Here is a 144,179-nt window from a genome sequence, read left to right as displayed (position 1 = left end):
AATATAATTCAGTCAGTCATACAGAGGGAAGAAAACATTTTTTTTTAAATGTCACGTTAAGATTCTGCCAGTGAAGAAAATTTAAAATTCAATGTTTCAGTAGTACCAAAGCAATGTGGGGGGCAGAGGTGGCTAGTAGCACAGGAGCGAAACCTAGTCTGCCTCCACAAAAAACTGTCAGACTTTGAGCGTCATGAACCTGAGGATTTGTTTAGACTAGGAGACTGCTAGTACGTGCAACCAAAACATTTACAAATAGCTTATCTTCTCCCTAAACGGGGAATACCGCAGTACATGCCTGGCCTGTAATCTCTCAGTGGGATTTCTAGTACAAATCGAAGCAAGGCAATTGTCCAACCCTCACTCCAGCACCACCTGAATACCTGTGCTATTTATGCTTGATAATAATAATAATATTTCCCCAAGGCTTGTTCACTAAACCCAAATACTCCTGAACTTCCTGTTGCAGTAAAACCTAGTGGAAGATGTGAAAACATGTGTCTGACAAAATAGCCATATTATGAGGCCATTTTAAACCCTGATTAGTCAACAAAAAGAGACCTATTGATTACAATATACGATGGATCAAGGCCTAAAACAATGCCTTATACAGCTATTTCTGTCAGACGTGTTTATTTGTAAATCTTCCTCTAGAATAAACTGCAACAGGAAAATTAAAGTTCTGTATTCATATACGAGGTACCTGAGGAGTATTATATTCAGCCAACAAAATCCTTGAGAATTACTGAGAACTTGTCACTAACTGAAAACTTTTGAGATAATAAATCTGGGTAGCGCAATTACTGTTACCACTACTAAGAGATAAAGCAGGATTTTCACTGAGAGGATTAATAACAAAACTAAATTATATGCATAAGCATGTTATCAGACTGTTTGGGGAGGTGACTGTCTCTCCATTATCTATTATTTCTATTAATAAACAAAAACAGAGAGAAAACTACACTGTTTGAGAAATGATTCTGATCATTTAGCTACTTTCAAAATGTGAAGAAAAATACCGCTGCGGTGCTTCACATTAACACTAATTAATTTTCTGTAGCAGATCTCAATGGATCTATGGGATCCAGGAGCAAAAGAACCTCATGAGCTGAGACAGACTGTAAACTCTTGTCAATCCTTTTCTTCCACAGAAAGGAAACCTGGCATCTCGATATCCTACAGTCTCACATGCCACTCCGTCTACCCAGGAATGAGATCCAGTGCAGTCCCAAGGACCATGAGTCCTTGAATCATGATCTTCCTTCCAAGGTGCTCATTAGAAAATGTTAATCCTTTCTATGGGTAAGTGGCAAAGTAAAAGTGGAGTCATTACTTCGCTGCTTTCATCAGCTTTACTAGTAATTTTTGCATTCCCTTTCCTCATATTTTATTTTTATCTGTTTTGAATTGCCCATGATTAAAAAAAATTACCTAAATTAAGTCCATTACAGAAAAAAATCCCACCAAAAAATGACAAAACCCTCACTGTGCAGAACTTTTTACTCCCATTGGTAACTCATGGCACGCAGTACTGATTAACCATTAACTACCCATTAGTAACAGAACTCTTTTATCATCTTAAATGGACTAGGTGCTTAAACTTTGGAAAAAGTCATCTTTTGGGAACAGCACCTTTTTGACAGAAAGTTTGGGTTTGGTTTTCTTTGAGGACTCAATGTAATTGGTAATCTATTAAATTACCGCCAGCATTTTATGCTTACAAAATATGAGAAAAAAAAGGTAATTTTTTTCATTATTTCAGAACATAAAATTGTCTAGTACCTCTTTTATCTAAAGCTTTCCCTTCAGTATTTGACCAGGTATGGCTTTGGCCTAGTTGGTGTATAAATCAATCAACAGTAATGTTTCTGCACCTTAGCTAGAAAATAAGAAATTCCACAGTGAAGTCTTTAGCATAAGTGTCAGTATAAAGCAAATTTAAAAATCACCCCCAATCAGATCTGAATGTACAAGCTAAAAAAATAATTTTCTGTGAGCTTTGATGACACTGAAATATTCAATAAACTTTGAACACCAGCAGATAAGAATTTTGTTGAAGCCAATTTAGTTCAATTTCAAACGTTTGGACAAAACACACTGCATTGTATGTGGGTTTTTTCCTACTTGCATTTACACCATAAAAAGTTCAAGTCTCCTAGGCAATTTTTATATTGCATATTAAATTCATAGAAAACTGAGGCTTGAACTCAAATCTCTCACTCATTCAAATAGAAAAAAATTATAAAATCCCAAGCCTTACATGTTAAATCTCCTAGCCTTCCTCTTGAAACTGAAGGATAGCTAAGATCACCTCCTAAGTTTTACACAGGAGGAAAACTACTTCAGGCTGAGAGCATGCTTAGGAAGCTGCTCTTAACTCCTCCTCAAGCTGTTCTCCCGCTCTTTTCCATCACGTGTTTGTGGTGCGTGAGCTCTCCGCTAACCCTTCTTCAACTGCATCGCTAATCTAACAAAAGATAGTTCTCAATAGCTTCCCTTCCCCTTATTATAAGAAAACATGAGGTCCTTGGGACATTCTCAATGGTCTTGCTCACGTCCTGAAAAATTTTGAAAATTCATGATCTATGGCTGTAACAAAACCTGAATGCAAACTGCTATGGTTGAATTCAAGGATCTTTCCTATTTCATTTTCTCAGCCTGGGCTTCCATTTCTGCTTTTTACTGCCTGCAGAATGAGCACAAGCGTAATCAATTAAGCTTGAGTAATTCATGTCTTTAAGCATCTCGAGATTATTATACAAGTGGTACAGAGCTGCATTGGTAGGTTATTGGAATTAAATTTAGCTGAGACTAACTAAAAGGAGATCAGGAATTCGAACAGCAAATGTATGAAAGTATTAAATAAACAAGCCTGCATTTAAATACTAAAAAGCAGCACAGTTAGAGTTATTACAACCAGAGGTAACTGACAAACAATCAGTATTTCACTTGAACATATATTCTGTGGTAGAATGACTGAAATCACAATATCCCATATTATTCTTTAGAGAGAAGTTAAACACTAGGGAAAGATCTCTTTTACATAAGCACTGTTTTGCCTATAAAGTTAGCACAAACACCCTGCTCAAATACATAACCAATTATTTTAATCAGATACTCAAGCAAAACCCCCACAGCCATGTACATTGTGTCCAATGACAGCAATGATAAGTGCTTGTCACAAAATGTTAATTGCATTCCATTAAAAATACTCAAACAGCCTCCATGATTTCAAATATTGTGTGGCATTTCTCTCTAAGTGGTCCAAAGAAATATTTTCCTTTACCTTTCATTTCCATGTGAAGTTCAAAATTGTTCTGGAACTTGATGAAGACAAACACTTTGATGTTTCTTTGCGTTAGGAAAATCTTTACCCAATAAATTACAATTATGTAAATATTAGCCCCCCTGGGGTATAAGTGCCTCTTTGAGGCATAAGATGATTAGAGCAGAAAAATTATTAGATTTGTCCATGACCATGCTATACTTTCCTTCCTCAGGAAATTCTGTTATCAAAGAGTTTAATCCTATTGCCACTGAAGCAAGTGAATTTGGCCACTGACTTAAATGGAAGGAGAATTCATTTCATCCATTCAGGCAGTACCCTAAAAGCCCAGATGATAGTAACATCCCTGGTATGAATATTTAGTTACAGTTTTTAACACTATCCTTTCACAATTGTGAATGCTTTTACTATTAGCATTCCCTTTCTACTGTGTCCCGGTTTGAAGTAAAACCGAACCAATTTTCTGTTCTGTAACTTTACATCCTAGCTAGGCCTCCTCTAACTCTCTGAAATTAACGGCATATTGTGGAGAAAACTGCTCGTTCTCAGAATGATAAGCCCAATGTTTGTGCTCCGTGCCAAGGAATGGTATGCAAGGAGGCCCTTGCTTATACTTATTGCCATAACAACCAAGGTCAGCCCATTTCGTTATTTGCCCCCTTAGAGGGTCGGAAACGGAAAAAATGTAGATGGGTCACATCGGTGGGGAGGTGTGGACAGGAGAGGTGACCCAAACCTGACCAACTGGGGTATTCCATCCCATCTGCCCCATGCTCAGTATAAAGGCTGAGGGATCAAAGGGTCAACCCCCTTCCTGCGATGGCCAATGTCCAGAGAGGACTCTGTCTGTTCATCTGCCTTTGATCCCGATCCGTGTGTTCCTGACTCCAGAGCTGGAATCCAGTTCCCATTCGTCACTGAGTCCAGTCTGGGACTTCCCCAGTGCCTGCCGGTGATGTGACTGTCATCCTGGGAGCTTGATACGGTTTTGTATATATTGTATCTATTTCATTATTTTCTTCTTTATTTTTATTTTAATATTAATTCTTCATTAAAGTAGTTTAGTTCATTCTAAACTTCTGAATCTCCTTTATCTCTTTCTCCTCCTCTCTCCTCTTTTTGGGGGGGGGGGGGGGGGGGGAAGGGGGGGGGGAAGGGCCATCTGTTGGTCCGGTTTTGGTAAATTCGGCCGAAACCACGACATACTGACAAGAAATCTCAAGCTTTTCTGAAAAACTCCTGCAAAATGTTACTAAACCCAGATAACAGCTGGAGAGCAAGCATGCGTGCCCGTAATCACATATCGTGGTTAGTGTAGTGGGATTGTCTGGTGACAGCGCAGCACACAATTACATTGCTTTTAACATTAATGCTTAGTGGATGATGGCTTGATCTGATGCTTGCAAGCTACGACAATGATTACAGGATCTGTACGATACAGGCAGCTGCAGCTGTGTAAGAAGAAGAATGCATATGAAGAAAAGCATGTTGGTTTTTATAACCCTGATTACATCATTAAGTCCTTTCTGTCCCCCTCGCAAAAAGCATAGTTTGTACTCTGCTCCTGGAATCTTTATATTAGGCTTATGAATCCGAGGTAGTAACTAGCAAGTAGTTTCCCCTGTTCCAACCTTTGCTCATATGATTATAAAAGGCTCCAGCAGAGCTTAACCTCCTTTCTGTGGTAGCAGACCAGCTGGTTGTGATTTGGTGTAGCCATTTCCTTGCAAATTTTCTCATTGTCAAAGACCACAAGGCAGACTGAATTCCCAAGGAATGCAAAGGAAGACAGTGCCTCTTAACAGCAAGTAATACAGTAATGGCACAGTGGATTTGAGCGTGTTTGCAGAAATACAAGGTTTTGATGAGGAAAGGATGAAACAAGCATTATCTGAAGATTAAGGCTTTATCCTTAAAGACTGAGGCCAAAGGGAGTATAGTCTCCTAAATAATTTACACATGCATGTTCTGAAACACATTTAGGAGAATGAATTACTGCAGAGATTCATGTAGAAATTTTAAGCACGCTTATGCTTTTGTACACAGAATAAAAAAAGTGGATGGTGTTACATTTTCATATTATTCCTGCTTCGCCAAAGGGTTATGGTACCTTAAGTGTCTAGCACAGAAATAGGACAACATGCCAGATTCCAAAGGTGTTGTGCAGCTTTGCAAGTTTGAAGCATTTTCCAGAGGTGAGATTATATGTTTGAAGTTCTGTCACATGCTTCCAGTTGCTAACTCCTGCTCAAAATATTTGTTATACAGACATGCTTGCATGAAACTAACATCTTTCTTTGGAAGCACAACAATAATTACCAAGAACATTGGGCAGCGTTTGCATATTTTTAACAACCTTATTCTGCAGGCAGTATAGGGGTTGAAAATTAAGATGTTAGTTCCAGATTCTGAACTTCAGGGAAGGCTCTGGGTTAGGGCTCATGAAAGTGCTCAGCAGATGCTTTAGTTGCTTTATTGTACTAAAAATAAATCATGCCAGATGCACTTGATGACTCACAAGCTGAATCCATGAGGTAGTGCATCTACATTGAAGGTGAAGAGAGGCAAAACCTACACCTTGAAGTGAGGACTCTGCTCCAGGTTCTGATATGACACTGACTCCCTCCCGCTGAAGGATCTATAAAACGATAACAAGAAGTTATTTTTAAGGAGCAGTGAACCAGATATTGTGGCTCAGCAGCTTCTTGCTGAGATACTTTATTACTGTAATTCACCTTAGGGCCCAAGATCATTCACACTTCTGTGTTGGAGCATCAAGGTCAACAGTGCCCCTGATACTTTGAGACTGATACCAAACTGAATGGACTAGAAAAATCACGGAATGTTATGGGGGTATTTGATCTTTGTACCATCAGGTGGGGACTCGTACTGGGCTATCCGCTGGGGCACAAGTTTCACATATTTCTATTTTGCATATATTATGTTAAACACTCAAATACCTGTGTATTTGTTATATTTTACATAAAGATGAATTTTGGTTTTCCCCACTTAATGCTATATTCTTATTTTATACAGAACTGGTACTTATGAAGCTTACTTTCTGGAGTTCACCAGTACCCAGATGCAGAGATTAAGCCAGTGGTATCTGCTGATTTTAAGAGCAACTACTGGTTATGTGAACCTAGAATTTACCATTTTCACTGATCTGGAAGTATTACCTAAGTATCTGCAGGAAGTTAGAAATTTTGCCCCAGAAAATCCTTGCAGCAGAGAAGGATCCATGAGCTCTCGAGGGCTGCTGAAGAAGGAAAGCACTGACCGGAACTCTCAGAACCAGGATATTCTCCTGCTGCCACCGACTGGTGGGTCTGGCTCTGCCCCAGCCCACAAACCTACTGAAGTACCTGTTGTAACAGATCCATGCAGTTGAGTACAAAAGAGATTAAATTATCTTTCGAGTTTATTGAATGTGACTCAGTCACTCAGCATTTTGGTTTTTGTTGTTTGTTGTTTTGTTGTTTGTTTTTTTTTTTTTTTTTAAAAAAAGGGTTTTGCAGAGAAGGTACACAAAAGCTCTGCCAAACATGTTTGCTTTATTTTATCCCATAGCCTCCTTCATACGAGAGAAGCTGCAATACTCTGTTCAGTTTGTTTACCTGAAGTTACATGAACTCCATACCATTTTGAAAGTCTAAAAGAGTATAACAAGAAAGTCTTTGGAAGTATCATTAAAAAATTCAAATAAATTTTTGCAGTGGCCTGTGACCACCTTCATTTAATAGGTAATTTCTGGATGACAAATATGTTAAAAAAAAAATTGTCTTGACAGCCTTCTTCAGGTACCTCACCTCTATATGCTGGCAGGCCTGTGACTGTGAAGCAAAGCACTATCCAACATAACGCCTCTAATTCGACCTTGAGAAATGGCTATCCATTCTTAGAAAAGAAATTGTCCTCCTTTATAGAGATTACTGTAGGTACATTTAAACACATTTAGGTACAACATTCAAATAGAGAATCTGTTCAATATTTACTTATTATTTAGTGATAGCGAGGACTAAGATTAAAGGTATAGACTTTGGCCCAAGCAGCCTACCACACTGGATGTTTCAGAGATATACATTACATACACTAAAATAAACTCCAAACTGCTGTTACTGCTGCTAATAAAAATGCTTCTTAGCTCAATTTTTACCATGCTTACTGAGAGTAGTATATTATTCTTTAAGTGATTTCATCTAATTTCAATGTGACCACTGTAGGTCAAGGTATGATTCAACAGGGTTAGGGAAAGGAAAAACCAGCATCTGCTACTTATTTTGAACTAGCATCTCAAAGAGAAACAAAACAAAACAAAGCAGCTTTAGCAAAACAAAATGTTTGAAAGTATGCTTTGATTTTCCCAAATCTGCTTGATGGGATCTGCCAGTGCTTTACACAGTAACTACTCACACCTGGCCTCTATTAACAAACTGCTATTAATTTAAACTTTCTCAGCAATAGTATCACATTTCAGTTGCTTTGGAGACTTTCTAACCAATCTGAATGCTATCTGATCTTAATCAACATTTCTCACCTTTCTTCAAAGGATTGATATTGCACCAACATACAAATCTGCAAATATTGTGGTGGCTGACTGGACTATTACAAAGAAGAAAGAAAAAAAAGCATTTAACCAGAACATATTTCTAACTTGTGTTCTTCATCAAATCAGCATAAAAAAAAAATGTTAGTAATAAAATAAAATTAAAAAAAAAAAGAAAAAAACCAAAGATCTCCATTATTATTCAACTTTTTTGAGAAGTTACCTCCCCACTTATAAGGCTTGGGACCTACTTTCCAAACATCAAGGCAGTTTCTCTGTGACTTTCCTTTCAGCAGCACAGTGTTTCCTCTGCTGGTGATTTTCAGGTAAAGAAAAATTTCAAAATCACAAAAATGAAAATGGGTGGTTTGGAGTCTGTTCTCCCTTTTCCTCTTTACAGACAGCAAGAGAAGTTAGACTTAGAGGATTTTCTCTATACTCAGATACCTGGTATCTTCAAATAAACAGATATTATGCAATCATTGTTACTATAATTCTCACAAACAGAAACCTGAAAAGACAAAAGAGCAGTGTAGGGTAATGGAAGAAATAATACAAGATCCTGCTGTGAGCAGACTAAACTAGATTCCTCAGTGTAGGCATCTGGCTAAAAACATGATAAATTACTACTGTGTGATATATGTTTATTAAAATTGGAAGAGAATGGACAAAATCCAGCACTAAGAGGGCTGTTGTGATGCATGAGTTGAAAGGAGAAATAACTACATTAGAAATGTTCCAGGTCCCTTTCAGCAGTGGAAATTAATGGAATATTGTCAATTAGCCTGAAACACTTAGCATAATGTATTTGGAATTTGCATGATGGATGGTTTATGTAACTCCGTAACAAAGGTCAGCACAAGAAAATTAGTTTCTTCAACTTCAGTAACTATGTTTCTCACAGAAGTAAAATAAAGAAAAAATTAAATCCATACAATAACATTTCCCAGGAATAAAGTTGGGCATTACCTCCTGCATTTGGGCTTTCAAACACTGTCCAGAAGTAAAGCCCTTGCTAAAAACCAAAAGGAAGAACCTGAGCTATGCAGCAAGCACACTGAGCAGTTTCACAGCAGTCAACAAGACTCCTCATAAGCTCAACTTAACACCGGGTGAAAAATTCTGAGAAATGGGTTTTATATTTTGGACCTCTGCACCTGTACCCTGCTATCACACCTCTTCTGATCCATTTAGCTCTGCCACTCTTTGGGCCCTGCACCAGCAAAGCCCTCCAAATGCACAACGTATTTCAATAAGCATTTCACATGCGAGATAGACACATGCTGGAGCACCTGAACGAACTGGAGCCAGGCAGCAGAAAAGGTTTTGGTCTTTTCCATACTCTCCAGGTAATGTCCTCACATTGTAACTACTTTGCATCTGTTTTTCTTTTCTTGAGTGGTTGTAGATGTCAAGAATCTGCACATAAAGTTTCTGCTGAGAAACAGACCAATGATAAGGCAATGCAGCAAGTTGCACTGACATTGAAGCTCAGCAAAGTATCTGTCTCAAGAGCTGGTTCTTGGTAGACCAGGAAAGGAGAAAACTCCCTTTGCTAAAAACAACTTTTCTTCCATAACTGCAATAAGAGCAGACATTGTAGCTTTTCTGCAGGACTAAAGATTGGTTTGTGCAATGAGAAAAATGACTGTGACTTGCAAGATTATTAATAACATCCTGTGACCCAAATACAAATATCTCAAATAGAGGAGTTTTTTGGGGTTTTTTAATTCGAGATACAGGAAACTTTAAAGAAATCCCAAGTCACTGTACCATCTTTAGACTAATTTAATATCAGTGTATTCCCCTGATGCAAATTCAGCCATCTGTCAAATTCCTTATGGAGAAAGTAGTAAAATACATAATACATTTTAAAAGTATAAAATATTCAGCAGCAGGCAAGACATCCCTCTGGTTGCTCATTATTAAGGCACATACTGGTACAGTTATATAGTTGTAACTGTATGTCTTGCCTTCACTTTTTCATAATTTACTTTAGCAAAAGATGAAGTTAAGCAAAATTATACATTCTTGCAGGTACACCTTCTTTGCATTAAATAAAAGTTTTCTTTGAACTTTATGAAAGCCCCTGACAAAGCCCTTGTCAGGTAAAACTTCTCACTGAATGTTAATTCTATGGTGTTTGTCACCAGTATAGCACTCCTCCCTTCTCCATGAAATTAGCGTTATGAAGAGTAAAATGAATGCTGTGTAGTTTCTTCTGTATAGACCTCCCCCACCAAAATCAACCTGTGGCCCAGAAAATATTAGAAAACCGAGAGAGCACCACAGAAGTACCTTCTGTGATACAGTCCAAGATGTTAAAGATCAGCTCCTCCAATTAAAAAAGCCCAACACAACTAATTAAAGGCTCAGATGGCATTGCACATATAAGAATTGCATGCTCAGTTTGTCACTTTTAATCATATAGTTAAGTCATAATCAGGTTACATGGAGCAAGACACCCCACAATCTAGGGTCCCAACTTTTCCCTCAGAGAAGAAGTTGCAGCTAGGGTTTATGCAGTCTTCCTGGAGTTTACAGTAGAGTTGTTAGCTCTATTTTCTCCCTGCTTTGCCTGCAATGAGGCTATTCCTGTGGTGGGTGCAGAAGCTTCCCAGAAACTTTCCTCATGCCTGTCCAGGGCTCATGCAGAAACCACTGCATAGATAAGCAAGAGGAAGAGGAGCTGGAAGCAGTCCAACTAACATGTAAGGGTAAGGGATAAGACCAAGCAGAGACTGGGACTGAGAGAACGTAGGAGATAAATTTCCAAGAGAAGTGAGGAGACTAGCAGAGTTTCAGGTAGAGAGAAGACAAGGGGTCCAAGGAGAAGGCAGATCATTTGAGGTGACATGGGCATACCTTGACAAGGACTCTGCAGTGGTGTGGAAGGAGCAGCTCAGGGAAAGAGGGTAAACACCAAGATCGGATTCGAAGCAAGATAGAATTGAAACAGATAAAAATAAAGGAAGGACTATTTAGTTATCTGTTTATAATTAAAACAGAAGTCATTTCACTTCCAAGCAAGTAACTTCAGAATTATAAATTACTCTGGACTGAAGGCTTGCTTCCTAAGATATTTAGGTCTACTTAAATTCAGTACCAAGGCTATGGTTGCTGAAAAATTTATTTTTTTTTAAATTTCACTTCATAGCAAACATTCACGAAGTACTTCCTTCAAATGGACCTGAAGATGATGAAATTACTGTTTTCTTAGCTACAGTTTTGAATTTCATATTTAATAGTGGCATTTATTAAATATTAATTTGAAAATGCATAATTTATTCCCATGGCTAGTATAGGTGAATAGTTCTGTCACTCATGACCTCTAACTCCAAAACTTATCACCGTTCACACTAATTTAGTCAAGTGAAGATTTAATTTTATAACTCTTTGTTACACCCAAGTTTGCCATCCAATTTGGCGACCATCCACATTAGCAGTCAACAGGGCACCCCTCTGACCACACCCGGAAGCCACCAAGAGCCCAGTGTAGAGCGAAGCATCCTCCTTCCTGCTCAGGCTCCCTCCCATTTATATCTTTGGAGGCTGAATAGAGCGCTAGGAAAGACCTGCGGAAATTCATGGCTGAGAGGCGATAAGAGCAGTTTCTGTAACTGCATTAACCAGAACTGATTTCATGAATGCCCCTAGTCCATTTCTGTGCTGAGGCAGGCTAGGCTGAACCACCTTTGGCAGTGATTTATATTAATCTATTTGACACTGCATTGAAACGGACTGTCAATGATCACTTAGACAGTAACCAGAGCTCAAATGAGACAGTAACTAACAGCCAAGTTGAAAGAATAGTTTTAGTCGAGCCAATTTTTTTTAATCAATTTGCAGTTAACTGAGGTGTAGAAAACTATATGGGACAAAGATTTTAGAAAGAAATTACCAGCAGGTGAATACGTAAGAATTGACTGGCCTAAAGCCACTTATTGAGCTGCAGATGTGCATCAGTGAACCTCAAGTATTAACTTGAGCAATGCAAGAAAAATACCTATAGGCTCCCTAGTCCGTGGCCCTGGCTCAAACCTAGGCCAACATGATCTATACAATGCAGGAAACTCCCTGCTCTGCACAGATATCTAAGTACCTTTGAGGGCTTGAGTCTTAGGTTCTTCTGCACTTCAATACACTTTTTGCAACATGGAGAATAATATTATTTCTTTACATTAGCAGGTGATGCAGGACACTCATATTGGAATAAGCATCAAAGCCTCTGTGAATTAAGAATTTCCACTACACATTTCATAGGGTCAGACACCCTGAACAAATCAAATAGGTAATAAAATTTCATCTTTAGTCCTAGATACATATAAGCATATAACTAAAAAAGCATTCCCAGTAATATTCTTGTAACTGTTGCCTCCTGCTTATGCAGCTCAAATACCAGAGGGCAGCTATCAAATGAGCAGATTAAAATTGTATAATTTCCTCATTTAGTTCCTTTCCTACAACAATCAAGGAAAACACTAGGGAAAAAGCCCAACAGCAGTTTCATTTACAATTCTCAGACTTCAACCTGTAATACTATGGACACATAACAAACTTCAAAAAAGGCCTGCCTAATAATAAATTATTTTGTATTAACCTTTTAAATATTTCTATTTCCCAATTGTAAAGCAATTATAAAAGGTAATTGAGAGTATCTTTGAAAATGTGTTTGAAAAATCTGTAAGCAGTTACATTGACATAAGATTGATGCAATGCCACTGAAATAAATTAAGTTGGACTGGCACAAAATTGGGGAAGAATCACAGTATCAATAGGCAAAAGTTAGCAAGAGGGTATGTCTTATTCAGTAACTATTAAGTATTACCTTAAACTTTTTTCATTCCCATTTTTCAAAATTTTAAAAACATTGTGTGACAAGTGGCAAATGGTCAGCTACAAACGCCTCATGCCCCAGAAGCTGAATAGTTCAATTCCATAACCTGCTCACTTCAGAATTAATGATCAAAGAAAACTATTCATTTGTTCTTAGCTTAAACCTTCACAGAAAAATTCCTGTAACTTCTGCATCAAATCAATGGCCTAGAGTTGGCAAGACTTGCGGGCGATTTAAGAGTCACTTCCTGCATGTTGACATTGGACAACCACGAACTTTCTCCTATAGTATCAACCTTTCTTCTTTAATTTCTGCCTGCAAAATATTTCTTTCAATACTGGATCGAGACAATAATTTAAGTATATCCAGTATTAACTGTAAACTTGCTGAAAAATGCAAATTAATAGACAAGGCGACAAAAAGATTTTGAAAGTTTCTGAACATATTCACTTAATTCCTATTCAGCTCTCTCATAATCATCACAGATCTGCAGTTCTGGCTCACAGATTTTGGCCTGAGCATTGTACGCCTCTTCAGGACAACCTTAACATCATTTCCATTTTACAGGTAGAAAATACTCAATAGAAAAATAGTTTCTATCTCTAAAACTAAAATCCAGGTCAAATCAGCCCCATTCACAAGACAACCAGCCATACAGTGCTTTTGGATCCCTGCCCTGAGAGGTTTCCCTGCCTAAAGAGAAGGAAATATCCTCTCCAATCCCTGGCCTAATTGCTTGTGCTGTTCATCTCTTCTAAGAGATTGCTGCCAGTCCACTGGTCAAAAGCGCCTCTGCCACCCAGGTAGAATACCTGTGTATACTGTTGTATTTATGCCTGTGTAATCATGAAGCTGAAGTCTCCTCATCCCAAGGATGGTGCTCACAGTATGTCTCACACTAATAAGCAAAATTCAAATTAGATCACAGAACAGCCCCAGTGATGCTATAGGACCATGGAAAGAGACAAGCAACTACCTGGCCTGTTTATGACTGAGAGCAGAAGGTGATATTAAGAGTTCAGTATTCACTTCTGTATTGTATGTTACCAAGACACAAAGAGGAAAACTAAACATTTTGCTGTACAGTATGTAGCAAGCAGAAAAGGGTCCACCATCTCTAACATGATCTGGTCACTGCCTTCTACAAAACTTGTAATCTAAGACACGAGGTATGTAATAAGCAAATGTAATGAGTGACAGGGATTAAGGGAATAGATATCAAATTTTAGTTTAGATTATCTGTATGCAAAATTCCTAAACAGAATAATCCTAATGTTGAGTAGTACAACATTTATTTTGAAATAAAAGCAATACTATTTTACTCATGGATAAAAGCAGCTTACTCAGTCTCTGTAACATCTTCTGCAGCAGCCTAAAATGACTGAGGTAAATTCTTGGAAACAGAAATCAGATAGTAGATATGCAATCTGTCCTAAAAAGAGTGAAGCATGTGAACTTCTTTGTACTCCTAAAGAGAGCAAAGCATGTGAATTTTTTGTGGTCTAAGACAATGTAATGTGAAATACTGTAGGAAAAGGAGAACCTCAAGTTTTACACCAGTCTTTTCCACTAATTTATGGATAGACATATTGATGTCACTTTTTCTAGCTCCAATAGGCCACACACAGCACTGTTATAACCCAATTTGCAGCAAAGATAATGGCAGCAGCTTTTCCATACGTGGCTTGGTGATGCGTGATCCAGTCCCTTGGCAGTCAGCAACCCCTCTCTTCCCACCGGTAATGAGAGAACTCTACCTGTGGAAAGTAAATGCTGTGCCTCTCCTACTGATAGGTGCAGAAGATAAGCTTGGCCAGACCAGAGGTCCCATCCAGCCTGGAGTCCATACCCAGCAAAACCCACTCACTGTTTTTGTTCAGGTTCCCAGCAAATTGACAGAGAACTAAATATTGTACCCTTTTTGGGCAAGTAGGCAGAAACCAATCCCCTTTTCTGAACTGCTGCCACTACCCTCCTGTTGCATCCCTCTCTACTCCACAGCTCTTGCTGCCACGCTGGCAGTACCATAGCAGCTCTGTAAGACATGCCTGTGAGAAGAGTATGTGGTATACTGTTTCATGCTGAGTATCACTGACGCTTCAAATCTTGACTCTGTTCCAGTCTTCTGAGATCCTGCCGTAGCCAAGTCACTTAGTAAAGCTTTGCAGTGCTCTCAGGAAAGGGAGAGGAAAACAAGGCAGGATGAGGATGCTCAGGGAAATATGTAAGAAAAGTATGTAACATATTGCAGTGCACTCTCCCAGCACCCTGTGATGTGTAGCTCAGGCAACTTTTGAGACAGAGAACATCTTTGTATTTAGCCCTCAGTAAGTTCCTCTTCCATTAATTTCTTTGATCTTCTCTTGAAAGCTGTGTAAGCTTTCAGAATTTATGTCACCTTATTGCAAAGGCTTCCACAGCCTGATTACATTGGGTGAAGAACACAGAAGTAAAAATGAAGATTAAGTTTCTGCTGTGGGCTAATTTTCTCTGAGTGCTTCTTCTACACCTTGATCATCTATCTGCCTTATTCTCTAGCTTCCTGATTCTGACGTATCTGAAAAAAATGCTTTATTATTCATCTTTATCCTGTCTGCAAGGTGTTTCTCAATTTCTTTTTAATTTTTTTTGCCTGTCTTGTGCTTTTACATTTAACCTGCCAGAGACTATCAGCCTTTGCATATTTCCCATTTGAACACAGATTCACTTGCTTCTTACAATCCCTTATTCTGCTCTTTAACAATGCCACTTTCTTTCTGGTTTTGTTTTCCAAAACTTTTTGATAAGTATGTTAGTTCTGTTTTTCTGGTACGGTGTCCTTGAATGCTCCCCATCCTGCCTGAGAGAAAAACCAAATCTATATCCTATATAGGAGATATCCTCCTATATCTTCTGCCATTATCTTTGCTTTAGGTTTTAAGTGCCAGGATTTTAAATACTTTTTTGTTCATATAAGCCCATCCAATCCGTGTAGGCTTCCACTATACCAGAAACTTCGCTAACCCTAAAGAAATTGTTCCCCTTGTCCTTGTGGACTCTTTCTCCCATACTCTCAGCCACATACGCAGACTTAACCTCTCTGTCTCCTTACCTGTCCTAACTTACAAGTGGAACCAAGGGCTGGAGACTGCAGAAAAGAGCCAGGTACAGTATGAATCTCTCGTTTCAAGCCTCTAGTGGCCTGCAATTGTACTGGATATTGCCATTATCACAGATTAACTACTAATGTCCAGAATCAGCATAACTTCAGTGAGATTTTTAATAAAGTACTGTTATTCCATAGCTTACTCTCTTCCAGTGGAGCACTTGTTCTGCCAAGTGAAGTAAATTACTCAATGGCATGATGTAGGAAGTGCAGCAGATTGAATTTCTTGTTCTCAGTAGGCAATCCTAGAATCATAGAGTAGTTTGGGTTGGAAGGGACCTTTCAAGGTCATCTAGTCCAACCTCCCTGACTAGATCAGGTTGCTCAGAGCCCTGTCCAACCTGACCTTGAATGTTTCCAGGGATGGGGCATCTACAACCTCTCTGGGCAACCTGTTCCAGTATTTCACCACCCTCCCTGTACAAAATTTCTTCCTTATATCTAGTCTGAATCTACCCTCTTCTGGTTTAAAACAATTACTCCTTGTCCTATTGCTAGTGCTAATTAAACTGCTCCAAAACAAGAAACTAACCCAAATTCATCCTGCTGCTTTGAACTGAGCTATTTTTCAAACTCATTTCAAATGTGCTTTCCCTAAACAATCATTACAACTGCAAATCCAGCAAAGGAAGGAATAAAAGTTCAAAATCTCATTTATTTTGATTTAACATGCTAGAAAATCTCTCATTATACTTTGAATGCAAGAGCAGTGATTGGATTAGAAGAGAGGAAATTCTCCCAACTAAATGTGACATTTGATAGATACTAAAATGGCATTTGTTAGGTGGTACTATCAGAGCAAAAAACACAAAAAGGAAAAAATAGGGGAAACTACATTAGTGTCTGTACATATACAAAGTAATTCAATATGTTCTCCTCCCCATCTGCTTTATTACAGCAATGAGCAGCTGAATAGACAGAACTGTGCTTTGGTACTTTTACCCTATTGTATTGTATATTTTATTTATTATGCTGTGTTTTAAAGTTCAGAGCTTGTGAATACTAGTAACTGCAATGCCAGTAACACTTCCTACATAAGTTTTAATCCTGTCAAACACAAACAGATTCTTTACTCATTTATTATAGTTGGACTTCTAAAGCATTATTAAATCTCTCCGAGTCTAGGCACAGCAGTGCTTTTCCCTCCATCCCCTTATTAGTTTCACTACATAGTTTTTTTTTCTATTATCAATGGATTTACATTATTTTATCAAACACAAATGCTATGAACCACCATTACTCCCCGCTGTAAATACCTCAGTGGCCTAGAAGACATGACTGAGAGTCTATGGGGTCCTCTCCTGCCAAAGCTGGCAGCCAAACACCTGGTAGTCATCTAAAACTGCCTACTTTTAGTTAGATGAATTTCTCCCCTTACTGACTTTGTTTTATGGATATCGTCTAGAATAATAGCAATAATGCAGAAATCATTTAAAGCATTTTGAGCTCAAAAGAACTTCTTCAGTGTTCAAAGGAATTTCACTTTCTAAAATTTGCTTAGAGAGCTCTCAAGTAAAGTTAACACAGTATAACGGAAGCACAACTACATCCTTTGACAGAGCCAAAGGTCTCCTCCAGAGCTTACACTGTATTGTCTTCTGGGGTTCTGCACTAAATACAAATTAAAATACTGGAAAAGCAAAGATGAGTGGATCCTTCCTGTATAGCAAAGCGTAGTGCAGAGAAAGAAATGAGGAAATTGTTATCACATACCAGATTAGAACAAAATAGTAATCTGTGATCTATTAACCCAGTTGCCTTGATGACAAGTATTCAGGAAATAACAAACACTCAAGAAATTAGAAAAATCCCATTCCCCCAATAAATAAGTCTAAGACTTTTGAGTCTGCTTTAATTCAGAAATTTTTTTGCCTAATTTTTAATTCACATCCCAAGTAAACAGGCTTGTTTTCATGATGTGTGCTAACAGCAGTCCCCATTAACATAGTCTTTTACAAGCAAAATGCAACTATCTGCTGCCATTCAATATTACTTACTCATTTTACCTCTATGAATAATGAATATAGCTTACCAAATATTGAAGAACTTAAAATGCTTTATTATTCTTAAGAGCTTAGCAACGCACTTAGGAAAAATCAGAGCTTTTTTTAAAAAAAAAAAAATTAAAAAATATGATGGTCCTTTAAGCATATATTTCTATTTAACAGTGCTAATATTGACCCATAAGTCTTTCTTCTAGCAAAGGCGGCCCATGATTATTTAATTACTAATAACTCACAAAACCAAAGTGTGGTTATGTGACAATAAATACCTATGTTTTGCTGAAAAGATGGTTATGAAATAGTGCCTCTTACTATCCATGATTGGTTATTCAGTCATATCTGTATGTATTTTTATTTATTTATAGAAAATATCAATACCTAGTGGAATTCCAGACAAAATGCAAGTACAGGATGGTTAGATTAGATGGATTTTACAAAATAGGTCTAAGGATGATGCATGGAAAAAACAGCCTCTGTTATATGCATGCCAAGCTAAGTGAAGGCAACTGGTTTAGCACAGGGCTACTTGATAGCCTCGTTTTCATTCATTGCTGGATCTGCAGTGGAAAAGTCCCAATGTCCTTTTCAAAGCCTAAACTCAATTTTGCAAGGATTGGCAAATTAAGTATCTGCCATGCATTCACACTCTTGTTTAATTTTGGCAGCTAATCGTTACACACACAAGATGTATTCAGCCAGCCTGACCTTTCCCCAACCTTGGGACTATCATGCAAGGTGGTGCTTCGTTCAAGGAGATAACTATAAGCAAACACAGGGTTAAAACATCCCCAACCTCAAACACTCATGAAAGCACAAGTCCTTTAGAGATCCTTAAAATTATAACAGAATGCCACAATAAAAAGCCCATTTGTGTTGCACACAATGTTCAAATACTCTTGCAATATTTTTTTTTCCACATTCAAAGTGACTTTGCTAGAGTCCAGATACTTGTCCCAGAAGGAACTAATGAGATTTCTCTATCTTATTGAAAGACCAATAGTAAGATTCTTCCTGGACCTTTACCTCCTCACATTTTACGTCTCCAACTTGATGCAATTTTAATCTTAGGTTATATTCACAATTTATACCAGAAACACAGGTTAACATATTCTTCCCCCAAATATTAAGAAAGCTAAGCAGCATGTGAACAAAAGGTTGACCATGTCTGTAAGACATGACTAATATTTCTGAAGATTGCAAATACCTAAGACATAGCTGTGCTATAATGTATCTGCTCCTACCTGCTTCAAATTAATAAAACTGAAGGAACCAGATGTCTTTGAGATTATTACAGTTATTTACTACCAGTAACAATTAGGCCACAGTAGGGAACTTATGGGGAAGGAAAAAACTGTAAAAATAAATTTCAAGTGCATATAAACTAATCATACATTTAAAGTATATTCTATTCCACCAGTATCATGTGGTTGTCATTTGTCATTGCTGTCTGGTTTTTGGGGGGTTTTTTTGTTTGGTTGGTTTTGGTTTTGGTTGTTTTGTTTTGGTTTTTGTTTTTTTTTGTTTGTTTTGGTTTTTTTGTTTTTTTTAGGAAATACACATCTCTGATTAAGAGTTTCAACTAAAAATCTTGGCAAGACACCAAGGCTTAGTCCTTCAAAAGAGTATTCTTTAAAAGCTCAATCCCAGGCTGAAAATGTCACTGCAGAAACCAAAGAGACAAGCATGCAAAGCTCTTAGCAGTTTAGGGAGATTCAGATAACGTACATCATGCATGCAAAACTAAGCGGATTTTTAAAAAGCCCAAAGAAAAGAAAGAAAAGACATGTTGTTTATGAAAGAGAAGCAGTCAGCAGTTGTCAGATTCAGAGCCCACTCAACTATTCTAAGCTTAGAGACTGGTCTTTGCTTTGAAAATCAATGCAAATGGCCAGAGATTCAGTAATCTAATAACAGAGCACACATACATCCTCTAGCAAAATCTTACAGGCACTTTCCACCTGGCACGGCTCCTGCTCTGCATTCGCAGACTGAGACATGGAGTTTTAAAGCAGCACTGTTAGTGGTCCTTTACTAACGTTTCCCAACTGCTCTAGACCCATGTCTCCAGCTAGCAAAGTTAACTAGGCTTCTATACATGATTCAATAGAAACATGCCATCCTCAGATGGTTTTGTCTCTTTGTCCCTTGTTAGCCTCTTGTCAGAGGCTAAGACCATGTTAAGAGACAGGTTTCTTGTATTATAATGGTCATTCTTCAACAGAATTATGCTGCCTGTTACCATTAAAGAAAAAAAGTCACCTGGAGAGTCACAACAGCCTTCTGTAAATACAGAATTTTAAGGATCACAAAACTGTACAGCACTTCCATCAGAAATCTGCTGAAATTGTTTTTAGGCAAGAGATACTTTAGCTAATTTAATTACAGTCTTTATGGGTACAGGAATTGGAATAATCATGTTTCACTTTAACTTTCCATTTTGGGTGTCATTTTGAGAGGGAAAATTGTCTTAGGAAGAATTATTCTTAATCATATTTAAAACAAAAATTAACAAAATAAGCCTTACTGATTCTTGAACTGCCTAAATGAAATTTCTCCCAATGGCCACTATTACCATACATAAAAAGAGCAATAAATAAGGTGTCATTTCTCAGATTCAAATAAAGCCCAGTACCTCAATACAGAAGAACACATCTCTTTCCAACTGTTCTTTGGCATATTGCCACTGCTTATACCTTCACAACAGTCATTAACATGGTAGCTGTTTTTATATTTCTGAATAAAGCAATTTGTACTTCTGAATTTGTACAAACCTTTGGATAGCTTTAAACAAATGAGGCTCTACACAAGCAACAGTATTTGTTACAGTAACAATAATTTCTACTGTCATTTAAACTAATCTGGCTCAGTTGGTACTTTCTATTAAACTGTTACAAAAGGGAATCTTTTTCCCATTTTTTTTTTTCCCTCATAAGGTATAGGCAAATTTATTTCTTAGCTAGATCTCCTAAGGAAATGAGATTTATGCACTGAAACTACATTACTTCAATGCATTGTAAATCCATTTGCAAATTTCAGTTAAGTGCAATGGGGAAGTAAAAATCCTGAGGTAGTGAAAATGCTTATAAACTTCATAGCGCATTCAGGAAGAGAGGCCCTTGCAGTCCCTGCTGATGGCAAGGGATGCTGCAGAATGAACTTACTCTCCCAGAGCTGCAAAATGAGTTTAGTTTTCAGACATGAGTTCTACCTATTAAAGAGTGACTTGTGTTTTTAAACTTTATGACTGCCCCTACAAGCTTTCATCATCAGATGAGTGCTTAAATGACATCGCATGTTTTACCTTTTAGCCAGACATTGAAATACGGCCTTCATTACTAACTCCAGGTATTATGTGGAAACCATTATCAGAAAGCATTCTGGCTGGGTGCCTGAGCAGTACTCACATTTTCCATTCAGTTCTTAGCTGTCAGATTTCTGGTCCTAATCGAATGCAAAGTCTCAAAAATTTCCTTGTAAAGGCTACACTCTAAATGAATGCGAAGGTGAATGTAAATGAACTATCACTTGTACTAAGCTCTCCAGATCAAAATTTTACATGGACCCTCAGAAGCTTAAACTGCTTCCAGCATGCACGCTCTGGATCAGCAGAGGATTTCTGCCTCCAAAGCTCCTTATCCAACCCCATCCACAAACACTAAATGTGTTTCAATTCTATTACAGAGAAAGACTCACCCTTGCATCTTTGCAAATAGACCTAGGTAATACTTGAACAAACAAGTAGCACTGACATTTGATGCAATTTCATCACAAGGAAGAAAATGCACACTCAGTTCAATGAGGTATCCAGGGACCTACCCAATTCCAAAGTCATCCCTGCGAAAAAAATGCCAGTGTATTTCATAATCAGCTGGATATGCTATTCACTAAAGAACTGCTTTGCTTTTTTTTTTTAATATAAAAGGATATAACTGAAACCTTGAGAAGAGTGAACAAATTCTGTCAAAGGCTAACAAAAATCCCTCCCGTTTATCTTCAAACCCCCAGAAGTCAGAAACACACCCTTACATTCAGGTTCACACTATCAACACAATCACAAAATGGGAAAATGAAGCCAAAATTTCATCAGAACGGATGGTAGCAGGTTCTTAAATTTACTTAATTGGAGTACATGCTGATTCATGGATGATTACTGGAGGAGATGCACAGTTCACGTTAGCTTCTCAGGATCTAGACATCTGAATCTAAATGTGATGCTTCTAATTCTGATACCTGCTATCAAACCTCCTCTGCTGTAGTTAGCAGCCCTAATTCAAAGAAGGTAGCAAAGTGACATCTAGCACAGTTCTTTTTCACAAAAGAAAAGGTTGCCCCAAGCCAAAATGTCTTCAGAAACTGAATTTATTAACATCCTTGTTGAGATTTTCAAAGTGTTATTTCCATTTCAACCAGTAAAGAATTGACTTCAGAGAAAACAGTTCTAGCTGCGAGCATAAATAGACCTGTAAGAATCACACTTCTTATAACATTCCCATAGAACATCTAATATTTCAATAGAGACTAAAACTTAACATTTTCAGGAGACCTGTGCTTCAATTCAAAGCTGCCTTCTAGACTGCCTACTAGAACTAGTATCAATATTCAGATGATTAATAATATTCAGAAACATCTGCTGACTTCTATTAATTGCCAAAGAGTGCTCGCAATGTCAGCTCTTCATCTGCAGGTTTTGGTCAAGGTAAATTCAGCCCTACATTGGGCAGATATGCCTCTATTGCCAACTTCATCCTGGGGTAGAGTTGTCCAAACTAATTTGTGTACTTGAGAAGTCTAACACAGCAACAGACACAGACTGAGGTATTAACGTCAAACACTTAAGAAGTTTGTATGTGCAAGCACCAGTTCTAATAGCTAACCAATATTTTAATTAATTAAAAAACCTTTGGGATCATCTCTAAAATAGGACTACAAATGAGAAAGTGCAAATATATTTAATAGATTAACATTAATATGAATTGATTAAAATCAAAGAAATTGCACTATTTTTACAGAGAGGACTTATTAAATAATACAGAAATACTCACCAGCAGCGAAGAGTCAACGGCTTAATATAGGAAAAATAAAAGACCACTGCATCTGAAGCCAAGAACATTTACTGCACGGTTGCTCAGAATACAAAGAAAAAATGGACTTCTGAAAACATTCCTTTAGACTAGCCACTATATTTTTTCCCACTCTTTCTCTCACACAATTAACCTGGGAAACATTAGTGGTTTTCTAAGTCTTGATGGTTTCTTTTTGTACCAATATATTTCTTACTATTGACAGTATGTCAGGCCAGTAATGTATGTCCAAGTGAATAAAGGCTATATTTAGAAGACAAAAAGAACAAACTGACAAGGGGAAAAACTGCAGCTACACAAAACGTATAAGAATATATGCAACACATAACAAAAGAGGTCATCCTTGGCGGAATGAATTGTAAACATGATAGCATTAAGCAAAGAGCTTACAGGAAAGTATAAGCAATGAGGTCACTAGTTCAAGAACCATGCAGACTAAACTGTAAGGTACCCATTTTTCACTTTGCAGTGTTATACACATCACAATCAGGTTTAAATATTTTTCATTCCTTTATTTTAAAGGATAAATTTATGCACCCAGGTTCCTACAGTTCATCTTGATGCCTAGCATGGTACCAATTTCCTTTACTTTCCTTCTCCCCACTTTCAGGTCATTTCTTTAAATGTCCTTAATTTCATTTGGTTTCATTTCTGTTTTATATTCTCTTGAATTTCACCCTAATATCACATCTCTGTATTTATTCTTCTCCCAGACGCCTACATTATCTCCTTTATCATGGAATTTAGCTTTTCATCCTTAAATCTACTGATTTTCTCTCTACTCTAATTCCTTTTTGCTTTCTGTGATTCAGCCTGACCCTTTTATCAGCTATCCCATCACTTTTCTGTCTTTCTTGTCTCTCTAAAATGACTCCTGAGAGACTCTGCAGACCTGCAGAGCTGAAACAGAGATCCCCTGAAGATCATCAGTGTCTGGAGGAGAGAAATTGCCATTCTTGACATCTAAAAAGATCCTGTTTCAAAGCTCTTAGCTTTCACAGAAATTTTACAGTACCAGACTACTCTGTAGTTGTAGTTGCATTTCATACTCTTTCAGGGAATCTCAGGACTTTAAAAACCCTTTCTGACTTGAAAATTTAAGTAACTGGATGATGAGAGGTGAATAATTAACCTCTCACAGCACAAAAGAGAAACACAGGAAGCTGGAAGAAGGAGGAACAACTAAAAGGAACAATGTTTGTCTACCAGTCTCAAAAACCAGACTACATGAACATATGAAAGCCAGTCAACTGGGTCTGAAGATTTTTATAAGTTAACCAGAGGATGGAATTGCTCTGTGTACAGTCATGTGAAATGTGTTCCCAGCTATAATAAACCCAAAGTTCAATAACAAGCCTCAGAAGTACCTTTAAATACAGTTATATATTTGAGATTGCAGTGAATTATGGCTATGTCCAAAGTACAAAGGTAATCTCGTCTGATGACTTAAGATACATATTAAATTATAAATTTACAGATGTCAATGAATATTTTCAGAAAATACATTTAATATCCATCAAATCAGTGTTGCAATTCTGAAGAGACATTATTTTTCAACAGTGAGAACAAAATTACCCTTAATCCCTGCCATAGCTTCAACAACTCAGCTGTTAATCACAGTGTTGTGACATATATTTCTTTATATAAAAGGCTGAAGTAACAAAAGGGAGAAAAATAAATCACAGTTAAACACACAGCTGATCGCAGACCTGATGGTTTTAAATATCCCCACTTCAGGTCTAAACACGACTGCACTTATCAGTTAGCTTTTTCTCCCTCCCACTTCATGCCACATAATAGCCAAGAATTAAATCCTTTCAGTTGAGCACTTAGCCATTCACTGTGTAATCAATACACAACATAAAAGTCAAAGTCACCCATACTAAACTAGAGGCATCAAGATAACATTTATTACAAGACCCAAAATGCCACTTGCCTATTTTCTACTTCAAAAACAGAAAAGCAGACCTGTATTGAACATCGTGAACCCTTGCCAAAAAAACTGAATTTTATTTTAGTAGAAGTAAATTAAAGTAATTAACCTAGAAATACTAAAAATATAATTAAAGTAATTAACTTTTATTTAAAGTACTTAACCTAAAAATACTAAAAATATAATAAAATGCTTACAGTGCCACTACCAGCTGACACACACTGGGAGAGAACATGATCTTTCAGTGGGCCCCAAAGACACAGCTTACGAAGGAACCTGTTTACCTCCAACCAAAGCAAAAGGATATAATAGAGGACCTTACCTGTACAACCTTGCTCTTGGTTTTACATCATGCATTGATACATCAGAAAGAAAAAAGACAATTTCTCTGAAAGATTCAATGACGCTTACACTTCCGTAGTCAGAAACACATTAAGTTTACCCCAAAAGCAAGAGAAACAGCATGAATTTTAATTATGTTCACACACACACGCACCTCTTATTCACCATATTAAACAGCCTTAAAATAAAGTACCATTAAAACTGCTTTCTCTAATCCACTTATCAAAATAAACAATTACTAATACTTCCTTTATCCTATAAGCAGTTCTATATCCTACAAGATGAATAAGCATCCTATTAGTCTCTTCATCCTTCAAAGACTGACACAGACCTTTCACATTATTTCACATTATATCACAATAGAATGAGGAAAATTATTAACATAATATGGTATGTATGAAGTTTTCAATGTTATACTGACTACTGACATTATGCTGCTTTTCATAAAAATATTAATTTTTAAATGAGAAAATGCATGGATTTAATAATACATGATAAATATTTACCATAAATAAACAATTTAGAATCAAGAGTTTCAGAATAATGCCAAGTTAACATAATGAGCAGTATTTTAGGATATTAAATCAACATCTCACCAAGAAAAAAGACAAGGCTTATTTCAGGACTCACTGCGGTAACTTCTATCCTCAGGATCCACACTGTGATTCTGATGTTGTCTCCTTTCAGGCTGCAGTGCGTTTTTAAATATTCTGTGAATTGAGAGAAATGCTTTTCCTTGAATGTGCTTTCAAAAAAATAGTTCATGCTATAAGACAATTTTTTGATCCATGAATAATTAGCCACAATACTCCCAAGGGGTCAAGCCTTGTATATTAACCAGTAAATTACATCTGCTTACTAATATTGATTAAGATCATATGTTGATTTTCCTATTGATTAACTGAAATGATGTATGTTTTTCTCTACATCATTCTACTTCATTCTCTAACCCAACACTTTACTATCTCCACAGTATTAACTTAATTTTTTTCCTTTTAATTTATTTACATATAAAAAATATTCTACATACTGTTGTTATTTTTCTACAAAAATATCTTCTAAGCAAGCAATTACAATCCTTTAGCTTTCATCTATAAGTTTATTAGGTATTAAGACAAATTATCTTGTGATATCTTGTCACAATTTCCCTGTGCAAACAATCAGCATGCTTTCAGCTAAGCATCACTTTTAACATGGACTTTTACTTTACCTAACCCAAGAAAGTGGTTATTAATGTAAACAATTTCCTTGAAGCTTAATGATTACTAAGAGGAAAATCACACTTTTTTTTTTCCTGTTTACAGTAAAACTCCATTAAGTACCATGTTTTCAAGAGGCTTTTAACCTTCAATTGAGATTCATTGTTACCACTGTCAGTTGGATTTTTCAATTCTCTCAAAATCCTCCGTTTACAGTATGCATTACTACAACCTCCAAATACATGCAGTGTGGTCCTCACCAAGTGATCAGATACAACATAGCACAGAGGTCTGCAAAAGCTCCATGTAAAGCTTTCTAATTATTGTACTATCTCCTGAAAATTAATAAAGATACCCGTTCAGCTGAAGGAAGAGGATTTGTTGCTACTGCAAAGGCTGAAGCTACTCTAGACAACAGCAAAGCGACAAGAACAAGTTACACATGGTCTTTCAAGGTTAACATCACAATATCAAGGAGAGAAGGAGTAAATATAACCTCAAATTAAAATCATTACTTTATCTTCTATAATAACACCCAATCTCCATGAACACAAGATTTGAGATGTAGTTTCTAGTTATGAGCTGCTTAGGGTGCCAATCATACCACTGTCAGCACTTTACTCCCTACCAGGAAACTGCAGACTCCTGTACTGAGAATAAGTGTCCCAGTTGTACATGCAACACACCTAATGGCAGACCTCCCTCCTGGAGAAATACGTCCAAATATAACATTGCTGTGACTATTATAAACAGTTAATAACAGAGGCCATTTAGGGTGCTGCATTAAAAAAAAAAATTTAAAAAATCCATCATCTTTTCAGTACAGCAAATATGAAACAGGAAAAATTGAGGTTAGATGCTAGATTGAGGTTAGATGCTAGAAACAATCAACAGTTTATTCATTCATACCAAATTGCCTCCTTAAGTGCAGAGAGTTGGCAGAAAGGAGCCCTGAGACCAAATGCCTCAGCAAGGCAAGCAGGATTTTTTTCCCAAGCATCAGAAGTTTTCTAGTTAGTACTACTTGTTGCTCTTTGTCACCCTTAATCTTCCTAGTTTATTTTAGGGGTTTTTTTCCATTCATTTAAAGTATACATAGACTGTAACTGAACACTAACTATAACTTACAGGACACGCCTGGAACAGAACAACAACTGGAGCCTTCAAAACCAGCAAATTCAAAGCAACCTCAACCCAAGGGAAATCACAGAGGAGTTTTTTTTTCTATGAAAAAAAATCTCAGGATTAAGCTCAAATGTTTTATAGAACGTGTTTAGTCACATAGTGTAGCCACAAGAGGGAAGCTCAACCCGCTTGTTAACTCTTTTTTAACTAGTTTATCAAAGTCCAAACCACTCACAGGCTAGACTGTTCAATTTACAACAAAGTCTCAGATTCATGGCTTAAAATTCAAAATGTTAGTTTAAACCTGTGCCAAAACTGACAGTTCAAAGACACTGGAAAAGAGGGAACATATGTAGGACTAAATGCAAGCTGCACAACCATGAAAGTGAAGATACCAGACCAAATAAAGAGTCCTTCCATAAAGAACTCAAATTACATCCAACCAAATTGCTAGATAGACAGTTTCTGTGATTTAAGGCAAGCAATGCAGCCAGAGAGGGACCTGGCTGAGGCAGAGGAGCCACAGTTATTTAGCTAAGAACACAGCAAGTGCCCTTTGCTTGAGCAAGCGGAACAGGCATGGGACAGAGCCAGCAGCTCTCATGCCTGCACTGACGGCTAATTCAGCAACCAGTTGTAACACAAAGAAATAGAAGCTGTGGTGCAAACACAGGTTCCCACAGACCAAGCTCCACCTGTTGACATTGGTGAACTGGAGGGATAATAATTACACTGTTAGTTGTTTTTACCTTTAAACTACCAGCAACAGCTCTTCTGAGGAAGAGGCACGTTCAGCAATCCCATAGAGCAAACACATTTTACTCCCCTTCCATGGCATTAGGGCTCAACATAACTCTGGGAAATGACACTTGTGGTGAGTACTGCCCACTGGAAAACAAGCAGGTGTCCTCCTGCACCAAAAGTATTCCCCTGAAAACAGGAGTGCTTGTCAAAAGAAAAAAGTGAGTTTGACTGTATCGGACATCTGGAAAGGACTGCATATCCAGTTGATTTTGATACACTGTTCTTTTTTTATAATGCTTCTCAAAATATGGAGATGAGCAAAACCATCTAAAACCTAGTGATTGTAAATAAATGTAGCTTTCCTTGAAAGTTTGCTCCCCATAGATTTCAAGTTTAATAAAAATTTGATCCTGAAAAAATAAAAAAAAAGTTTGTCATTTACAGTCAAAAAAAGTTTTTAAAAATGTTTTTATTTGAGTCTACAATCGGCTATTGTTTTTTTATCATGTAAGGCACAGGGATTTCAGAACCAGAAACACGCCGTCACTTCATGCTAAACTTAATTCACAAATTCCTTCCTTTTTTTCAGAATCACTGTACACAAACTCAGAAATTAAACATGCCTTTTCTAATTTGATCATGTATCTGGATGCCTTTATGAAAAGCTGCACATCCCAAACTGCCATGTGGTGAGGATATATGCAGTGTTTCACTGGTGCTAATTTCTTTCTTCCTTTTGGAATTGTCAGATACCAATTAGATGTCTTTGAGATAGGAGCTGCTTCCCAAAGTTTATATCTGAATGGTCTTCCTTGACTCTCAGTGCAGCCTGGAAAAAGTGACTGGAAATAACTAACCGTTAAAACATAAGTTATTTCATCTGAGTTCTTTCTTGTTCTTGCCTATAGTACTAAACTGCTTATCTAGTACAAAATCATGATGCTGCTTACAATATTTTTTCTATTTCTGTATCTCAATCTCCCAAAGAAAGAAGTGTAACTCTAAAAAAAAAAAAACCCAAACTTAAAACATAGAAGTACAATCTTTATACTATCATAAATACAGAAAGGAGCACTTGCTATCTTTGGGAGTTCCAAGAGATTTCAAACATGTGGTATTACTTTCATCTAAACTAAGTATTTTATAGCATTATCTGTTTTTTCAGTCTCTCAGATATTTTTAAGTTTTGCTTTCCAACTGCCAAACAACATCTGCTCCGCAGATGACTACCTGTTCTTTATTCTTTCTGATGGGTTGGGGTTTTTGTTTGGTTGGTTTGGGTTTGGTTTTTTTTTGTTTGTTTGTTTGTTTTTTACACCAAGGAATACTACTTTCAGAGCGCGGGTAGCATTGTGTAAACATCACTGATTACTGTGCGCCGCTGCAGTATCATATAGTAGCTCCAGCTCTGGAAATCGTGACCAGACATTCCTACTGAAGGATTCCCAAAGGGCTGACCACTGCGGCCTTGCTCAGACAGTCATTAGGACAAGGCATTAGATGAAGCACACAATCTTATGCACAGCATGAAAAGGGAGCTGGCTTCACAGCACACTTCTTACCAGCGAATCTCACTAAGCAGAGCCTTTGCATCACAGAGCAGCTTAATAAGAAGAGGACTATCTTGCACAAACAACTGCTGATGACAACCCTTCCAGACTCAACTAACAGAGAAATTAAAACAGTGCAGTGCAGACTAATGCAAAAAGCTGCATCCCTGTTTCTCTCCCTAAACAAAGGACACAATTTTTAAATAGCCTTTTTTCCAAACCTATCTGGCTGCTGAATGGATGATCAAAATGCAGTACAAATGTGTCTAGTACAAATGCACTAGAGACAGAGCTGCAGAGTTCTGTATAGAAGCCTATGATTAAGAAAGCTAATGGTCTGAGAAGATGATCTGTGGCAGAACTGGTTTGAATTTATTTTGAACTGGCTTTGGAATTCTCAAAGAAGTGTTTTGCATTGGCGGGTAAAAGGCCCTGGCAAGTAATTTTTGATTGCTGATAGATGGCTATCAGAAAGCATATAAAGAGTCCCTGAAATGCTATGGAAAGCCTGCAGACACACAGATTATCACAGCCACCATTTCTTCCAGTTAATGTATCCAACCAACAGCAAAAATCACAGAATAATTTTAATGTTGAAAGGGACCTTTGGAGTTCATCTGATCCAATCTCTTACTTTAAGCATAGGTAACTTTCACACGTTTTCTTCTTTTTCTTTACTCAGCATATAACAAGAAAATATTCAGCATATTGAATGGTGCTGGCACAAGTACACAGGTGCCTAGACAGGGCTGAAGAACTTAGCAAATGAAAACAGTCAATTTTTACAGTTGCAAACTTTATTGGAATTTAATGCATTTTTTTACTTCTTAGAAAGATTAGCTTAATGCACAGGCCTCATTTTTGTCCAAGACAGCAGCTTCTTTCTCTCATGGAAGCACTAACCAACTCCCCCTGGAAGGCATTGTGCTCCACAGGGCCAGCAAGAGCAGAGAACAAAGATCCTGTGGAGATTTCAGAAATCCCGCAATGGGTTTTCTTACCAGGGAGAAAACAAAACAAAACCAAAACCCAGCAACTTAAAGCATCCTTGATTTTAAACTTCCATGGTGCAAATTGTACCACATGGTTAAAACAACAGGATTCAAAGAAAGATTTGTCAGTCAGGACACTAGCACCAGGGAGCAGTATTTTCAGTCCATATCTCAACCATATCTCTCGTAGGATTAAAAACACTGATGTGCATAAGTTAGGTTTCAAACATGGGTTTAAAGGCACAAGATTTTTAAAGCTAAAGAAATGGGTTTGTTTTATATGACATTATTCACAGCAGTTCTAGTCCTTACAATCAGTGCAAAATGAAATATAGGAAGCACCTGATAACTTTACTCACACAGAACATATCATTTGGGAATTCTAAAAATCTAGACTATCAGTAATTTTAAATGCCCAAACAGTACCTTACGGCAGCAAGAGCTGAGCTCCCCTGGCTTCCCTTTTCCTCAGCCACCTCGGAGGGGTGACGTTTCCTACCATTCATTCTCCCTTGATGAGCACATGTCACACGCTACAGGAATTGCATGGTTGCACTTCAGATGACGGGCTCTGACCCAGAAAGAAAGAAGTGGCTGATAAGATAAACTGTATCTCTCCTGAGTTAAATACCAAGACAGCTACAGTGAACTTGTAGCATATCCAGCAAAAACATTATCGTGGTTTTTTTGATGATTTATTTTTGCAAATTATTTCCACAGTAAACAAACACTCTTGATGGACACTTTGTCAACGGTACTGTTGAAAAAGGTTGGGCCAGATACCCTGATCACATTTTCAAACTTCTTAATATTATTTTTTACAGAAAAAGGAAGATGACAGGATTTGCTTGCTGCCCGATTATTACCTCCATCATAATTTTTGCTTATTTGGCTTAGCTTTAAAGTCTTCATTAAGACCTCTTCTATGCAAAAACATTGTCCTCTGAATAATTATAATCATGAGACAGTGTATAAAATCTTTCTTCTAACATCTATCTTTCCCATCCGTATCCTCATAAACAGGCTTTACTTACATTGGAATATTCATGGGGTATAAATAATTTAAAAAGCATGAAAGCCACTAGAGTGTAGGTAGAAAATTTACTCTCCTTTCTAGTTCTTAACTTTCAGTTAACTTTCTTACAACTGTACAATAACTTGAAGCAAAAATCTGTCCTTTGAGAGAAACTGCTAAGCAACGTTTCCAGTTAACAATGTACTCCATCTTTTAAATACACATAGTGTCACAGGATATTAACGTAACAGTCACAAGCTCTGATAACATAACACTGCTGGCTATTAAGAGCAGGAGCCAGGGTAGCTGAAGAAATTCTTGCAAAATTCAGCAAAGGAAAATTTTTGTGCTTAAGCAGATGCTATGTACAGGAAATTTTAAAACAAGCTTACTTCCAGTCTCTCCTCAGTCATTTCTCTCTCCAGCAAACATGGCCTGTTATTCCAAAACATTGTTTTCATTTATCCCTCATCAATTGGGTAGTTTTTCAACAGCCTTTTAACTTTTTCTTTGAGCCTCTACAGATATAATGCATTTAGTAGACAAAGTCTGGAGTTTAAAAAAAAAAATACGAACACAACAGTAAGAAATTAATATTTATGTTCTAAAAGTTCTGGCTCATTATTAGACAGTATTTTCCCCAAAACTGTTGGGTTTTTTTAATAAGTAATCAGCAACCATACATTGCCTTACAAACCATTACTATTGTATCTGCATAATTAATACTTTAAAGCAGCCTTTAAAAAGTACAACTCAAGGTAAATTTACTAACATTTTGTGGCTCATTTAAGTACTAAAGCTTTTAGTGTACTGTAGTGTGGGCATGCTATTTATAGGAACATGAATTGAAATAACACAGCTTTGTTCTTAGCTTAATGGCTATGTCTCCTTTGCTAACTCCAGAATTTTCAAAGCAGCTAGTGAGCACTTAAATGAAGGTTTAGAAGAATTACCATATTTCAAAATTCTCCTTCATATCCTCATTTTGCTTTATGAAGCTTTTATACAGTATTTCAGTTTTATTCTAATTTCTTTAGGTTGCCTTTTTAAGCCACCTATCAAAATACAATGGACCATCTTCAAAATCCCAAGGCCTATGTTCCAGCAGAATGTGTTTGCAATCTAGTAAGATAGATTATCCACAATAAAAATTTTCTGGGAGACTTTAGACATTGACTGTACATCCAGTTTGCAAAATAAATTTTGCAGGACTGCTGGTGAACATTTTTGCCATGTTTGACTCTTCCCAGGCAGAGCTAACACAACAATACCTGCTATTAAATAAGTTTGTCATCTTGAACATCTTTGCCTTTTAGAGCACAGAACATTAAGCTGAAGTAAGCTTGCACTGAAAAAGACATCATCACCAAGACAGTTTTACAAGACGCAGTCAACATTTTAGGTTATTTGTCCTTTCTTGAGCTAATATGTTTGGACATTATAATGCTACAATAGAATCAGTCATCCACATCTATTTTTAAGCTCTCCAGGTTTAGAATCAGATGATCCTTCGGTTACTATAAATCAGACTCCTTTAAACATAGCAACAAGCAAATGTATTACTAATTCATTCTAATAAGACAAATCTGCTTTCAAAGCAGTGACCTCAGCAAATTTAGTAAATGGAAAAGAAGTGTAAAAAAAACAAAACACACAGGAGAGATTTTCAATGGAGTAGTAATTTCTTCCAAATTATTTGGACCAGCCACGAGGCCTTGTCTGACCCACCTCAGCTGACTGAATCCCAAAGGTGTTGAGTTTACCAGACAACAGTGCACATGTCACGTGATCCTGACTATTCTCTTATGACTTGAAGTATCCCAAGATGCCCCAAGTTCAGGATAATACCTAGCTGGAAACCACTCTCAGCTTTCATGCTTCATGCCATGCAAGAAAGAATGACAGCAAATCCCAACTACTCTTGTCAGCAGATTTTTGGGTTGTATTTAAGTTTTAGAGCTAAAATCTTTCAGGCCAGTTTCTACAATCATAGAGTCATAGAACCATCATTTATCATAGAATGGTTCAGGTTGGAAGGGAACTTTAAAGGTCATCTAATCCAACCCCCCTGCAATAAGCAGGGACATCTTCAATTAGATCAGGTTGCTTAGAGCCCCATCCAACCTGACCTTGAATGTTTCCAGGGATGGTGCATCTACCACCTCTCTGGGCAACCTGCAACAAGCCCTGCTAAAATGTTTGTCCCATCTTTCTTATAAGCCTCCTCTAAGTACTGAAAGGCTGCAATAAGGTCTCCCTGGAGCCTTCTCTTTTCCAGGCTGAACAAACCCAGCTCCCTCAGCCTATCCTCATAGGAGAGGTGTTCCATCCCTCTGATCATTTTTGTGGCCTTCCTCTGGACTCATTCCAACAGGTCCATGTCTTTCCTGTACTGAGGACTCCAGAGCTAGAGGCAGTACTCCAGGTGGAGTCTCATCAGAGTGGAACAGAAGAGCAGAACTACCTCCCTCAAACTGCTGGCCATGCTTCTTTTGATGCAGCCCAGAATACAGTTAGCCTTCTGGGCTGTGAGCGCACATTGCCAGCTCATGTCCAGCTTTTTATCCATTAAGTACCCCCAAGTCATTCTCAGCAGGGCTGCTCCCAATCCCTTCATCCCTCAACCTGTATTGATACCAGGAGTTTCCCCAAACCAGGTGCAGGACCTTGCACTTGGCCTTGTTTGAGGTTCACATGGGCCCACTTTTCAAGGTTGTTCAGGTCCCTCTGAATGGCATCCCATCCCTCAGGTGTGTCAGCCACGTCACTGCAAATTTGGTGAGGCTGCACTCAATTCCACTGTCTAGGTCACTGATTAAGATATTAAACTGTATTAGTCACAATACAGACCCCTGAGGAACACCACTTAGCACCAATCTCCATCTGGACACAGAGCCATTGAGCAGTACTCTCTGGATGTGACCATCCAGCCAATTTCTTGTCCACCCATCAAATCCATATCTCTCCAATATAGAGAGAAGGATGTTGTGAGGAACTGTGTCAAAGGCCTTACAGAAATCCAGATAGATGACGTCCATAGCTCTTCCCTTGTCCACTGATGTAGCCACTCCATCATAGAAGGCATGCTGGCTGTCTTGAATCACCTCCGTGTGCCTTCACATGGCTTCTAGGAGGATCTGTTCCGTGATCTTCCCAGGTGCAGAGGTGAAGCTAACAGGTATCTTCCACTAGATCAAGTTGCTCAAAGCCCCAGCTAACCTGAACACTTCCAGGGACGGGACATCCACTACTACTCTGGGCAAACTGCTCCAGTGTCTCACCGCCCTCATGACCAGAGGCAGTTCCCTCAGTTTTCCCCTGTGCGTCCCGGCCTCTCACCATCTCGAAAGCTGGGCCCACAACCCATGCATCAGTGCCTTTCCTGGACTGGTGAAACCAGAAGGGGACAGAGGAGTCCAGATGCAGTCACCAAAGTACCAAATAAGGTAGGAAGAGAGCATTTTTACTATTATTTTCTTCATTTATTGTTTTGGGGATTTTTAAATTGTTTATTGCCCAGTCATGAAAAGAACTCCTCGTAAAGCAGCTAGAAAGGACCTTAACACTGAAGGCTACCACTTCTTCCTCTCAAAACTGCAGTCTTCTGCTTCTCCAAAGGAAAAGCTTTGCCTGTCTAACTTCTTTGCTTGATCTGTTGCTATTCTTCATGCACCATCACAGAGGGTCTGACTTCATCTTCAGCCACCCATAGGGCAATCTCTTCTCATCCTCAGCCTGAAGAAACCCCACCTCCAGGTCCCAGGGATCTCAGTGGCCCTCTGAAGGAAAACTCCTATCATCCCAGCACAGCAGCCTGGTGGAAGTGATATCTGGCTGTTCTGGGAGTCGGAGGGCCTGTGGCCTGAAAGATGGCCTCATGTGGGAGAAGAAGGAGGGTCAAGTGGGCTGAGGGCCCCCTTCCTGGGGATAGCTCCCTTGTGCCCCTCTGCTGCCCCTTGGGCACAGGGGTTGCCCTCCACCTTCCCTTGTGTGCCTGTGTTCCAGCCCCTTCTCAGCCCAAAATTGCATCCAGTACGCATCTTACAAGCACTGAACAGGGGGCGGGAAGGGTGGGAAGAGTGCTGGGTTCACTCTGAATACAACCCAGGATACAGTTGCACAAAAAAACTAGGACATATATTTAGGATCCTACAGTTTTACATTTACGACATTACAAACAGACAAATTGTTGCTAAACCTTCAAAAATACATTATAGCCTGAAAGCTACAGGTTGTAATTAATATTAGCAATTAATACTAATAAAAATACAGAGAAGGAAGTGAATAAAAATCCAACAGACAAAAGATTGAGCAGCATTTTCCTCTTGGGCATAGTCTTTAGTAACAGATTCAGTCAATCATTCTCTGAAATTCTGCCATCAGGACAAACAGAACATGTGTCCAGGAAATTTAGGATGATAGTGTCTTAAAAACAAATAAAAGAGTATTTCCGAAGCAGTCACTTCTCTATCCAGCATTTAACAGATGCCTTTGAGAGAACCAGAATCACGGACTGGAACATGATGCTCTGTGCATTATTTTCTCATCTCCTCTGTTGAAATTCTTGTCTGTGTTAATGTTGGTAGCAGCTTTTATGTTCTTACTAGCATCGCTGATTCAAAGTGGTTTGAAATACAGTTATAGTTTTCAAAATAGTTATCCAATCTAAGTAGGAATTCACACACGCCTCAAAGGATATTTTACTGCCTTAAGACAGAAGTAGCTTAGAACACAATTTATTTTTTTATGCCACTTAGTATTTTCTGACCATAATAACTTCTTTCCCCCAGCTAACTGGCATTTTAGAGAAACATGGGCCCAGTGTCTTCACTAGTGCCAGTGCTAAAAGCAGGCTGCATACAAGCCAAGGAAAGATGTACAGAAAATATGGATTACTAAATTATTCCTAGCCAGATGACATAGCATTGCTCACATGGAAGCATGTTTTGATGGTCCAGTAGGTAGTCACCTCTGAACTCTAAAGACAGACACTGAAGATTCCTGTGCAAGTCAGCCTCAAAGGCAAAGATTTCCTACATCTTCCTTGCACATGCAGCATAGGAAGAGAAAATAGTTCCAGAAGTGTAGGGTGAGAAAGAAACTGACAATCTAGAATAGAAAAAGAAAAGCAGCAGGGTTTTTTTCTTAGCAAGACTCCATTACATACTTCTAATTATATTTGCTTGGAAATAATATAGGTATTTATATTCAGGGTGATAATAAAATTACAAAGGCAGTACACACTGCAAGAAGTGTTTCCATAGCTATTTGAGTGTTCTTTCATAAGATGAATAATTAACATTAGTATTACTGCATTTTTGAAGGCAGGGGGTGCGGAATAATGAATTAACTGTCGACAATACAGAAACGCTGTGCATATTTGCAAGCAACAGTCTTAAAATGGTAGCAATCAAGCAACAGTACCTCACGTGTGCAATTGTTAAGAGTTATGCATTAGCCTATCAAGGAGGAACAACACATGATTTTACTTCTTGCTAAGCCAGATAGTTCAAATTTGTAATGAGAAGTACTGTCATGAGTTATTTACAAGTGGGTCATATAGAATTTCCCTTGCCAAAATTATTCAGCAAATATTATGTAAATAATTTTGAAAAGCATCTGGCTCAGAGCTACCAAGTTTTGTACACGGATCTCATTTCATGCAAATCATCTCATAAACACATCAGTATGTTTCAAAATAAGACATATCAACGGACAAACTGTTCTAACTTTACCAGTTGTGGCAGATGGCAGGATGCTGAATGTCTGGAGCCTGCCAGATAGATTGCTTCATCTAGAGAGGACAGCTTTGGAAGGCGTGGCACAAAGGATGCCGATGACCATTATTTCCCATCCCCTCTTTCCCCCATCCTTTTCTGGTCATATCTTCCACATCCAAATCCAAATTCAGGTCTCGGATTTTCTCCTGAAAAGAGGACATTCAGACCTACCCTGGCAGCCCAGCTGAGACTGGACATAGGAACAGATAAATGCCTCAGCACAGAGGTATAGCTATTTTCATCAGCTACTCTCTGACAAAGACCAAGAAGCACAAGAAACAAGGTAGGTTGTCTTGTGTATCCTGCTTACTTCTGGAAATCTGCTGTTTAGAAGCCTCTTGAACCTCAGATGACCAGGCTACTAGACACTCTGGCTCTGTTGGTTTTTTTCTCCATAAGTGTATCAAATTCTTTTCTGAACTTAGTTTTTCTCTCTATTGCATCCGGCAACAGTAAATCTCACAATTTAATTAACTACTCTAAAGGAAAACCAAAACAAAACGACCTCAAAAGCTCCAAACCTGTGTTGTAACAGTATTGCCCAGGAACTTCTATCAAAGTCCCAGTAAAAGCAGCATTGCCAAAGAGAAAAAAAGATTACAAACAGAAGTTAACATAGAATCACAGAATATTTCAAGTTGGAAGGGACCCAAAAAGATCATCAAGTCCAACTCCCCGCTCCCTGCAGGACTACCTAAAAATAAACCATATGACTAGGAGCATCATCCAGATACTCCCTGAACTCTGACAGGCTTGGTTATGATCCAAATTAATGCTGCAGATCTATATAGTTCAACTTTAGCATAGTCTTGTACCGAAGATAAACGGCACTGGAGGTATTAATTCTAGTCAAACCAGCTCCCATGCAGGAGCAAGGGGAGAACAATCTTTGTCAACTCTGCTCTGGGCACAGCTGATACCTGTTGAGCAGCACTATTCTCCCACAGCTTAACAGAACTCTACTCTTCTCCCAGATGGCCTTAATCACAAAATCAGAAATAGATTATTTGTGCTACTTATTCCCCAACTTAAAGCTTCCAGTTCAATTACTGGTAGCATCATCTCTTCAGTGTCGTAACTCTGACTCATGCTGGATCTCACTATTAGACTTGAACAAGAAAAAAGCTTGCAGAGATCACTTTTCACCATGACACACTTTAAAATGAACATTTTGAGAAATATAACGTACTGACTGTTCCCACTGAGGACTTGCTTGACTCTGGGTGCAAATGTGGACAGCAGGGTCTACATGACTGGACTTGCTGAGGAGGTGGTGAGGAATGGGAGAAAACATGGCTAAGCACGCAGAATAAATTTTGAAGCATTTTGGAAGTTACCCATTTTATCTCACAGAAAAGACACGCTTAACATAGGAGCTCTAGAGAACAAAGAGGAAAGGAGAGTTTGTGTCCTGGAGGAACAACCTCCTCTCAGACCTCTTGGACGGGAAAAGCATTTCAAATTGCAATGAAGTCAAAAGGCTCCATCCAGCCCTTAATAAATTACTTTATATAGAGATAGAAAGTTTGTAGCTAGGGCCAAAAAGTTCTGCTCTTCTTTAATTTTAATAACAATACAATTTCTTGTTCAGATGCACTCAAATTACATATTCTTTTAAAATACATAACAGTAGTGGCCAGCACTACCCTGCTTTATTCAAAAAAATTGATACACTTGGAAACTAAATGTTAAGGACCTTTGCCTTTCTACTCATTCTGTGATTCAGTATGTTGCAGTACTGATTGCAAAGGATATAACTGACAGCAATACAAAGAACTAGAAAACTCAGTTAGCAAAAACTCTAGCATCTGAGTACTTATCTCCCAGTGGAGTTTTACAACTTGTATCCCACACAGCTGCTGCCAACAGCTCCAAAGGGAATTAGGTAAGGAGAAGTTTTTGCAAGGACTTCCTGTCCTTTGAAGCCAGCATAGCTATCATATGCTATTTCTTAAATCCTGCTTTCTGAATGTCTGAGAGCAGCCATTTCTCTTTGGCTCAGAAATTGCCTTAAAGAAAAAAAGAGAGTAATTTCCTTGTAATGGAGAGCAGCACTTTGATGACTCTCAGCTCTTACTACCAATTTACTGCATATTGCATCCAACTACATGCATAGGAAGGTTTCATTTTGATATACAGCACCCCTTACAGTAATGAAGGTCCTTTTTTACTCATCCAAAAAAATAATTACAGGAAATTATCAAAGCCTTTATGATCTTTTCCCTGACACTCCAGCAAAGGCTTGAATATTTGATTCCTTTTCATATCTATGTTTATAAAATATCGGTTTATATGCATACAAGCACGCTACTCGATGTCTTCTGGACATTCCAGGAACACACTACTTAGATTTGGTCTAAGTAAAATCCAAATAACATTTCTTATCTAATAATTTCTGACTAGTCACAATAAATTATAGGAAGTCACAAGCTTACTTCCTCCAGGAGACTGAAGTTATACGGCAAAAATAATAGCAGTTGTTACCATGTTTATTTCAATCTGACAAGTTAAAAGAGGAAGCTAGATGACATGTTAACACACCGGCTGTTTCCCAATATCCTCTTGAACACATCTGTTGTATCTCTTCCCTGCAAAAATACTGATACAAGTAGAATCAGCACTTCCAATGCTTCTTACATTGCAACTTAATCTAACACTTTAGCTATTGCCCAAAAAACCGATTCAAGCAAACAGCCTCAATATCCTTATGCAGCAAACATACCATCCTCGCTTCTCTTTTTAAACCAACAACCAAGGTCAATCTAATGCTTGTAAAAAATTGCAAAAGGCCAGCTTTCGTTTTTAGCCTTAGTGCACTGCACTGAGTATGCTCGACAAATTACTACTTCAGTTTTTATAAAACCAGGACACGTCAACAGGATATGTAACAGTTGGTAAACTATCTTCTCCTGACGCTAGAGCAGCAACAACAAACAAACTGCAAGAATTATGAAACTTGTTGCTTTCTTTGAAAACTCACCCCAATAAAGTTCTGCTTTCCCAATGACCTAACGATATATTACTTATATAAACACATTGTTTAAAAAAAAAAGTTTCAGAACTGGTCATCTTAAAATTTAAGAGACAGTATAGCTCCTAGTGATGCAAACTAAACAACATGTGATAGTTGAAATAATACAAATGTATCTCTTTCAGCCACTATTAAAACTTCATACATATGCCTTCAGACCAGATTAAAAATCCCCATATACTCAGGAGACCTTTAATCTATGAACAGTTTATCAAAGTCACCAAGTTTAACAGAGAGTAAAAACCTTTCCACAGAACACAGGCTTCCCAATCTGCCTTTCCTACATATTTACATCTATTACACAGGAAACACGGGAAGCTCTGCATCAAATTTTACATTTTAATTAACTTCAACTGTATTCACCTCGAGGGTTTTGGAAAGCAAGCTTACTTGCAATCTCCTGGAAAAGCTTTTTTGAGATAGTATTTGCAAAAGCTCTCAAAACTTAAGTGTTAGGCTAATCTAATAAAACATCCAAAGCATTCCAATTAAAAAACAGAAGTTTCATATTGAAAATGCCACCTTGCTGATAAGTAGCTTCATATGAGCTTGAATCATGTAAATAATTCACATTATTATGCAGTAAATAGTTTAAAAGTTTATAAATTCTTAAGAAAACTAAGCTTTTGCTTTTGTTTTCCAGCTTCTCTTCCCAGTTGCCTCTGGGTGGGATAAAAATATTTTAAGCCATGCTTCAGTTAGTTAGTAATGTAACTATGCATACCAAAGAAAAACATATTCATTAAAATATATCTAGCTGTAGAGACCCTCCATGAAGCCAAGATCTATCATAAGTAATAAAATTCTAGCTTCAAATAATTACCTTAAGAAAAGTTAGAGCTACATTATACAAACTTATCATAGAATGGTTAGAGTTGGAAGAGACCTTAAAGATCATTGAGTTCCAAACCTCCCACTAGACCAGGTTGCTCAAAGGCCCATCCAGCCTGGCCTCGAATACTTCAATGGATGGGGAGTCCACAGCTTCCCTGGGAAACCTGTGCCAGTGTCTCACCACCCTCACAGGAAAGAATTTCTTCCTACTACCTAATCTAAATCTACCCTCTTTCAGTTTAAAACCATTAGCCCTCATTTTATCACTACACTTCCCTGATACAGAGTCCCTCCCCATCTTTCCTGTAGGCCTCCTTTATGTACTGGAAGGCTGTTATAAGGTCTCTCCTGAGCCTTCTCTTTTGCAGGCTGAACAACCCCGACTCTCTCAGCCTGTCCTCATAGGAAAAGCACTCCAGCCCTCTCATCATGGCCCTCCTCCGGACTCGTTCCAACAAGTCCACGTCCTTCTTATGCTGCAGGCTCCAGAGCTGGACTCAGTACTCCAGGCAGGGTCTCACCAGAGCAGAAGAGAGGGGCAGAATCACCTCCCTTGACCTGCTGGCCATGCTTCTTTGAATGCAGCCCAGGATGCAGTCGGCTTTCTGGGCTGCAAGCGCACACTGACAGCTTATGTTGATCTTCTCATCCAGCAACACTCCCAAGTTCTCCTCAGGGCTGCTCTCAATCCATTCTCTGCCCAGCCTGTATTTGGTCTTGGGATTGCCCCAACTTATCTTGTGCAGGACTTTGCACTTGGCCTTGAACTTCGTGAGGTTCGCACAGGCCCACCTCTCAAGCCTGTCCAGGTCCCTCTGGATGGCATCCCTTCCTTCCAGCGTGTCAACCACACCACACAGCTTGGTGGTGTTGGCAAACAGCACCAGTTCTGTTGCAATAGGACAAGGCACAATGATTTTAAACTGAAAGAGGGTAGATTCTGACTAGATATGAAGAAGACATTTTTTACTACTAGGGTGTGAAGCAATATTAAGTTTGTAATTTCTATTACAAGCATTAAGCTGTGTTATCCCTTGAACAGAGATTAACTGCTTTTCCCATTAAACTGTTTTTTGCTTTGGTGAGCATTACAAGCTTGTAGTATAGAGTTAGAAAAGCTTTAAATGAACGGGAAGTGCAATATAGACAATGAGTAATGTTTGTAGACATCTTCTGCAATTGTTCATAATGCAGGATTATTTTACCTTCTTGAGAAGGTTCTTCGTCATACTAAAATAGTTAAATTTGTTAAATTACTCCAAAACACTCAGTACCTCCAAACTCCCTTAGACACTCTTAAGGCTCCCTTTTTTTAACTGAGGAAGTTAAGCTAAACACTGACACTATTACCACGACTGCTATCTTATACCTAAATTTCCCCTGTGGTTGTGTTTCTACCAGTCTTGTTTTAATTAAAAATATTCCAAGATTCCCAGACAAACTTTTATGATATTTAGCACAAAACCCAGTAAACCAACAAAGAACACTGCAAACAGCTAAGCTTTAATGTCAGAGCCCCCTAAAAGACCTCCTAGTAACATGAGGCTAAAAGAATAAAAATTAAGAAGTGTTTTAGACAGGCATATATTTTTCTACATTTAGTGCTACACAATTTATTATTCCTCATTGTATTATCAGTCAGGAAAGAGTAGTAACTTTTCACATAAAAGACAACCACTTTGCACAAGTCAGTCATCATGCACATTCCTGTCACTTTCAAAGTTACTATTGATTAACCACAGAAAAATACTGCAGAACATTAAACGCTAATAGAGACTGTTGGCTGTTTCTCCACGGATAACTTAATTTGAAGACCTAGAAACCCCTTAGCAAGCTTTGCATTGACACCAAGTAGTTTACTTCATATTTTCGTTTCAGATTGCAATAAGCTTCCCTTCAGGAATATCAGCCTAGCCCTGAAAGCCAGGCTTCAGACATTGTTTACCAGGACATATGAGCACAAAAGTACCCAAAAGTCAGGTCCTGAGCCGGAAAGTAAGTCACAGAAACAATACATGTGCAAACCATTCCAATGCCACTCCTATCTTGCCACATAACATCTGCCACACAACTCCCCCAAACACCCAACCGCACTTGCAGATCTGCAGACTATTTTCAGTCAAACCATTTCTAGAAGGTTGCTGTCAAACCTACAGCACCCTGCTCAAAGCAGAACCCAACAGTGCAAAACCTAAACTTCCAAAACCATCGTTCAGTGGACAGAATCACAAGATCTTTGATAACAAACTGCAGCTGGTTGACATGGTGATAGGAGAAAAGTCCACTTACCATGAAAACCTGGGAAAGAGAGTCAGAACGCTGCTGGAAGCAGTGCTCCAACTCCATCACCAACAGCCTCCAAGAGCCCAATAAAAACTAGGGCACACAACAAGGAGTGGAAAGGAAATGCACATTTTACCAAGAGGGCAATTCTTCTTCATTTTTAAGTAGCTCAGAAATTTGACAGAATATAGCAGCCTTGGAGACTATGTTTTCCACAAGAGACAATGTGGATTTAATGAATTTGCTATACTAATTACAAAATTGTTAACAGTATTAGAGAAATGATCTGCCAGTTGGACAGCCTGAGCCCACAATAAAATGTAGCATGTGAAGTCAGTTCTAGAGGCACACGGGACAGCATAAACACAGCCACTGTTCTAGAATGGTACAATGCACTCCTAGCAATGAAAGTAGCTATTCCTATAGAAAATTTTTAAAGAAAACACAAAATACATCCCCCTCCACAGAGTTACATGTTAGGCATTAGTTTGTTCAACCAGAGGACTCTCCAACTGTCTCAGCATGCAATTCCTCTGGTCAACATAGAATGGTAGTAGATTTTTGTTCACCTGGAATTTTCACAAGTCAAAATTCATACCAATACATTGCTCTGTTCAGTCTTGGAAATTTACTTGTTCTATTCCACTAAAGCAAACCTTGTGGTTTCTGTCTAAAAGTAAAGGATTTTATAAAGGACATGAAGAGTTAAGAAGCTTAGGTCTTTGCTGTTACCTATGAAACATGTCACAGGTGGCATCTGTAAAGGAATCAAAGGTAGCCCAAATGATGAAATAATGAAATTTTCTGCATAGCAGGAATAATTTTATTATCTTAGAGCAGGCATATTACACTTTATGTATACATACATATTATACTGGAGAACATTCTCATTACACTATCATCTTTCTAATGCCTAAAATCAAGTCATAAGGTCAATAGTTGTGATACAGATCAAACCCAAGGAGGTTCACTGTGGGCGGTCATTTTTCCCTGGTTAAACACTACAATGTACAAGAAATATTCTAGCAAATAAAGACACTTGGAGACAAAAAAAACTCCCAAGACCACATCTGTCTAGTTGCCATTTGTTAGCACAACACCATTAGCAAAAATCACCTGTCACACCATATCTATCTTTTAAAGAGAACAGAGCTCTTCTTTTACATCCACTAAAGTGTTTCTGACCTACAGTTACTAGCCTCTTAGCACCTTCCCATGTTCATTCTCCTTGCAGTGCAGCATTAGTATCTCCATGGGAATAACAACTACCTCGGTGACATATATTAAAAATGAACTCTTTAGCGTTAGCAATCTAAGTTTTATAGAAAGAACATATTCTACAAGGCTTTTATTTAAAATATTTGCATAGAAACAACCTTGCACTGAAGAGAAAGCTGGACAAAAGGCAGAGAAACTCCACAAACTGTTAGGAATACAAGGCAAAGGAAAAACCTTGTAATACTTTGATTTCTAATTAGAATGCAAGACACTTGAGGCAAATAGCATATCTGAGCTGGTCAATTAAGAGGGCTGTTATTGTTCTTCCCCTGTAAGACCCCTTTGCCTTAGCAGAAGACAGAAAATCATTACAAAATGGTTAATGCCTCAGTGTCTAGGTAACTATCCTTTGGGGAAAAAAAAATATATTTATACCAAAATACAGGCAACAGATACAACTAGAGTAATTTTATCTTCTTGTTTCCAAGGAGACAAGTGACCCGTATATGCTTCTCCTAACAAGTGTATCAAAGTCATATCATAGCAAGTAAAGCCATAAAGACTAAAAGAAAGTAGCTCAATACTACGGAGACAATTAAAACTGGAGTTACTCTGAAGCATAACAGCTTGCGTAGCTTGTTTACCAATAGAGTTTCACTACTGGTGTCAGTTCACAAGCTTCCTTTTAACAGAGCATTCACTGTAATAGACATCACCAAACTTTATTTTAAAGAATGGAAAGTACAGGCAAGAAAGACTGCTCCAACATGGAAGAACAGATAGTATACTACAACTAATAAAGGATCGGGGAAGTAATCTAACTTTAGCACACATGGGGCAAAACTTCTTGTGACCCAAAATCCATCCTTTCACAGTCCATCAGCAATTCTTTGAAGCAAATAATTATGTCGTATCAGCAATTCTCTACTTTAGTCTTCCAGAATCTCAGGAGGATTCTTCTTTCTTCCTCAGCCAAGCTCAAGAAACCTACTGGAGCCTACAGTACATATACTCATATTTTCAATACCCTCCTAATCTACAAAAAGCAGATTTGTTTTGGCAAAGCACACAGTTAAAGAGACTCTCTGTTTTCCCCCACTTCACTACTATCACTCACACATTTACAACATACTAGGTAAAAACTGAACTAGCATTTTCTTGGAGAAACTGCTTACCTTCCATTCCCAGGCATCTGCACACATTTTTTTTTTTACTTCCTTCTGTCCCTTATCCTACTTTTTTCTGCTGCCTTTCTTCCACATATAAATTTCAGGCAGAATACTACAGTAATATGGAGACAGTGAGCTGCAGGACTCTGGTGTGCTGCTGTGAGCAAACAGCATGCAAATAGCAAGCCTAGGGTAAGTTAGGACTAATTTCAGCCTTTCCTAATCTATCTCAGCTGACAGTAATACAAAGAAATCAAGAGATCATCAAAACAAATGAAAGCCCTAGATACCAGTTTTACCTTGTAGTTGTGTACTAGATGAATATGTTCTTTGTGGTGTTTCCAAGATTAGCTTTAGAGCACTGTACTACTTGTGTGGTAGGAGAAAGTGGCTTTAAGAGATTCACAACTGTTGATGACAAGTTCCAGTATTCTAAACTTTTATCTGGGCACAGACTAAGCAAAAAAATCATGAAATGTGCCAAGAAAAAGTTTTGTTTCAAGAGACAGAATAAAAAGGTGGAAGAGGCAGTAATTTGGACCTAATTAATAAAGCATTTGAGAACATAAATGTGTGAAAGTGTTTTGAATGAGAGATCATGAGAGACAGAGCCCATGATTCTGAGCAAAATAAGAAGTGAGAGAAGCTGAACAGCAATAAGAGACCTATAGGTCAAATTCACAGATCCATAAAATGAAGCTGACAAACACAGAAAAAAAAACATCAGCAGGTAACGTCAGAATCGGGGGTTGCAGTGCAAAGTGGATTAGCAAAAAGACACAAATAGTAATAAGAAACAGAAAACCAAAACCTAGAAAAATCGAAGACCAGAACTTCTCCAGTAAGGCAAATAACAAATGCAAAAAACCCAAGCGCATTCAATACCTGTTTTGCTTAATCTTCAAAGAAGACTAAGAGATCAGATATCAAGCACAACTGGTAATAAGAGAAAATAGAATAAAGAAAAAATTTAAAAAACAAACAACAATAACCAACACCACAGAAAAACCCAACACACACAACTGTAAAGATATCTTACTGAAAAAGATATCTAGGTATTCTGTTCCCTTTGATCCTGCAGCTGACAAAACATGCACACGAGAAAGTAACAGGAAAAAAAAAAAAGCCCATATTGAAGTGGCCTAGTAAATGCTTACGGTGTCTCTACCATCGAACAGAGCTTTGATCCAGTATGAACTCAACAGCAGAATTGTCACTCAGGTTCTTTAACTCACCACCTAATTGAATCATATACTTCCCACGATTCCTGGCAAGTTTTACAGACAGTTAGATGTAATCAGACTTCTTTCCACAACAGAATTCTACATTTTTACACTCTTTGATTGACCCATGCACACTGCTGTATGCTATTCTACCTCTGGACCAGTCAAGCATGCATTACGCTCTTATTTGCTTAATAATTGTCTCCTTTCTGTTTGTTTGCATACAGGATAGTCTTTCAGTTTGTACAGGACAGGCAAATAGAGTCACTATTCACAGAAATTTATTTTTAGAGGAAAAAATGCTGAAGTTTCCACTTTTTTATTTCCCTATCCTCAAGGCTCTCTGAGAAATTTATATAGCTCATTCATATAGCACCTCCCTGCTACTGTGAGCTCTGTCATTATACAGACAGAAAGGAATATAAAGAAATCTGAAATCAAATGCTGAGTACTCACAGTTCTGTGTTCACTCTTAATTTGCCTTGGAAGCACAGCTTCATCTAATTACAAGGACTTTAACGCTCACAGTTGTATGGTACAATCTGACACAGGTGTACAGCGTTATTACAGAAACAAGATGAGAAACACAGGATTCTTGCACTGATATCTCTTTGACAGGGCACTTTCCAGAAGTCCTGTGCTGATAGGCATTCGGTGATACAGAAGGTTACATGAATAGGCAGATAGACCAAGCTAGATAAGAAGAGATGTGATACATACTGACAAACACATTTTGGGGTACAAGTATTCCAGCAGTCAGCAGAAAGCCCAAGGCAAAATGGTGTTTTATTAAGGTAAATCACATAGCATGGAGCCAGGCTAAGCAAGGTTATCAATCCTTTTTATTTCATAAAAAATAAAAAAAAGACTGCTACATACAGTTTAAAGAAAGGTCAGACTAGTACAAACCTTAGCTATGGAATTCTCACTAAAACTGCTGCTTTTACAAAAGGCTCTTCTCTTTCCTACTGGCAAATAACAAAGCATCTGTCTGTGTTCAAAAGTCCTCAAACTGAAAGCACAGTAACAGATTCAAAACCACAAATATGCCATAAAGCTGTACATCAAAAAGCTGCTGTATAATTTGGCTAAAACTGAGGGATTTCTCTTGACTGTAATCAAAGCTCTTTAGGTCCATGCCCTTTATGATTTACCAATAAACAGGTGAGATATATTTGCAGTCGCATGCCAATCTCAATCCAAGGGAAGTAAAGGACCTTCTTTACTTGTGGTAAACTGTATTTGTTATGTTACCTCTAATTTATCCCAGAATAGCACCGGATCCCTGTAGCAGAAAGTCTTCCAGGGATTCACAGCTGCTGGGTGCAAGTCCTTAGCTTAACATGACTGAATGCCATTGTCTTCAGCCACCAGCCTTTTAAGGCAACAGAATGCTGGCAAGGCCTGAGCACTCAGAACATCTGTAGCACTCCAGGAAATTTAGGTATTGCCAGTCTTCTCTTACACTTATCATCATCCGTTATAGAAAAGAGTTAAAAGTCCACAATACCCATGTGTATGCAGTTAGCCTAGCGTATGCCCGCATTTACTGAAATCTCTTCATAAAACAAATCTAACCGAACAGCAGGTCATTAAAGCATGCTAAGATCTCATTCAGTCTGAAAATTCAAGACCTGAAAACTGACTTCCCGTTACAGAAGTTATGTTAACAAACTGTGTTTATAGATTAATTCTAACCTAGGTTTTCTGCTACCAATCTACTCTGAGAACATTAACCTTCCCAGCTAAATTCTACTATTTACAGCTAGGATATTGCACTTAATTTTGCCCTTTGCAAAATTAGTAATCTTAGTTTTTGCAACATGGAATATATTTTACAAATACACTTTGTCATCAAAAGGGTTAAATATTTTAAAAATTCTACCATTCAAATGGTTGCAGAAAGATACTTGAGCAGCTGCCTAGAAACATCGCTTCTTGAGAAGTATTTTTGAATGCATCAAAGTATGCTGTATTCAATCTATATGAAAAATCACAGTATGTATACAGCTTTTTTTAATAAACTCATCATGTGTCCACTGAGGAAGGCTGTACTACATACACATATGCTGGTTCACTTGGATGAAAGCCAGATTTTCATGGAGATCAGCTGCCATGTAGAGATCATAGCAGGTTGACATATTTTTCAAGAGAGCACAGCACACAAAGTACTCCCTGTGCTCCTCCTAGAGAGAGGCGCTTCTTGGAAAAAATCTAGCCCTAAGGGAGAGGAGCGGAGGGAGGGTTTGAGCTTTTTTCCTTATGCTCTGAAAATGTAATGTAATTGCACAAGGATAGGCTACACACAAAAAATATTTCTTTTTATTGGTCCTATTAGTACATATGATAGCTTTCTGTAAAAGAGATAGTTATCTCTAAGTGTAAAAATGTGTATAAGTATATTGAGTTGTTTATGTAAATACATTATTTCTGCATGCTTTTCAATTAAAATTTTAGTTATGATTGTACTGCTTCGTTATAAAGTCAAATTATTTATTTACCGAAGTAAACACAGCATAGAAAGTAACAGTTATATATTGCTAGGCTAGATAGTCAAGGAAAAGGTTTGAGTTCCAGAAAACATAATAAAGAACTACGTTCAGTGCTCCATACACAACTGTCTCAAGGTTAGGAAAAGGACAGGAGCAGCTGGACTAATTAGCACCAAGGTTATGGATCAGCATAGGAGGGGCTGTAAACCTAGAGTTATTATTGGATTAGTCCTCTATTTTGGACAAAAATTACTTGGCTGCCTATATGGAGAATCAGGTTGGTACCAGTGGGCTATGTTTCTTACTTGGAATAAGTCTCAGACCATACTATAAACAGGGATTGGGAAAGCAATGGCTAAAGACCTAAGATGATGATTGATGCTAGCAATCATAAATGAGAAAAAAGCTATCTTCATGTAGGAATTTGGAGTATGTTTAGTCTAGACTCATTGCTGCAGCTGGACAACTTCCAGAGAACAATATTCCAAAATGGAACTCCAATTCCAGTTCCAACTTGTGTAAGAAATATAGCTTTCTTCCATCTGATTCATTTATGGTGAAAGCACAAGTTAATGATTTATAATTCCAATGGAAAGTATTCATGGATATATTCAGGAATGAATGGAAAAAAAATTTAGCACTAGATCTTTAAAGGAGCTTCTTGCATGGGAAGACAAATAACAGCCCAATGGTTGTGGCTTCAACTGTAGTTAGAGACTGCTCAAGAAAGGAGAGCCTATGAAGCCTTGAGGAGAAGGACTTGGGGGTGTTGGTGGATGAGAGGCTCAACATGAGCCGGCAATGTGCACTGGCAGCCCAGAAAGCCAGCCACATCCTGGGCTGCATCAAGAGAAGTGTGGCCAGCAGGGCCAGGGAGGTGATTCTACCCCTCTACTCTGCGCTCGTGAGACCCCACCTGGAGTACTGTGTCCGGCTTTGGAGTCCTCAACACAGGAAGGACATGGACCTGTTGGAACGGGTCCAGCAGAGGGGCACAAAGATGATCAGAGGGATAGAGCACCTCTCCTATGAGGACAGGCTGAGAGAGCTGGGGTTGTTCAGCCTGGAGAAGAGAAGGCTCCAGGGAGACTTCATAGCAGCCTTCCAATATCTGAAGGGAGCGTACAGGAGAGCCGGAGAGGGACTCTTTGCCAGGAGATGTAGTGACAGGACAAGGGGTAATGGTTTTAAATTGGAAGAGGGGAGATTTAGATTAGATATTAGGAAGAAATTCTTTACTGTAAGGGTGGTGAAACACTGGAACAGGTTGCCCAGGGAAGTTGTGGATGCCCCATCCCTGGAAGTGTTTAAGGCCAGGCTGGATGGGACTTTGAGCAACCTGCTCTAGTGGGAGGTGTCCCTGCCCATGGCAGGGGGGAAGGTCCCTTCCAACTCTAACCATTCTATGATTCTATGATTCTATGATTCTATGATTCTATGATAAGCTGCAGTGGGCATTAGATCACTAAAGATAGACAAGATAAAGATAGACTAAAGATAGACTAAAGATAAACAAGACATCAGGTTAAAGGATAATAAAAATGTATTAATAAGGTTAGAAGCTATACCAGGCATACAATTTATGCCTCATTTTAGCCCTGTAGGTCTTCAAAAATCCAGCACTCATTTTACCCTCTCCCATATCCTGCAAACCAGACTGTATCTTCCTCTCCTGCCTATAGCTGCCTCACTGCAGCCCTAGCAGCCCTTCAAGATTCAGCACTACATTCAGTTCCGAAGATGCTCCCAAAATGAGAGTTGGAGGAAACAGGGCTAAATGAGCTGTCACTCCAGTTAAGGGAAATACTAACTAGCCCTACCACTAGATTTAGAGTTAGCTTTTGGGAAAGTAAAGAAGCAGGAGGGCAATGAATGCTGCAGGCTGAGAGCCTTCAGGGTGATGTGAAGACTGTGGGACAGAGGTGTAAACATGCTGCCACTGGCTGTAAGGTACTTCAAGTCCTACAAAATTGCTGAAAAATGGGATTTAGGTTAAGGATAGAGCTTGAAAAAGGAGAGCATATGCAGCTGAGTGATAAATCTTAACATGCTCACGCGGCTAAAATAAGAACTTGAAGAAACAGGAAGAAATGTAATGTCACTCCTAAAGCAGGTATGGGACTCGTGGGTACAACTTAGGCTGTGACTGGTCAGGAAAAGAGAAACTCTAGGGGTGAAACTAGTTATGGATTGTGAACAATTTAAAATGAAGACACATGGAAGAAACAGTAAAGGAGTTACTACTCCTGCTAAAGCAGGTACAGAGCCTCCGGCAACAATCCAGAGGAGAGGTCAGGCTGGCTTAAAGCTGGGAATGGATAATTGAAAAGACAAAATTAATGGTGACTCTTGAAAAGCTCACAGGGATAAAATGAGGGCTGGAGGAAGCAGAAGGAATTGAGCTATCACTCTTTTAAGACAGATCCCAGTTTATGGTAGGGATAACATTGGATTTAGAGTAGGATTAAATCTTGGGAAATGAGAGCTCAGGTTTCTCGAGTGCAAAGCAAGGCATAGGGCTGGTTTGGTTAGCACTTGTCCAACAGCATAGGCTCTGCCTTCTCAAAGATCAACTAGACTAGGAAAGGTCTAAAAGCCTGGCAGAAACATCTGCAATAGAAGACTGAAACTTCAGAGTCAAGCAATGCTGCACAAGGATATCACAAAAAAATATCAGTGCTTCAAAAAGCAAGTAATCATCAATAGCCTTCAATAAAGTGGTCTTGCTTTTACCATTTAACAGACATCTTAATACATCTTAAGTAATCTAGATGGCAGAAAAAAACATTGGGTTCAGATTTCAAGTACTACCTTTCTATAATTTGTAAGCATCTCTTGAAAGGAGACTTTGTGAGGTTGAAATAGTTACATACTTGTGCTAAGAAGGAAAAAGGACAAGTTTTGCCTTAAAAGGGAGAAAACTCAACTCCATCCTCTCCCACAACAGTTTTTAACCATTTTTCCTTTTAGGCAGAGGACACTGCCAAAAGATGGCTGGCATTAAGATCTGCAAATGGTTATAAAATACATGAGAATTGCCTGAAATCTCAGGATTCTGTGAACTCATGAAGATGACTGATGAATGCATTTGTTCAGGTAGAGTCTGAAGAGTAAATTAGCTTTCATTTGGATAAAATCAGGTTAATGGTTATGGTACATCCCTCATGATTTAGTAAACTTAACAGTAAGAAAACATACTATAAAGATCCAGCTGTTCTCTGAAAATGTGCTTTAGACCTTTTTTTGTGCTTCCTAAAGAGAAAAAAATCACAGCATTTGTAAGACACACCTCAGCAAGACAATTTAAATTAGTATGAGTGGGAAAAAATAGGAACTAAAGAATCTCCTTAAAAAGTGCACATTAAGAAGTATTTCTGAATCCATTAGATTTCCACATGCAGAAGCAGATACACCAATTACAAGTCCCATTCTAAAGTTTCACTCTTTTATCTGATCCCACATAAGGATATTACAGTGTTACGATGTTTAAGTTGTTTCTCTTGGCATTTACAGTTCTGATGATGATCTATCCACCTTTTCCTCCCCCAAGCCTCTACGTACAGGTGCTCACACTGGTTTATATTCCAGTCTACTAGAGTGTAGTTATATACATCTAACTGTTTTTAATTTCATAACAGCTTCTTTCATACTTCCACTGCTCTTAGACTTACGGTACTTCCTCTGCGTTGCTGCACACTCTCTGTTCTTACTGATTTTATCCAGAGTTGGTGCTCAGCATCTTTCAGAACATAATCTTATTTTATAGACATAGACTTTGATACTTCCGTAGGGCTTGTCTGGTTATTGCTGTGTCTCCAAGGATTCCTTGGCTGAGATGCACATACTTCCTTCAGTATTAGGTCTCATGCCCACATTTTGATTATGGCTATCACAGTTCTGCACACACAGTGCTCAAAAAGTCAATGATGTGGCACCACAGAGTCTCTCCTGCCGTAGCTATAATCAGTAGCTAGGTTGGATGTAACTGTGACAATAACTGAAGGAGAAGCAGCTTGTCACCCCCTTCATCCTGTGATACAGAACAACTGCTGAATCTGCTGAACTGGACATTAATGGGAATTAGCCCTTCAGCACCTCCTGAGGGAGAATACAAGTCTTACAGTTTAACTATACTTCCAGTTATCTTAGCTGTGCCCGAAGTAGAAATATTTCATCCCAGATAGCCCAGCCTTTTGAGTTCAGGTCGTCCTGAGTTTAGGAACCTCTCCCACTTTTGCAAATACAACCTTTTTCAAAACAGCTCCAGTACCATTTTTTCTAACCTCTAATTATTAAGCGGGTTTGGACCACTCAGGGGTATATCAAATGGCTCATTCAGATGGCTTTCAAACAACAAATTCCAATGTTAATGGGAGGATTGTTCAGACTTGAGATGGAGAAGCACATTTTTGGGAACAAGAACTACAATGCATAATCTTGCTACCAAATATTCTTTCAGGTAAGTCTGAAATATCATCTGGCTGGGAAAAGAGAAGTCTGTACACTACTCAAAGAAAGTGAGATATATTGGCATTGTTATGTTCACAATATAACTATAAGTAAACTATTTTATGACGGTTCATAGGCAAGCATAAAATGCATGAGTAAGCCTGGAAATCTTACAAAATGTGATCAATGAAAGACAAAATACTGTATCTAAATTCATCTCTGTAAAAGCCACCCATTTCCTGAGGCCATGAAAAGGTATTATGAACAATACAAAGAATGCTAGAAGCAATAAAAAAGGAAGGAAAATGATATTTGAAACTGCTTTGTGTGCAACCATGCACCCTTATTAAAAATTTTTGTCCATGACATAAACAAATATTATCATACTTAAGGTCTTCAGTTTAAAACAAGCAAACAAAAACCTTCAAACTGCACGATATATGTTATGTTTTCTTAGATCTACAAGGTATATGAAAAAGCCACAAATTCCACAAAGAAATTACAGTTTAAGTTAACAAGCAGAACCGAGAGGAACAGTAAGCTTGATGTATCCTGAACTGAAACCTCACTAGTATTTTCTGAAGTAAAACAAGGTGTATTGAAGAGGCCTGCCTGTTATGTTTTACTTCTTCTCCTGACAAAAATAATGAAGGTGTTATTCTCTGCACTTATGGAATTATAAAAATTGGTCTGGCTGGTGTTTTAGAATATTTAATCCATCAGCAAAGGGATTCATCGGCAAAGAAAGCAGGCAGCAGAGTGAATGCTGGAATCTTTTTCTTTAAAAACGCAATTGGCACAAAATTGTCCATTTTACTCAGGAGGACGCAATTACGTTTCAGCTTGCATGTAAAGCTGGCTTCGTGAAATTGAAAACCCTGTGTATGAACAGAAACATAACAGCAGGGAAAAAACAAAGACTAGAGCTGGCGATGGATCATTTCTCCTTCTCCACATGGTTTGAGGGAAAAATAGCTGGACACACTGGGTGAAGCCAATCTGCAGTAAACAAGCTCATATCAGCCCTGCTGACCTAATGGCAGCAAGGAGTTTAGGACTGAAGAGTTCAGACTCCCAGGGAAAGCAGATAATCAACCCTTCATGTCTTTAAGTAAAGATTTTATGAGCTGCACAAGAGAAAAAAAAATAAAAAACAACCCACAAAAAACAGCGACAAAAAAGATAGAGAAAGGGGAAGTCATCTTTGGTCTCAGGGGAGGAAGAAGAATCTTTCTAGTCAACCAAAATTCAGCAGCTGGGACTAGAAGAGAGAAGCCCCACTCACCCCTTCCTCTGCCAAAGCCTTTGAGAGACTGAAATGCAAATTGCCAGGAATGCTTTAACTGAACAAGTTTCTGTAAGGAAATACCAATCTCTGTCTGGTTTATGAATGCTAATAAGAAAAATAAACTTTCTGAGAGAGTGATTTTTTTCTGATAGAAAAAAATTTAAAAAGTAGGTCTGTTCCTTCCTCGCAGTCGGATACAGCAAAACTAGCTGTGAGGAGACTCACTTAGAAGGAGGTATCAGGCATTTGATTCAGAGTGCTCTCTTCCCAAGACGTGTTCCAACTGCCAAAGTCTTTGGCTGAATTAAAACAGTCCCCATTATTATTAACAAGAAAAAAAAAAAAGAAAAAGCTGAAAAAAGCATGTTTTCTGCCCATACTGGAAGAGAAGTCATCATGAAGTTCCTCAAAATTTCAAAAAATTGGAAAGACATTTCTCATCCAACTCAGGTTGTACCATAATAAACCTAAAGAAAGTTTGGATTCAGATACAAAGTATAAGTACAACTTTAAGGTCAGAAACTGCCAGCTTAAGAAGTTACACTCTGATTATGTAAGGCTACAGTAAGTTAATTAACAGTTATTAAGCAATGTTAGTTCCCAACATGAGAGCAGCAAATCCAGTCAGAATGAAGTCTGTTTCTACATTCACACAAATACAGCTTATGTTGTAAGACACAACTGATTGCAAATCTTGACTTGTTAATTATTGAGGTCTTTACTGTATGGTTTTACATACTTTGATCAAATGTTAAAGAGCTGCTGTGACAGACAGACGTGCACCTGGAAAAACCATGGTGCTCACATTTTACCAGAATTTCTCCTTGTTTTATGAGTATCAAGTTGTTGGACAGAAGAAAAGTTCAAAGATCCTTTTCATGAATATCTTAAAAATGTCTAGTTGCTGTCAATAATAAGATTAAATTTCCGTACCATTGATATTTGGCATGTCTGCCAAGAAAAAGCAAAGTTATTTCTAATAACCTCTTTGTTAAGTAGAGAAATTTAAGTCACCTTTGATAGTTCAGTGAGGAGAACTATCAATAAAAAAATGATATCACATACTCTTTAGTTTGCTCATATTTGTACTGTGATAAAGTATATACTGAAAAGTGGGCATATCTGTCTGGTTTAATAATTTTGTATTTTTGAAGTAAAAACAAGATAGAAAGTGTGGTAAGTTAAGAATGTTAAGGACTGTAAAGGTTTCATCTCCAAATCTTTTGGTTCGATGCAACAGTGCAGTGTGGAAATGAATCCCCTAATTATCCATGCTTACTGTACACCAGGACAGTTCAAAGTTACTGTGAATGAAATAAATTTGTTTCTGAGGGAAGTGAAATATGCTGCAACAGGGTCGATAATGCATTCTTCACCTTCCACTTTCTAATATGGGGGAATGGGGCCATCTACTTTCACGCATAATCCATGGGGGACAGGCACACACCTCAACAAAGTTCAGAATAGCTCAGTTACTGACCAAGGAGCTTGCTGGAGTCAGCCCACTCTAAGTACCACTGCAGAGACAGCCCAGGGGAACGCTGGGACCAGTACAGTATTTTACATTTCCCCACTGTTTCCTCCAGACTGAAAGGTTGACCCCATTATCCACCTGGAATACCATTTAGAATCCTCTCCCAAAGACAGACACTCTTCCAGGAGGTTAAAAATAAAAGACATAGTAGAAAAAATAGACAGAACTTCAGTATAACAGCATCTCACTCAGATCACATTCCAAAGAGGCAAGACCAGGAGTCAGTTCTTTGCAGAAAAGATTTTTACTGGCTCACAGAACAACTTAACAGCTCACTTGGAGACACCCTCTGCACTCCACCTTGCTAAAGCAACCTTAACCCTTCTGCTGAAAAGATATTACTCTGTTTAACTGAAAGTATCTTTAGATTGCCTAAAGAAGAATGAACATGGCTCTTAAAGCTAAAAGTAGCAGACATAGGATGGGGAACATTTCTGTGACAGCTTCAATATTTAACAAGAAAATTAATGAACAATGAATTTCAATTTCCTATGTAGTGGTCTACTGTGGATTTTTCTTCCTGGAGTAATTAATAGCAAGAGAAAACCCTTCTCACACAGCAAACTAGGTGCTTACCACCCCTTGTTTCTTAGCAAACAACCCATATGTTTTCCACACACTGATCATTTTTAAGAGTTTATTTTTAACATAAACTTTGGTATAATCTGAAAGATCAACTGCTACCAATTGCCAGTCTTCCCTCGATTTAGGCAACACTATATTTTGGGAGTATGACTCAAGAAAGCATTCACATGAGCAAGTAAAGCAGGTGGCCAGGACCTACCACATAGCATCAGCTTCATAAGAGCATCCTCAGAGAAGAAAAAATAGCTCTTAACTGTTTGGGGAGATGATCAGAGGCTGTTAAGAAAAACTATTCAAAGGTATAGGTTGCAATTATTACAACCAATAAAGCAAACTGCAAAGTTTAATGCCTCAGCATCACAGAGAGATATATTTGAAGAACCACTACTCTTCTGATCAAAGTATTTATCACTGTGTTGCCAATAAGTCTCAAAGAAACTCATTTACACATGGGCCCTCAGTCATAAGTTTATGTCTGCGCCAAATAAACAGCTTACCTGTTTTTCCCTCAAAAGTATCTCATACAGCAGCACAGCTCATTTATTCACCCAATGTTTCAACTGCAATAGAAGAAAGAAATTGTTTGTTAGTCTGCTGGGAAGGGAGATGTCCAAGCTACCTATAAAACTCTTGCTGTCTTATGCAAATTTATGCCAAGCACTGGGTCCTGTGATTCACACAGGAACAAGCAGCCAGCAGCCATTGCACTGAGGTACTGCAAGTTACACTGCGGCCAAACTGTCGTATTCAGCTGGAATTCCTTTATCTCCTTCTTCAAGTGAATTATGCAAAAGAGAAGAAGAAATTGAACAATGTTATTTCTGTCATTTGTTTGCATAGGCTTTGACCAAGTTAACTGTTATAAAAGTTGGGTAGTTTCAGAATAATTTTTTCCATCTTTAGCCAGGGATTTGAGAAAAGGATCCTACCATCTTTACTCAAACAAGACATCCAGGAGCATTGCTGTAGGCACTCCTGATTCAGAGTAGTACTTCGGAAGCATCTAACTTCAGGGACATGGATTGCCCCATTTCCTTAAAATGAGAAGAATTCTGGTGCTTCAAGCAATGTACGTGCATGTGCTTCAACCCTGATTTGAATTAATGCTTGTGGGAAAAGGGATTACACACCCAAACACTGCCCTGAGCCCAGAAGAGCGATGGACATGACACATGTTCCAGAGGTATTACAAAAAGAGTCAAGCCAAGGAAACTTCCTAAAAGAAGAAAACTGGACATATAAGACAAGATCTTTCCTAAAAAACATCATAAGGTCATGTGAAAAGTGAAAAGAGGTTTGTAAGTTCTTACACTTCCACACACACCGTCAGCTCATGGGCCACACACACTTTGAAAATGTTCATTGAACACCAGGGAGAAAGGAAAAGTTTAACAAAGTACTGTCCCTTACTACAAATGGTTACAATTTAATAACCCACACGCTCAAGTTACACACACAGGGGAGAGCAGCAGTATGTTCCCCATCCTGACCGAGACCATTGCACGTTCAGTGATCCACCTATGAGTTAAGGGGAGCATGCCCAGGCTGGTGCTGTGAAGCATGCTGCTGCCCATGCAGCGTGTCTGTCTGGGTGTGCGATGCTCACAGCTCCTCGGTCGCAGGACAGGCTGGACCAGCTCACCACCACAGAGTTGCTGTGGGCATCTCTCACTCGGCACCAGCAACTGCACCACCTGCCTGGCCCTGGCAGCGGAGCAACTGGTTCTCAGGCGAGTGTCCTTTAGGATGAGTCGTTTCCTTGTAAGGACATCTTGTAATAGCTTGGATGACCAAAAGGGAGAGCTTCTCGCCACAGACGGGAGCTACTCTGCGCAACATGCCATGGGAAAATCCATCCAGACTCCATCCATTGCAGCACAAAGGAATGTAATATTTACTATCTATATCTCCCTTCCTATTCTGTCTGACTGAAGTGATTATCTTATTATGCCACTTGTTGTTGCGTATTTTTCACTGACATCCAGAAAGAGCCCTGCACCATCTCACTCCCTTCTCCCTCCAGCGTAGAACACCTCCCTTTCTGAAACACACACACTGATTTCTCTCCTCAGCGTTGTCAGAGCTGTGGCCAACATCATTACCCTTAAAACAGTTAAGAGTGGTTCTCAAGAAGATAAGGTGCTTGCTTGCATTAAATACTATCTATATTGTGGCCAAAAGCCATGTCACTGTTCTGCTTTATATTACTCTTTATTATGAAAGAAGAATATTGAGAAACCTTTTCAAGAACCAGTCAATTATCCCTTACTTCCAACATAAGGGCCTGATCTCAAAGGTCCAACATGCCTGTTGGGACACCATACTTACAACAACATTACTATTGTGTTCACATTTACTCCAAAATTTAGTTAGCATTTAAAAATAATAGGTACAAGTACAGATATTTACTGCCAAAGCTCAAATTCATAAATTCCTCTCCCCTTCTTCTTCCAGATTTTTCTTTTTCAGGTATGTCCAATAAAATACATAAAGAAAGCAGCAAATATATGTTAGAAAATTAAGAACTCAGATGACACTGAAAATAAATCATCATGAAGTTTTCCTGTTAAAAGTAAAGCAACAGGAACAACGTTGGGGAAGAAAATACTGGTCTTAACAGACCTGAAGAGGAATGGGTCAACACTCACCCTCTCTATCCATGTACTTTCTCTACCAGACATGACCTCAGTCCATGTCTGCTCATAAGTGTATTAGCTAGAGACCATGGATCTGAAACAGAACGTGCCAAATGAGGCCACCTGGACTTTCCAGATTCTTGTAATACACAAGTCGAACCTTCTGTCAAGGAAAGACTTCAAGTGAATCCTCACAAAAACTCTAATATTAATTCATTTATTCAATTATTTCAGTTACCGTTTCTACACTTCCTACATCAAGAACACCTAGCAGAAAGCATATTCTTGATGCAATTGATCAACTATTTTTAACCTGTACTGCCTTCTGGATGGACTTTAGCTTATCTGATTATATGCTACAGAGCACATAACCAGCACTAAAGGCAGATCTAAAAAGGAATAAAAATTTCTATCAATCCACAAAGGGACTTGTGGATTTATTTTACTTGCAAGCAGATTCCATCTGATCTATCACTTATTTAAAAATGTTTTCTAAATTTAACCACCTTTCAAAGAAAGCCATGACTACAGAAACACTAGTGACAGCTATAATTTACAAAGCATTAAATTACCAGAAATCCAAAAAAGGTTTTCTCTTGGGTGTTTTTTTTTCTTGTTCAGTTGAAAGTTCTGTAACTTTTTAAGGTTCAAAGATAAAGGACTACATTCTCCTCACTGAAAGTTACTTTCTTAGCATTTTCTTACTAATTCATCAAGCTGTAAACCATAAAGCCACAAAACATTTTTGTTCCTTCTTTTGGTTGGGAAATAGTAACATGTAGCTGTAAGCAGCTGAGTGGAAATATATTAGCAGAGCTTTCCTGCAGTCCACATTATGACTGAGCTCTTATACATTTACTCATATGAACTGTACCACTGAGTGAGACCATCAATAAGACTTAATTATATAAAGGTCCTACTAGACAGTATGATACCAATTTTGAGACTCATTTCTGTCCCAGATGATTCTGCTTCTTGAGCTAGAAAAAAAAAGTGCTTTAGAGATAATAACATTTACTTTATTCAGTGGCTTTAAAGTTTGCCAAGCCTGGTTCAGGTTTTATATACAGTCCTGAATATTAGCTAGACTCCTACCATTTTTTTTTTTTTTTTCTGGACAAGCTACTTTGAGTGACATTTGTCACATCATCTTTCCACCTTGCAGAAAATGGACTCCATTTTTATGCATTTACAAATACTCAAATGATATATTATCTTGTTACTTATCGACCGTAGATGCATAAAGTACAGGACCAACTCCTATCACCCCATTTTCAGGGGATTCTTTTCTAATGTCAAGTTTTAATCTTCCTCAAGGGCTTGGATGCTTCAGCACCTAAAGGGAAGATACTGGAACAGCGTGATGGTTGTCCAGGTTAATGTAGGAACACTTTTTTCAGTATATTCCCTTTTTCTAACAACAGTCCACCAAGCAATGTAAAGGCCAACATTTTTGCTTTTTATCTGAGAATAACTCTAGCTATTATAGAGCAAGATGGTGTTGCGCCTCCAACCTAGCTACAATTAGAGTGCAGTTTAGGGGACACACTTTAGCAGTAAAAGAAAGACATCACAGGTGATGATTTGGTTATTGGACCGTCCTTTACTTGCAAGGTAAAACTAAAGTGTTCATTTGATTGTGTCTGAGTTATCAATTTTCTTCTTTCGCACTATGTCATCGTGTATTTTAAGATTAAAATTTCAGTAAGAAAAGCAGCATCTAATAATAGAGATCAGCTAACAGGCAAACACTAAGGGAAAGCATCATAAATAACACCCCAGAGAAAAGGAAAAAAACCACCAGACCTTAGAAGTCACAAAAGATGGCTTCATACTCAACATGCTTGACTCCATCAGCTCTCATTAGACTCTCTTCAACACTCAGGTCCAGGGTCAAATTCTGGTATAGAATTGCGTAGATATATGCAAAACTGCAGCTAGAAAGGAGTCTGGTGTAGCTATGGGTCCCCTTGGTAGCAGAAAGGTCCTTCGATGGTTCTTCATATGTTTATTTGCAAGATCAGAGAGCTGGCATTAAGGGATGGAAAGCTAGACAAAATTGCAGCATCCAAAGAGGAGACAAAAACCACTGACTGGGGAGACAGGACTTTAAATCCATGTGAGCAGTCAATAACCAAAACCACAGACCACAGGCTTGGAATACAACAAATCTCCTCAAGCTCAATTCACTCTTAAGACTGAATTATTCAGTAATATTTTTTTTTCCCAGTAGTGTTTGCAAAAACTGTCAAGGAAGAGATTTTCAAGTTAGAATTGAAGTCAAATCAGAGGAGAAAACGTATTTTCCTCCCTCATTTTGTAGTTTTGAGGAAGCTTTGTTAAGATAGATGAAAATAGCAGATGACGAGCGTCAGCAGCCAGAGTCCTCTCTATTAACAATGTGAGGGGTATGAAGATCAAGAAAAAAGTGCTTATCTGCTATAAAGAGGTCATGAAAGTGATCCATCATCTGAAATAGCACATATTCATGTTACACTGTTTACAGTCTTCTGGGCAGTATCTTCTACTTCGAGCTTGCATCTCTTCCCTAGGCAGTAAAGCTCTGTCAGATGGCAACATGGGAAAAAAACAAACAAACAAACAAATCCCACTGATGAGCTACAGTAGACTTAAAGTAGCTGTCCTGCTTTTTTCATTCAAACAGCTCAGTCATTGTCTACACCCCTTCAACTCAATTCATAAAATGTAGCTGAGCCCCAGTTGTACCAGAATATCAGCTGTCAGATGTATATTCCTAATCCTCTAATACAGCACGGTTTCTAGTGGTGCTTGATGATATCTAAGAGATTTTGACATACTTTTTTTCTGCTCAGTACCAGATAGACATTTCACTCTTCCTTCAGGACCTGCTGTGAGAAAGCAACCTACCTACCATCATTCAGAAAACTCTGTAATGACATTTTAATAATTCTGACATACAAACAGCTTACAGGCCTCCTGCAGAGGAAAAAACAAAGCTTTGTACTATCCAGTGTTTAACACTGTTTTGACACATTATGTTTTAAAAATCTGAAGAGACATCAATATGCGATTCCACACAAAGAGCCTTAAGATTTTATCAATACCATGATGAAAATACACCACCATCCCTTCTCATGTTCCTTCATCACAGTATTTAATACTGATCTCAAAATCTTTAAATATCTCCATATTATTAGCTGCACCCAAGAACAGCTACTGAAGTTTTATAAGACATTCTCAAAAGGATGATATCACCTTTCCTTTAGTTAACACTAACCTGTTTCCATATGACTTCTAGCAGTCAATGATGAGTAAAAAGCCCAGATGGGGGCATATCTATTTCCTAGCTACCCTCCCCTCAAAAGCATTCCTAAAACCTTCTGTTAAGAGTAACTAATGCATCTCAGGAATGAAGCTGCCCAGAAAAGCACCATCACACACAAACTCAGTAGTGGTTACCCACATTCCTCTCTCTTATATGTTCACCAAAGATTTTTCTACTTTTCAGCAGCATAAAAAGATATATTGTCTAAGAACAGACGCTAAAAAGTATATGCATATATGAGGAAGAATGAGGCAGAAAGTCTGCCACAGCCAATAACAGAATGATTTGATAGATGTATCAGTCTTTGATTCTACAATGGCATTTCCCTTCTCCAGCCTGGACTGGTGCAATGACCTTCTTTAACCACAGCAATGTCCTCCTTGATCTTTGTCTTTTCTTCAGAGTTCACCCACTTTGACTTGTGAAAAAAAAAAACAAACAACAAAGCCTTGTTTGTCATGTTGCATTTACTAAGTTTACTGCTCTACATGTTTCCTTGATTTCCTGAAATACACGTGGCCTCTTTCTTCCCTTCTGTTGAAGCAAAAAGTATTAACATGATGAGCTATATCTACCTATTTGAGGCCAAATATCATTCAAAGAATTATAAATACTCAATACAAATACTTTATAAATTCTTGTTGCAGCATAGCCGTAATAAAAATTCTGATGCAAGTTGCCTTACTTTCTTCCAGAAAGGCATTCGTTTCATGAACGCCTTAGCTTTGAAGATGATTTCATTGCCAAGCAACCCTTGTGTTACTGCCAGAACACTGGGGAAAAGCTTTATTTCAAGAAAAGAAAGAAGAACGTGTCAATTGATGATGACAGAACTGTTGTAGGTCAAACAGTTAAACTTATTCTGCCTCCATGTGTAGCAGGCTTGGGGATTTTTTTCCTGACTTCTGAGTACACTCTATTGTGTGAGGGTAGCTCTGAGCTAAACGGAAAAAAATAGACTTATGGTCAGTACAAGTTGTAACTCTCAAGATAAGGTTAACAGGAGTATCCCACTACATCATGCAATGCCCTTCTAGGACCAAAGTTAATTAGTACGGCATTCACTAGGGACCTCAAACATAACATGGTCCCCTGAACGGTCAAAATCTGCAGCTGACACAAGAGTAAACTCATCACAACTAGGGGTGCCTGCAAGAACAGAAACATGCAATCGATGACAACAAAACGGCGGATATAATGCAGTTTTCACAAATAACCATGGGAAGGAAAAGCTGCATTAGCTTTGAGACACAGCAGATTACATTTACTCTGTTATCTCCAGAAAGAGACATGGGTGTTTGCTTACACAGTGCACTTCATACCTGCTCCGAGCTTTTGAGAATAGATGCCTTTGTTTACTATCAGTGATGTCCAAAAAATGTAGTGGTCTTTCCTCCACCAGACTGAAAAATTTCCAGCCCTCACCATCTGCATTATAAACATCTAAGCACCTTCAAATTCCTGCTGTTTAAAAAATGAACCAAGATATTTTAGTTACAGGAGAAAGATAAAAAAATTAACACTTCATCACCGGGCTGTCCAGAATCTGCTCTGTGGCAAGCTAGAAGCCCAGGCTAGCCATGGGCTTGTGGTCCCACAGGGTAAAAGCCACACTCCAGTAAATGCATTAATATCACTTTGGGGTTGATTTATTTGTCTGTCCTGGACAGAGTACAAGCTACAAAACAGCACAGCCATCTAGGTCAGGGCCAAACTACCAAAATATAGCCAAATAATCTGCCTAAATGAGTCACAATGCACCAATTGTAAAGTAATTCAAAATCTGGTCACACATGGTCGCTGGACTACTTGGACTGCACTTCACTGACATCTCTGTCAGTGGCCTTTGACAGCTCCGCTGTCTTTCCTCCTCTTTATTACATAACACCAGCATTGGCCACGACTTGATTTTGTGTTATAGATGAAAAAGTTTCTACCCCCAGAGAGCTTATGTATATATGAATAATTCACTAGCCCTCTCAAAGCTGTTTTTCCCCAAAATGGATTCTGGTATCTTTGGTTCTACCAAGTTCTTTAAATTTTACCCCTTCTTCACTGAAGTAGGAAGAGCAGCAGTACTTCTAAAGCCTGGTCCTTAGTTTTGGAGAAAGAGCTGTGATCGACAGTACCTCGTCAGAGTTGTCTCTCTTCCCTTCCTCCCTGCATGCTTGGAGAACCAAGCCAATCACATTGGTATTTCCAGCACCAAGATAAATATTTAGGCAGCGTTTATTGAGACTAGTAGGAAGTTTCCTCATGCTTAGATGTGAAAACATAGACTTATGTCATAAATATCTCTGGGCTTCAAAAATAAGACCTCAACAACTATAACAGCTACAGACCATTTTATTATCTATTATTAATTCCTAATAACAACAACCCAGTGTGAAAGAGTTGCCTGTTTACTGATAGAATTATACCTGGCTTATGCAACCATGTTTTACAAACATATTTTTTCTATTAAAAGTGAGGGAAAAAAAGTCATGCCTTTGAGACATAAGCACTAGGAGACAACAAGTTATACCAGTAAACGATTTTTGTTCCTAACATCCACTCCATTCGCAGAACACATCTCAATTTATCTCAGTGATACACTTTTTCCTTAAAAAAGAAAAAAATCTTCTACTAGAAGATGCTGCTGTCTACGCTATTTCGAACCGTTACCACCAGTCTCTAAACAGTAGGCTGATCATCCACACTGGCCTGAACTTTCCAAGCTCAGCATGGCCTCTGATATTTGCTTTAACTATTATAATAGGAAGAGAGAGAAAAAAAAAAATGAAGTTAAATGGAGCAGCCAGTTCTCAGCTTTTCCCCTCCTGACACCCACCAGCCTCCCTGACTGCAAATCCAGAAAGCGAAGCAGCACCTTACAAATCTCCTACTTGTCAGGATAAACATTCTTAATGGCAGACAGCTTCTCAGCCTCCCCCTCCTCCAGGGAAGAAGGCTCTCCTGCTTTCCCCTCATGCTATGGCCTGGTCTCAGCTGCCCGAGAGATTCTTTATCGGTGCTTTAACTCCTTCTAACCCATCGACCAGGCTAAAATATGACCCCCCCCTGAAGAACGCCATTCTTGTCCGGGAGAATAAATTTCTAAGATTTACCCCTCCGCTAGGTTCCCCACAGTGAGGGCACGCATTATTTATAGAGAGCAATTTCAAGACAATTAGCTGAGTGAATGGAATGATTTCTGAGTCGGAGCAGGCAGTGAGACACAAAAAAGCGTACGGTATTTAAACAAACTGTTAGCATTAAACACGGAGCAGCGCAGAGGAGGTCTGGGCCTGGCTAGTGACGGAGAGGAGGAGGACCAGGAGGTGCCCATCAGCACCTGTCTCAGGACCGTCCTTCACCAGACCCTACGCCGCTTCTCAAGTTTTCCTCCCCGCCCGTTTTCAGACCCGGCCGACGATCTCGGCGGCCTGGGGGGGGGGGGGCGCGGTGCAGAAACCGGCCCCCGCTGCCGAGGGGGTCTCCGCGGGCCGGGGGCAGCCCTGCCCTCGGTGGCGGAGGTGGGGGCACGGCCGCCCCCCCTCCCGCTCCCGCCGCGGGGGAGAGCCGCGCCAGCGCGGCTGGGCGGTCGCGGCGCCGGCCCTCCCCGCCTTCGCATTCAACTGGTGGGACGCCCCCCCCCTCCTCCGCCCGCGGCGGCGGCGCGGCGCGCAAGAGGCGGCGGGACGAAGCCGGCAGCGGGGCGGCGGGGCGGGGGGAGCGGCGGGCGGCCCGGCCCGGCCCGGCGCCGCTGGCGGAGGATGCGGGCGGCGGCCCGGAGGCGCGGGCGGCTGCAGGCGGGCGGCGGGCAGCGGCGCGGCGCCTGACCGCGGGGCTCCGCTCCGCTCCCGAGGATGCTGGGGGGGCGATGCCCGGCGACAGGGAGGACGAGATTTGCCAGAAAGCGCTGCAGCTGCTGGCCGAGCTGTGCTCCGTCGGGGCGGTGGAGAACGAGAACTGCCGGGATTTCATCTACTACCTGCGGGACAGAGCCCGGCCCCGCCTCAGCGACTCAGGTACGGCCGCCGCCGTTACAGGGGTGCGGGCACCGGCGGCCTTCCCCGTCCCCTGGCAGCGGGAGGAGGGTGAACGTCCCCAGGCATCCCTCGGAGGCCGCGGGGCGAGGCCTGCCGGCACGGCGGGAGCTGCCCCGGGGTGCGAGCGACCGGGGAGGGAAGAAGCGGAGGCGGATGGGAGTCTCCCAGGAGCGCGGGGCTGGGGGGGATTTGCCCCGGTCTGGCCGGGGGAGGACGCTGTTCCGGGCTGGGCTGCCCGCCGCTGCGGCCGGTGCTGCTGGGTCTCGGTTACGGGCGTCCAGCGCCCGGCTGTTGGCGGAGATGCAGCCCCCTGGCTGGGCAGCGCTCCCCGCGGCACCCGGCTGTGAACCGCCCGGGAGCCGGCAGCGCGGGGTGCGGGCAAGGACGGCGGGCAACTTTCTGCCTCGGCTGAAGCCCGACCCTGGAGCGGGTCAGAGCATCCCTGCCCAGCGCTGCCTCCTCCGGAGCTTGCTGCAGTGTCACAAGGCGAGGGGACTCTTCTTATGCTCCTGTGGTCCTCCCCATCACTCCGGGTTTAACTGTAAATACGAAGGGGGGAGGTGGGGGGGTGTAGCTCAGTTTAAAAGCAACGCAATGTAACCAAACTTTCCAGTTCTGTATTTCACAATACATTTCTTGCATTTCTGTAGCAGATGTGGGGGTTGTAGATCTGACAAGATGTACACCGAGTGGTTTCGTGTGTGTGTGTGTCAGGATTATGGTTGCCTCTTCGTATCTTGGCATAACCCTCTGATTTAAAAACTTCAACTTAAGGAAGCTTTATAATAAGGAAGCTGAGCTCCAGCTGCTCAAAAATGTTGAAAGATTGATGATGTTCTGTACATCTCTGGCCATAAGGGAAAGGCAAATTGCAATTTGAAGTAGGAGTTTATTATATTTATTTTTATACCACCAAGTTGAGTTTGCTCAGTACAAGGAGAAATTTAGAGAATTAGAACAGAAGTTGATAAACATTTGCAGTACTGGAAACCGTTGCTGTTACATCAGCTGATCATCACTGCACAGCATTAATTTCTTAAATATGCTCTGAAATAAATTTGTTCATTTAGCATTGGGCAGATTAATGACACTTGATTCTTAAGTATTTTTCTGTAATTTGGTGAGCCTGAAGTAACACTCAGAGTGCAACTTACTGACAAATCCTTGGATATGCTAAAGGCCTGGAGGAAACAAGTAAAACTAAGAAAAAAAAATGGGGATGGGGGGAAGATCTGCTATCACAATAAATGAATAAGGAATTTTCTGTCATTCAATTTGCTTGTATCCAAAGCTATTTGCAGCCATTCTGGCTTTTCACTCACGTAAAAACTTTCAAATTAAAGTGATTCATGCAATGTTTGATAAGGATTCTTTAAAATTAGGCAAATTTAATTGTTTTGTTCCTATAAGCAGATTTAATTGCTTTGTTCATATAAGCAGTAATTTTTGTGACAGACACCTGTGATTTCTGTAATTTTCATTTACCAAGGGATCAATCACATATTTGTATATCAGGTGATGACTCCAAAAATGTCTACTTAAATCAGTGCTCACTTTGAATACTAAATTACTTGAAATGCATATGAAGACTTTAACCTCAGCTACTTGGATAACAGCTTTTCAGATTTCTTTCAGAAGCTACTGCTTTTTTCCATCAGCCTCGGGCAAAAAGAGTACCTGGCATCTGTTTGGGAGCATTTTAAAAACAGGGCTTGCTCAGTAAAAATTTATCACCTCTACCAAATGCTACAAAAAATAATTTTGTATTTATTTCTGCCTGTTTTGTTTAAACCATTATTATACAACAGCCTTCCGGTATTGTTGCAAACCTGCTCAATTACACAGAGCAGCGGTCCCTAACCTCCGCCAGCCAATGTGCAACAACAGTGAGCAATTATGCTGCAGGCAGCATCTTCCTATTGGCCTCAATTTTAACATTTTTATTTTTTGCAGCTGCAGCCAGTCTCAGAGGGTCTAGAAGGCAACATGTTATCCATAAGCCCTGACTCGGAAACCACCCCTGTCGGGTAGCAATGTCAGGAATTTATTAATTTACCTTTTCTTATATTTCTTTGATTAAAATACACATATTGTCCCAGTAAATTGGCTGACCATGAGGTTTATTTAACTAGTCCTTGGATGTGATGGTATGAGCTGTAAGAAGATGGTGTACATGACCTCCAAAAAGAAGTAATACGATTCACAATCAAAGGGGAGTACATTGACAAAATCCAACTTGATTTACATAGTGAGTTTCATTGACTTAACAGTGGCGAAATGGCATTAAGAAGCCCTGAGAGCAAGTCCATTCACTTTCCAGCCACTAGTGGTCTAAACACAGGGGTGTGAAGAAGAACTGTGCTGAAAGACAGTGTCTTCTTGGAAGAATTAGGCAAAAGATGAAGGTATAATAGCTATAACACACACACACACACACACCCGTGTGAAGGTGGTGTGTGTTAGCCAGACTGAGCAACTTCCTCTTAGGCCAGCCAAAAGAGCTATCAAAAATGTGTACAACTTTCTGAGAGCTGAGAAAAACGCAGCTGATTAGCTTTTGTACAGGAATTAAAGCTTTTCCCCATGCTTATAGAAGATTTTCTCCAATAAAGTGGCTACTTGCCTAAACCCAACTACATGGTGGATAGAGATGCGCTGAGCAGCCAGATCCCTGGAGAGCCACTCGTTTCTTGCCTGGCATCTGATGTAGTTGGCTGTGTGGCTCCCCGCCATCTGAGTGTTTGGTGTGTGACTCAGACCAGAGGGCAGGAGCAAGGGGGACAGGAGGGGACTGGATGCTTGGGGACTGGATTCTTGTGGTATGCACAGCATCTTTTTTTCACATATAATTTGCCCTATTATGGGAAGTACTGCACAGTGCTTACAGCATAAGGTAAGGGCTAATGAGTTCCAGTTTTAACACCCTGGTCCACTGGATTTAAAGGGTGACATAGATGAGTCAGATTTTGGAGGTTTTCTAAAAACTAAAAATGCAAATTAGGCATTTAGTGAAAAATCTTCCATTAGTTAAATAGTAGTTATATGTCAGACCACCTTTGAAAATCCCAACAGGCATCCTTAAGGACCTAGATACTTTAATAAGCTGGATCTTTTCCTGTTCCATTCCTCCATTCCCTGTTTGTAAAATGTTGATAATGTTTCTGTATCATAGAAGGGTTTTATGAGGGTAAATTGCTATTAAAAGACTGAGAACTCCAAGCGTGTAATACATTCATAAGGGAGAATCATATGGACCTCTTAGAGATACTCAAGTGAAGACCATGTTAATCATAAGGGTGTTTGAAAACAATCACTCAAGATCCTGGTGTCACCCCATGACACCAGATAAAGCAAATATAAAGCAAGATGAGGAATGGAAGCTGCTTGACTAGAAGAATTATACCAATGTGTAAAAAGAGAAAAAAACCCACCAAAAAAACCCAACTATGGAGGCAGAATATCTTCATGGAGAGACTGGCCTTTAAAACAGGAATTAAGACCCAAAAAATTTGCATTTCCTTGTAGACTATTTCTCTAATAGACTTACCTTGCTACTTCTTAACTGAAAAAGTTGGTGTGGCATGAATCAGGCCTGCCAGAAAGGGCGTATATATTTTTGTACATGTGGCTTGGAACTTTTTAAAAGATGGAAACTTTCGGGGAAAAAAAAATCAAGAGGAAGAGTTACATGGTTTTGATTTAGGATAGTTGAGAGTTGGGCATAGAAGACAGGAAGAAAGTCTTCTGGTAGCTGGAGCTAGTGCCTTGCTCTCAGCCTGCCTGGTACGTGACTCTGAATTACGCTTCCATTGTAGCAGATTTGAGTGTATCAAAGTTGCATTTCAGACATTTCGGAAATCAACTTTAAAGCTTTTGCTACTAGTTGTTGTTGTAGTTCTTGGGTGTAGGTGATTCTGGGTCTTCCGGGGAATTTTTTTTTGTTTTGGTGAATCATTGTTTTTAAAAAAACAGCTTCCCAGAGATGGCAGCGGTAGCTGCCATTGCTCTTCGTAGACAGGATAAGATTTCTACATTACCTTTGGTGTAGTGTTTTGCCAGCTTTGCAGCGACTTGTGCTCCCTGCACATCTTCCATTGACTGCTAGATACAGCAACAGATTGCTTAATTTATAGTTACATGTTTGCTGGCATTTGCTGAATATCAGTAAAATTAAGTTAAATAAAGGAAGAGTATAAAAGAGTTGCACACCGACACCGCCTTACACAAAACTTCATCTCCTTAGAACATTCTACAGATTGAATTTTTCTTCCTTTAGTTAAAAAGTATACAACCCTTTAAAACCTAGAATAAAAAAATTTTAAAAAGTCAGAGGAAGTTGTTATGAACCCAAGGACTGGATAAAAAGGATGCTTAAGATGATTAGGGTTATAAAAAAGTCTGGGCCATTAATCATAATGAATTTTCATTCATGTCATAGTGGAAAAATGAATAGAAACAAAAAGTAAAGTTTCCTCTCCTTTTCTGTTGTGTTGAATTGCACATCTTGAAGTTAAGCCAGTAAGGTCTTACAATAGTCTTAATTATGTGCTTTAAAATTGACTAACACATGCTAAGCCAGAATACATGCTGAATATTGTGGGTATAGTGATGGCCATTAGTCACAAAGTATGCTACAGGTCATAAGTAAGAGATCAATATTGTACAGTGACAGAAAGTCCGATTTTAGTATTTGATGGAGGTAAAGATAGTTAACAATCAAGAAACTAAAAAAAGTGGGCATGGAAGTGTGATGGATATTGAAGGAACAGTATATGAGACGGCGCATATGGTCTTGCAGTAGAATTTAAGAACCTTATTAATCAGTGCTTCATCTTTTAATGTATAATTTCAACTTCAGGAACAAGAAAAGCGCTAAGAGACAAAAAGGCCTAACGGGCGTAAACGTGGCCTCCCAGCTGACCAGCGGAATGTGAAAGCCGAAGTTTTCTGTAGAGAGTATCATTCCGATAGACTGGTCACTCCCTAGGAGGCTAATCCTTGCAATTGAATAGTATCCCATCAAGCTTCCCTTTAATTCAGAACTGAGTTAAAAAAAACACCTGTCTTCAGAAAGTAGTTTAATTTCATAAGAAGGCATTTTAAAACTTTCATAACTCAAATGACTTACTGATTTATCGCCCAAACTTCCAGGAACATAACAAGCTGCAGATTTCATCAAGATGCTAAATACAACTAGATTTATCTAGCTAAATGAAAAAAGAATTTACAGAGTTGCAAAGACATGAAGAAGGTTAGAGTGGGTGAAATAACTTTCAGTATGTTGTTTTATTTTTATTTTACTCATTATGAGCTATCACTTTTAATTTTGTTTTTCTTCTGCAAAATGAAAGTGAAATGCTGCCACTCAAAATTGATATTATTCTGTATGTCATGTTAGTGCAAAGCTCTTCACAGGATAGAGGACAAGTATGAATCATATTCACTAACATGGTATCAAATGAATGAAGAAGTGTGAGGCCCAAGTTCCTCCGGGTTTCGAGAACCAAAGTACTGTTTCAAGAATTTTAAAAAAAAATACAGTGCTGTTATGTATTTTAGACTAAAAATACGTATTCTTTTTCTCTTTTGAAAAGTCAGGAACAAGTTTGCAGAAGGTAAAAAGAATTATTTCCTGTTGCCTGTATTCTAAGATGCTCTGCTAGTTTAATTCCCTGTAAACAAATAGGCTCTCAGAGAATTTCCTTTCATACTGAAGGAGTTCTTCCTGGAAAATCTGTTTTAAACAGGTAACTGTAAACTTTGAAACAAAGTGTAGAGAAGAGCAAATTATGTTGAAAGAAAAGGGACTACTTGTGTGCTTAGCAATGGCTTGAAGCTGTAATTGAATTAATTTAAATAAAAGTAAAGTAAATAAAGATTTTGCTTTAATATAACTGCATATAACTTTTTCCTAGAATAGATATTTGTTCTTTTTACAGGTAATTTAAAGATGTATAGAAGTTTAAGTTAAATAATTTACACCTCAGAACCAGAGAAAAGGACGACTACAAACATCATTCTTAGAATAAAACTGAACTTGAGGTTGGATCAGGTTGGAGATCAGAGAGGTCACATTAAACACTGCTCAAACATGAAAGGACACATCGCTGCACTACTGAAATCACTGTACGTTTTTCAGCAAAGCAGCTTCAGTGTATTAGTACTTTCCTCTACACTGAGAAGACAAGCAGGAGGAGGTTTTCTGTAGCCCTCTGACCAAGACTCATGCCACTGCTGTCCTGTGGCTGCTCTTGGATGTTGTGGGAACGAGAACAAGTTAAACTGTATGAGAAAAAGACAAGAGGAGGGTGACTTGTAGCCCTTCCTGGCCTGTGCATCTATACTCAGTATAGATGTGGAAAGCAGGAGCTTTCTGGGGCTTCCATTTCCATTTTGGTTTTACTTCTTAGTTATATGGGAAACATACCGAATGTCTGTTGTTTACAGTATACACCTATGCACTGAAACTATAACGTAACACTCTCTTATGCTTGTGTTAAATAGACCGATGCCCACTACACCCCTTTGTATTTAACGAAGAAAAGTATGTGTACTCGTACACTATATTCATTGTATGGAACAGCCTGCCCAGGGAGGTGGTGGAGTCGCCATCGCTGGAGGTATTTAAGAAACATGTAGACATGGCACTTCAGGGAATGCTCTAGTGCCCGAGATTGTTGGTTTGTGTCTGTTTGTGGGTGGGTTTTTTTGTTTTGTTTTATTTTGTGGTTTGTTTTGGGTTTTTTTGTTGGGTTTGGTTTTTTTTTTGTGGTTGGACTCGATGATCTCAAAGGTCCCTTCCAACCATGAAGACTCCGTGATTCTGTATACCTGTAAATGATATTTATTTACTGAAGTCATAGCAAGCAGATTTGTGAAGTAATCCTAATAGTTAGAATAGCACACCAATTGAATCAGAAGTCAATTATCTCTACAGTCATCCCACAGTTTATACAAGTCTCTTCCAAAAGTACGGTGAATGTTAAAGAAAACAGTTATTTTGAATTGTGAGTAACAAAAATATATATAATTGAAAATAACCTAAAGAGTAATGATAAAACCATCAACCTTTCAAAAATTAAAATGGCTAAATAGCATACGGTCTTACACCTGAATTCTCATCTTAAATGCCAGTTTTGCTGATGAAAAACAGTAAGCTAAATTTAGCCCTTGTACATATGACTATTTGCCACAAAAACTTTGTGCATTTGTCATAACTCTTATTTCAATGGAATTTGCACATTCCTCTTAGATAGGGGGAGAGGGGAAAGAATTTGCTAATTATAATTTCGTAAGAAAAACCCATAAGCGTTCAGCAGGCAACAATTTACATTTAGAGACACAAAGCCCTGATCACTTAAGTAGAGGTGTTACTGTAAAGGATTTATGGTTCATTAATTCCTCAACAAACATGAACCTGTGTTACAGTAATGCTGTTTTTCAGTGCTGGTAGAATTCGGAATTGTTACGTTTTTGTGCAATCCATACATTTAGTGACCCAAGTACAAGTGATCAGCCACATGTCCCCCCAGATAGCTTGCTGGAAATTTCCTTTCCAAACTAATCTGTGAGAGTTTAATTGCACTGACAATTCAGAGACCTAGAAATGTAAGTCCAAAATGATTGCTGTCACAACAGCAGATCCCGTGAAATTCAGTCTTGAGGCTGTGCAGTGCTACAGCATCGTTGGTGTGTGTTATATGTAGAGGTTGAACATAAACTGCATTTTATGTATTTATGTTTCAAATCACATTTCCAGGTTTTAGTTCTTCCCCCACTGAAAAATAATGATCATTGTTGGTTTAGTGCAAAGCTGCACTTAAGAACATTGTATTGTGCATCTTTTGCTATATTTTGTCATTAATTTAAGCTCTCTTGTGGCTTTATTTAGACCAAAGAGATAAAGAGAGATTATTTTGGTTTAAAGCTTTCTGTCCTTTTCATATTGCTAACAAAATCCTAGTTCAATGGATAAGATTCTAGAATAATTAATTACAGATGGAAGGATTTTTCATAGAAATGCTGTCAGTTGCCACTTATAAAATCTTTAATTCCTACAGTTCCTCATCTTACAAGATAAATATTTTTTGCATGTTCTGTAGTACTGTTAAGTAGTGAGTACTTGATCTGTTTATTTGGGGAGTACAAAAAAAATTCTGTCTCATAAAGAAAGTTTTATGTATAACAGCTGGTGGTTTGCACATTTGTTACATTAGCTATTGTAATCACACCAAATCTTGTGTGGTTTAAGTTGCTCAATATGTTCAGCTGCATTTTTTTTTTATTTTAGACATTAATTAGCCAAGTAAAATCAAGTTTTTGTTCTTTGGCAGACAAGTATGCTACAGGATTTTATCTTGTACACTTCCTATGGTTACTTGGAATTCAGAAATACAGCAGCTGCAGTCGAAACTGTATGTCTTGAGCCAATTTACAGTTGATGTGTGTCTACCGAAGGTAAACACTGGAAGGCTCCAAGAATATATAATATGTCAGAAAAAGCTTTTAGATTATCAATGTAAATCTACCATACTGACAAAAAAAGTCAGGCACTAATGATTTTGGAACTTAAACTTTCAAAGTGCATGTAAAAGAAGAAGAATTAGGAATTGAAATCAGATCATTCCTTCCAGTATACTTTCTCACTTTTTCTCCTCGAAGTTTAGTTTTATTCGCACACAAAAAGAAAGCCTTCCTGACTTCCCTTGCAAATATATGTTTCCTCAGTTTGCTATGTTTCCATCAGGAAGTTTGTTCAAAATTTCATAATTCTATCTTACGGTCTGTGAAACTCCCCAAATATTTCCTTTCCCCATGTGATGGACCTTTTTTGTGTGTAGACAATTACTAGCCAAACACTAAATATTTATCTTTTTAAATCTCTTCTTGTAAACCAGTCTTCATTATTCCTACCCAGGTTACTTTTTGCCCGGTTTCTCCATTTGTTTTCTAGATGGTGTGTGTATATACCTGTGTTTCAGGTGCTTTTTCACCAGGGTGTTCCCACTCCATTTCTCAAGCAGCATCTCATTTTATTTACTGCCCATGTTTCTGGTATTTTTAATGCATTGTGTTTTAATTCTCTGACCTCAACCGTATGGTTTGTTTTCTCCTCACATTTAGTGTAATTTCAGAATGTAATTGTATTTCTGCTTAATCAATCAATAGATGATGTTTGACCCTCGTACACACAGACTATCTCATTGGGCATCTGACCACAGCTATATAAAGTTCTGTGTAGAGTTTTTTTAAAACTTTCTACTTACTATGTAACTGCAAGAAGTTCATACCTATAAAGGTAATGGTTTCCTTAATATATATTAAGATGTTACAGATGGTGTTTCTCACATCTATGAAATTATATAAATAATTACAACTTGTAATTCAGTAAGAATTATCCTGTTATAATATATAGAAAGGAATGTACAATGCTAATTAGAAAATGATCAATGAGACCAACAGTCTTATGATCTTCCGTTTCCATTTGTAGCAGAAGTTTTACACGTGTAAAAGGGAAGCTTCTTTAATTTTTTTTTCCCTAGAGAAGTTTAATGGATAAAACTAATGCCTAATAATTCTATCTTTTTTTTTTTTTGGAAGCCTACCATAAATAGGGTGATCTCAAATATTCATTATGCTAAAGTCTCTCTGTACAGCATAAAGGAAGGGATTGTTTCCTGAGTCTGGCTACCGGGAAATAAAGCAGGTTTTGAGTTGGTTGCCACTGAGTGCTATTCTATTCCCCATAGTAGGGCTGATGTAGGATATGTAGCAGTGGCATTATGGAAATTCTCACCTGCTGAAAAGAGCTTTTAGGTCCATTAGCAACCAAATACAATAGAGAACAGATCTGGTATCAGTTCAAAAAATACGGAAAGCTCTGAACAGAAAAGTCTCTTATCAGTACTATTTTTCAAAGCTTTACCAATCTGCTTGGGGTAATATAAGACACAAATCTAAAATAATAGCTCTAATGTTTTTTTTAATTCTATGATTGTCCTCTCTCTCTGCAGTAGGTATGCCATCAGGAAAGGTTCCTATTTCTGCAGATGCCATTAAGGCATCCGTAGTAATAAAAGCGTAACTTAAACTTTTTATCTTTTTTTTTAACTGACCAATATTAATGATGAATAATGAGTCAAAACAAAATTCTTCTCCATCCAAGTCAAGGACTGAGAGATAAATCATCGTGTTTCAAGATAAAAATGAGTATCAGACTGGAAAATGGAGACCAGAAATTAGGCTTAGCTGGTAAACAGAAAGGTGAGGGGTTGACCTATTTTTTGTGTTTGATTTGTTTGTTCTAAATTTATAGCTGTTCCACAAAGAAAGAGAGGTGAAACCTCCTGGTGCAGCAGGCACGAGCAGAAAGCCTGTCACTTGTGCTTCTCAGGAGATGCAGAACAGGTAGCCAAGCCTCTGAAGAGAGAGACATCACTCATGTTCCTAAGGACCAAAGAGCACTGAGCAGATTTGCTGTCACTCAGAAATTAGACTTAACTGAATTGAAGCCTGGGATTTTGAAGACCTGCCTACAGGGACACAGTAGACAGGAAAGGTTGTGAATATGCTTTTTTATACCTCTGTTGTAAGAAGTTATATTTCTATTTTTTATTACAGTAAAATTTGCCTTTTTTTCCTGAATTTAAAAGCCTTTTGAGATTCTTTGGGGACTTCACTGTAGCGAAAGATAAAAGTAGATCTGTCTAAATGCTTTGGCTGTCTTGGGGTCCCATCAGATGCTTGTTGCTTTTTTTTTTTGAGGATTCATAATGTGGTAAGCCTGCCTGAGAAAGCATAATTTCCCACTGACGGTAGGGCTGTGGCTAAGCAGGAAAGAGAAAGCTTGGCCATCATGGCTTCATCTAGTAAGGAAAACGTCACCTTGGCTCTTTCCTATGCAGCAGCGTCACTGTTCCTGCCAGCTTCTGTTAACTGCAGAAGGTGTAACATTTTTATATCTGTTCTCATTCTCAAGTTAATGTCTTGTTCCTGCCTACCTTATTCATTCTCTACCTGTCTCTTGTTCTGTTGTCGTTATGTTATAAAGAGTGATTTGACTAGTCAAGATGATTTCTTTCATACTGCTGCTCTGAGCCAGTGATGATAAAATAGCTAAAAGCAGTGCCCAAAATAGCAGTGCACAGGTATAGGTTTGCCAGAGCGATTTGATAGTAATTACTGTATCTGTCCTTCTGTGGTGTAGTGTTACAAGTGAGACCCAGCACTGTGAACAAAAACTGCTCTTTCTTCTTTTGCTCTATTTTTCTTCCTCCTTTTCTGTTTTTCTTGGGAGCTGAAAACCAGAGCAGGTAATAGCAACAGAACCAGCAACACCTTCAGCCACCTCAACTTTTTTTCCTTCCCAAATTGGCAGGAAGCAATTTTTCACCTTCACGAACATCTAAAATTCAGTCTCAGGATTCACTTCTCATTCTAAAGGCTCTGTGCACCCAGAGAAGAAGGAACAGAACATTTGTTAAAATGGAAGTCTTGGGGTTTGATATTTTCAGTGGTTTGGCTGTTTCACCTCCTTTTTTCTATACCCCTCTTATGAGGAAGATTTCCAGTGGTAGTTGTTGCCATGGTACTAAGCAGGATGAGGTGTCTACTCCAATCTTAAAACTATGTTTATGGTCGTTTTGTGAAAAATTATCTCTTCTGACAAGTCAGGCTTGTTTACGCAGAATTAATACAGCACCACTTCTCTTATTCCAAAGTGAAGAGAGGCTCTTAAGGTCATTCCCTGTGTGTCAAGGCAAATGTGAGCTTTAGCAGTGCTGGAAAAGCCTTAGAATTAGCTCTGTCCTTCCACTCCCTCGTTAGCTGTTCAAATGAACAACCGCTTCACGCCCTGCCGAGCAGCTGATTGGCCTTGGAGGAAAGAAGCATCTGAAGCAGTATTAATGTTTCATTCAAAATCATGAGAGCTAGGGAGGAGGGGAGGGGAATTAGGGAATTCAAAACCCCAAATAAGTACTGCCTTTTATTTTACCAGGCCCTTTTCTCTTGAGCAGCATCCCTAATTCTCTCACACATTGAATTTCCTCTCAGGACAGTCTTGCTAACTTTGTGAGATGTTTTTGCCAAGGGTAAACTAACAGTGTACAGAAAGGAGTTTAGTCCTCTCTCTTCCCTTTGCTTTTCTCTCTCTGTTCTCCATTTCTTCTTGCCAGCCCTGTTAACAGTAGTGTGACATATGCTGTATAAGAGATGGAGGAGCACAGAAGCTCTGCAGTCCCTCCATCCTCTGCTAGTTTCCCTTTGCAAATCATCACTGCTGCATCAAGACTTAGTATGTTTACCATTTGAAAATCCCTTTATATTTTCTCAGTAAGCAAAACAGATCAGAAAGCTGTATAATTAGTGCCTTAAAATGAGCAAACTAGATGTGATAAACCAATCAGTAAAGGAGTGTAGTAGAATGCATGACAGCCAGAACAGCAGCTGCATCTGGGAAATACACAAGTCCATGGAATCCAACAGTATAAAGTGTCTAAAGCTGTAAAAGAGGAGCAATTCTTACTTTTTTTTTTGTAGCAGCTTGAACCATGGTTAGCAGCCATTCCAGTGTATTTATTGCAATCATAACATCATTGATGTTAAAAGAAACATCATCTGAAAGTGGTGGTGTGGTTTAACCCCAGCCAGCAACCAAGCACCACGCAGCCGCTCGCTCACGCCCCTCATGGCAGGATGGGGAAGAGAATCAGCAGGGTAAAAGTGAGAAGACTTGTGGGTTGAGACAGTTTAATAGATAAAGCAAAAGCCGTGCACACAAGCAAAGCAAAACAAGGAATTCATTTACTGCTTCCCATGGGCAGGCAGGTGTTCAGCCGTCTCCAGGAAAGCAGGGCTCCATCACACGTAATGGTTATTTGGGAAGACAAAAGCCATCACTCCAAATGTCTCTCCCTCCTTCTTCTTCTCCCAGCTTTATATGCTAAGCATGACATCACTTGATATGGAATATCCCTTTGGTCAGTTGGGGTCAGCTGTCCTGGCTGCGTCTCCTCCCAGCTTATTGTGCCCTCCCAGCCTACTTGCTGGCGGGGCTGTGTGATGAGCGGAAAAGGCCTTGATTGCTTAGCAACAACCAAAACACCAGTGTGCCACCAACACTATTCCCATCCAAAATCCAAAACACAGCACTACACCAGCTGCAAGCAAGAAAGTCAATTCTATCCCAGACTGAACAATGACAAGTGGGTATTCACATAAGATCTTAGATTCATTGTAAATAGTATAGCACATGCCAGGGTTATTAAATCTGGAAATGTTGGTAATAAATAACATTTTTTTTCTTAGGACAGGAGTAGAAAAAAATGTTAGATACATGTGTTGCATAACTAGCCCTTGATTAACTGTGGACAACCCCTTTTACAATGTTTCAAGCACTACTGTCCCCAGTAAATGACAGTGAACAGGTGCTACATCTTTGAGAACTTCTGTGATAAATATTAATGTTGAGTTTTAAAACCCAAATGTTGCTTTTCTTTTACCTGTTAGATAGTCTTTGGAAAAAAGAAGGGAACAAAAGCAAGCTTTTACAGACTATTTCCTGACTCAGCAACTGAATGAAAGGAGCGATGCTGACACGCTTCGTTCAAGATAAAGGAAGGACTTAGCCCCAGCTAAGGAGGACTATGAACATACAAAACGGCATAGGAGATGTTAGGCTGTAAATCCTGCGAATCAAATATTACTCTAAAACATCTTAATACAAACTTGTTTGATTTAGGTATGTTGTTTAGGGACAGTAGTATGGTTTAGTTGACTGGAATAGATTACTAGTTAGGGACTGTGAAAACTATGGCTCTTTTCTTAACTGTGGCATGCTTGGGATGTCATCTTGGGGAAATCTCTCAGTGCTGCTTTTCCCATGCCCTTTCAGTTGCCTTTTCAGTACTGATATGAAGTTAAAATTCCAGCTAATCCCCTGTCTGTAACCAGAGAAGAAAGCAGGGCATGTCTCAAGTGTGATGTTAGTAAAGCGCTGAGCAGAAAACTGCCTAAAAAGCATCCAGAGAAATCATTAGGTCCAGGGACTTAGGTGGAAAGTAGTCTTCCTGAATATGGCACACTCTGTTTTCATAGTGAACAGGCATCAAGAGCCTGTGCTTTGTTGGGGCCTCCCAGCACTTTACTCTTATAAATAATAAACAGAATATATTTTCCTCCTGTGTAGGTTAGCAAATAGAAACATGCTTCTGTTATCAGCAAGGAAGCCATAATTGAGAGGCAGAGATTTGATGGAATACACATTCAAATGGGAATAAATAAAAGCATAAGGGGGATTTCAAAACCTCTATTTTTGTGCTGGGCTTAATCGGAATGTTTAGCTATGGAATTTATTAATGATATCTGTTTGCAAGCTTGGATTTATGTTTTCAGACCTAAATCCCACCCCACACTCTAGCCTGCATCTGACTGTGCAGCCGTACTAACAAGATAACTTTTAGTTATGTTTTGCATATCCCAGCATTTTGCTGGTTCCTGCCTCTTCAGCATAGAAATTTCAAACATTTACTTTAATGGGCTGGGTTGGATTGCAAATGCACACCTCAGCATGATACCATTTGAAACCAAAACTGGAAGAACTACCATGAAGGTAATCCTTTTCCAATTACTGTAGGAAAATGCACAATACAAAGTATGCTTCTTAGAGGGAGAGGCCTTTTTAATGTGCTCCCATTCTCCAGTTTGCCCCACCCCCATGCATGCTTGGGATTAAACAGTGTATTTTTTACAGACTCATTTTCATTGTTATTAATGATATATATTTGTTTATTAATTTGTCATATACCTTAACATGCATGTTTTGCTCATGTTTAAGAAACTTATAAAACAAACCACCCACCCTGTACATGAAATCCTCTAGAGAAATTGTTTACCAGTGAGGTAGCTCTACTCAGCAGCCTGCTGACAGCCCGACTTCCACAAGTTTGGAAGTTTGGAACATGCAGCTTTTTCAAGTGTATGTCCTTTCCTTTCTTCTTCCTTTTCCCCTTCCCTTTTTCTTCCTTTTTTTTTTTTTCAGGTTTTTTCTTAAGTGAATATAAGCTTGTTCTTACAAGTGAAATGTTTTCTGTTTTCTTAATGTTTGTATTTTAGTAATTAAAAAAATTATGCTCTTTTCCTACAGTCATCTGATTTTCTCTAATTTTGGTGCAAAACTTAATCCTGCCGTAAATCAGATTCCAAAAGCTGCTAAACCAGAGCCACTAAATCCGACCTCATGACTTCTGTAGTACTACTTTCACTCGAAATAATCTCAGAGCGCAAAATTTCCAAAGAAATGTACATGGGTGGAACTACTCATACCCCACTGAAACAGAGTGGGAATTTGATATATAAGCCCTTCATGTATTTCTGAAAATCCGAGCCTTACAATTTATGCTTGCATAAAATAAGAAATTACTGCTTCTGTTCAAAATACTAATCCCAGTATTATAGTGATCCATTTTGAATAGTCTCATCTCATTTATTCCATTTTGTGTTACTTGAATAATAAATGTGTGCTATAACAAGAAATTAAAAAATTCTTCCTCAAAAATGTAAGAATGTGATCAATTTTCCCCTCGGTGCTATGCACTGTCAGCAAAAGTTAGAAATTCACAGTGTGAAAAGTAATCTTTGCTAACATAGTGAGGCAAATATAGGTTGTTAAATGTCAACCCAAGGGTGGGAATAGTGTTAATTTAAAGGAAATAGGATCACAGACACTTCCTGAGAGAAGGAAGCACCCAATTCTAAAGAAAAGATTTAAAATAGTGTTCACATAATATGTTTTTATGTCTATTTTTTCATAATATAGTCAAGCTATCAGAGGTGTGATTTTTATTTTTTTTTTAAATCTCATTTTCTTTTTTTATTTTTGGGGGCCATGTGAGGCCAGGATAAGTAGTGGAAATTGGTGGGTGCTTTATCTGCCTACGGATGTTGGATGACAAGGAAAAAAGGACTGAGTGTTCAAAAAAATTGTCCTAAAATCATTCAGCTGAAGAAGCCGAAAAATTAACAAATCCCGTCAGCACATTCCAGTTAGCAAGGAAAGTGGGTTGTAGCTGTCTCTGGGGAGCTGAGAAGAAACCCACATTACTATTTTTAGAGACCAGAAGATGGCAAAACAGTGGCTAGAAATTTACCATCAGTTTATTATGTATGTTTGTTTTTCCCTTAGAAGTAGCAGAATTCTTGGAGTTCTTCAAAAGCCAAGGAATTCCCCAGATCTGAGAGCAATCCAGCTGAGCAATTCTTGGGGGAAGAGAGAAGACGTGAAAGCTGTAGCTCAGTGTTTCCACACTGTTTTCTTAAGTATCCCACTGCTGTGGTATTACGGTTTCTGGGAACAAGGGGCTGCTGCCAACATTCTCTTCTTTACAGTCTTCATTGTAATTCTGAGAGGGAGTTGTTCTCCCCTTGGAACAGGCATGAGGAAAAGCAGCCACGAGTCTGCAAGAAGAATGTTGCAAAGTTGATGGTCCCTTCTGTACATCCCATTTGTTTATGTACACCCACCTGGAGAAACGAGCGTATAACATGGAGGGTACCTCAGTGATTATAACTGAACTAGTCTGAAAAAAAACTGTGCCGTATACCATGATTATAATTTCTCTCTCTGGTAAGGTTGTTTAGCCTCTTTTTCTTATTTATTGCTTGAGTGAACCTAATTCATTTGAAATTATGTTTTGGTGGAAGTAAGATACTGTGCAACTGGTGGTATTTCACTGCAGAATAACCCCTGAAGGGATTTGTAATCCCCTGGTACTAACATCATCTAATAGTGAGCCAAATTAAATAATAAGCTCAGTGCTATGAGCACAGCTTCATATTCAGGCTCATTCTGTTTTTGTTAGCATTGCCTAGTAATTAATTATTATTCTGTATTTATGCTGTTGATGACATCCAGAGGCTGACCTGAACCGCTCGAGCCGCTGGCAGCAGCAGCAGTATATATACATGCAGATATTTTGTTCTCTCTATATAAATGTGTGCTGTAGGCTGTCTCTTAGAAGATTTGTTAGTAAGTCTTCCCTGTAGCTAAACACAACAAGACAGTACATGCTGGACATCAGTCAAAGACACACAATGACATATAGCTTACTAATTACTATTAATGTTTACAGGATTTGGAATGTCCTAATTGATTTTGGCACTGGAAGTGCAGTCTGTTAAATCGCCTGTCACCTTTGTTTCATCCTAGGTCTCGCTGAGAATCTCATATGCAATTAACTGTAATTGCTATACTGTATTTATTCTAAAGTGCACAATACATTGCTATTTTGTTGTTTGGATCTCAAAATCAGGGAGTTAAGTGCTTAAAACAGCACAATTCAAAATAAGGGGATTTTTGTGGTGAGGGTTGTTTGTTTTTCCAGAGTAGAAAAATACAAAGATTTTAACATAGTTCATATTCCAAACTCATAGTCCTCCTGCACTTGAAATCTCACTAACTTCAAGGAGAGTAGCTTGTGCATAAAGACTTGGCAGGTAAATCCACATTACCAACAGGTGTGGCCCAACAAGAGGAGTTTGATTTGCTGCACACCATTCTGATTAAAGGGCTGAATGTCCCCGTTGTGCTGCTGCTGAAGCAGCGGTGAAGCTTGTGTCAGTTGCCAGTTGCAAGCACGCATCAGGCAAGCCTCAAGCACCAACTCCAGGAGGACCCTGTGTCCACATTGCTGAACTTTGGAGTCTGGCTTCAGCTTTGGTTCCACCAGGAGAAAAACTACTTCAAACACACCAACCATTGGTGTGTCTCACTGAAGTGAGTACCGCCAGGCTCCAAGTATAGATACAAGGCAAATCCGCACCAAAAAGAATCCTTCTCCCTCGCCCGTCGATGCTAAATCACTAACACGGGCATGTTATTTAGGAAGACTAGGGTTAAGGATGCCAAAACAAATTGTTATGCCATCTGTAAGATGGGGCAGTTGTTTTCTGCATATGGAATTGTACAGTAATTCTTGAAAGGAATGTATTTCCTCCACATATTCTAGGTTGCAAGGTGGAAGAAGCACTGAATTGCTCACACAAATTCATCTGCCAGTTTAGCCTGGCAGTATTTTCTATCTAAACCGCCAAAGCTCCAGAATTAACATGGACTCTCTAGAAAGCTCAATAAAAGAAAGAGCTTTGCCAAGAAGCTGTCTAGGATAATAAGAAAGTGAAGCCCTTCCTACAGATAAAGGACAGGAATCTTAAAAGTTTTCCTTCATGGAAAATGGAGAGCTGGACTGTCTCTTAATATCACCCACTGTTTGGATGTTGGAGCACAGGTCTGTTGCTCAAGTTTATACTTGCAGCACCTACTCTTTTTATTTCATAGCGGATTGTTCAAGGAACAGCTAATCATAAGTTTCCTTGCTGTCCTTGTCAAAGCAGAAGATACTCTTTAGTTCCTCATATTAAGGAACTAGCTGTTCTAATTTTTCTGGAAAAAATAATTTCAGGAGATAAGATCTAGATCTAGCCAAATTAACTTAATTAAAGAAAATGCAAATCCAGTAGAATGAGAGTGTATATTCTACTTGCTGCAAGGACAAAATCCATTCAAGAGTCTGGGTATGACAAATAATGACAATAATTTTACATCTAAAATATTAGAAATATCTTCTATCAGAATGTAGGATGAAAGCAAAGACTATTTGATTTGAATTTGGTTTACCTACTGCAAGTAGAAAGACAAGCCATGGGCTGATTTCCAGCACATTCAAACTATTTTAGAGCTTACTTTTAATCCAATTAATTATTTTGCTATTCTCCATTCAATTAATTATCAGTTCTTATATAATATGTAAAATGGTGTTTTGATAATAAAAGATTACTGCAGAGTTTGCTTTAGAAGAAAGCACAGCAAGATTGAAATCTGCAGAAAGCCAAGTTAAAAGAGGCTATTAACTTTGATAGCAATTACACGTACATAGATGTAACACAAGAAGATGGGATATATTACATGGGGTATGGAAGACTAGTGCAAATCTTTACTGTAGAAATCATTTAGGATTGTACATAAATACCATTGCTTGGATTTTCTGCTTAGATCTTCCAACATTGTTATATTTATCAAAATGTATGTTTCATTTTTTTTATTACAGATATTGTTCGTTATTGCTTTTTGTGGTATTTCAGGCTTCTGTGATCTACTCTGAAAAAAGAATTCTTTCGGTTTACAACCTAAGAATTGCTGCTCAGCAATTCTTTTATGCTGCCGAGTATGGTGACATGGCTTTTCTGTACCATTTTTTGCAAAAGTCTGTTCACGGTGTCAGTACTTTACATGTGGTGGCAATATGCCTACTGTCTCACAGAAAGCAGGTGCATTTGGAGAGATGACAGCTTTCTCAGAACTCAATTATTTAACTCCTTTATAACTAGATTATTTGAAAAAGACATACCATCTGTTTGGTGGTCAAAATCTTGCTTGTGTGCTAAGCACATTCTTCTTAAATAGAAGGATGCATCCCTTCTAGAATGTATCCCTTCTATTTAGTTGCAGGCTGTTTCACTAGAAGCAACTGGAAAGTTGCTAGACTCAAAATTAGAAGTGAGAAGATCCAGGTTCCATTCTGAACTTTTCAACTTGTTTACCTAATTTCACCTTGAGCAACTGTGCTGCATTTTGGTTTCTGTTGCCTATTCGTAAAAATACCTTTAAATAACTTTGACACTCATAGAAGGAGGGAAAAGCTACCTAGTGATATACAGTTTAATCATTGTGATAATTTAACAGCTTTGTTCTGCAAACTACTTGGTAATGTGCATAGAAAACCACTACAAAAAATTCTTCAAATATCCATTAGGGTTTCTAAACACATTTGTTGTGCTGTTTACATTCCATTAACATTTGTCAGATCCAGATTTACTCCCAATGGTCTTAACTGTGTATGTCCAAACACTTGGAGAGAACCCATTCAAAATTTTAGTGCTTTCTAGCAGCTTTCATGAATAAACTTTGATTTTTTAAAACAATTAATTTACTCATCCTATCAACAACGGCAACATTAGTAATTAGCTAATAAGGCCTGAAGGCTGCCATTTGTCTCACAAATACACTGCGGAGGTTGCTAGACTGTTAAACAAAGAAAAAATCTGAAAAAAGATAGCTTGCAAATTTCTCTTAAAAAACTTTTAAATTACATCTTTCTCGCCAAAAATCTGGATTTGCATTTCTTTTCCCATTCATATGATATTTGAAATTACTAGAAGAAAATATTTATTTTGAGTGGACCATCTTGTAATCATCCAAGAGGGTGAGAGGCACACTATTAGTTGATGGACAGAAATGATGAATACATTGTGTATCAGAGAGGTAGTCTGAAGACTTTGACAAGAAATGTGTCAGACAACCCCTTATCCTAATCACTCCTGAATAGTTACACTCCTGGGCATACGCTAAACCTGCATCTAGCTGCTAGTAAAAATCAGGGTATCCTAGGTGCACAGAGGATTTCTTTTTGTAATTCTGAGGTCACTGTGATGTGTCATCAACTGATGACTTTTTCACAGAAAAGAATCGTTTAAGTTGGAAAAGACCCTTAGGATCATCTAGTCCAACTGTTAACACTGACAAGTCCACCACTAAGTCATGTCCCTAAGTGCCATGACTACATGCCTTTTAAATACCTTCAAGGATGGTGACTCAGTACCTGTGTGATCAAGGAGGGGAGCTTGTATTTGGCAATGCTTTCTCACACAACTCATCACAACTCGGTCAAAACAGAGTGAGGTCCCTACAGTAAACTGTAGCTCCAGCCATACAGATCCAAGAGTTGTTGTCCCCCTCAAATATCTATTTTATTCATCAGAAATTAGTAGGTTTTTTTAAACACCAAAGCCCTAGAGGCAGCATCACTTATTAAACTCGTGTTAATGGTCACTTTCTATGAACTTAATATATACTTCAGAATCAGCTTTCCACCCACACTGATATATCTCAGACTTGGGATGTACATGTGTGTGTATCGGAGGGGAGGGATGGAGTGAGGGAGAACAGAAAGCAAAGAAGAAACCTTTAAACACACAAAACAATGTAAATTTGTACGGAGCCATCCACCTGAGTCTGCAGTGTTTGAAAAATGGAGTGTATGAAATGCTTCTGTTCATTATCATTGGGGGAAGTAGATCAAAAAGCTTCAGGACACTTTTAAAATACTAACTGTTAATTTTTTAATTGCTAAACATTTTTAGATGCATTGAAGTAACACGCTTCACAGTGGTTGTTACTGGTAAATAGGGTTCAACAGACAGTCATTGCTATAAATGACTTCTTGGATGAAATGTAAGAGCTTCTGAACCTTTCTGACCTTAAAGTCCCTGGTGCTCACAAGTGGATGTTTCCTTATTTGTGCAAAAAGGCTCACAGTGTTTCTTAAAATATCTAAAATATAAACACTTCCTGCTTTTCTTAGGTGCAAAATGCACCATGAGGCCCCTTGAAGCTTTTGAAACCTCCAGAGAGATGCAAAGCTAATGTATTCAGTTAAGTTACTATCAGCCTTAAAATCCTGAAACGCTGAAGCTTTAGTATCTTGACCTTTATGTCAAGATGAATGAAAAACAAATTAACTTCTGACTCAGCAAGCCTTTCAGAAGGATTGTGTTTGTTAGAAAATGTCCCTCTTTTTACATACAGGTGTAAGAGCAAAAATAAGCTGTTTTTCCTTAAAGCTGAAACATCCTAATCTCCACAGTTGCCACAATCTCTAGCCTTAATGAACTAGTTATGGATACTGTTCTTTGGCATTTATATATTATAATCTGATTGTTTCTATTGCACACAGCTATGGGTACTGTTGACAGGAAGGTACAAGAGGGATTTGGCAAATTTAGAAGGTAACAGCACATAGGGTTATATCCAGCTTTCATCTTTGTCGCTTGTCCCCCATATGTCTCCTTCTAAAGATTTGTTTTCCTTATGAATCCAACAGATTCTCAGAAACTCCTAACATTTCACAGTAATTGATTTGTTGAGCATGCCCCTTTGACCACATGGTAGGGCAGGCTTCTCCTGCCCAATTTTACTCAAGGAATTTAATGGCAAGTTAATACATTACTGACAACAGTTTGCATCAAATCTGAGACTCAGACTGACATCTGGATTTCGGAGAGCGGCAATCCCATGGTTACTTCACTGATCAGATAGTAAACGAATGCTAAAATGCACTGTTCTGACTTATCGTTTTCTTGATTATTTCTTTTTTTAATCTATTATAGCTCAATAAAAGTGCTTAGATCAGCAGCTGTAGAGAGTAAAGCCCTGAATTTATCCCTACAGTCAACTAGCTTGTTAGTCAGTGAGAAAGCCAGATACTTGGACACCGCCTGCATAATATGGAGTAAAAATACTGACAAGCCTCAGAAAGCTGGGCATGAAGATCATTACCATCTTTCTCAATATTAAAACTTCAGTGCATTTATTTGTGTAACCCAGTGCGCAGTTTAGGTACACTCACTGGAACAACAGGATTGGACTCCTCTGCTTTCTTCTCGGTAACAAATATTGATCAGGGTGGCTCCATTAATCTGGGATGCATGGGCATCTGTCACCATTGTGCAGTGTTTAAAATTTGCTTTGTTGGTCATAATTACAGTATATTAGCTTTCCTCTCCATAAAACTGGTTAAATACAAGCAAAAAAACCCAAAAACTTCAAGGTTTCCAGTTTCAATTTTACATTCACAACTAAATACAACACGAAATTGTGTAGTTCATAAGAAAACTTCAAAGAGTTGTTGCTACTAGTTCTATTTACACATTCCTTTTAATGTAAGAAATGTCTTGCACAACTGTACCATTACACCCAGGAAAGCAGAAATCCAGGTATGTTTGATTCTTATGCAAAGCATACATTATTTAGTATATGCTTTGCAAAAATAAGTAAGTTGAAGCTCTCCTTTATATTTGGATTTGCCAAAATTAGGAAAGCTTCCAAGAGCATCTCAGCTTTAAAGCAATTACTTCTTAGGAAGTAAAAAGTAGAAGACCAGTCTGAGTGATAATTTTTTATCAAATCTGTTTCTCAATTCTTTTAGCTGTTACCTTTTTAACCTGTTTCACTTTAGATTTCTCTTGATTTTCTGCTCTTAGTTTCTCTGTTTTCATGTCTGTTCTAGATATTCTCTTAGGCAGTATTTCAGACAGACGGGATTTCCAGAACTACCTACTAGTAACAGTCTGTAGAAGCCTTGACCTTGTTTCTCTTGGAGAATGAAGGAAGGAGATGAAGAGGAGTGTGGATGGGAAAGCAGCATATTCAATATATTTTTTCTAACAGTAAATTCATAGTAAAATTGATCTGCTTGTAAGTTACTAATTCATTATCTTTACTAGTAGTGAATATCCCCATCAGTAAGACTTCCATCCCACCTGAATATATATGGATCAGGGCAAAAAGCTTCATTTTATAAAATGGGAACTATAAGTTCACAAAGAACAGATATGTAATAAATTCACCATGGTTCATTTTCTGAAATACTTTTAAAAATAAAGTCAACCTGAGCATTACCATGCATCTGGCTCCTCAACTGAGAAGGATAAATGCTTTCAAAGCTGTCTTTATTTCCCTTTATGGCAACAGCTCCCTCCCAAAAGAATAATCAAGCTATTTAATCAGTTTAAGATGCCAGTGGTTTGGGATAGTTTACTTTTCAGGAAGAATATTGTGTAACAAGTCCAGGACAATCGGTAAAGATGAAGAAGTCCTAACCAAAGCAGTTTGAGAGTATTGTAAACTATCTTTCTAGTCTAGATATTATGTAGGGATGAGAGTGCAGTCATTCAAGAAAAAAAAATAATAAAAGACCAGCCAAACTGAAAAACAGTTATAAACATCTCATTAGGCTCATGAATGTCAAGATAAGAATAAATTTCATCTTTATCCATATCAATCTGTGCAGGCAAATTTCCTGAAGTCCCTTGTGAGGTTTCAATGGTTGTGGCAACCTTTTTATGATCTGCCAGTGTACAGAAAGCAAATGAATTTTGGCTCTTCCTTAAATGTAAAGCAAGGACTGTAAATATTGAAACACACTGATGTGCCAAACTCCCATAATATAGGCTTAGAGTAGATGATTCTAAAAAGGAAGCTAATGAAATAATTGACCTCATTTCCATTCCAAGCAATCTGACTTTAAAGAGAAGCTTGCACTTTTTCTACATAAATTGCTCAGAAGAGTAATACTGTCTTCTTATTTCTTACATATTTATTTCCTTAAAAGAAAAAAATTAAGAAAGTAAGGTTCAAAGATAGAAATTTTTTTTAGGTTATTCAAAATTAGAAAGGCTAATGGTTTCCACCAGGTATAAGAAAAATAAAGGGACAAGTAGTCAGCTGGTAGATGACGTTCAATGCTTCCAACAGAAAAGAAAATGGAAATTTGAAAAAAAAAAATGTTATATTGATTTGTTCTAGAACTATATGAGCGATACAACTCCTACTAATCATTAGGGCTAGTTCTGTGAAAATATTTTTTCATCATATTACATCATAATCATCATGCATGTGTGTATATATACATATTTACATATACATGTCTGTAGATATGAATGTGAAACTTAAACTTTGCTAAAGGTTAAACAGCGCTTTAAACCCTTAAGTTAGTTATTTTAGTTTAGCTAGTAAGACATCTCCCATGGTCCTTTAAAGTCATTTAATTCCACAAATTTTCTCACCAAGGGAAAGTAATTTAGTGAAACATTTGTGTAACTACTTTTTTTTTGTTTCCTCTTGGAAAGACTGTGCCCCAAAGGGGATCAAAATTAAAAGTAATTTGTTAAAAATTTGCAGAAAATCTTACTACTTCATTATTATTTTTATAACATACCTCTCTACCTACTGTTTTGAGCACTTTGGTAAATTATTACTGTACAGTTTTATACAAGTGGGAAATGAAATGATTCTCTGTCATTTCTTTTATGAAAGCTCTTTTAAGAAGCTCTTAAATGCTTCTTTAGTATTTATTGCAACTTACTGGGCTTTCAAGGACTCTAATGGAATTTAAAGCTTATTGGCATGGCTCAACTAAGGTGTTTGCTCTTCTTCCATAACCTGGGGACTTCCTGCTACTGGCTATATATTGCAGAAATAAATGGCAATTTCTCTTCATTATTATTCATAGGGTCCATAGGGTCATAACATTTAAGATTAATGTTTTCTCTGATGGCATATTCATGGAAACGTTCACAAGTCTTGAAAGTTTCATACTTTTTAACACACACAATTTGTCCAAAACATGCACAGTATTTGCCAAAAGTGACTAGCCACTTTCTACACTAGATGAGAAGTTAAATTCTTCAATAACCCTATGAACTACTATTTTCCATCCCCTATAAAAACAGGGTAAACATTTGCAAATTATTAATTAGCAACTCAGTCCACTTTGAGAATGATCCTACAAGAAAAAGAAAACTCCTGAGTGTATTATATTATTTATTCCAAGAAAATAATTAATCTGATTCTATTTAACATATCCCAAGAAGTAGCAGAGAAAGTGGGTGGGTGGAAATATACATTACAGCCCTTGACTACAGTCATGGGAACTGTAACTCTTACAAAGCCCAGCTACTAAGTTTTTGCACTATGAAGGACCTAACAGGCCTGATGATCATATAAATTTGCAGAATAAATATGTACTCCCCAAATTTTCTTTCCCTCTCAGACTATCACCAACTTCCCCTTTTAGCTAACAAGCTAGAATTGTGCATATCTCAAATGCCAAATGGCTTATAGAAAATTTCATATTCGCTTGCTCCAGCTACATTTCCTGCAAATGTAGCACCCCAACTGATTCTGCATAACGGGATGCAGTAGAGCAGTTTAAGCCATCTTCATGTCATGCTACACAAGAGTATTTGACAGTCTGGCATGGCATGTTTAAAACTAGTGTCCTCTCATCTGTTATGTTACTATTTATGCTTTTTTTGCTGATTATACTATTTTTTAATGGATACTATACTATTTTTTTGCTGGTTATTACAAGAACAAATGTATACAGTCATTTTGCATATTTTCTCAGTTGTGCAAATTATGTATTCAAAGAGAAGATAGCGGTAGCCAAAAAGAACCAAGTCTGAGGCATGGGAACCTAGATGAAACATTACAGTTGTACATACACAGTCATGACAAATTTTATTTTCTGCTATGCTGTGTTTGTATCCATGTTCCTTGTGAAATAGAAGCTTTAGCTTTCACAAGAGGAACAACATAATTCTTTGTCAGTAGCTACGACTGAAGGATGTCAGAAAGAAAAATGCAAGCCCTTGAACATATGACTCCTCTCAACTGTGCCTTTAGGAATCACTGCTCATTCAGCCAGCTGTCTGATTAGTAAAGACATTTTTTGTCACTTACAAACTCTAGCAGAATATTATATGTCAGCTTAGTTGTCAATGAAATTTGCATTAATGCAGACTAAATATTTTAAGAGGAAATAGAGGAATAGAGGAAATTCTTCTTGGAACAAGTTTAACTTATTGGATTACAGATGTTAAGCTTTATCATGAAGACTGATTATTTTTCTTCATCAAGTGTACTTTTGAGTGTTGTGTTCACATATAATTTTGATTGCAATAATGATCTCAATATGAAGTCAACTTACCTGAACTAGAAACAAAACATTCTGCTTATATGTTTTCTTCTTAATAAGCAAAACTAAAATCCTTCTCCTGCTACAAAATAAAAAAAGAATATTTTGCTGTTTTGAGTCCTTTTTTGCTGTTTATGAATGTGCATGAACTTTTTTTTTCTTAAAGCTCTAATTCTATGATCTTACCAAGAAATTATGTCAGTCTTGTGTCAGTTTTGAAGTATATTACAGCAATTGCTGCTGAAAAACTATTCTAAGCAAACAAGCCTCTATTGCTTATGCACTTTTTGTTGTGAGTGTTTTGTATGGCCATTTAGTAATTCTGATTTCATATTGAAATTGTGCTATGGAATTTCTGTAAATTTAAACCATTTGATAATTATCTTGGTGAAGTTGGAGGATTGTATTTCATTGATCTAGTTCATTTATGAAACTTACTTAATTTTAAGCAATACCTGGAAAAAACATTACACAAATTTGTAACCCAAAGAAAGCAGATGAAAAGAAAACAGATAGTGATAAACTGGAATTTTAACACTGTTTACGAATAAAAATATATGCAAGTCACTCAGAGAATTAGAACAGTGCCTTAAACAACACAAGAGCTTTACCTAAGGTATACCTATAAGATGTAGAAAACATAAATATAATAATTCTTACATATAAGAAATTAGTCACTAAAAGCTGATAACAGCCTCAAATACTGGTAAAGCCCAGTTAAAAATACATTTTTAGATCATGGAAAATGTTATTACTATGTGAAACCCTGACACTGATCTCACTTAGGCCTGTTTTGTTGGTCCACATTCATAAATTTCAGGGTCAGACAGATAAGAGTTGGGTTATGTATGTGTAATACAACCTGAGATTCACTCTCTTGGTGTTCAGCTGCCTTAAAGAATTACCCAGAAAGTTTATAAACACAGTATTAAGGATAATTAACTCTGTTCAGGAATATTTCGGAGAAGAATATATTAGCTAAGAATTATTCCTTTGTCTCAGGAGTCTTTGCAAAGAGACACCTTTCATCCCGAACAGTGCCAGCTATGTTCATTAAGAAAAGCTTGTGAAGCACAAATGAAACTACACTGCAATATTAGGTTAAAATCGCTTTAGTAAGTACTTCAGCTACTTCATCCAAATACTTCTCCTCTGGAAAAGTTAGAGTCTTAGACTTCTAGGTTTAAAAAAAAACAAAATAAGCTGTCCTTACAGTACAATTACTGAGCTGAATTATGGCTAAACCTCCATAGATGTATTTGTAGATAACCTACAAAGTGCAGCTATAGCTTACAGCTTTATTGATATTTTTGTATTGTGATCTAAAGAATGTTACCCATGAGTATCTTAAGCCTGCCTAAATAAAATTCTGGTTTTAGCCTATTTGAGGATGGTCAAACATTGGAACGGTTGCCCATACCTGCAAAAATTTTGTCTGGGCACGGTCCTGGGCAGCTTACTCTAGGTGGCCTTGATAGAGCAAGGGTGTTGAATTAGCTGGTCTGGAGGGTCCCTTCCCCAACAATTCTGTGATTCTGTTTAACAGAGTAATCTAGAGACAAGAGAATTTCTATTCCCATCATACATTCTCTTGACATAAAGAGTGGGATTTTTCTTTTTTGTGTAACAGATCTACTTTGAAATGCAAGTAAAAAATTTTAAAAAGGTGACTCCATAATCAAACTCAGTCTTTTTGATAAAGCTGTCAGAGCTGATCATAATAAAATCTGTCACAGAGAGAATGGCCTGCTCATCTCTCCAGTCTGTGACAATAACTGATGATGTGATCCATAGGTAGAAAACTCTATTTCACTTGCTATTCCTGCATTGGTTTTAACCTTGTGATTGCTACCAAAAAATGAACAAATGCACTAATTATGCTGATAAGGATAGGTGATTAATAATAAATTGAAAGTCAGTAGAGTAAAAAGGATTCAAACATGAAAACTGGATCAAAAATTGATTAGTACATCAGAATATCTGTAAGACATGCCATGAGCAAGATACTCAGAGAGCCTACGTGTCCGTGGCCTTACAGCAAACCCCAACTAAGTACCTGAGTTGTTATAACTGCATGTAAATAATGGCAGTGTCTTCTAAGTCCTCTTACGATGAAGTTACAGCCTTAATAGACAAAAAAATAGATGAAGCTCCCTAGTCTTGAGAATGTCTAATGTGCGGCCACCCTGAAGATAATTTTTCTTTTTTCTATCAAAAGGCCTCCTTTACTGGTATATTAAAGCATATTGCAGAGGATGTGCTTATAAAAATTAACTGTATGTACCTGGAATTGCCTTGATTGGTTGCTTTAACTCATTTTAAAAGTACATGTTTTTAGCAAAAAATTTGGACTCACTTTCTATGGAATGCATTACCCATTATCAACATGCTAGAGTACTATCCAGGTATTCTGACATGCTGGAATTTTGGAGCTCAGGTCACACTCCAGTTTGATTAAGAAGCTGTAGTTATGCAATTTTTACTTGGATTCATATCAACACCTCAAGACAGTTGGCTGGCATCACGGTTGCACCAGGAAAGCGATTAATGCAAGTACCTATGGCACGGGAGACTTCCTTGTGTTCATAAAATTCTCCATTGCAGAGCATCAGGAGCTCATTATCAATGCAGGGTAGGTACAGGGAGTAGCTGTATTAGCCACTAACAGAACTGGCCAAATGCTAAAAGTGAGCACAGATGATCATCGAAAACATGGCGAAACATACACACTAAATTTATATGCTGCAATGCTACTGAAAAAAACTATTCTTCCTGAAATACTTGTCACCATTCTTCACTGCTCCTAACATCCATGTCTGCCTGTAAGACTGCTCAGCCTTGCCTGTAGTGCTTGCCTGCACTTTGATTTGCAGCTGCAGTTTAGACTTAACGTCAGATACTGCTCTGGAAAACACATTACACTAATTCTGGTGAAAGCTGAGTGAATTGAAAAGAAGCTGGATTTTTGAGGAACACTTTCTATGCTGCAGATCTCTGATTTTTGTAAGGACAGACAAGTAAATACTTACCCTGCTCTCATTACAAAGCAAAGGAAATAACTGGCATCAGGTGAGTACTGCTAGCACATGGGAATACAGAAAAACAGGCTTAGAAAAACTGAGACATCTAGAAAGATGGAGTAAAAATTATACAGAAAATAGAGTATGTAGCAGTACAGATGGCTAATGTAAAAGCAGCTCCAGGATGCAGCCAAAAATCTCCTCACTTGGGACTACACTCACCCCAGTTATTCACACTGGATCTGCCCAGTTGCTGAAAAGTGCCAGCCAGGTGTGCAGTATCTGAAAATTACTGTCCAATGAAAGGTAACAGCTTAGAACACTGTCCCTTTAACCCTGCTGCCTTTCATAGAAGATAGGTACATGATTGTCCTGTTTCCAACCACAGAAACAAAAATTTCACAGAAAATTGGTTCTTAAGGAGTCAGAAAGAGGTGAAATTATGATGAAGAAAAATAATCCCTTCCTATTCTGCAACTTGGCAAGTTACCTGAACTGTTTATTACCCAGCTTCTCTGAAAGTAAGCTGTGAGATGAGTTCTCAGTGTTATGTTATTAAATGCAGAGGTATATTATTAAAGCCCTTCAAAGTCCTCAAATGAAAAGTAGTTCATATTGCTCTCATGTATTTTTCTCATGATGTCACTTCTCTAGATGACTGTGTTCTCTGCTAAAGTCATCCTCAAGGTAGGGGACTGTTGGTCTACCTTTCAAATTGTTCCTCACTTTCACACATCCTTGGCATTGGGCAGTCTCCAGTTCTCACCTTGTAATCTTCTGGCTGATTCTGACATCTCCCAATTTCTCATTTCTTTCAATGTTCGTTCATTTACTTGAATCAGTTCTTTGAAAAAGTGACCTTTTTTCAGACCTCTGATGTATTTCTTCCTTCTCCTCCAGGGAATCCAAGACAAATTGCTTTATTCTGAAGGTCTTCTTTCACTACTGCATCCCAGTTCGTCTGCTTTTTAATCAAACGGAGAAGTTATGCTCTGTCTCCACTGCCAGACTTGTTTACCAGTAAATATTCCAAAAATGTCAAGAACCACCATTCTACTGTCTCCCAAATTGCCTTTTATGCATGGGAGGAATTTCTTTAATTAATTCCAGCTCTGAAACTCTTTGCTATAATTCCAAACAGCTGCTGTGCTGTCCCCACTCTTAATGAGCTTTGTCTTCATACGACTGGGAGAAGGACAGAAAGGGCCATGCTGGCTAAAATTGTTTAAAATTGGTTTTCAGTATGCAAAATAAACTGGACAGCTCCTGGGTGAAACTGATTGCGGTGTCACTCCCCCCTCTGCAGAAATTTAATCTGTCTGGCTAGTGAGAATGAGATTCACAGCAGGGGCAGAAGGTATTGACTTTTCCACTTTTTTGAAAATTTTTTTTATTTTTTTTTTTTTCAGATTGACGAAGGCTGTTTCATCTGAATTATCCTTCTTAAATAATTGTTCTAGTAGGAGCAGTACATTTCAACCTCATGCCATCCTTCAAAAATTTAGGCTAGCTGTTAGCTAGAAAGATGCATCCTGACATTCTGAACCTACACACAGTGTGAAAAATTGCTTTGATCAGGTTGTGTTTATAATTTGAGGCAGTAAAATAGAATTCATACTAATTTTTTTAAGGCATGATGTATTGTCTATTCCACAGAGAACCTCATTTCAAAAACACTGTAACCATAAAAACAGCTGTTCCACTGAGTCATTTTCCCAACATGCAACTTAAAACAAAGCAAAACAGAGAAGAAGCCTCTCCCAGTTGTAACTTATTTGTGTTGATATGATTATGAAGTAGGATAATGCTAGGAATGTGGGGAAAAACAACAGAAAACTCATCTCCACATTCCTTTTATACCAGAAGTTTGGAAACAGAAAAAAGAGCCTTGGGAGTTAAAAAACAGAAACATCTCTGTTTAAAAGAGATATTGGTACCTAAACTAAATGATGAACAGCAAGACATCTATTGATAGTCAAAAATCATTTGCAATGATAAGAATGAGTGTAACATTAGAAGGAAGAGAATTAATGAAACAAGATACTTCACTTGAATACCCAAAAAAAGTTCATGCCGCATATGTGCATTTCATGCCGCATATGTGCATATGTTCATGGTTGTGGAAGTATAATACAGTCTCTGGAAGAGAAGAAAGTAAAATCTGTTAAAAGAGGTGGAGAAAACTGCACTACATAAAGGAAAATAAAGAAAAAAAAATGTACTGCAGGCACTACTCTTTCATCAGTAGAAAGCTGAGTGAACAAGTGAACAGCCCTTTTCATATTCAGAATGACCCTTCCTCCCAGCCAGCTTTGCGGGGAAAATGTAAACTAAGTTCTATCAAGATAAGCCTTATACTGAATTCCAAACAAGGTGTTTTGTGGGTTTTTTGGGGGGGGCTGGGGAGCAGGGAAGAACAGTACATTTGATATGTTTCTATTATATGACTGTTGCAGGGACCAGAATTTAATTTTTGTAGATCTGCAATCCAGAGATATTTACTTCCCATACATCCCCATGCCTTGCAGATGCAGAGCTCCAAAGAGCAAAGATGTGACATGCATGTGTTTTTCTTGTTTGCAGATATCTCAATAAGCTTGCTATCCTTAATTGTCACAGCCTGTGGTCTTGCTCTGTTTGGTGTCTCTCTGTTCGTGTCCTGGAAGCTTTGTTGGATCCCTTGGCGAGAGCGTGGTCTGCCATTTGGGAACAAAGACAACAAACAAGAATCACTGAACTACACAGATACAGAGACCAATGACCGTGACTACAGTGAGGATTATCTGGGTCAGCCTACAGCCTATCCGGAGTCCTCCATGAAGATCAGCCACACCTCTCCTGATATTCCATTAGATGCTCAGGCAGGAACGAAGGAAAACTGCATACACAATGTACGAATGCATCGTCAGATCACTGAACCAACCTCTTCTGCTCGGTCAGTAACTCCAATTTCTCTCTGATATTAATGAATAGAGATACAGTCAAAAGAGCACAGCTTGATTACCCAGTACACTGATCTATTAAAACTGCATAATTTACTTGCCACATTCTTTTTTTAAAAAATTACATAAAAGTTTTTCTTTGAGGTGCACAAACCTCTTAGGTTAAAAGGACAGGATCACAATGCTATTCCACTCTTCTATCAACTGCTGTCTCATTTGTGCCTCTCCCTCAGAAGCTGCACAAGACAGAGCACTGTGTGTCCCTTAAAGCACCAGAACAGCCTAGATTTAGCTTGTAAAGCATATTTATTTGCACTTAGCACTGATCCTGAACACTCAGTAATATCTCCTCAAAGATTTTTAAAACAGCCAAAGAAGAAAAGTAGGGCAAGCTAATGAAACACTTGGAAGAGTTAGAAACTGGATTAAAAATCACAGATTTTAGCCACAATCATGACTGTGGGGGGGAAAGTAACTGAACAAGAGTCTCCAGGGGAACTGGAGAACGGAAGAGGAAAGAGGAGGAAAGAGCATGTGCAAGGGCAGGTGATAAAAGGATTATGTTTCATGCAGTAAGAAAAAGGATCAGCATGTGAAGAGCAAGTAAATTTCTGAGTCAAAGCAGATGCACTTCAGCTGGAGAAGGTACAGCACTAGCCCAATTGCTCTTTGTTAGTCTCCTTTCTGGTCATCTGGGAGAGTGAGTTTAGCCAAGATTCTTGCCTGCAAGCACACCTGAACATGGGTAAGATGACATCTGCCAGTTCAGTAATTACCAGTTGTCCAAAACATGTCTCAGAAAGAAATTGAGAAGCCCCCAGAACGGGATTAACGCTATGTTGTAGGAATCTATGGGGAGGTCAAAGCCATAATTATGGATACCCAAGCTTGTACTCTACCACACACAAGGTTGAATCCCAACTCAGGACTAATAGTCCAGAAGCACAGTGCAGGACTGGTGCTGCTCTGTTTTCAAACTGCTGGGAAATAAGCATGTCATGGGATTCATTAACAACAGAGTATTCATATCCAACATCTAACACCAAGAGCTCTCATGTGTGTCTTCAATATTGTGAAAGTATTGAGTCAGATACAGGCATTCTCTGCTACAACAGGACAGCAATTTTAATACTTAGTCCCATACTTTTGCCCAAGTCTTCTCCAAAAGACTCTTTCACTGAGCAGTAGGGGCCCATATTCCTTGTACTGCATCCTTTGTTTGTTCACCTTTGTCTCTGCTGCTTTCTGGCATAACTGAGTAGCCACCAGTGGCTTTGCTGTGTGGCCATAGAGCCCAGGCACCTGCCCCTGCTACAATCCTTGCTAAGCTGTCTCTCCAATGCCCTCCTTTTTATTTCTCTCTGGGATATTCTGCACCTCACTCTGCTATGAGGAGCTTAAGGGTTGAACAATATAAATATTTTTTTCTGACATGGTAATATTTTATCATGGAAATTACTAATGTATAGCAATAAAATTATGTATTTATTATGCAACCAGAGAAAAAAATAGGATAGTATACAAGAGGCTGTTCCTGTTTTAAGGAATGTTATGTTATGTGTATGTTATGCATAAACAAATATTTACAAGGAATGAATGAACAATGATAGCAGAGGAACTATTATTGATAACATTCCACTTAAATAGCTTTGGACTAATCCTGTGCTGGCATTTTCCATGTACTCTTTCTATATTCAACAACATCTCATGGTACTCCACTACACTGAATGATTGATGCATATGAATAGGACAAAAAAGGTGGAATCTAACTCATCTAAGATTAGGATTTTGCCTAATCCAACTTTCACATCCCACTACCCCGACGGGGTTTGCAGACATGATTTCTGTTATCATCTCACAAAGTGGAAATTTCAATCACAATAACTGAGTGACTCCAGGTAATAAATTTCATTGGAGCGAAGCTAAAATCAACTTTCTTTCCTCAGAGTAATGAAACTAAAGGAGTTATTCAGCCAAAGTACCACAGAGCTTATTAAATCAAGGTATGAGAGAAAAAACAAAACAATTGTTGGGGTGGTCGACAAACCATTTCAGACCAGAGCAGCTCACTTGTAAATGAAGTGGTCATAGAGATCGACAAGTAATTAAAATGCAGAGATGTCAGGAAGCATCATTCTTGGTCCAGCTTTATCTTAGAACCAGAAATCAGCAAGCTCAGCTGGCATAATAGGCCAGATCCTGCTGCCATTTACATAATGTAACTCATTTCATAGGCATTAATCCAAAGGAATCAGTTGAAAATGGTAACTGATAACAGCTACAGTTCTTATCATATCACATTATATTTGCCAATAAGGCAGATCCTTTGGATTTGCAGGGGCCGTGAATTTGCATTTGTTACTTTCCTCAGCCAGGTTTGGAGAGTGCATACCACTAGCTTGAGACACTGAAACAGAAAATTATGTGATATTAGCAGTCTAATGCTGAAGGTGAGCTCTCACAATTGTTGGGTATCATGCTTTATCACTTAATGTGGGTAAAAATAGGACCCTGGCGTACATTACAAAAACATGTCAAATGAGAACAGGATCTTTAGTGTGTGTGCACGGATTCTTACCATGTTCAACACATTCTATTTTAATTCTTTCATTTTCACTTAAGGCATAATTCAATCCGAAGACAGCTCAACCTCTCCAACCCCGACTTCAACATCCAGCAAGTTCAGAAACAGGAGCAACTGACGGGGATTGGCCGCATTAAGCCAGAGCTATATAAACAAAGATCAGTGGACACAGACGATGGCCGGAGGAGTAATAGCAAGGCATGTGGAAAACTGAACTTTATTCTGAAATATGATTGTGATTTAGAGCAGCTGATAGTGAAGATACACAAGGCCATCAACCTGCCAGCAAAGGACTTCTCTGGAACTTCAGATCCATATGTGAAGATATATCTGCTTCCTGATAGGAAAACAAAACACCAGACTAAAGTGCACAGAAAGACCCTAAATCCAGTATTTGATGAAGTTTTTTTATTTGCTGTCCCATACAATGATCTGAATGCAAGGAAACTCCATTTCTCTGTGTATGACTTTGACAGATTCTCCAGGCATGACTTGATTGGCCAAGTGGTAGTGGATAATTTTTTAGATTTGGCAGATTTTCCCAGGGAATGTAATATTTGGAAGGATATTGAATATGTCACCAATGTAAGTATTACAATTTTTTTTTTGAGATTTTTTTTGTTTCTGATTTGTTTCCTTAATCTGATTATAACTTAAATTGGCAAATTTATGAAGGAAAATGTTCTCTGTCTTTCTCAAGCTTTGACCTTAATCCAAAGAAATAGACAGCACCTTTTCAGTCCTCATTTCTTGTTCTTCGCATATATTAAAGAATGTCTTCTGTAGGAGACAGTGGGTTTAATCATTGCCCTGCTGATAGGGTAGAAAAACTGGAGAATATTTTTCTCAAAATGTTACTTAATCTAAAATTTACTTAAGGAAATACTGCTTATCTGATTTTGCCTGTCTTTCTGTGTTTTGCATGATTTGCCACATGAATTTCAGCATACTAGTCAGCCAGAACTGCGGAGTCAAGATTTCTTATGTAGTGATCTTCAGTCCTTCAATAGACTATATTCCCATAAAGTGAGATAACACCACACCTATAATCCAGGCAAACAGAGTTCAGACAATGGGGTTCCATGAAAGCAATGAAACACACTGGATTGGTTTAACTCTGTTTGGCATCATTTTGTTACATAGGGAAATGGGGAAACTTTTAAGTCCGTATTTCTGTTATCCCAAAGTCTCTGGGATCAAATTCTATGCAGGAATCCAACTAGTGGTACAAAACCACAAATATTACTTTCAGAAAAGAAAGAGCTTTCTTCTCAAAGCATGAGCCAACCTCCTTGTAATGCTATTAGAAATTAATCACACTCATCCTATGCTGCATAGACCTTCAATAAGAATGATACATTACAGAAATCCACAAAGGTGAAGGTACTAGTGCCAAGAGTCAGTAAATATTTCATTTGCTGTGTCAAATCATACTCAAATGGAGTGCACATTTTAGAGTCAAATAAATCAAACATCATTAACAGTAAGATCAAAGTGTAAGTTTGTTAGACCTCAATTCAGGAAAGCGTTGAAGTATATGCTTAGCTGAGTGTAAAAAGCCATTGAAAAGTTAAGGATGTTCTGAGACAAATACTTTCCTGAATTCAGAGCCTCACCTTATACTCGTGGTCTGGTAGCAGGCCATATTACAGACCAAATGGATTAATCCCATTTTTTTTTGTTTGGAATTTCTTTTTGAAAATGGATATTGTCTTTGTTTTAAGGTGATTTCTCAGTGTTCTTAATCAGTGTTATGTATTCATGTGTGGCACGTGCTGTGCACCCGCTGCACAATCCTCTTCCACGCTAGGATGGAACTGCGGCAGCAGCATTAGCCATTCCCTCACTCAAGGTACCCACGAGGACATGGACACTCAGTCAGAGAAGGATGAACCTGCCTTTTCTATGCAAAGTTACTGCTCTTCAACCACAAGGGAAAAGTAAGAATCTGACAGAGCAGATCACAGTCATTCCAAGTGAAAGCCTGCCTTCGTACAGCATTAAGTGTCCCAAGTTCAACTTTTCAGTTTTACAGTCAACTGGAAGTTGAATGCACAGACACACTGGGAGTTACTTTGATATGTACTACTTTTTCCATGCTTTAACTTAGGCAAAAGATGGGCTCTGGTATTTTCTTTTTAATCACTTCCACTTCCACATTTTAAAAATGATGCAGCATATAGTTTGTTTTATAGATTTTCTGTAATCTCTGAAATTAAATTCAGGACTGAAACTGAGTCATTTATTAATTCCTACTAATATTAATTCCTGTGTGAAGTGTAACCCTGTTTATCCAAACAGAACACATGACCTGCCATCTAGACTTGTCACTAGGTTTTCAGCTAACAGAGACCTTTTCAAAGCAAATGACTCATAGTACATAGGAGACACGATTCAATTTTGGCTAATGTGAGTTCTGAGATAAGAGTATCAGATAAATGAAAATGTGGAGTACTTAGCTTGCTAATTAACATTTCCAAAATTTCAAAGGTTAGAACTTACTCCATAAAGTTATGAGAAACCCTCCAAGCATCATTTAAGAAACCAAGTTTCAGCATATTTTCTTGTCTGTGTAGCTTAGATATCTCACAGACTGACAGCAGAAGTTGAATCCTCTGGGCTACTTGGTGAAGCTGTTCAAGTGAATACTCCTGTGGCTGCACTCCAAACCAGGCCAGCAGGCGCTATTACTGAATCTCGGAAATAAATTTTAGTAAAGTTTTGAGCACCGTTGGGCAGTTTATGGTTGCAAACTGAAACTGTATCAACTGTAGTGAGTTTTTAATCATTTTGTCTTTGAATGTCTTGTTTCAAATAATAATAATTATGAAACGGGTAATTGCTGGGCAAACTTGCTGAAGAAAATTCACTCAATGTAGATCAACAGAGTGTGGAGCACAGGAGGGATAAACCACAGTAACGTGTTAGAAAAAGGGAAGGTTCCATACAACTGCTACAAGTTTGTCATACTTCTGAAGAGTACATTCATTTTAATTCCTTGTGCATCTTATTACGCTGCATAACAAGTGATCCTAAAGGCCTTTTTTTTTTTTTACATTATTCACCATTTTATTATATTCTAATCCAATTTGACACAGTAATATAAAAGAATGTATCAAATCCTTCCCTGCCAAGCAAAATGGCCTACTTGCAAGTGAGCACTGCAGATTATGCCAGAAATGTCATTTTGCTCCAAACGATGCCATTAAATTGACCTAAAATGCCATGTGCTTTCTTCTGTTTACTAATAACACTGGAAGACTCTTTTTTAATCCAAAACCAACAGTTTTGATTCTTTGCAGTATAACATCTGCTGCCATCCCAGAGGTTGAAATTATTTCATAACACAGATGCGTGTCAGCATAAAAATTTTCTACATGCTCAAAAGCAATCTGCCTCCAAACACAAATCTCCAATATCAAAATGATTGTTCTTCTAATCCCAGGTCCTCTGAGCATAAAATCTCTCTTCTGTAACACTGACACTTTTTCCAACCAGAAAAAAAGCAACAACAGGCTGTTTAATGGAAAAGATTACATGGATTAACTTTAGTTGAACATGAATTGAACTAGATAAGTTTTTTGTATATCTGCCAGATTATACTGGTTTCTGGCTCATCAATAAAAAAAGATGCTCTTATTTTTAGGTTGGGTTTCAGTAGTTGGTATGTTTTGTTTAGTAGCCTCTAAAACATGTTCAGGATTTTGGGTAGGGTTTTTTTGGTTTATTTTTATGATGTTCGTAGACTGATGGCATGTTTTGAAGAGAAAGGAGTTGTTAATATTTCCTTGATTGCCATCTTCAAACTCAATTATGATCAGGCAAAAATACGTGGCTTTGTCACAAAATAAAATAAACAACTATGAAGGACAGGAAGCTGTCAGACCATTTCAGATAAAGGTGAACCTTCTCTTTCAGAAGATAACTATCCACTTGCATACCTTGCTGGGCATTTAAGTTGCATGTTGGTATACATGCTTGTGTTTTTACAAGGAGTTAAAAAGCAGGATGGCTATAATTATTTGTAACTCTGCATTCTAGAAATGCTAATTGCTCACTGCTGTTGTTCTCAAGTTTGCCCAAGAAAGAAAGATTTGAGAATCTGTATTTTTAGGCATTTATGTTGTATAACTGAGAAGCAACTGGAATCATAACATCACCAGAAGGTAGTTTCAAGTTCCCTGTTTCAGAGATGTTAATGCCAACTGGAGTATGTGTGGAAGAGAGACAGAAAGAGACTAAATTATTTCAGTCAGTTGCTTTTGGAAAGCATAATAAAAGTCCAAAATTTTGAAATCTGACCAAACCTACAAGATTTTCTGCAGTTCAAAACTATTCTGTCCTCAAACTGCAAAAACACTTCCCCACAGGTTGCATTGCCCAGGACCACTCCTGCTAAGAGGCTGAGAGGAATTTAATGTGTGCCAAATGCACATGTGTAGGTGCAGGTCATAATCCTTAGGGTTTACACACTCAAAACTTAAGGAAAATAAACTTCCTTCTTTGAAAGACGTAGGTAAATACTGTACTTAATTCATGGGCAATGGAACACACTCAGACAAAAAGGATGTGACTTGCTCAAGACATGACACAACTTAATACCAGAAATGAGACTAGGTCCAGAATCTGGCAGATTCCTGGCACCAGCCTTAATCCACTCTACGTAGCACTGCTTATCTTCTTCGACAGCGTACAGATACTGTAGCTGGCAGTAAGTCAACTAAGTCCACCTACTCCCATTTTAAAAAATGTTTAGCTTGTCAAGATGTTTTAGTCAATATTTCTAAAATTCCTGTTTTGGCAAATTGCTGGGTTTAGAAAAGCGATGGCATTGAGCAAGATCTCAGAAAAGCATTTAAAATGTTTTCAACGGTTAACAATTTTTTTGAGTCAACAGTTTGAGAAGGAATAGAAACAAAGCAAATCTCTGGCTCTATGTATCAATTCAAATCCAAACCATTGATGTTAAGTACCATATCTACATTTTAGGACTGTAGCACTAAATGGGAAATATTATTTGACTTATTTTATTTTTAAGTATAGAAAACATCTGGTGTTAATCTGACATTCCATTTGTTTCAAATGAGTAGGTTTTACCATCAGGAAGGTGATCAGTTTTTTATGTGGACACGTACCTATTTAATTGATTTGCAAATGCAAGCCTCTTCTCTAGAAGAGATAGATTTGCAAACGCATGTGTCTTGCCCATGTTAAAGCATGCCAAAAGCTTAAGGAACAACAACAATTATTTCATGGATAGACAAATGAAGGTGGTAAACACAAGAGGTAAGAGTCACCTCACTTTAATTTTAGATTTATTTAAAAACAAAACCCCACAACGAAACCCAGAAGTACTCAAAAAAATACAGAAAGTATAATTACTTTTAAAAGGCAGATCAGTGGATATTCTTATTGTCCTAAGTCACAAAGGTCACTCTTTCATGATTTTTTCTGACTATTCATACTTAATCATAATGTACAGAAAAAATAAAAGTTTGTGTGTGATGAATCATTTCATAGCCAAAAGATGCTGAAAAGTCCTTTAATCCTTCAGATTTCTAAGGATCACCAAAGTGAGGATGAAAAATAAATTAATTAGCCTTCAGGATCAGCACAACAGGTATAGTAGTCATCATACAGTGAAGAACGGCTGCAGCCAGTATTTTTTCTATGGTTCTTACATTTTTAAATAATCACATATTTAAGTAGGTTCATTTTCAAAACTGGGCTTTTTGTTTTGTCTTTCTGTGTTTTCTTTTTTAATCTAATGATTTTGCTAATTACTTTGTAGAAGATTTGTCAGAAATGACATGTTTAGATGATTAGGAGACAGGATCGAGCATGGCTAAACAAAGGACAGAGAGAGTTATATACAATTATATAGGGTAGAGATAAAATATTAAAGATACCTAATTCTGTTTGAAGCAACTAGGTAACTGTGAGAATATTCAACAAAATTTGGGAAGGTTCTGAAGTAAAAAAAGAGTCAAATGCCTTGAAGAGCAACGGTTTGAGATGCAGCTATGCTGGTCCCAAGTCAGTGGTACAAGTATTCCAAGCTGGGCTCTAAAAATAATGGTGACTCTTCGGTGCAAGTGACTATCTAACAGCCTTGTAGCTCCACAGGAATGGTCAGAAACAGGATGAATCTTATAATATCACTGAAGCCTTAGTTAGCATTTATTGGGGTTTGGGGACTAGTTTAAGAAAATGATAATTCAGGGAATTGTGTATATGTGTACGTACCACTTGAAGTATACAGAAATCGGGAGTATGGCCATCGGAGTTTCCAAGTGAGCTTTTTAAGTCAGGATATTTCTCTACAAAATACCATACATACAAACAAAAAAACAAAAGAAACAAAGTCAAAACTAAAGCAGCCCAAAAAAACAACAAAAAAAACCCAAACAAAACAAACAAACAAACAAAAAAAAACATGTAGAAGAAATGGGATCGTTTCAGTTAAAAAATTTCAAAGAAAAAAAGACATTTAAAGTCAGTATTTTGAGAAGACTGAAATTTCAGAATGTTTTGATTTCTCATTTGTAATGCCTTTCTATTGCAATATTTTAAAATATTTTGAAAGTTGAAATAGGAATAAAACATCCTATTTTTTTATCAAAGCAAAATGTTTCAAGTCAAGTGAGGGATATTCTGCTTCAAAATGGAAATAACTCAAAATTCCTTATGAAATTCAAATCCTGGTTTCCACACTGGTTCTTTCTCTGCCCATCAATGATGCTTATTCTTGAGCAATGTTTTTTGTCTTTGTATCATACATGGTTCCCTGGTGCAAGACCCCCAGAACAGCTATAGTGTATGAAGAATGTTTTCCTCCACACATTAGCCGCCACATTCTAAAAATCCTGTTTTTCTAGATTAGTGGAAGAGTCTGTAACTATCCCTGTTCTACACATCTCCCTTCTCCTTTCTTCTCACCCTCCTCTGCCAATTCTTTTTTTCCAGAAATCTCTTTCAAAACAAGGCTCTCAGAGATAGCCTTCAGTGAAACAGCTCACAGTAACATACACACTGCACGTAAAGCAAAGCCAAAATGTGATTCTGGTCAGCCAAGCCTGTCCTTCAATTATACCATCCAAAATTGTCAGTGGGAGCTGCAAACACAAAAAAATTGCTCTAGCATTTTACAATTCATAGGCAGCATTTTTTCAAGATGAGCAAAGAGCACTCGCACAGCATTAAGGCTAAAATAGCTGTATTAAGGTGATCTTGGCTGTAACCATTCTGCACATAATTCGAGATTAGACTGTGTCATAGCCTTTTTTTCTACAGGGTTATGTAACTTTCAGTTTAAACATGTATTTAGCCAGGCAGGGAAAAAATCTCTTCAAACACGCTTTTAATTATTGAACAGTTTTGGGAATGCTTACTTTGTCTTCTTTTCCAGCAGAGGTCACAGAAAGCATTTCAATAGCTTACGGATTCATCAAAATTTCTGAAAAATCCTACTCTTTAAATTTAGTTTCAATATTCAGAGCCAAACTTGAAAGTATTCTTCCCTCTGAACATACTGTACTTATGTGAAAAGCCTCAAGCCATTTTTAGTCTTTAATCCCCACAAGATATCACAGCCATCAGGCATCTTTCTCCACCAAACGGGGTATTTTCAGAGTTTTACGGTTTTCCTCTGCGTATAGTCTGTTTACCCAGTTCTTACGGGTTTTTCCCATGGTCTTATATTTAAGCAGTAAGTGGAATTTTTTGTTATGGTGTATTATTTACTTAGGGATTAATTGTAACTGGGCTCTGAACTCTTACCAGGACTCACTGGACATGAATGCAGGTGATAGCCTAGCTACTTGGGAAGCATCTTCTGCACACCATACCTGACAGGCTGGCATCCTAACACAACCTCAAATGTGTGCTGGCTGGGGTGCAGTCTCGACTTCATCTATTCTCATACACCTGGGTCCCAGGTAAATAAGTAGAAAGAAAGTGCCACTATACACAGGCTCTTCTTCTCGCCAAAAGATTTGTCTGTCCCCTTTCAAACTCTTGTTAGAGGATGTAACCTGTCTCACACTTTAACCATTCAGGATTCCAGGATCTTTCCAGAGTCCGGTTTACAGAGGACAAAATGTCATCTGTACAGAAGGAAGGAATTACTGGACCATAACTGTAGTGCTTCGGAGGCATGTTCTTTATGTTTATGGGCCAAATTATAGAACTTGCTGAAATTAAGAAAAAGCTATACTGTTTGCTAAATAATCACACGAGGGCTTTCTTCAGACTTCCCCACTGTCTTTGTGGGGGGAAAACATTAGAAGTTGCAGCTGAGATTTGAGCTGACTTGTGGAGAAGGACATATTGCGGGAACAATGTGTCCTATATATGTATCTATAGCTTTTCTCCTAAAAGTCTAGGAGACTTTTAGCAGCTGAACATGTAGTTTGAAAGAAACAAAAGATGAAACAACTGAGAGTAGAAACTTTAAAAGACACAATACATATTGCTAAGATTTGGTTATATGGTCAACAAGTATAATACTAAATATTATACAGGACCTAATTGTCCCCAGGAGGGCTCAGAGAGGTACATGACAGCTTTTCTCTCTTCAATCCCCAGCCCTTCAGAGCATGAGGGCCACTTCTGATGGTCTCTAGAGACCCTTTCTCAGATTATTGCAGAAAGATACATAGCTATGCTCTTCCATTCTTTCACTTTGTAAAAAATAGACTACTTAGCAGCCAAACTATCCAAGGGAAGAGGTACAGAAAGGCATCATTCTTTCATAGCAATTGAGCTATTTTTCTGAGAGCAGAGCTAAAGAAACAGTAGCAAAACTGAGGGACCTATAACCTGACTAAAAGCTTTCTTATGAAGTTTTATTACTCCCAAGTTTACTACCTTTTTACAGCAGAGATCTTCATTTTAACTCACTATTTTATTTAATTTCTTCTCATGCATATACATTTCTCTAAACATACACGTTTCTCTACTCGGAAAGATATATATTTATCTGGAACAACACACACTGTTTCCTGAAAAAGTCCAACAGGCCACTGCAACATCACTTTATGCTTGCCTGGGTAGGATTATAGGACAAACAAATGCAAACCTCTGAATTCTGCATTGGGCCTCACAAGCACTGAAAGGCAATTTGCAATGCACACTCAAATTCTAGAATTACGTATATAATATCTTCTGTATTTCGCCCCACTGAAGTCATTAGACGTATTCACATGGGTAAATGAGGCATCAAGTCATTTGCTGTGTCTGAGCCTTCCTATGGCTCCCCAGCAGAGAATTAGAATGAGTATTTCACACCATGTACTTCAGTTAAGTGACAGGCTCAAATGACAAGACTTCATTAGCAATGTCTGTGGTATCATGGTATTTGAGATTTGTATAGCTACATGTTTCTGGCATTTCATTTCTTGATTAAACACCTTGCTCTATTTACTCAAGAAAACAGTAGCCACAAGCTAGAGCCTACCTTAGTGAGTGCTTAATCATTTACTACTCCTTTCGTCAGACAAACTCAAAATTAAAGCTACATTCACCATCTGGAAGAAGATTTCTGACTAGTGATGGCATCTTGCTTGTGATGGGCAGGGAAGCAGAAAACAACTGACAGCTGGAGGTTTTCACAGCTGATGATATGAACTATTGGGATGAAATTCCCCACTCAGATTCTTGGGCCAAATCTGGCATCTTAAAAATAGCAGTTTATCACAACATCAGAAAACATAACCTTGCTTGTCAGGCAACTAATTACTAACAGCCACAGTACAAGTGGCTGAAATCCACCACTCCTCCTACCTAACATTTCCATTTCCCACAGTAAAATTATTTTTAAAAGAGCAGTGAATAGGAGATTTGAAATATCATGCAGTATCTAATATTTTCTATTCATATAGAAAATGCTACCCAAACACTATGAACATTAACACAGAAAAGCAAAAGAAAAATTCCCATAGTGTATTTTGTATATTTGGTTCAGAATTCATAGAACTCTTTATGTATTTTCTTTTTAAAATCATGCTGGGATTTTATAAATATTTTTAAAAACCAGCTGTGGTTTAATCAACCATCTGATCTACATTACGATAACTCTTCTGAACAACTCTAACAATAAAATAAATGTGTATGCAGTAAAGGGAAACAAAAGTGTGTACAAAAAAGATAGGAAGAAAACAGCAGACCCATTTTGAGCCCCCTAGAGAGTTATTTATGATCATCACGAAGAAAGGAATCACTTTAAAATAATGAAAACCTTTCAATGTCTGTACTCCACTGAGCACAGAATCTTACAGTAAATGCTAATCTAACAATAAAATTCAGTCTATTGGGACCACAATGTTTTATGCAGGTAGAAATGAGTAGTACTCAGGATGAGATCTTGACTCTACTGTAAAGTCAGGGAAAGAATTCCCACTGAAGCTCAGATTTCACGCATATCCTCTTGCTATAGTTTGGAAACAGTATCTTGTAAACAGCAGAAAAAGCCACATGAAATAATGTAAACAAATCACTTGAGATGTACATCAGAAAATTCACTGGAACAGCAGAACAAGCAAATTACCATCCTCTCTGCAAAATAAATCCATGACAATGACCTGCTCAACAATGATTTGAATCTTCTCCTCCTCCCCATGCCCCCAGATTTGATGGCTAAAATATGAGTGAGCTATCAAATTTGGTCTTGGAGAAAGCAGATAGAAATCTCTTCATCAGAAATGACCAGAGTTCTACATCCGCATCTTCAACTTTTGACTGTCTGTAGCAGTCCTAATAGAGTAAAACTAGAATAGATTCTTTCCCCTCAAAGTTTCTGCAGTGAGCACCCCATACCCATTCCTTTCAGCAGCTCTGCTGTGTTTCTCATTTGCCAGCTCCTTTTCCAAATTATTCACTTTACTCAGTATATACAGTGTCAGAATTCTTGAGAAAGCTGTGAGAAACGCTTAACTCAACACAAAGCTTATATTATAAAATGACGTATAAAAAGCTTTTCATCCTATCTATAACCGTAATACTTTTTTCATCAAAATATAGATACTTTCAAAAACAAACCAGTAGATATAGCAGTAAATGCTCACTCTTTTCACCCCAATCCAGCCACTCTCTTGTTCTTCTAAAAAATCATTTATTTCAGGAAAACTTTCAGTGCTAAGCACTATCCTTCTTTTCAGTCAGTCTTGCTCCAAAAGTTATGAGTCAGGATGGTCAGAGATAACTACACTCAATTCTTTCAAAATCATACTTCCTTCCAAAAACTTGAAGTCAGGCCCTTTTAAGGTGTCACAGTGAGCACCCAAAATCATTGATCATTCTCAAAGTAACACAGTTTTGAAGTGAACCATTTAGGACAAGTCAACTCACAACTTTGATTTCATTTCAAAACTATCAAATTATTTAAGTTATAATCAAGTAAACCAAAATTTTGAGAAGGCATCTTAGTGACTGCGAGATACTGTTTATTAAATCACTCACAGACTTCCTAAAAATGCTACTTTTTTCCTACACATAGGCTAGTATAACACTAATATATAACTACTGTAACAGCTATTCTGAATATAAACATTACCAGGTAAAAGTCTGAACAGCTCACTGGACTCACCTCACATAAATGCATATGATGCCATGAGGAAGAGAGTAAAACAACCCACAGAAAAAAATCATTTTCCTGTCTAGGTATATTTCATATGCAGCACGTGTAAAGTAAAACAAGTTAGAAGGAAAGTCTCCTAAGAGGAGGAAGTTCTGTTGACACACTTTTATGGAATTAAAGCACTTCTATATTTAGTAGTCTTTGAATCTCACATTTTACACACTGTGCATTCTTTAAGAGGGAAAACATGCTCACTAAAGTGGTCCTAAAGATGCCTGCAACACGTCTAAATATAATAGGGAGGCACAAGCATATCTGATAAAGAGCAAGTATTACAGAAAAAGAACTGTTATCACACTCTACACAACCACATCTTCCCCTGCTCACGCTGTAGATACCTGGATGATACACTTGATTTCACATTTTCTAAAATGGATTTCTGTCTTCTTCCTTCCCTTTTCTTCAGCTTCCTCATAGTCTCTAGCTTTATTTTAAAGCTGTTTTTTCTGTACAGCTCCTAAATAGATGTAGCACTGGTTGGTAAACTGCCTAGCAGCTTCAAGATTGAAATATTCTATTGATTTGCAAGGTAGGTGAATGATACACAGCAACAGCATAAATTCTCCTTCACCAGATCCGCATAGCCTAAGTGTCCTAATGGCAATGGTCCAGAGCTGTCTCTGAAGAAAAGAGGGTAACTGGATTTGCATGAGCTTTTGGGCAGCATCAGCAATTAAGATACTGAGAAACACTGAAATGTTTCTGACGCTGCCCAAGAGAAGTGGTAAAAGTAACCCCTTGTTGCTAGACCACCACAGATTCCACGGCATTGATTCAGGAGGTGAGTCGGGGAGGTTTGCCCTGAGACAGTTATATACCAACAGTATATTGGCATGTTATGCAGGCAGCAAATTTTACACAGCAGTGTGTTAGGAAATTGTCACTAGCATCTCTGGGAGGAAAGAGAAGATCCTGCCTTCTCTCCCATGCTCCTCCCCCATACTCACCCCCACCCCCCCAAAAATAGAACCAGCAAACCCCCAACTTCTCACCTGATTCAAATGTGAAGTTTTCTTTGTAGCGTGGTTTGAGAAATAAAGGATGAGTGGCTTAGAATACAGAGTATCTTTTGATACTTTAGTGGAGCTGTAAGTTCACATGCAGCCATTGTAACTCAAGATAGAGTGAAAGGCCAATCCATTAATTTGCATACAGTCCCCTTTTTTACACTTCTGGAATGACACTGTCTTGTTATCATTATTTTTGTTTTCATTCTCATTCTTCCTTCATCCCTCTATTATTTTAATCCTTTTGTATTTGAAAAACAGATAAATTCTACAGTATAAAATGAGACAATTTTGCAGTATGGAAGATTTGAAGGGTTTGTCTATTTTAACATACTTAATACATGTTTTATAGGCTTAACCTTAGCATCCACGATTGTATTTTTCCATTTAGCTTGTAATTAAATTGGAATTGCTGTGCAAGGACAATCAAAGCAGTACAACTACATACCTTTTCACCCAATTCATTAACAGAATATTGCTAGCAGTGAAGTAGTCTCTACCTTGGCTGCTTTGCTTTGAAATTTGAAGTGATTTTCTTTTCTATATGGCCCATTTAAATAAATTACTAAGAAGTAAATGAAACTTCTATGGAAATTGCTTTACTATTGTTAAAAGTGGATAATTTTATAGAGAAGTGTTACTAGTAAAATGCTTGTTGTGGAATTTAGTTGTGCTTTCAGGCTAATGGAAGGTTATGTGGAATGCTCTCAGACATGTTTTTAAGCCATAATGATCCCTTTTCACCATTTCTCTTATATCGATACCTTCCATGGATGGTGTATTTGAGTCTGTGAGGGCACCAGTGTAATTGTTTATACAGGTGACAGATCACAAGCCAATGTTTTGTATTTAGTTGCACCACCTCATAGTAACCAAGTCAATTTCAAAGGTAACAGGTTTTCAGAATCAGGGAGCTTTAGAAAGAAAGTTACTTTTTACCAGAAAAAACATGAAGCATTCTCAGTGGTTCCTGACCTGAGGGGGTGCACGACAGGACACAACAAAATTGTCTCTAGAGAAACAAAACGTGGAGAAACTTCAACAGAAAAATACTTGATCCTTGGCTTTAAAATCACAAAGAAACACAGGAAAGGTACCTACTTGAAAGAAAAAATAACTTTAAATGATGATGAAGAAAATCTCTGTGTAACTCAAAGGAAAAAAATAGGAGAACTAGATTCAGAAAGCATGCTTCTTTTCCCACCTGCTAAATGGGCACTGAACTTAAAGGGAGCTGCATATAGAAAATATTGCTTTTGAAAAAACTGCCTTGGGTATACCTTATTAACAGAGGTAATAATTCTTTTATTGCTTTGTAGTGGGATGAGAAGCCAAAAAGGATCAGAAAGAGAGAGAGAAAAAGGGCACACCAGAGATTTCATTGAAATTGGATTTGATTTCCAGATATTATAAGAATTTTTAAATTATCAGACAGAGTTTGGATTAATGGCAATATACTGTTTTCTAATAGTTATTTTAATGATCTGTGAAAGGATCCCATTATATTCATGTAGTCAAAATCTAGGGGCAAAGCACTTCTTTGCTGCCTGTTTACAATGAACAATGCACATGTGTTTCTCCAGCTTCTACATTTATTACACGAGAGCCCTGAGCAGAATGATCCCCTCTTGACCTTCCCAGGGCACATGCAGATACGTGTGTAGCAGACCACCACAGCTTCTCTACTGAAATTAGACCTGGGATGTATTTACGCAGCAAATGGCTAAAACCCAACATGAGATATCTGATTAAAAACAAACAAACAAACAAACAAACAAACAAACAAAATCTCAGAGAAAAGCTCTGGAATGGAAGAAGGACATGCTACTGCAACATAGCGTTTGACATTAGCTTTCTATTTTTCAAGGACACTGTATTATTTGGACTGTTCTCTTTTTTATATCAATTTCTTCAAAAACAAAATATTAGAGCAAACTCTTACTTGGACTAAAAGTAGATTCAGATTTAGAAAAATGGCCTTTATTTATTACCCACTTTGCGTACAACCTGTGCTAAGCCTGAGTAGCAAGGAAGTCGGTAGAGAACACCTAATGTAAGTATAACGAATACGTACACAAAACACTATAGGTGCTTATACAGATTGAAAAGAATGTGTTTTTTTCCCGATAGTGTGACTCTCACCATCTTTTTTCAGCACTACCCAGATACTTAGTTTATCTCCTTTTCAGAATGATGTGCTCAGAATGCATGATTTAAAAGACAGCTGCTTTACACAACACAAAGTGCCTGCACTGAGAATGACATTCAGTGCTAAGGAAAGGTGAGGATGTGTTAGTAGGGCCCAAAGCTTTCATTTCATCTCGTTTCAGCAGCATGTCTATATTAGATTTATGTATATATATATGTAGAATGGCCATTCTGTAAGACTATATCGTTAATTAAGACCATGTCAGCAGGACACAAGGGCTAGCTGCTCCCTAGGGGCTGGGATTCCAGAAGCAGTGGGGGACCCTGGAGCTGCTGGACAAGACCTTGTCAGCAGGTCCCGTCCCACCGCCCAAGCCAGAGAGCAGTTCAGGCTGGGCAACTGGGAGACAGCCCCTAGCATCAGCCAGTTCCCTGGGACAGGCCGAGCCAGCCAGGGATGTAGGCCCGTGGCTGGGCAGGGCAGGTCTGTGGGGAGCTGGAGACCAGCATCCTACGGTGTCACTAGAGCAGGGACCAACAGCCCCAGTCTGGACAGAAATGGGGTCTTGGGCCATGGGCAGGGTCAAGGGAGGCCCTGGGGCCCTGACATACTGATTGCTTTCATGTCCTGTACACAAAGATATAATTGAGTGGGGTTAGAAGACAGAGCATCTTTTGATATATTAGTGGAGCTGTAAGTTCACATGCAGCCATTGTAACTCAAGGTAGAGTGAAAGGCCAATCCATTAATTTGCATACAGATTTAGTTTAAATTGACATTTTCATTTTAACACACTAGGAAAAAAATATTAACAGGCAAGGCATTTGGGATTAAAATATTTTGATTAGTTAACTTATTTCTAAAACCAGTTTCCTCCCTTGCAATTTTTCTTGGATGTATTTGAGATTTTCATTATTAGTGGGGTATTGAGATAATTAAACATTACTTTCAACTTATGTCAGAATTTAAGCAAGAGGTAACTGGAAAATAATTCATAGTAGAAATAATTTTATGCATTAGAATGGATTTGCTGCTTCATTTTCTTCAAGCTCACGTTTGCCTAGAGATAGCAAACACTTAACATGTAATTTAGCCTCCTCTTCTTGCAACAAACCAGCATTTATTTTGAAACCATGAGGGTTTATTTTCTCATTGATTTCCATTTGCATGATGTTAATCAAGAATTTTCTTTTAAGTCAGTAAGATTGACCTTTAAAGATTCCGTCCAACACAAACCATTCTATGATTCTATGGAGGTTGGCTCACCCAGATTAGCTTGTATTGTAAGATACTGCACTATAAAATGCCATTAACTTCTGTTTTTCTTTTTTTTTTTCCCAATCTCAGAATTTCACAAAAAAAAAATGAGGTCGAATCCAAATCAATTGCAGCCCATTAAAAAATGATTGGGTTCGACATCACAGACACCGATGGACATTCATTAAAAGCTTTGGTCCTCACTTTGGGAAACTACTGCCCTTTTTCCAGATAGCACTGTTAGATTGTTCTGTGAAACTTCCTTCTATGAGGCTGTCATGAAGGTCAGGCTGCCTGCCTGACGTACTTGTCCTTCCATTTTACCATCTTCACCTAACATCAAAACTCTTATGTTTCCCAGCTGAAGTTCTCCCTTACATTTCCTTTCGAGAAAACAGTTGCCCTCCAAACATCTATTCCTATATAGAACAATTTACATTTCATTGCTGTTCCCAAGCTTGTCAACACTTCTAAAGCACCACTGCCTGCTCTGCAGAGAGAAAGGTTTGAATCAACTCTGTGCTAAAGTACTCTCCTTTAAAGCTTAAGCATTGTGAAATCACACCCACCCTCAAGAGGCTTCCCTTTTAAAAGACTCTTGAAGCACAGTACCAAAGGTGGCAACCTGTAAACACTGACAAGGTGGGATAAAGTGGGATATACTGGAAGAAAAGGAGGAGCAAATCTGTCCACAGCACCTCACTTGTAAGCTCACGTCTTACAGGTTATAACATTTTCGTTTTTAATCATTAGATCAGGAAGATAAAAGGATCTTCTCTAGCTCTCAAGCATTCTTTGTCCTCCACTCACACACACATGCACCCCCTGCCTCCCAGTAACAATCCAAATGATAAAAGGCAGCCTGCAATGCCTGGGAAAGGAGTCGGGGTAGACTTTTTTGGTATTATTAAATCTATACTGAACTTTTTATTTTTTAGAAAGCAACAAGTCATCGAAGAGTTGCATAAAGCAGTAACAATTCAAGAAAGCAAAATAGTTTTCAGAGGAACAGTTTAACTTTCAAGGAGAAACTTACACTTTAATTAACTTCTTTCTCTGACCAACAATACCATCTAGCAAGCCTTCAGAAACAACTCTGTGAACACACTCTTTCCTCCTCTTAATAACTGATGGGAAAGTTAAAAATTACTTATATTAACTTTATACAGAAGCTTCATTTTCAGAATTCCTCATTTCTATTTTTCCTGTGAAATCAATTTCTGACACGGCCACACGCACAGAAGCAGGACAAGTACTCCAGCTTTTCCAATCATGTCTCTACTAATTTTCATTAGCTCAATTCAGACTATCTCCCCAGTTCATCAATTAAGTTTGGAACAAATTAAGACATTATCTCTATCTCAATAGCTACAGGATAATTCATTAGATTCACTCTCAGGCCTGGATTCAGCAAAGCACTTTAATTGTCGGGAAATGAAAATCTATATAAAGGATTCAAAGCCAATAAAATCTATAGAATTTAAGCATAAATTTAAAAGAATGTTTATGAAGTTCATATTTACTGAATGGAGGCTTTTTTAAAGTTAGGATCTTATTAGAGAATAATTTATCAATAAAGTCTTAAGTGACTTTAAGACTCAGTAAGAACAAATATATTCTGTAAATGTGTCTGTAAATGTAAATGCATTCAGATAACTGAGGACAATATACAGCTAACCGATTGGAAAGGCAGTTTCAGTTAATCACTGCCATCCTATTTATAGGATATAAATTATGACAATAGAGATATTGGGTCTTTAGAGAGATAAGTACATTGACTGCCTACAGGAAAAGGCCTCTGTCCTTGACTTACTAAGGACATTGTTGCAAGACCAAGTTACGTGTATGTTCTTCTCAAAGGCATTAACTCAATTTGTTCTGAAATACATGAAGGTGAAAGGCTTATCCTTTGACTCCAGCTACCCACATCATAAGATATCTTGACTGACTGGCACAATACAAAGTTGTGTCTGGAGGATCCTCCTTATGTGGACTGCAGTGATCTGCCTTAAAGAAAAGTAGTCATGACCCAAGGGTGATGGAAACACGAGAGAAAAAAAAAAAAAATCCAAAATCTATATCAAAAGATCTCCAGGCTCTGAAGCAGAGATGGAGGATATGTTGCCTGGTGGATGCTTTACTTTTGATACTGTATTTATACAGAAGCTGCCAAGATGCTAGGAAAAACTATGAGTAAGTTAAAATAAGAACATACACTCCCTGAGCTGATAATCGTATTGGCTCTCTATGACCCAGTCTGCAGGAAGGATTCCTACTTCTTTCAGTCCCTATGAAGTTCAGCGCAGCACAAAGTTGTGGTATTCAGAATTGGTCTGTCAGGCAAGACGTCTGTCTGACTATAAGGGGCTCCAGAATACCTCAGAGAAAAGGTAATAGAAACTCTGTTGTGGTATCCTCTTGGAATTACTAATCTAAATCCTGATAGAAATCAAGCTATATACTTAGTTAAGCAGCAAAGTTGAAGTTCAACCTAGTTGTCAGAGGATATTGTTTTTCATAAATTAGAACACGAAATGCCTTCTGTTGGCTGGCTGGCCTAAGTGCTTTCTTTTCCCCTTGTAAGGTTTTTTTGCTTAAATTCTTTAGTTGGGGACACTTTTCACTCTATTAGTTATGCAAGAATCTCTCAGGTCCAACATTTTTATCAATGTGTGATGAGTAGCAAGTGGTAGTAAGCCCATGGAGAGAGTACTAGGGATTCAAAGCTGCCTTTTCTTATCCTGCCTTTTGTGCATCCCGTCAGACTAGCTTCTACGTATACACTTTGTACATTTGTACAGGCATACAAACTCATAGCCAGACTGTGACTTGACATGAAAATTATATTGTGTACCCAAAGTAGTATAGAATCCACAGTGAATTACATTCAAACACTTCCACTTTCTTATATTCTTTCACTTTAGAGAAACCAAGTTTGAGAGTTCTTTTTAGTGTTCTTTCCGAGTGAGTGTAATCAGACTAATTTTCAGATCTGTAGCTCTAAAGGATTCTTTACTTATTTGCTTTCATTTTAAGAAAATCGTGAATAAAAGAAATAAAGACAATGAAATGCAAAAAATGGAATCACACTGAGAAAATAATACAATTTGCAAATTAACTTAAAACATGAAATATAGCCTGACATTGATGTATTGAAAGAATAATTGTAAAAGATAGGTCATTCCCATTTTCCACAAACTTTACTCAATCAGATCTCTGAAGATATAGTTTGATTGAGGCATTAATAAATGTTACTTTACTAGAGTTCATTTCTTTGATTTAAGATGTCATAAAAATAGAATTTTCCAGTCATATCTTCTCTATTCATCTTACAATGTGTAATGAGAAAGCAGCTGGCACTCTTCTAGTCATGTGAAAATTCAATTAAAATCAAACATTTCTAAAGAGTTTTTCTCGATATACATTTCTCATACATATAATTCAAAATAACGCTATGATGAAAAAATCAAAAATGTAGAGCTAACTTCATGAGTTCATCATGTTAGATACTTTAGATTTACAAACATTCTCAAACAGATTAGGTTTGTTTAGTATGGTATTTACATAATATTTGTGTCCTGGACATGTACAGGAACTGAATTAATATCTTAGCTCACTCAAATCTGAATCAAGAGTTCTCAACACAGATGAACAATTTAATATATATATTTAATTCTGTATTTAATAGTAATAATTAATAAATTATACATGCATATCCCAAAAGGCAGATAGCACTTCTTAAAGTATTTATAATTCACTTAGACTTAACACATATACCTACTATACTTAAATTATCCTCATCTTAGCATAGCAAACCTCCACTAAAATTCACATTATCAAATATTACAATGATGTACAGTAAAATTTTTCTTGCATTACAGAAGTATAATTCCATTAATTCCAGTAAAGATTACGAAATAACTAGGAAGATTTTTGTTTGTTTGTTTAAACACAACTAATGCTTCTCAGCTAGGAGGAACAAAAAAAAAAAGATAATTTAATTAAATACTGATAATCAGTCCTTTCTGTGCTTCAGAAGCTCAAATGATATCCTCCCATTTATTGAAATCTCTGCTGGTTTTCTCTTTTGCAATGACCTTTTCAGAGACTTGCTAAAGAAGGCAGTATGCAAAGTTACCATTGCCTGAGCTGTACAGCTCTGACATAGCAATAAGTATTTATAAAATCTCTAAAGTCACTAGTGCCTTGAAAACCACTTTCTACTGTTAGCAACTTTAAAATAAATAAGAAAGGGAATTACTGCCTGTAAGTGCTCCCTTTAATGGTAAGTTGATGAGATGCATAAAAATACATCTGATCATCTCACAATCCAAAAATAGCATTATTTTTGCAGCATACCAGAAAAGTAAAAAAGTACTGTCTGTCTTTTTATGGATGCAGAACTGAGGAACCTGCTACAATTGAGACATATGCTTTAATTGGGGTGGTACAGGCACCGTGTGATGGCAAGCCTATCACAGCTTGTCTGCTCCAGAAATACAAAACGTAAGTTTCTAAAGAAATGGGCTCAAACCTTATGATTGTCTAACTCAAGGACAGCTTATCTTCTTCCAGACCAGTGGCAAAAGCAGAAGTTGTAACCTATAATTTGTCTTGTTTTCTTCTGTCCCTTGCTGCCTGTTTCACACGATTTTACATACCCATTCTCTGCCCCAAGTGTATTTATGGGGAGAGGGAAGAGAAATCTGACCCTCAGAAATGTCATCCCCATTTGTCAGAAACTCCCTAACTACCAGGTAACTTTCAGGTTTCACTGAAAAGATTTGATCCAGCCTGAGCTTGTTAATGCAGCCTCCAAGGAATCAAAGGTGAAGCCATTAAAAGGACCCATACTCAGAGTCTTTAAGATTACGCATCTCCCTGTTTAATGTGCTAAGTTATACCCACCTAAGCTCCAGCATGGAACTGTTGACAGAGTATTAGGGAGCAATTTATCCTGCAGGCTAATGTCTAATGAAATTAATAATTTTAAAATCTATAAATACTGTGTAACTATGGACTAACAAGTTATTAACATTATTATTGGAATTTGGCATTTGAAAAGGTATATTATGACTGGGTTGGTTTTACAGGGGGGAAACAAAAAATGTTTTCTGGGAAAAGGAAGAACAATAAAACTTTCAGTAGAAGCCACTGAAAATTATTCAAATAATATGTTTTTACGATATATCAAGTATTTGCACTAGAACTGGAACAAGGAGGCAGGGAGGGAGGTCATATCTCCATAATCCAAACAGCAATAAAAGGGACTTACTTATCTTGAGGTTCCAGTAAGGGATTCATTCCCTTTGTGAACATACAGTTTTCAGACAAACCTTGTGATTTACACCTCGGGTTTGAATTCTCCAGCTGACTGCTTACCCAGTATTGAATACATCTTACTCTCCCAAGTAACACTGGGAAATTTTTTTAAGGAAGGAACTTCGTGCTCTTGCCCTGTTGAATAAAGGACTGCATTACATTAACAGAACAAGGACTCAGAGACATATCTAGGCAGGTTTTTCAGAAACCAGCATCAGAGAGGTTGTGCGGTTCACTTTACGGCACAGCTCACAACATCAAGGCACTCAGCCATCACCCCAAGCCTGAAGCTAAAGCCTGAGGCGCTGGAAAAGCAAAGCAGACACCAATCTTGTTCTACGTTTTTTAGAATACCAGAATGAGCGGGTTATAGGTTAAAAATGGAGGCAGTGCTTTCCTTCTCGGATTGTGGACAGTTATTTGAGGACAATGGGAGAGGAGCTTGGATGTTAGGTATGACAGCATATTTATTCAGTTCTTACAATATGCCTCCTGCTGAACAGAACCAAAATAAAAATAATATAGGCCACACTCATTTAAATAAACTATTATTGTAATTTAATTATCTTTTGAATATTTTCTTTGAAGTTGTTAATACTATTAACCAGCCTTTTGGTCTAGTTATATTAGGGCTGTCCTGATTGCACTGTAACATGCACAGTATGTATTACGACCACACTAAATAAAGTTAGACGCAAATTTGGAATGTACAAAATGCATGACTTGATAATGTACAATATTATGAAATCTTTTCCTAAGCAGGATTTTTAAAATGTCTTTGGCAGTGTAACATTTATATCACCACACTTTGTCAAGCATACATAGTAACACATAAGCACTCAATTCAAACAGAAGTGTAATCCTTGCAGAAGATCCTACGCTCTGCTTATTCATTCTGTTCCTTAAAGCTATTTCTTGATAATACAGTATACCTTTAGTGAAAATCCATGGCTTAAGCCATGTGGCTCAGTGATTTTAAACCAGTGAAGATGTGCAATAATCCTCTCTGTTCTCTGTTACATAGACCTTGGTTCTGTTAAAAAACTGAATTTATATTAAGGACTTGTGTTTGCTGGATGTACTAGTCATACCTGTGACACCACTGATCTCCAGTCTGAGCATGTTGCCTGTTCCACTGCAGTTATTCAGATAGATGAACATGCACATGCAAATTCTGTGGTGCAGTCACGGTTTGCGGTAGTCTTTAAAGAACATACCCTAATTAAGTTGAACCTTGAAGCCCCAACAGCAAAATTTACAATGTTTGGAACAGTTAAAAATGTTGCCCTTCTATTATAGAAAATAGGGGTAAGCCGGGTGAAAAGGCTAGGGCACTGGGAAAGGCTCACTTTGTTAGGAAATGTCTTTCCAAAATTAAGAAAGCATTTACAAGTAACCAGTATTATGGAGTAATAAATTCCCTGCAAATCAAACGAAAGTGTGAGAAGACAGGGCTTCTTTTTCAGACTCAGAGAAGGATTTGCATGCCAAAAAGTATGTCTTTCTCCTGCTGCTGCCTGAAAGCTTTCCTTCAATTACATTCTCAGACTGCCATGGTTAGATTACTACTAGCATTGGCTTACAAACTGACTGAATCTCCCAATCATCTGTGATCTATTGCTCTAACACCTGAAACTTCTAGAACTGGGAAAGACTGCAGAAATTACAGGCTCTGTTTCCAGTTTAACAATGATTTTCCTGTATAATGCCTAGTGCAATTTTTGAAAAAGCATCAAGAAAGTATTACCATCATTACAGCATTTACTAAAAAAAAAAAAAAAATCACAGTGTAGCTGACGGTTATTTTTCAAACATAAAGCAAAGCTTGTGGATACATATATTATGGCATAATTCCTAACACTGCATTCAACACATATGATCCATTCTTTCCTAACCAGTTAATTTATGCAGAGAGCTAACATTTTTCTTAGAATTTGTATCTAAACCAATTGTATAGTAATTCATTTACCTATTAACTTCTTGATAAGAATTGTTAAAAGGTTTTAAAATGTTAATTCAGGATGATCAATTCTGGAATGGAAACTCTTGAATTTCGTAGTAACAGTATAGTATTTACAATACTCACATAATGAATTACCTAATCACCATGTGGAGCACTGGAGTTGAATACAGAATTTCAGAGATCAATTATCCCTCCTGTAATGTTAAGTGCAGGTGTTAGCCAAGAGAAATTTCTCCTGGGTGTCCTGACTTCACTTTAGCCTATAGGACTTCCTACAGCATCACCTTCTCAAACAGCACTTTGATCCACAGTCAAAGTGACTCAGTGACACAGTTTGTTGCAGCAGGTCTGCTTCCAAGTATGAGCCTTCAAGAGATGCTAAACAGAGTGAGTCATATCAGCTATCTTGATATTGTCACAACCTTTATTAGCTTTACAGCTACCATGAAACACTGATCTTTAGAATAGAAGAGATGATAGTTGATTAAGTTAAGTCAGGGTTAAAAGCTAGTATTACTGACAAAGGGCCTAGAATATCATCCTTTTCCTTCTTTCACAGCATCTCTCTCCAGTAACAGCACAAGGAAAGAACCTATTTCTGAATGAATGTACAGGATTTTCTTTTTTCTTCGCATGAGCTGACCGCTAACGTGAAGATGCCTCTCTTGAGCAAGGGGTTGGATCAAGTGATCTATAGAAATCCCTTCCGACATAACATTTTTCTACAACTCTGTGACAGCAATTCTTTCTGTCCTGCATGTCTCCCCTGCTAGCTCATCAAGCTACGTAAAGTCACTACATACTGGACATTGGTCTATATAACAACTAGCTCAGAGACAAACACTAACCTGTTAGGTGCTGTTTCAAGGTATTTTCACTCACTTTATATGTCACCCACCAACCTTCATTTTTTGGTGACTGACACAGAAGGAGCCAACCTGGGAAAGCAGAGAAAGTATTGCACAAAGCTAAGTGGGCAAGCTACACATATTGCACAAAAGCTGTATTTCTCTTCCCTGTAAAACCTGCAACTTAGCTTTAAATTTACCAGACAGGATAACTTTTTTGAGTCAAGAATTAAATATTCGGTTACAGGAGATACGTCTATGAAAATATCAGTTCACTGCTCAGTCAAAAAAAATGCAAATCAAATCAAATAAAAAAATTCAAATAATTTAATACAACCCTTCATTGACTATATTTTTTATAAAAGAGCTTCCTTTTTTCCTTTAAAAAAGGAAACAAACAAGACAGATGCTTTGTAACTGCAAACTGGGTTTGCTCATTTTCTATTACCTTTCTGAACCCCTGATGCCAATAACACACAAAAGGGCTGCAAATCATTCTATCAATGAAACAGGTGGGTAAGGTTACCTGAGGGAGTTTGTCTGTGCAAAGCACAGGAAGTAGTGTCCTTACTCTAATTCTGGTGGAGACTGTCCCATTACTATAGTGACTTCACACCTATTGTACCTGAGTTTATGCAAGCTTGAGAGTTGCATAAAACTCTGCCCTGCACAACCAACGTTTTTTTTCTGTGAACCTCTCTATGGGTATCCCTTTGCAGACCAGAAGGAAAGGCACAGTGACCTGTTGCAGCTTGTCAATGATACATGCAAATCAATACAAAACATAAAATAGAACAAAGATACTCCAGTGCCTTATGCCGTACCTCATCAGGTAAATGTGCTTCATCTCTAAGGACTCAGCACTAGGAACTATAACCACATTTACACATGAGAAATTTGGTGGTCTAGCCACAAAAGTCATGACTTGAACCTTGTATGCAGATGGATACAAGGTGATACGGATGTTTTTTTCAGATATTTTTCAGAATGAGAATTCAGCTTTTGCTTGCATAACTGTAGATTCCCAAAGGTATATTTTATCTTTAGGTCCTGTTATTATTCCTTCACATTATCTCTCTTTCCTTGGAACAGGATAACGTGGACCTTGGTGACCTGATGTTTTCACTCTGCTACCTTCCAACAGCTGGTAGACTAACTATTACAATAATAAAGGCAAGAAATTTAAAGGCAATGGATATCACGGGAGCATCAGGTAGGAATGAATTTAATTCTCAGTGTCGATTTCTGTCCCATTTCCCTCCTGAGACACAGAATCCAGCATGTCAAATCCCAGAATGATTTTTGAGAAGAGGGTTCTTATACTGCAAGCTCTTGAGTTACTTAAGTATAGGAGTTTCTAAGAAATAAATAACATATATTCTAGTTTCTTCGGTTGCAACCAATAGTTTAAAATAACCTGCTCTTAAAAAAAACCTGCAAGATTATTATTTCTAAAGTGACTGTGATTCAGTACAGCATGAGTTGGCCAAAATGCGTTCATAACACTGGGAATTTGTTTGTACAGCAGACTATTTGTTATGGCTATGGCAGTGAGGCAGATTGACCCTCTCTGACAATCTCTAAGAGCCACTGAGCCAATTCTGCTGTTGCTGGCATATGGACAAAACAGTAATCATCCCAGACTCCTTTCAGCAACCCTTTCAAAATTTGATGATCAAACCAAGAAACTAATTTAAGTAGAATTCATAGATTGTTTTTAAATACTAGTAGGGAGTTGTAGAACTCTCAGAAAGGAGCTAAAAAGAAGTATCTCTTTTTTACTACATTCAGGAGTTTAAAAATAATTATAACAGTCTTGAGAAATATAAGCTACTAATCGTTACACTTTGAATTATATTTAACCATACATCAGTAAGTCCCACTCTGTAAAATATTGTGATCTTCTGTCTGTCCTACAAATCTGTACAAGTAATTAGGCTGTTATAAATAGGCTGATACAGAGGCTGTTGTATAAAACAGTCATGTATAACACGGTTCAGTGGATATTTTAATACCCTTTGAGAAGTCGGTACACAACAAGGAGCTTCTTGAGCCTAAATTGTTCACTATAAGCAGTCAACCAGGTAAAGCTTTCAAAGCTCCACTGCCTCCCCGGCATGCCATGGTAATAAAGAACCTCAAATTCCAGTCAGGTCCAGGTGACTAATTCTGCAAGCAGGTATGGGCATACAGAAGGCTGTTCCTTTCCATTTATGTTTGCTTAGAAACAATGAAAGAAAACCAATGTTGTTCTTATGATTCACACAGATCCCTACGTGAAGGTTTCTTTAATGTGTGAAGGAAGGCGACTAAAGAAAAGAAAAACTTCCACCAAGAGGAATACCCTTAATCCCGTTTACAATGAAGCCATAGTCTTTGACGTCCCTCCAGAAAACATTGACCAAATTAACTTGTCGATAGCTGTTATGGATTATGACCGGTGAGATACCTGTAGCTGTAAAATAGTATCATCCATTGGCTTACAAAATCTTGCACAGTAGATTTGCATCCAGAAACAAAGTTATCATTTTTCTCAATAAATGGGAAACTAATGTCATATTGACTTTGGTAGAAGACTAAACTTTCTTGTACTGGCAGGCAGAATTTCCTTTCTAAATCTTAAAGTACAGATTTGCATCCATAGCTAACATAACTAAGCTGCATATATGTTTACCAGAACTGAAATAACTGAACATATAATCAGACAGTCCACACATTGATGTTCTGTTTGTGCACAATTACGCTAACCTCTTAGACACACACCTACATTTCTAAAATTGTGGCCTAGAGTTTACTTGTTTTTGCAACTAATTACAGGACACAGGCAAAGAACTTTTTACATTCTTCATGCAAAAACAAGAAACAAATGCACACAGACACAGAGTGTATGCTATAATGGAGAAAATATTAAATCATACTGATTAGTGGGAAATGCAAAAAGCAAACTTACGTGTTTTATAGTTTATTAAATTTTTCAGGAAAGAATTCTAAAAATCTGTGATTAATGTTTCTAATGAAATATGTAAATGGTATGGTTCTAAAGGTAAAATTTTAAGAAAAAAATATTATGGAACATTTTCACAGTGTAGGTCACAATGAGGTCATTGGAGTATGTCAAGTAGGCAACGATGCAGAAAGTCTAGGTCGCGACCACTGGAACGAAATGCTCTCATACCCTCGGAAACCCATTGCTCATTGGCATCCTCTTGCAGAGGTAAGACTTTGATTTCTTGTTTTCCCATTACTATAATTGTGAATATTCTTCCATATGGCATTAGAATTTGGATAAAATTTTATGAGCAACACCAAGATCCACATGCATGCACTAAATCCTAGAAAATGGCTCAGGAACACCAATATTAAAAGTCAAACATAACATGCAAGTTAAGTATGCTCCTTCCAATTTTAGGGGGACAGAAAGTAATTAATGTCTTTAATATATACATCAAAACACCAAACATTATACACTGGATTAAGGGTTTGGTTTTGTTTTTTAAATAAGATCTTGGGTAACTTTCACTGATTATTGATATAAAGAAATGGACCTTGCTTACAGAACAACCAAGACCTATTTTTTTCATATATATATAACAACCTCATTTGACTTTTTCTTTTGTAAGAATATGTCATCCATGCCACTAGCACATCTCAAGGGATGCCTAACTGCACTGAAAAAAAAAAGTTTAAGTGTCTCTGGAGATCTGAGGCGTTGATAAGAAGCCACTCAATCAGAAAAGCGTTTCAAGGTTCCTATGTTTTTTTTTGTTTTGTTTTGTTTTGTTTTTTGTCTTTAGGGCCCTATTCAGCAGAAATGTTATGCAGGTCTTCTGCGCTTGGATGGCTGCCGAAGAGGCTTCCTCACCCTTTTAACCTATTCAGCAGAAATTTGGCATTCCTGTTGAACTCTTTCTTAGCCATATCCTCAGGGGCTATTCCACAGAGTCCAGTGGGGTAAAGATGTCCTTTTAATCCCTCTGTCTAATCCTCTCCCCAATACAGGAAATGCTAATCCTGATTCATGAGATATAAAAATTCACGAAAGATTTAACTAAATTGCTTCCTAAGAGTTACCATAACTTAATTTTACTGTTGCAGTAATGCCAGTCAAAAGAAACTACGATGTTTATGAACAACCACAATGTTACCCCCAATGCTGAAAGACAGGAAAGACCATTGTATTCATATCAAGCCACAAGCAATGCCATAAGCAGCCTCTCTGCGTATACGTTATGCTTCAGAGTGCATCCAATGTTACTAGAATGCAGCTGAGGACTTAACCTGCTTGCTTGTAAGCACTAACACTAGGCAGTTCCATACATAATTGTCAAGCAATAGGAAGATGCTACAAAATGGCAAAAATACCAGTCTTGTCCTGTTTCCCTAAGCAATTACATTTACTGGTGCCTGGGCACCTCAGCAGCACAGTTTCAGCAGGGACACCTTTGAGCGCTCACAGGCTCTGTTGCAGCGGGAATGCTCCATGCCTTTTCAGAGCATAGGTGCTACCAGCATGCAAGTATGCCGTGAAAGAAGATGGAGAAAATTGGGGGAGATCTGCCTATATGTTTGTGCCCTCAATGGCAAGCTAGCAAAGTGCCACACTTGAAATACCTACCTGGACATTAGGGAGCTGGACTTAGAAAACACATCACCAAGCTCCCAGCAGCAGCCAAGCATTGATAGGAATGGCTTGACAAAGCACACAAGAAGTAGTGTAGCAGTGACTATTTCCCTGAACACGAGATGTGTCTCTTAGCAGAAGTTGTCTCCATCCTTATATCCAACCTGTCTTCCCTCTTTGATAAATTTTATTGCAGCCAGAGCCCACAATTAGGTTTTGACAGCTCTTGCCTTTTTACAGGCATCCTGTTCTTTTCATACATGCCTGGCTAACTCCTTTAGATTCATTACTGTGGATTGCTTTTCATGTCACTGAGCTAAACAGAGACATATTTTTTTCCTTCCCAGGAATCAAGTGGGGGAGGGTGTCCAGCGCATCCAGGCTGTGCAGAGAAATATATACACAGCATATCATTTTGGTTCCTGAATCAGGATTAGACTCAGCGACAGCTTCTGGAACCTCTGTGGCCACAGCCATAGGACCCTGAATATTTGCTGAATAGGACCCTCAGTCTTCTACTGTGTGAAGAGCTATTGGTTTCAAGTAGCATAATGTTATCCATTGCAGCATTAATTCTCCAGCTGACACTATTGCTACTGATAGATTATTTGTATGGTCATAAGCACTACCCAAATTGAAGTTATAATTTCTGTTCATTAGAATAACCCAGGTTTTACAAGAAACATGATAGCAATGAAAACCAACAAATACGGGAAGCAGCAACAAATGTGGTTCTTGTATTTGCAAAAAAGGTGCAGCATTGGGAATGGATAGCTCTCTAAATAATTTTTTTCAAGACTGATTGTCATCAGACATTTATTTTTTGATAAGTTGCATCCTCAGTCTCAGTTGATGCCTCCTTTCACCTTACATGAAAACAAATTAATATGGTTATTTTCAGAAATCCTTCAAATCTGAAAAACTAAAAAAAAATTCTGTTGGGTGAGAACACGATACATATGGTATTTGCAGTAACAGTATGTTCTTTTAGAAAGGAGATACCCATCTGTATAACATGGAGGCTGTTAGTTCCCAACCTTTGTAAATGATTTCCCAGTCAATGTTTCTTAATTGTGTCCATGATGCTGCAAAAAGTTGTAAGCATATCACAGGTGGTTACACTCCATCATACAAACACACACATACGTGTGCATGTGCACACACACACAATGTCATTGTAAAATGCTGTTCCAAATACATAGTGCCTGTGAAGATTTTATTATTTGTAGTACAATTAACAGGGCTATTTTACATGATGGTATATTGTAAATGCTGACAAATTTTGACCATTAAAAAAAATAATCAAATCACTGAACTCTTTCACATGATAAAGTCTATGTCCCAGAACAAGAGCCCCTGGGATAAATTTTTGCCACTTATTTAGCCATGCATGGAGTTCTCTTTTCCTTCAAACTTTTCTGGAGAGAATTTGATTCAAGTTTTTACATCGGGACTTTTATTTAAAAATACAAACACAGAGTATGGGTATTTTATACAATCTAGTTGCCTGCTACGTACTTACAGAGAGGGAGCCCTGGTCTTGATATATAGTTCAGATAAGTTTATATGCACACACACTGCTTCATGTCTTGTATGTATTGAATGCTCACCAAGCAATTTTGCCAACACAAATATGCATGCACAGATCGAAGAAAATATTTGAAAATTTGATCCAAAATCTGAAAAATTAGTTTTATAACCTATCAGTTGAGGATCTTCCAGAAAATCAGAATTGCTAGTGGGTAAAGCATAGCTTGGCACTTGCAGGAAAACTTGGGTCTTGAAGCTATAAAGCAGAAGTACTGAAGTCAGTGGTTTTCAAAGTCTCATGCCATGCCATGGAGAATATGGCTACCACATACAAGGATAACCCTGGCAAACGAAACTCTTCAAAACTTGCGCAAGCAAAATTTCAGATGGGTATTTGGGCATTTCCAGAAGAACAAAAAAACCCCAGGTATAAAGTTGCCCTGACAAAACTATTTCACTACACTTTCAACTGAAGTTTTATATCAGCAGACTAGTGATATGATACAAAGTTCAGGCAAAATCCTGCACTCTTTACTCAGGCCCATCTCTGGGGAGTCAACATGGAGAGATGGGCATAAGCAAAGAAGGAAGACCTCTTCCTTTGGAGTAGAGTTCTCTGATTTCCTGGACAACTCATTATAAATTCATCCCTGCCTGGAATGCAGAGCAGGCAGCCACACGCTTTCCCACTGCAATGTTAGCAACAATAGCTTCTGTAAAAAGGAAAATACCTATGCAGCAGCCTCATTTTGTGTCCATGGAAGAGTGCAGAAGCCTTTCTAAGATTTGTCTCCAGCAACTCAAAGGGGCATCAACTGAAAAGCTGTATCATTATAATTATCAGTGTTTTTTAATTTTATTACCATATTCAGTTTATTTAATGCTCAAGGGTCTGGCATCAAGAGAGTGATTTTGAACAGAGTTCTATAAAAAAAAAATCTGCACAGTGAGCACATAAAGTGGAAAAGTGGAATCCAGCACACCTCAAAAGTCTTGGGGATGAGGAAGAAAACCTAATTTTTTATTAAATTCTCCTAATTCTTGCTGACTCATGACTTGCAAACTGTTACTCAGGCTGTGGCATTACTATGTGCTTTTTACAAATATCTGCCTTATCATGGTGCATATATGGAATGATAGCTATTTTCTATATTTGGATATTTCACCCTTCACCTTTATACCCCACTTAAGCAATGCTATCCCCTAGACCTGAAATATTTTCATGTCATGGTTCTGGTGGACCAGTCAGTACACTGCTGCTATCTTTGGACTGTAGTATGATAATACAATAGTACATTGGAAGAAACAGAGGATCTACTGCTACAAAATCACCTGGAAACCCAGAGAAAATGATGATCCCATTACTGTTCAGTCCTTCTTATCTGAACTATGATTCTCAGAGGTAAATTACTAGAAGACTCGCAAGAATAATTTCAAAGCTGGAACCCTCATCTGTTTTCTTATTTCCTGTGAATGCATAAATACACTGTATGACAAGTATCATAATTCCAAAATAGAAAAGGAAATTCCTTAGAAATGCATCTCAGCAAGATTGTAATCCCACTTCACTCATTAACAATGTGCTATTAAACTGTTACTTTTAGTTTTCCATAACAAGCCACCATTTCAGACGTTATTTTATGAAAAAGCAGTGAGTGTCAATGGGAAAGCCTTTCAAGGTACTGACACTGAGGCAGAGCGTACTGGGCAGTTGTGTGATGTTCTTCCCAAACACTCGCAGCACAACCCTTCTGCAGCTGAGTGCTGAAATATTTCTTTATCTGTTTCCACCGAAATCATAAGACATTAAAAGCATTTCTGTTCTCTTTTGTTTCTTTTTTTTCCCTGTAAATAATCCTAGCAGTGGGCAAACACACACGCATCTCAATCTGGGGAAGCAGGGACTACCAGAACAGAAAGCAAACATAGTATAAAAGACCCAGTGCTCAAACTGTTCCTATCAGTCAATGCACACTTCAGCTTTCTATGCCAACAGATCCATGAAACAGCAAAGCAATACATATGAGAAATGCGTTATACAGAGGTCCAATCAAACTACCAGTAGGGGAACTGCTGGTTCAATCCAAAGTGAGACAACAGGAAAAGGCAACACAAAAGAATAAAAAATAAGAGGTTGCTATAGTCCACCCTTCATGGCTTGAGGGGATAGTTGTTGGGTTTTTTTTTGTTGTTGTTGTTCTTTGTTTTGGTTTCATTTGTGTGTTTTTAAACAGCAAACATGATATGTAGCTATATTAACATAAGCACCCAAAGTCAGAGTTACAAGAAACATATTTACATGTTTATCACTTGGCAACATTAGAGCACTGAGGGGACCTATTTGCCATTGAAAAAAAATAGCTGCAAACTCTCTTTTAGTTTAAAAGTAACAAACAATAAATGGCAAGGGAGAAAGAGGACTGGAAATTTGGTTGAAGAATCTATTTGACCCAGTTAAAAATTTATCTGAAATTACTGTTAATGAATTTTGTTTGAAAGAAGTGAAAAAAACCTAAGTAGGTGACTCAATCTGAAGTATCATCAATTAAATGCTTTCTTCCCTTTAGAACAGTACATTGTCAAATGATTATATCTCCTTATCAAATGAGAAAATACTGTCTTTCTTATCCACAAGGAAAAAAGCATGTAGAGAAAGTAATCCACAATACTGTAGAATTTAATAGAAGTGCTGTGCTGGGAAAAATGGTAACAGGACAGACTTTGTAATGGTGTCACCTTGAATCTTGCTGTAATTAGTGCAAGGCCTTGCTTGCAACCATAATTCCGTTCTAAAGTGACAGCCTTACAATATGTGAACCAAGCTGTGCAAGGTGTGAATTATCTTGTAAGGGCACTGCACATTCAGGTCTGAGTAGTTTTAAGAGCTGCATTTACAGTTAATTTCTAATGTGGTGGGTTGGGTAAGGAACTACAGGTGGAAGTTCTCCAGGGTCCTTCAGTTCTCTGAAAGGACCTCCATCTCCTTGAAGGTCCATAAATCCAGATGGCAGTGATGGACACTATTCAGGAAAGGTATCATCAGGACATATCTCAGCTGCTGACCGAACACAGCACACAAGGCACAGAGGGGAAGATGACGTGAGGACTTGTAAGGATCTGGGCTGTTTGTTTGTTTGTTTTGTCTGGGTTTTTTAGTTCCTCCTTCTTTTGCTCAAACGTAGACATTGTAAAACTGGAGTGTTTTACTCAGTTGCATGCTGGCCAGCTGTCATTTTTAATACCCATTGCAAAGGTGTGTGAAGAGAGGTGTGTTGTTTTGGTATACTTTTGTTTTTAATAACACATGAACATTGTACTATGCTTTATTATTTCCTGTTCAATAAATAGTCCTGGTATCTCTGTTTCATGTCTAATTTTGAAAAGCAGAGCCAGCCATACCTGTATCAAGGCTCTCTTAATTAGGTGGGCATTTTGTTCATTTAGTAGAAATAATGCATGATTCCTTTCGCAGTGATGGTTTGAGGGACAAAAAATTTCTTAATTTTATAATATGTATTACAATCTTCTAAACACAAGTAAAATGTACTGTGATTTATTTATATAAATCTAGTCTGAACAAATAAGTTTTGATCTTAATAAAAACTCTGTAAGAAATTGTGGAATTGTAATTTATTACTATTTTGTATTTAATATATTAAAGTTCAATTCATTATTCAGAAAGACACCAAACACTCTGGAAATGTTTTAACTCAATTTTTCTCCATAGATGTTGTGTTTTGATAAAATAAATGAAACCAGAGAGACAAAGCTGTTAACAGGACAGTTACCTTACAGCACTGAAACAAAATTTGGGGGTTTGGATACTGAAACCTCCTCTTATTTCATCCCATGGCCACAATCATCACTACAGAAAGATTTTTAGAGATATCAAATGTGAATCTTACATATACTTAATATTAAGAAGAAAATCAAGATGTTACAGAAGTGCTTCTACCAAATGACAGTGAGTTAAATTACCAAAATTAGTATCTAGCATGGAGGGCTAGCAAAATTAGCAATCCTCCTGTCAACACCTGACATGTCGCTCAGGGAAATTCCCAGGGGTCCCCTGGCAGACCCCAGAAACAAATGGAAAAGAGAACACAAATGTATTTAGTATGACCGCACAAACTGCACCTAAAAATATTATATTCTTGCCTTTTTTCTTGTCCTTTTTCACATCAACTGAAATTACCTATCCGTCAGCAGGGGTTCTACATGCATATGACATTTAATTACGAGTTTCTCTGTCTCTTTAGGGATAAGCTCAGTCTCTTCTCATTTGGAAGATCTGGCCTACTTGCACACACCGCATGAATAAAGGGCTGCTGACATACAAAATGTGGCACAAAACAATAATTTCATGCAAGTATAAAGAATTTAATATAGTTACGTTCTCATCTTGGGACTATTTAATACTACACACACATGGAAAATAAATGAGAACAGGTCTGTAGTTTTGAAGTTTATATTATCCTTAATAATGGTAACACCTTTAGGCCCCACATAGACTCCTGTTTTTCTGCTTACAGGTGCCTGAAAAATAACTGGTGCTCCAGACAGCTGGCATGCTAGGATAACAAGAGAGATGGAAGATAAATGAAGGACACACATATAGGCATTTTGTCCCTGGCAATGAATGTAGTGCTAATTATGCCTCTCTGACCCTTAAGCCACTATAAACTATACTACAGCAGAGGAGGTGTATAAACTTCAAAATTGTTTTTAATGTCTTTCAAAAATACTGTTTTACATGTTTCTATTTCTTTGTTAAAAATCAAGCAAAAGCCTTTTCCTCTGTCAAAACAGACCCCCACATCTCTCCTTACAAGACACTTTTCCAGCAGAATCCTTCTTTAAGCATTTATACGTAGCCTACAGATTTGAAACAAAACTCCGTTAAGACTGGGACAGCTGAAACATTGATTGCAATAGCCTGTTAACAAACTGAAAGTGAAAAGCCAAAGGCTGAGAATCCTTGCTGAAAAAGGCTAATAAGCCTCAATAGCAATTAACATCTGTTATTTGCTCCCACATAACGTTCAGCCTGAAAAGCCTAGTGGTCCTGTACAGCTAACATCCAGTGAGATGAAAATTAAGGGACATACTCATGAATAACAAGCTTTACTAGCAGCTGACTATGACCTTCCACAGGGGCAATGCCTAGTGAGGACATGTAACGAAGTCTAAAAAGCACCTGAAGTGACAGAAGTGTAAGTGCACTTCTGTGCACGTCCTGAAGAGCTGAAGACATGGGCCATTACACTAAGAAAATATTAACTCAGAAAGTAGGGCTGGACCTCTGCATCTGAAGACATGATCAAGTTGGCAAACTTTGTGACTCCAAAAGTAACCTTTCCAGGGAAGGATATCACACAGTGTTTCATACCGCAAACTAATACCATTCATGTCTGACAAAATTGTCACTGAAATTTGTCACAGTGGACCTGAATGGAGGTTTCTAATATAAGCAACATGCAAATTTTTATAGGGCTTGTGGTGTTGATCCTAAGCAAAATGAAAAAACACCTCTCTGCCTTGAAAAAGAAATCAGTAGGTTGATCAGGGTTGAATTCTTCCCCTGTGTGGCTTGTGCAAAGAGGAAGTTTCAACACTGAGAATTGAGAGCTGAAATTGTCCCTTAGTAGTGAGTAGTGATAAGAAAGTCTGTTTCAAGCCACTGTTTTTAACACCCTGATCAGTATTCTAATATTGCCATTTAAACAGCATCAAATAATTCAACGGCTATACTTACGCATTTCCAAATTAATTAACCACACACTTCAATCTGGTCCACCACACTATCCAAAAGGTCATGGCCTTAAACCACTTAATAACTTGCAAATAACATTCAGTGAACTTATGTTCCAATACAAGCACAAGTAGGAAAATCTGTAAATGTTCTGTAACATGAGATGTGCCTGAACAGACAGTCTGGTCCAAAGAGCCTAATTAAAGCAGCTTTAATATTAGAGAATCATTTAGAAGTGTGAGAAATGTCAATAAGTCAGGTAGTGTTAGATCCTCATCCAAAGGAAAAACTGTCAATAAAAGTATCTTTATTGGGGAAACCATTCTTAATAATAACAAAATTCTGAATTCGCTGAACCTTTATAAAGTTCTTTAATTTTCAGTTTAGAAGGCAGAATTCTGTTTCTAGAATCTTACTATAACCATATCATTTATATACCGGTAACTGACACAAAAACATTCTTTAAACAATAGATTAATAGAGTTGAGCTACATTAGGACTCCAAAAATGAAATATAATTTAAAAAAGCATCTTTTAAAAATGCAACAGTTTTGGACCTTTTGAATGATTTTCAGTAACAGCCCAAAACTGTAGGGACATAAGGGCTGCTACAGAATGTCAGAATATGATAGGATAAATTGCCAGATTGAACTTTAATGAGTAATAAATAGTAATAGTAATACTACTACTAGTAATACCCAGGCCTAAAACACTTTTGACGAATGTTGCAAAATCCAAGGTGACAGCAAATCACAAAATCAATAGCTACCCATGTCAGTTCCTAAAGACATCAAACATTTGCCAATACATGTGAAGTCTGAAAAGGTATATTAATAAAATGTTTCAGGACATAACATAGCCTGAAATGTCAGAGCATTCTGACACTTGTCCAAAGTAACATTGCGGAACACAGAGAGCAAATGGACCAGCAAAGAGAACTGTGTTTAGAAAAGGTGTTACTATAGGATTCAGGTGAACTGACATAGTATTTACGCTATCCAAGTGCCCAAATAACAACAACTAATTGATAAATAGCTTCTGGAAGTTCTATTTAAACCAAAGGCACAGCAAACTTCTAATTTTACTGTCCTTAAGAGAAAGGACCTCTAAAGAAAGGAGATTTGGATGTATTGCTCTATATTAATTTCCTTCCCTCTTTGCCACATCCTGCACCTTCTATGAACTGTTTCCAAAAGGTTAATAACATGAGACAAAGCAAAAAACCCTGAAATCTCTAAATCATTATTTATTTGGGATGCTTGAATAAAAAGCACATTTCAGCGGGTAAGACAAGTCAGCAGCTCTCCAATGCATGAGGAACACAAAACATCATGAGAGACATCAAACCAGTTTACAGCCACCACTGCCGTTCTCTCCTAAATAGGTTTCCTGTAGGAATATAAATATAGTATTAGACCTTTGCTCACATCTCCTGTCATTTAGTCCTTTGTTTTACAAATAGGAACATATTGCTATAAAGAAAACTGTATCTTGGTAGTTTCTTTCTACATCATTCAGAGCAGTAGATGGCAATCAAGCAAGATATAGGGGTGGAAGAAAATCTTCCTTTAGCGGTTGGCATGATTAATTTACCCTCAATTCTTTTCTGTGTAGAGTAAGCCAATAGAAGGAAAGAAATTTAAAGCCAGTCCCACGATCTGACTCTATCATCAGCCTCAACAGCACAGAAACAATCTGCCTTTTAAGTTCATAACAAATTTCTATAGCACATTCTCAGAGAATTCTCCTACGTGGCTCTCCAGAACACAGATTTGACTTTATGTGTCCTGTACTCAAAGCAGTAGGTATAAAATGAGCTACTGTAAAAGAAGGATGAATGTACCTTGGTGTATCATCTCCATTTTATATATGGAGTGCTGGAGCACAGAGAAAATAGTGTTAGCATATTTCATTCAGGTGCCAATTCAAAAACTAAGGGTGTGGGTTTGCAATAATAAGCATCTTGGAGCAGGTTATTTCCTCAAAAACAGAATTCTGACAAGCCCAGATGCTATACTAAGAGTTCAGTATCCTCCCTCTAAGGAAAGCACTCTGGGGACAGACACAATACAAAGCGTGGTGAATCATGAAATCTGCAACATCAATGATGTGCTTAGCATTGTATAGGAACTGTTTGAGAAACACAGGCACAGAGCACCCAAGTTAGTGCCTTCAGCCAGGAGACCCTCCTTTCTCTTTGGAGAATTCCCAGCCCCATGTACCATAGCCTTCCTGCTGCCTCAACAAACGAGGCAGCGGTCTAACTGATTACCAGACATCCTTCATTATTGCAGAGAATGCAGTCTGCTTCGAATATGGCAGGAGTGCGGGGAGTAGAGGTAGAGTATGACATTACCTTGTTCCTAAACTGTGTTATGTTTCTTATCCAGATTCTCCTAATGTACTATTACAGGAATGGCTTTCACAGTGTGTTACCAAGCTTCAATTTTTATCAGGAAATGATTCACCCTGACTCTTCCAAGCCCCCAAATACCAACACACACTGATTTTTATGCAACACAGTCTGCAAATGAAACCTGAGCTTTTTGACCCAGAAGATTCAACAAAAAACTTATAAAAAAAAACTTCCACCCAAACCACTGCCATGCTCCATGACAGTGAATCCAGATAGAGATTATTATAATGATATATGTAGTACTCTTAGAGCAATTCATGTATCTATGCATGATGCCACATTACCTCAAGTGACTTTAATTCATCTTTCTGCCTTAAGTACTCCAACAATGCTTTTGTGTTTCTTTTGAATTTCAAAATAAATACCACATGTGTGCTGCAGACTGTGCCTAAAATAGCATCTGGTTTGTAATTACTGTCTGAGACCTAAATTATTACAAAAACCTGTCACTCCATGAAAAGACATAATTATTGAAAAGATCTTGTAAGCATAGTTTGTCCGCACGCTCAACCACCAATTAAATCATCACCATTTAATACTCGTCATAAACAGAATTTCACAGATTCCCAAATTCCTGAGCCTACACAAATTTGTTTCCAAGTGAAAAATTACCACATCTATTGAATGACGTAAGCATTCTACTTCTATGGAGATCAGAAGTGCACGCAGAGCCTTTTATCTCTTTTCTCAATGAAAGAACATTCAATTGCCAAGTTGCTAATTGAGGGGTAAAATCAAGTATTGTTTATCCACTGCAAGTAGGTGGGATAAATGCCAATTCAACTCAAACCTATGTGCAACACTGAGTTTTGTAGGGTACCACACAAATCCCAGCTGCATCTGCCACCACAACTCCAGTCTGGCAGCACAGTTTTTTACTCCAGAATTTTGCCCAGACTTCCCAGTTTCTACCTTCACTAATGTCAACCTTTTTTTCCTGCAACTAGCCACACACATCTGACATTCATAAAACTTTTGAGCCCTACTCTTCATTCTGATATGCTTACCAAAGGAATGGGACAGTAGAACCGTAGCAGAAACACACATCATCTTTATGCTGCCCAGGTCTGCGTGTCAAAGTCAAAGGACTGGTATATATTTGAAGAGCCGGAAAAATATGCTTGGTCTCCTCTTCATCTTCTTCCACCTACTGATACAATTTCTATGCCAAATGTGACAGTTCAAAACCAGCATAACACCAGGGATGCTCTGCAGGGAGTCATCGGAGAGCTCAGTGTTCCCTTTTGGGGAACTTGTGGAAAGAACCACCAGACCAGAGTAGGTGGAGGAGACATTTATTCCTCTCTTATGGGCCTTTAAAGCCTTCACACCACTCTCAGTGCCTTGAAGCTGCTAGGAAAGCTGTGTGAGACCTTTTTTTTTCCAATTTTTTCCCTTATGTGGCAGTGTCTTAAATACAGATCATCTCTGACACAAAGACTTCTTTTTCTCCAGTGTAAAGAATTCTTCATCCCTTTACTGATGGCCAAAGGAAGGTATCTAGAAAGAGAACTATTATCCAACTTCCCTTAGTGTCATTCTACTGACTTCAATTTTGCTGCAATCAGATTGTGGCAAGAAAATTGTTAAAAAAATTAACTATGCAGTCATCTTATTAATTCACTTAAGATAAACCTAGCTGCTTTGTTTACTTCTCAATATCATGAAAAAGAGAGTTTGGGAAGTCAGCTGGCTAGCTGGTATGGGTTTTCAGCTACCTAACCCATACTGTGCAGCTAATAGAAAGTATTTATAAAGGATAGCATTGTTGAAGTCACTAAATTTCTGTTGTCTGTCATCTGGCAAAACTGCTTTATTGTCACAAAGCTACTTCAACAGATACCAGGGACTACATAACTATCTTTGAAAAAATGTTATTCTCACCCATTTTACTACTTATATCAAATGTTCCTACATTGGCAGATTTCCTCTGCACTCATTTTTGTCCAAACTGTGATGAATCCTTCTACGATTGGCTATTAATGATAGAAATTATAACTACAGTAACATTTTCAATCTTTCAAATCTGAAGCATCTAATTGCTCCCACAACATATATATATATATATATGTAGCATCACTGAAGTGGACTAGCATTCTGGCAGAATGCACTAGGCACAACAACAGCAGGGACACAAAGTAATGCCTCATTTCCGGTAAGTACCAGCAATACGGAGACTTCGGGGCTTTGTAGTATTTCCTTTGGTCTCTCTTTTAACTATTAACCACAACTTTTATTTGCTAGGTAATCCTGTAAACAAATTCTCTTTAATGTTAACTTTTTAATTACATCAGTCATAAATCCATGAAGCAATGGACATCACTACTGATTATATAGAGGATAGTGAACAAATCAAGCCAATGAAGGTGACCTTATTCCATCATGCGTCCTCATGTCATTCACCATGTCTCTGAAAAAAAGCCTTGTACTACATCTCTGAAAGACAAAGATTTGAGTTTTGCTGAACGGCATGAATGAATTCCAGCACCACTTTATAAAAATGAATGCAATCTGATATGAGTATTATGCATTCGGTCCCTGACATTTTCTTCTGCGCTACATACACTGGGCCTTCCTATTCTGTACCATGATTTCTATTCTGAAAATAAAAGCTAAATTCATTTCCCCTAAGCCAATAAAATGGAAACCACAGGACATATCTCGGGAAATACCAAGAAAAGTACTGTGTAGGTCTATTTCTCATCTCCAAAATAATCTTACTTCAGTCATCCTTTCACAAGTAATTTCCTCCTTCCTCTGCCTCCTTGTAACTCCTTTGGCTGCACATACTTAAAAGGTTTTCCCTGGGTATGTATATTTTCCATTAAAGAGTATTTCTCTTACAGACACATAGAATTTATTCAAAATCTGTCCCACTAATCAT

General features: G+C 38.1%; 1 protein-coding gene across 1 annotated transcript; it reads left to right on the top strand.

Moving 5' to 3' along the window:
* The first annotated feature begins 67,489 nt into the window (after positions 1–67,489).
* Positions 67,490–130,878, top strand: SYT9 (synaptotagmin 9). Its single transcript, XM_074149254.1, has 7 exons — positions 67,490–67,637; positions 99,853–100,204; positions 102,834–103,380; positions 128,069–128,189; positions 129,245–129,416; positions 130,061–130,190; positions 130,771–130,878. The coding sequence occupies exons 1-7, from the start codon at positions 67,490–67,492 to the stop codon at positions 130,876–130,878; spliced, it is 1,578 nt and encodes a 525-aa protein (XP_074005355.1).
* Positions 130,879–144,179: the final 13,301 nt, after the last annotated feature.

This window comes from Numenius arquata, chromosome 6, assembly GCF_964106895.1.
Source record: "Numenius arquata chromosome 6, bNumArq3.hap1.1, whole genome shotgun sequence".
Lineage (NCBI taxonomy): Eukaryota > Metazoa > Chordata > Aves > Charadriiformes > Scolopacidae > Numenius > Numenius arquata.
This window is presented reverse-complemented; position numbering and strand designations above follow the sequence as displayed.

Bases quoted from the DNA above. Each gene is read 5' to 3' on its own strand.
- SYT9 (XM_074149254.1), top strand. From the start codon at position 67,490: ATGCCCGGCGACAGGGAGGACGAGATTTGCCAGAAAGCGCTGCAGCTG. The intron at 103,381-128,068 runs GTAAGTATTACA...TCCTTGGAACAG, and splicing joins ATATTGAATATGTCACCAAT to GATAACGTGGACCTTGGTGA. The intron at 128,190-129,244 runs GTAGGAATGAAT...TGATTCACACAG, and splicing joins GGATATCACGGGAGCATCAG to ATCCCTACGTGAAGGTTTCT.